Here is a 144,179-nt window from a genome sequence, read left to right as displayed (position 1 = left end):
AGGCACTAAATTCCTATGCTCTGGGCACAGAATCATCCAGTTTTCATAGTCCTTTCTGTCCTTGACTCATATCAGTTTGATATCCCAGGATCTCGTTCTCAGTGTGTGGTGCCTGTGTCAGTAGTATCAGCAGCATCCGGGAACACTTAGAAATCCAAATTCTTAGCCCTCCCCAAGCCTACTTGGGTTGAGGTCCAGCAATCTGTGTTTTAACAACCCTCCAGATGATTGTGATGCACAGGGCAGTTTGAGAGAAATTTCTCCAAGATACAGGAGGGTGGAAGATCCAAATGAAGTGAGAACATTCTCCATGGCTGGCAGTCTGCATCCCCCATTTTATTCTAATTTAACATTTCATTTTTTTTTCAAAGGGGAAAGCTCAAAAGAAATATGATGCCCCAGACTTCAGAGAAGAAAAACAGGTCCATTTAGCCAAGACCAAGCAGAGACATCATGAAAGGTCTGCACTTCCTAGAAGACTCACCAGCTGCATTTTCAAGAGGCCAGTTACAAGGATGACTTCCCACCCTGGCAATGAGGTCAGTTACCGTCAGCGAGAGGAGACCTTGCAGGAGCTCAAGTAAGTCTGTGCATACAGGAGACTGCAAGGTCTCCAGTCCTGCAGCAGTGAAGGAGAACTTTTAAGCACTTTTGATATCACAAATACCTTAAGTATAATTGCACCAGGTGGTCCAGGTGAATGCCTGGGCTGTGCTGGTGCTGGGTCTGTAGACCCCAGCCTCAAGCCCACTGCCACACAGTCTTCAGACTGGGCAGAGTTGATTCCAGGAGTGGGTCTCGGTCTCCCACAGCCACTCTAAACACAACTTGTAACTTATGGAGACATTCACAGACAGAGTCAGAGAGTGAAATAAGCAAGGGAGAGACTGGCTGAGGCCCTGAGGGCAGAGAGGTTTGCCAGGGAGGCCCAGAGAGCAAGGAGCCAAGACGGATGTTCTGAGACCTGATGGAAAATAGGAGAAGGTCATACTGAAGAAACCAAGAAGTGTTCCCCATGAACAGCCCCCAGTTTCACTCACCTCATTTAATGTCAACCCTGCTTCTTACTCTGGACTGTGATGCTTTGTCATTTTATAATTGTACTTTATTAAACTCTTTTGAGAGACATAAATGTGAAGAGTAGACAGTTGTGTGGGTGAGAGATCGGGTTTCATGTGACAGGAAAGAAGATCTTTACTTGTCCTGGTATACTGCAATTTCTGCTTATCATGATTCTTACTCACTTTTATATTAAAGGTAATTTGGCCTAAGGGATCGTTTAGTATTTTTAGTTATTTTTTTTAGAATACTTGTAATCAGGAAAAGATGATACCTATTGTAAAGAGCTTTAACGTTGTTTAACGTTAAATTAATTTGATTCTATAAATGTCTTACTTTACTAAGCTTGCTTTTATATCTCAATCTAACATAAGTTGTATCCTTTTTTTGCCAAATGTTAACTCAAATACAAGACATTTTCATATAATTTAATTAGCCCTTAGACTACCTGTTACAGCCTTATCTGTTACCTAAAATCACCTCGGTGATTTTTTAAAATAGAGTTCACCTTAGATGCTTAACAAGGAAAATATTGTTTGGGAGCATTTAGCACCGAGAGAATCTTGGCAGCAGGCTTGCTGCCTTCACCTTGGCACTAGGTCCTCAGTCAAGGAAACTTGTCCACCTGCTCACAGAATAGGGCGCACCATAATTATTCAATAAACATGTCATGAACAATATTTGGTGGAAAAAAGGGTCAAGTTACAGAAGTGAGATTGTAGGACTCTTTTACTGGGTCAGGAGGGAAAAGGACTGATGTGATTTTGGAAGGATCTGGAATTTTCTGGACTTTCTTGAAGACCTTTGATAGAGTAGTCTTAGCAGTCATGGGGAAGGAAGCCTATTTCAGAGGATAAATGAGTGATTGCAAAATAGAAGGGCAGAGAGTGAGTGGAGGTGGACAGCTGTGCCTTGTGCCTCCTGATAATGGCCTCTGGATTTAACACAGCGATGACTCCCTGCCAGAGTCCACAGCTGTGGTGTGAGGTTGACTCCTCCCTAGGACTAAGGTGTTCTGATTCCTCAGTGTGAGCTAATCTGCATATTCCAAACCCCCAAATGTCATAGGATTAGGGTGTCAAAAAACCCTCTCTGGTCCAACAGGATCCAGGCACAGGACCCTTTATGGAACAGGAGGTGGAGCTGTGTATACACGGGGTTCTTACCTGGCCGACCTGGAGTTCTGGGCTCAGTGAGGCCACAGTGTAGGAGCCACTGACAACGTCTGAGACCACATGGGAGGAGAGTACAATAGGTGTTGCCATGGGTGCAGTCAGGACAAGACCTCCCGCCTCATTTGTATGCTGCCTCTCTGCACTTGGTCACAATCTACTCCTCACTTCTCATTACCATGAGCTGATTTCTTCCCTCATTGGATCTTTTCTTCCTTCGTATATTCTGTTAAATTATTTCAAGTTAACTTTGGTTGGGTTTTCTCTCCCATACCTTTAAATTATTCTTGACGAATTCTTATATGTATACCATGATTTCAATGAGTTACATTGAAAAATGAAGGTGTTCACATGTGATAATTGCAGAACTGAGAAATTTAAATGATGGCATCGGGCGTGGTCCATGATCTTCAGGACACCCATATGATAAGCCACATGATAATCAGAATTTTTAAGACAAGGCACTATTTGGTTTTGAGGGTTTGAGTGAGAACAAAAGGGATCCCTACAATTGAATCACAGTTTATCAACAGCAGAGAATCCTCCCTCACTTCTTCCAGGTCCTGGTGGTTCCTGCTTCCCTGTCGTGTGGCAGCAGATCTCCAATCTCTGCCTACATCTTTCACATGATCTTCTTCCCTCCACGTCTCTGTGCCCTCTCCTCTTCTTATAAGGACACTAGTCATTGAATTGAGGGCCCACCCTAAATCCAGGATGAGTTCATCTGCAGATCTTTAATCACATCTGCAAAGACCCTGTTTCCAAATAAGGTCACATTCTGAGGTTCCGGGTGAGCTTGAATCTTTGGGAGACATTCTTCAACCGACTACATCCTCTACCCTCAAGTTGAGGTTGGGAGCTGGCTCAGGAAGATATGAATGGTAACAATATCAGAGGAGTTGTTTTCACCAACAATATTGGAGGAGTTGTTTGCCTCAAAAGTACTTGGTTCAATGTAATAAACTTAAAAATCATATATTTTTTTGAAATCGTGATGGTGATTCTTAAATTCATATGAAAGAGAAATTTTACAAAATAAAAGAATTTTTGAGAACCAACCATCAAACAAAATATACATGAAGGAGAAAAAAGACAAAGGTGACATATCAAAACATTTCCCTAGTTCTGTTAACAAAAACGGCAAACTAATGTAATCACAGAACCAGTCTCTCCACTGAAGCAACTGTTCAGTTGGAGAAAACTGACAGAATCGAGTGTTTCAGAACTCTGAAATATAATAAAAACCTTACAGCATCCAGAGGAGTGATTAATGAAGGAAAACGTGGCTGAATTTGTGTAAGAAAGCATTGTGGTGTTTTTGGTTAATGCCTACCGGCTGCCATTCTCTGGTACAACAGAGGATGTGAAGATGGGAGCCAAGATTCCTTGTATGGCTTCCTCATGCCAGGAGACAAATACTAACCTGCTTCTTACAATGGGGTGATTCTGTGACTGGGTGGTAGTGATCTGTCTTTTGGGTCCCTGAGGGAACAGCGCAGAAGTTGACATGTATTTATACCCCTAAGGCTAGATGGACTCCAAGTGGTGTCATTGTCTGATGAAAGATTTAACGGTCTATGCTACTGGTAGATGCCCGTGCAAGGGATGATGGCCGGGACAGGAGACAGACATAAAAATCTGGCAAGGAGGGATCTGAGGAGGAAGTTTTTTGGGGATGAAAGCTGAGAAGGGCCACTGCTTATACCAGGGAAGCGGGAGTGCAATGTGCACGCCCAGGACTGGACGTGTGCTCAGAAAAGACCTGAGAGGACCTGGGCCTGCACCTCTGGCAGATTTGTGGGCTCCATGCAGGTAGGGAGTAAAGTCTAAGGAAGAGGTGCAGGGGCCCCAGCTGCAAAGGCTGGAGAGATTTTAACTTTTTCTTTTTTTAAAATGTGTTCTTTTGGATCATTGCATTTAAAGAAATCTCTGTCAGATCACTTGCTGATTGTTAAGATAACTGAAAAGAGATTTAAGTGACCACACACATCAATGAACATAGTCTTTGAAAAAATATTTTGAAAAGTCACTAAACAAAAGGATGATTGCAGCTCATAAAAAGCCACAACAGCAAAACCTGGAGAGGGAGGAGAATCTGATTGTCACAACGACCACATTGTAATACGCAAAATGTCCAGTTACCACTACAAAATTACAAATGATATGAAACTACAGGAAAGTATAGCTGGTTCATATGAGATAAAATGGAAATTGAAAGAAATTTTTCCTGAGGAAGCCCAAGCATTGGACTTATGAGACAAGGACTTTAAAACAACTCTCTTATATATGCTCAAAGGGCTAATGGAAAGTAGGGACAAAGAACCAAGGAAAATAAAGAGAATGATGTCTCAATTCACAGAGAATATCAATAAAGAGATAGAAATTGTAAAAAGAACCAAGTAGAAATCATTGAGTATTACCCCTGCACTTCCTGATCCCACCTCCAACCTTAAACAACCACAAATTTACTTCCTGTCTGTACAGATTTGCCCATATTTGACATTTCATGTAAATGGAATCATATAATAAGTGGTCTTCTTTGGCTAGATTCTTTCAATTAGTAGAAGTTCCTCAAGGTGCATCCATGGTGTAGCACGTGTCCTTCATATCTTTATGGCTGAAGAACATACAATGTACAGAAATATGGATCACATTGTGTTTATACATTCATCAGATGATGGATATTTGGGTTGCTCTGGTGCATCTTTTGCCGGTCCCACTTTCACCTTCAGTGGCCCAACATCAATGTCTCCCGTCACCCTTCTTATTCACTGCCATCCAGTCAGCTCAGCTCTGCTTAGGCACCAGGTCTTCTCAATGTAAACACTGGTGGAGCCCTTACCAAGGGCGCTAAAAGGCAGAGGTTGGGATGGGTAGTGGCCACCTCACTGAAGACTGCCAAGCACAACACATGCTTTCCAGCTGCGGCAACTTGAACATAAACAATTAGAGAAGAAATTCCCAAGGCTGCTGACACATGTGGTCTCCGGTGGTTCCTCTCAAAAAACTTAAAGCACAAGGCCTCCTAGTAGACATCTGTCATCCTTCTTGGTTTCTCAGACACTGAACCCTTATCCTATGTTTGAGGGCTTCTCTCGCTTTATGATCCTGGGGGGAGATAACACCAGCTTCCCGATTTAAAAGCAGAAAATGCCAGATACGTCCATTTACAGCCTTCCCACTGCAGCCAGGGCAACTGTTCTGTGCATCTGACGCACGCACACAGACTCTGACCCAGGAGGTGGGACCTACGCTCTGATGACGATGGATTTGGACAACAGCTAATAGAAGCAGCCTCAGCGGGGCTCCAGCCTGTCCTTGTCCTCCCAGAGGCTCCGTGAGGGATCACTCTAACAATCCTCTGTTTCACACAATCAAGAGCCCTGAATGAGAGCCTGGCATTGGTGTTGGAAGTGGAGAGACGGTCAGGAAGGGCCCACAGGTCACATTGCAGCCTTGGTCTCGGATGGGGGCCACTTCCCAGACCCCAGGTAAGCCAGAGTGGTCACTGCCCCCAGCGGCCTTCCCTACGGGCTGAGTCTGCGGGCTTAGCAGGGGTCAGAGGCTGCACCTCAAGGGGTCAGTCCCCGCAGCAGACATCGGCGCCAGTCTCCATGCAGCCATCACTTCCGGAGCATGCAGACGTGGGGACACACGCGTCCTCGTCATGGGCGGAGGACACGCCGCTGTCCGGCCAGGGCGCCCTGCACCGTAGGCAGCGGTGGGGCCGGAGAAGCGGGGAGGAGGGCAGCGGGGACCGGGTCCACGACCCTCTGGGGGGGGTTGGGGCAGCTGGGGCGCGTGGAAGGCTCCGGTCTCCACCCTCCATGTCCACGGCCCCATCCAGCGCGGTCGCCTTCATTCTCCTCAGTCCTCGCCTCTGCTTCCTTCCACGGTGCCACCAGCCTGTCCTTGCTCCGCCGGCCACGACCTCTCAGCTCTTCCCAGTGGCCCTTGGTCTTGGCTCTCTCCGCCACCTCTCGCTGCTTTTCGGCTAGGCTCGGTTCCTCCAACCAGGCGTCGGACCCTTCCGCCTGGCCTCCGCCTTGTCTTCACATCTTCGGCTCTTTCCGTTTCTCTTCGGCTCTTTCCGCCCGCCTCGGCTCCCTCTGCCTCTCCCTGCCGCTCCTCAGCTCAGCAGTTCGGGTTCATCTCTCTCTGTCTGGTTTCGGCTTTCTCGGATTTCACTGTCACAGTTCAGCTCTTTCCCGCCAAGTCCCGGGCTTCGCTGGGATCTCTCTGTCTACCAAGGTCCTCATGTGCAGAGGCGGAGGTTGTTCAAATTCACCCGATCTTCACTGTGGTATGGGAGTGCCACTTTCTCTACATCCTAATACATCAATATATTAAACAAACAGTAAATGTTCCTAATCTGATAAATAAATCAAGAATCTTGGTGTTTTACTTTGTATTTTTCCATTGGTGGGGGAAGTTGAGATGCATCTCTTGTACTGAGAGAATTCTGTATTTTCTGTGAACTGTTCTTCGCCATTTGTCCATTTCTCCAATGGATTCTTAGTCTCTTTTTGGTTGGTAAGAGTTCCTTAATATTAATAAATTAGCTTTTTGTGATGAGTTGCCAACATTGTCCTCTTTTCCTTGTTTTGTCTTCGTATCTAGTCGTTGCTGCCATGCAGATTTTTTGAAAGGAAATCAAAAGTGTTAGTTTCGCAAATGGGACAAGAAACAAAGGAAATGCAAAGAACCAGAAAATAAGTGACAAAACAGCAACATTAAGCCCTCATATATCAATAATTACTCTAAATATAAATGGATTGAACTCTCCAATCAAAAGATACAGAGTGGCAGGATGGATTAAAAAGCAAGACCCAACCATATGCTGCCTTCAGTAAACACATCTTAGCACTAAAGACAAGCACAGGCTCAGAGTGAAAGGATAGAAGATAATAATCCAAGCTAATGGCAAACAAAAGAAAGCAGGTGTTGCCATACTCATATCAGACAAAGTAGACTTCAAGATCAAACAGGTTAAGAAAGACAAAGAAGGGAAATATATAATGATAAAAGGGACACTCCATCAAGAAGACATATCACTTATAAATATATATGCACCCAACATAGGAGCACCAATGTACATAAAGCAACTATTAACAAACCCAAAAGGAGACATCAACAACAACACAATAATAGTAGGGGATCTTAACACCCCACTTACAACAGTGGCTAGATCATCCAGACAAAAATTCAGTAAAGAAATAGTAGACTTAAATGAAAAACTGGACGAGATGGACATATACAGAGCACTCCATCCAAAAAGAGCTGACTACATATTCTTCTCAAGCGCGCATGGAACATTCTCTAGGATAGACCATATGTTGGGAAACAAAGCAAGCCTCAATAAATTTAAGAAGATTGAAATCATAACAAGCATCTTTTCAGATCATAAGGCTATGAAACTGGAAATGAATCATGAAAAAAAAACTGGGAAAGTGACAAAAATGTTTAGATTTTGTTCATGCTACTGAACAACCAATGGATCATTGATGAAATTAAAGAAGAAATCAAAAACTATCTGGAAACAAACAAAAATGATAATATACCATATCAAATCATATGGGATGCAGCAAAAGCGGTCCTGAGAGGGAAACTCATAGTGATACAAGCCCACCTTAACAAACAAGAAAAAGCCCAAATAGGCAACCTTAAATTACACCTAACAGAACTAGAAAAAGAAGAACAAACAAAGCCCAAAGCAAGCAGAAGGAGAGAAATAATAAAAATCAGAGCAGAAATAAATGAAATTGAGACCAAAAAAACAGTAGAAAGGATTAATGAAACAAAGAGTTTGTTCTTTGAGAAGATAAACAAAATCGACAAACCCTTAGCCAAGCTTACTAAGAAAAAAAGAGAAAAGGCTCAAGTAAATAAAATTAGAAATGAAAGAGGAGAAATTACAACAGATATTACGGAAGTACAGAGGATTATAAGAGAATACTATGAGAAATTATATGCCAACAAATTGGATAATCTAAAAGAAATGGATAAATTCTTAGACTTATACAACCTTCCAAAATAGAACCAAGAAGAAATGGAGAACATGAATAGACAAATAACAAGTAAAGAGATTGAAATAGTAATCAAAAACCTCCCAAAAAATAAAAGTCCAGCACCAGATAGCTTCTCCAGTGAATTTTATCAAACATTCAAAGAAGATTTAATACCCATCCTTCTCAAACTATTCCAAAAAATAGAGGAAGATGGAACACTTCCTAACTCATTCTATGAGGCAAACATCACCCTGATACCAAAACCAGACAAAGACAAACAAAGAAAGAAAATTACAGACTGATATCGCTGATGAACATTGATGCAAAAATCCTCAAGAAAATATTGGCAAACCGAATACAACAATACGTTAAAAAGATCATACACCACGATCATGTGGGATTTATATCAGGGACGCAGGGATGGTTCAACATCCGCAAATCAATCAACGTGATACATCACATCCACAAAACAAAGAATAAAAACCACATGATCATCTCAATAGACGCAGAGAAGGCATTTGACAAGACACAAAATCCATTTATGATAAAAACTCTCAATAAAATGGGAATAGAATGAAAGTACCTCAACATAATAAAGGCCATATATGACAAACCCACAGCCAACATCATACTCAACGAGGAAAGACTGAAAGCCATTCCTCTGAGAACAGGAATGAGGCAGGGCTGCCCACTCTCACCACTCCTGTTCAACATAGTACTAGAGGTTTTGGCCAGAGCAATTAGGCAAGAAAAAGGAATAAAAGGAATCTAAATAGGTAACGAAGAATTGAAACTCTCAGTATTTGCAGATGACATGATTGTATATATAGAAAACCCTAAAGAATCTGTTGGAAAACTATTAGAAACAACCAACAACTACAGCAAAGTTGCAGGGTACAAAATCAATCTACAAAAATCAGTTGCATTTCTGTATGCTAATAATGAACTAACAGAAATAGAGCTCAAAAAGATAATACCATTTACAATTGCATCAAAAAGAATAAAATACCTAGGAATAAATCTTACCAAGGAGGTGAAGGACCTATACAATGAGAACTACAAGACATTATTGAAAGAAATCCATGAGGACATAAAGAAATGGAAAGATATCCCATGCACGTGGACTGGAAGAATAAACATAAATAAAATGTCTATATTACCTAAAGCAATCTACAGATTGAATGCAATCCCAATCAGAATACCAATGACATTCTTCACAGAAATAGAAAAAGGAATACTAAAATTTACATGGGTCGGGCTGGCCCCGTGCCTTAGCGGTTAAGCACATGCGCTCTGCTCTTGGCAGCCCGAGTTCGGATCCCGGGCACGCACCGATGCACCGCTTCTCCGGCCATGCTGAGGCCACGTCCCACATACATCAACTAGAAGAATGTGCAGCTATGACATACAACTATCTACTGGGGCTTTGGGGGGAAATAAATAAATAAAAAAAAAGTTAAAAAAAATTTATATGGGGCAACAAAAGACCCCAAATAGCTAAAGAAATCCTAAAAGAAAAGAACAAAGCAGGAGGCATCACAATCCCTGACATCAAAACATACTACAAAGCAATAGTCATCAAAACAGCATGGTACTGGTACAAAAACAGACACACAGATCAATGGAACAGAATTGAAAGCCCAGGAAAAAAAAACACATATATACGGACAGCTAATTTTCAACAAAGTTGCTAAGAACATGCAATGGAGAAAGGAAAGTCTCTTCAATAAATGGTGTTGGGAAAACTGGACAGCCACATGCAAAAGAATGAAAGTGGACCATGTGCTATCGCCATTCACAAAAATTAACTCAAAATGGATCAAAGACCTGCAGGTGAGACCTGAAACTATAAAACTCATAGAAGAAAATATAGGCAACACACTATTTGACCTTGGTTTTAAAGGAATCTTTTCGGATGACATGCCTACCCAGACTAGGGAAACTAAAGAAAAAATAAACAAGTGGGACTTTATCAGATTAAAGAGCTTTTATAAGACAAATGAAACCAGAATCAAGATGAACAGACAACCAACCAGCTGGGAGAGAATATTTGCAAAACATACATCTGACAAGGGGTTAATCTCCATAATATATAAAGAACTCATGCAACTGAACAACACAAAAACAAACAACCCGATCAAAAAATGGGCAGAGGTAATGAAGAGACACTTCTCCAAGGAAGATATACAGATGGCCAATAGGCACATGAAAAGATGCTCAACATCACTAATCATCAGGGAAATGCAAATCAAAACAACACTAAGATACCACCTCACGCCCGTTAGAATGGCTATAATCACCAAGACAAAAAACAACAAATGTTGGAGAGGATGTGGAGCAACAAGAACCCTCATACACAGCTGGTGGGAATGAAAATTGGTGCAGTCTCTATGGAAAACAGTATGGAGATTCCTCAAAGAATTAAAAATAAAGATGCCCTATGATCCAGCCATCCCACTACTGGGAATCTATCCAACGAACCTGAAATCAACAATCCAAAGAGGCTTATGCACCCCTATGTTCATTGCAGCATTATTCACCATAGCCAAGAAGTGGAAGCAACCTAAGCGTCCCTCGACTGACGATTAGATTAAGAAAATGAGGTATATATATACAATGGAATACTACTCAGCCATAAAAAAGACAAAATCGTCCCATTTGCAACAACATGGATGGGGCAGGAGTGTATTATGTTAAGTGAAATAAGCCAGAAAGAGAAAGACAAACACTGTATGATCTCACTCATATGTGGAACATAAACCAACACATGGACAGAGAAAACTGGACTGCGTTTACCAGTGGCAGTGGGGGTGGGGGGTGGGCACAAGGGGTGAAGGGAGTCATATATATAGTGATGGACAAACAAAAATGTACAACCCAAAATTTCACAATGTTAGAAACCATTAAAACATCAATAAAAAAAAGAATATTAAAATACCTCTTTTCAGGAAAAGAAAAGTCACACACACAAAAATGTGTTAGTTTCATTTCTTGTTTTATGTTATACTTTTAAAAGACCATCTCTTCTCTGAGATTATATATAAAATACTTATCCTTTGGTTTTTTCTAGGACTTTCACAGCTTTAATATTTACATTTAAATCTATGATAGTCTATATTCCACAGAACAACTAGGGTTTCCAACATGATTTTTTGTTAACAGTTCGTTTTTTCTTTCCTGCCTTAGCACACCACCCGCACCCACGTTATTAGGAAAAATGTTCAGGCATGGAGATAATTTGAAAGAGTTGTACAGTGAACACTCATGTTATGGACAGAATTCTGTCCTCTCAACAGTCATGTGTTGAAGCCCAAATCGCTACTACCTCTTATTGTAACTTTATTTGGAGGTTGTGACATAAAAGAAAGTAACTGAGATAGAATAGGGCCATTAGGGTGGATCCTAATGCAATTTGATCAGTGTCCTTATAAAATGAGATTAGGACACACAGACCAAGAGACCCCAGGGGCAAGCATGCACAGAGGGATGACCACATGAAGAGGCAGCAAGAAGTTGGTCATGTGGAAGGCAGGGAGAGAGGACTCAGGAGAATCCAATCCTTCCGGCACCTTGATCTTGGACTTCCAGCCTCCAGAAATATCAGAAAGTAAATTTCTGCTGTTTAAGCCACCCCGTCTGTGGTACTTTACTAGGGCAGTCCTACTGAAGACAGTCCACCACCTAGATTCCATCAGTTACATTTTACTATGTTTACTTTGCCACTTCCATCCATTTATTACCCAAGAATCCATCTATGCTTAATGCATTTTAAAGTAGGTTGCAGACAGCAGCAGACTTCACTCCTAAACATGTTAGCATACATAGTCATTAAAGTTCAAAATTTGACTGAGGCTGGAAGATCTTCCCAGATGGCTCACTGAATGGTGAGCACTTGGTACTGACAACTTGTTTCCTCTCCACGTGGACTGCTCCACAGGACTACTTGAGCGTCCTCATGGTGTGGTGGATGGCTTCCCCTAGAGAGGGCGCAATCTAAGGGACCAAGGAGGAAGCCTCAGTGTGTTTTATGATGTAGCCTCAGATGTGAGACACTGTCATTTCTGCAGCACTGTATTGATCACTTGGGTTCATGACAATTCATGGCTAATCAAATGTGGGAGGAGACTGCACAGGGCATAAACACAGGTGGAAAGTACCATTGGTGGCTATCTTGGCTGCTAGCCCACACACTAGCCTTTCCTTCAGGCCACCTCTCCTCAGCAGCCCAGAATTCCTTTAATTCTGCTCCAGCTCACCCCTGAGAACCTGGTTTGATTGGAGCTGTTTGGGGCTTCTGGAATTCATAGCTGTGTTTGGGACAACATGGAAGGTCTCATCTTTCCCTTTACGCTTGCTCCTCTCCCCACTCTATCTTTCTCAGCCTCTCCCCCAGCTCCAACGTTCCTTGGCCCCTAGTAAGTCTTTTAGCGGTAGAGGATATTCTGAAGGTCAGCAGGATGTGCAACAGATAAGAGGGGTTTGCTGGAGCAGGAAATATTGGGCGAAAGTTTGCTTCCTGGGCTTCTGTCACCTTCTGTAGAAGGGGAACTTGGGGGTTTTTGGTGACTTGTCAGGACAACTGTTGTGTCCCTTATTCTGAGACTGGGTCCTCCACATTCCCCAGAGCAGGGGATATTAGGTTGAGTGGGGCTCTATCTATCCACTACAGTTGGGGACAGAGACATCTACACAGCAAGAGGAAGCTGAAGAGCTGGCAGCTGGGGTTCAGAATGTTCCTTGTGTTTGGGATTAGGGAGGAGTCACCACAGGGTCCGGCGTCTCCTGTTGGGAGGGACTTGCATTGTGCTCTCCTCTCATTTGTGTTGAGTACTGCTTGCTGATGCTTCTATAGATATTATTTTGTGATAATGGGAAGAGAGGGAGTTTTCTGAGGATCTGTTTGACACTTACATTGGAGAGCCTGGTGTGTTGCCTAGGGAGACTCTGGTCATTTCTTTTCTGGAGGGGGAGGCTGGGGTTACTCTTTGCTGGGGATATTCGTATCTAGTTTTATGAGTCAAGAGGCAAGCTGGGGTTTGTGTTGGTGAAAATGGTGTGGTGTTTGTTGCAGCTCCTTCTTCTTGGTGTGTAGGGGGATGTAAGTTGCTTTTTGGGGTTTCCAACATCTCTAATCTTGCAGGAATATGGGGGATCACTTGCTGAAGCTTCTATCATTTGATGGAGCCCTCATGATGGTGGGGATAACTGGGAGGTAGGAGGCTGAGGTTCCTGTTGTCTCTGGTGCTTGGAGACTGGAAGACTGCTGCTTGTACGGTGACCCCACTTTTCAAATGTTGGGGTGACAGGGACGGGTCACGGGATGGAGGGCCATTGTCTCTAATTCAGGGAGAGGATTGGGATAATTGTATGAGATTCCACTTATCTTTAGTCAGGGGACTCTCGAGGGGTCTTTATATACCTCCTTTTGTCTAGTGCTGAGGGAGATCAGAAGTCACACTTTCTGGGTCTGCCCTTGTCTGTATTGCTGGCATAGAATGGGTGGGTCACTGGGCTGAGCCTTCCCATTGTCTAGTGTTGAGGAGCAGCTAAGGGTATGACTTATGGGACTGCTGTCATTTCTAGAATTGGAAGTGACTAGGGGATGCTTGCTGGAGTCCCATAATTTCTAGTTATGGGGGGATGTAGGACTTGCTTTCTCAGACCCCAGCATTTGTGTTTGTGGATGACAGTTGTTATCTGAGGTCCAGTTGCCTCTAGTTTTGGAAGGAACTGGTGGTGTTTTGCTAGGGCTTCTGTCACATCTGCTGTTCGATGCAGATTGTGAGCACCGTTTGCTGGGGCTCCATAATCTCTAGTCTTGGGGGTGGAGTGGGGATTCCCATGGAAAGGTATCCATCATCTCTAGTTTTCGGGTATCAGTTTCATGGTTTTTTTAAAGCATTTTATTTTGAAACCGTTTAGACTTACATAAAAGTTGTAAAAGTATACAGGATTGTTTTATTCAGTCACTATTCATTATATTTACGTACATTGTGTCTCCTGCTGATGATCATGGTTAACATTATGTCTTTGGGTGTAATTCTTTTCCTTCAGTCTGAAAACTCTTTCGAGTTTCTTGAATTTCAGTTCTGCTGTTTTTTAATTGTTTTAGCTTGGTTTTTTTAAACCCTCTTTGGAAAATATCTTTTATTTGTCAGCATTTTTGAAGAATATTTTTCTTAAGTCAAATAATTTTAAATTGACAGGGTTTTTTTCACTCCCATTCAACCCTTTAGCTGTCAGATGTCATACATGTCTTCTTGCTTCCAAAGTTTCTTTTGAAAAGTTTCCAGACTTCTTATTGTTCTTTTGACTGAAACATGTCCTTTTTCTTTGGTGGCTTTAAAGATTTCTAGTTTGTTTTTCGTTTTCTACAATTGTCCAGGTTTCTTTCCATTTATTCATAGTTATTTTGAAGTTCTTGTCTGCTAACTCCGGTATCTGGATTGTCTCTGGGTATGCATCTACTGATTTATATGTTCATAATTAAGAGCATTTTCCTGCTGCTCTGCATGTCTAGTAATGTTTTATTGTGTGCTGGATCTTGTGAACAATACCTCGTAGAAGCTCTTAATCATATTACCTTCCTCTAAAGGTTAGGTTTCTAGTATGAATGGATCACCGTGAGCCTCTGAAGGCTAGGTTTTAGACCCTAAAATGAGATATTTATTTCAGTTTTTCACTGACTCCTAAAATGTAGTCCTTACTCTTTGTGTGTGACACGGACTGTCAGGCTGTGACATTTCTAGGCTCATAATTGAAAGCCAGAGCTTTTTTTTTAATCAAGGTCATTCCAATCCAGATGAGTCCAATAGCCAACCTCCCATTCCTGGCATGTGTGATCTCTGAAATTTCTGCACCATATTCAGTTTTCAGTGGCTTTTCTCTTCCAAGTCTCCTAGATTCGTCCCCTCCACATGCACAAGTGAGGTGTTATTCAAGTTCCTGTGGGGAGATTTTTAGGCAGCTTTGGGGGGCTTCTTTTTGTGAATCTTTATTTTCCACCAGAATATCCCTCAGAGATATTTCAGGATCAGGTTGTATTTCCTCTAGTGTAGCCCTGGAGTCCTCTATTCCTCCAGAGAGCCCTGGTTCCCTCCTTTTTCTTTAGAATAGTATCTTAGAAACCAATTTCTGGGTGGTTGATAGGTATTCTCATTATTACTGGATTGTCGTTCTTCTAGGCCTTCTGAGCTAACATCTTTCTTTGACTGTGATACACTGGGTCTCATCATCAACAATATATTTACTTAGTTGTTCATATCCAATATATGCATAAACTAGTTTCAAAATTGCTAACCCATGCCGTTCTTAGAAACATCTTTTATGAGCTAGAGTACAGGATTTCTGGTCAGTTCTTTTGATCCAGGCTTACAGGATGAGGTAAAACATAGTTTTCCAAAGTAAATTTAGTTTCCTTTTCATAGCCTTCATTGTGGCTATGTTATTCATTTGCAAAACATTTAGATTCATTTGTTATAGATCGTTTTCCATTTTATGTTCCCTTCACTACGTGGTGGATTAATGTTTTTAACCTACAGTAATATCCACTCTGGGTTGTACAGTTCTATGGGTCTTGGCAAATGCATAGAGTTGTGTATCCATCAACATAGTCGTGATCGAACATGATACACACACGAACAATCTTGATAGGACAATTCCATCACTCCAAAATTCCTTTGTGCTGCCAATTTGTAGTCATCCCCTCTCTTACTCTTTGCTCCTGGAAACCAGTGATTTGTTGTCCTTCCCTGCAGTTTTGCCTTTCCCCAAATGGTGTACAATGGAATCTATAATAAATGGCTTTTTGTCTCTGGCTTCTTTCACTTAGGAAAATGAATCTGTTTTAAATTGAGGCATATGTTACACGTAGCACAATGCATAGATCTTAGGTGTAGAACTCAATGCATCTTGACAGTTGCATACACCTATGTAACCTATGTAACACCTTTCAAGATATAGAACGTTCTCTTCACCCCATAAAGTTCCTCCATGTGAATTCTTGGTCAATCCTTGCTCCTTCCTCACCCCTTCTCCACAATCTGAGCTTAGATGCAACCACTGTTCTGATTATTTTTCCTATCACAGGTTATTTTTTGACTGATCTCGGAATTTGTACAAATAGAATCATACAATATTTACTTTTTTGTGTGTGTGGCTTATTTTGCTTAGTATACGCCTACTATGGATTTTAATTAATTCACAACAAAAGATGAAACATATAATGTTTCCTGTATACTGAGAGACTCATAAAGGCTTTACATTTATTAGCTGATTGATCCTTAATACAAGTCTGTGAAGTACTCAATCTCATTGTTCTCATTATACAGATGAAGAAACTTTGGCATAAAATGTTTGTTACTTGCTTTAGGTAAACCTCTCTGAAGGAGAGAACTGAGATTGGATATAAGAAGAGATTGAACTGTGATAAGTTATAAACGGAGAAAACAGTTAATCCTAAGGGGAGCTCTGGAGCAGTGGTGGGCCTGCAATGGTGTCTCAAATTGAGGCAAAGGAATTGGGCCTTTGTACTTCCCCCCCATGCCATGAACCAGTCATTAGAAGTGGGCTGCCATTGGGATTGGTCATAACCTTAGGTGTGGCCCTTTCCTTTTGCCCATGGAAATTCCCAGATAGGTTGGCAGGATGAGCCCTTAGAAGACTTTCTTCAGCTACAAGAGGAAGTGACTTAGTCATGAAAGAACAATCTAGAAAATATACCACTGTCTCCGTTATGGTCCACCACTTAAGCCACTCAGATGCACTTGCTTCTTAAAGACAGTGCATGAGGATTCTGGTTGGTCATGTTAACTGGGGAAACTTACAAGAGGAAGATCAGTGGGACAAGTTACAGACAGCTCTTGACTGCACCTTTTCTTGGTGCTGCAATTGATACTTACCATTCCACGTCTCCTAATGTCCCATTTAGATTCCCTTCACCCTTGAAATCACCTCTGCTGGTCTGGGTGGCTTACCGGGAGGAGGATCCAGTTCCTAATCCCTGACTCATCTGAACACCTGGTCACCACGCCCTTCACAGGATACAGCTGTTACATTTAATTATTAAAATAATTGGGGAAAGAATATCAAAAGACATCCCACCGGACTAGCTGAATGTCAAATGTCTTCTTTGCCTTCACTGTATAACAGAAGCCCCATATCCTCTGGATGAATTACTTGTGTCAGAGGCCATAGTGACTTCTTTCATTCTGTTGGCCTCATAAGCAGTAGTAAAGTTCAATGGGACTCTCACTTTGTCTCCTGGTAGAAGTGTTCACCTCTGGGAACCAGGACCTGTTGGTTAATTATTGTTTGCAATTCTTCCCAAGAACACGATAACCCACCTTACATGAAAAACACTTGCAATGGCAACTATTTTAGACTACACATGGGAGTATCAATGCTTGGATTGCACCTAGTACAGTACAGTAGATGTTGGGAGTCCTGGGCAGAGGTATGAACTTTCCACACAGGTGATTGAGAAGAGTAGATTCTCAGGCAAAAAAGTGCTGCCCAGTTCAGAATATCTTCCATTTGTCTCAATAGATCCACTTCTCTATCTTGCTGCACCCAGGAAAGTTAGTGAAGATGAACTATGTCAGCTGGTTTTCTTAGCTTATGGCTTTTGGCTGGGTTTTGTCAATGGGGAGCCTAGACATGAAATCAGAAGGATGAAAGAGAGTGACATCTGGTCCTGGCTATTTCTTGCAGGAGAACCTGGGTCTGGATGCTGCCCCTGACCTCCTCTCAGCTCCTGGAATGCAATTTCCTCCTCTCTTGTTTCTAGAATTCGATAATTTTTCATAGTCCTTACCCCTTCAGGCTTAGGGGTGTTAATAGAGCCCTGCACTTACCATCTTACTGGGTATCAACGAGCTTTTCTGGTTTTCTTACATCCTGTCCACAACTCCGAGAAGCCCCTTTATGAAAACTCTACATGAATCTTCCTAGTCTCAGTGTGTCCTCTGTTTCCTGCTGAGATTCTGACTGATGTGCCAACTCATTGATAGCAGAAGGAAAAGACCTAATAGTGAGCCATAAAACCCAACAAGATAAGGACTCACGAAGTCTCTGACTATATCATCTTCTACCACTCCCTCACTGTCCCCAACATGATCTACTCTAATCACACTGGCCTCCGTGTTGTGGAGCTTTGCATGACAAGACTGCTTTAGCCACACAAATTCCTATGACTCACAGTCCCAACTCGTTAAGGTCTCTGTTCAAGTGCCCCTTAACTAAGACTTTTTCCCTTCCTATTCTATGTAAAATAGCAAGAACACATTCTCTCTTAACTGTCTTAAAATGTTTTCATTTTCTGCATATCACTTATAGTAACATGTTTTCTTGATTTTTCTATAGTCTGTCTTTCCGCTATTAGAACTTAAGTGCTCCAATAACAAAAGTGGAGTTTCATTCATTGTTACAGACACCAGTGTCTCCAACAGTGCTTGGCATATAGAATGTGCTCAACAAATAGGCTGATGGTTAAGAGTGTCGACTGTCTGGGCTCAAATACGGGCTCTACAATTTTCTAGCCAGAGAGCTCAGGCAAGTGACATGCCAGTTTTCTCATATCTAAAGTGGGGATGAAACTAATACACACTTGTTAAGTTTATATTTAGTACTCCGTAAGTTAATATTCATAAGCCATTTAGAAGAGTGCCTGGTCTATCAGAAGAAATGTTTGATCATTTATTAGTGTATTGGAATACTTTGCTATGGAAAAATAAGGCCCCTTCATAGAAAGGAACAATTCACAAGAAAAGACCTAATCCTGTATCTACTTATTTACCTTACACCCAAATATATAAAGAAAAAATCACAGAATACTAAAAAAGAATTTGTTGATCTATAACTGTAGTATAAGACTTCAATACACCTCTATCCCTAAATAAGTTTCAGAAAATAAATCTGAATGTGATACTATATCCCGAAACAAAATGAGCTTGAGTTACTGAGAGTGTACTCTATAACCAACCATAAGAGAATACACATTGCTTTCAAAGAAACGTGAGGCATTTATAAAATGCTACTCTGGTTCCTAGCGCCTTGGAGGGGAGTGCTGAGCCAATATATATTGCAAATAGAAATTAAAGAATAAAGATCATTAGAGACATGTGTCATACAATGACAAGGGCTGGATCAACAACATTTACTACTGTGCAATAGAATTAAAAATAATGAGAGATGTGCAAGGCCTGTCCAAATCAAAGTACAAATTACTATTGATAAATTAAAGAAAATATAAATAAATGGAGAGAAATACCAACTTCATGCATCGGTAAGGATCACTTATTTAAAGACATCAATTCTCTCCCATTGATCTATAGATTCCAAATAATCTCAATCAAAATCTTGCCAGGATGATGGGTAGAAATTGATAATCTGATGATAAAATTTATAAAGAAATGAAGAGGATCAAGAATTTCCAAAGTGTTCTTAAGGAAGAAGGAATCTGGAGGGTATACTCTGCCACGTATCAAGACTTACCAAAGCTACAGTAATTAACACTGCATGGCATTGTGATACAAAAGATGGAACTGAACATAGAGTCTATAAATAGGCATGCTGACATATGGAACTCTGATTTATGTCAAAGACAGCACTGCAGAGAAGTAGACAGAGGACAGTCCTTTTATCAGTAGTGCTCAACTAATTGGATGTTTGTAACAAAAAATGAAGCAAACCATCAGAAACTAAGAAAGATGGATAAGGCAGAGTCACTCCCTCTCATGGCCCTCAAAAGGAGCAAACATTGTCAAAACCTTTATCTTGGACTTCTAGCCTCCATAACTGTGAGAAGATAAATTTCTGTTGTTTAAGCCAAAAAAAAAAAAAAAAAAGAAGCTGAACTCCTACTTCACAATGTACATAAAAGTCAATTCACAGTTGATTTTAGATCTAAAAGTAGAAGGTAAAACAACAAAACTTTTGAATATAGCAAATATATTCATTGTTTGAGGCAGAATTAAAAAACTCTTAAAGGGAGTAAACACAAGATCCATGAAGAAAAGTATCAAGCATTTAAAGGTGAATAAAACAAAGAGGCTACAGTACAGGAGATCAGGAGAGAGATACACATGAGGTAGGAAGAATATGGAGAACTTTGAAAAAAGAAAACACATAGAAAGTATTGTCCTAAGGATAGAGCAGTCAGCCGGGTCAAATGATGCTGTGTGGTGAAGTAAAATAAGGGTAAAAAATCACCACTGAATTGGGCATCATAGAAGCTGCTGATGTCCTTGAGAAGAGCAGATTGAGTGACATACTTAGACAGAACTGAGTGAAGTGATTTGAAAAGAATGGGAATTGAAAAAGAGGAATATTTGAATACTAACAACCCTTGAAAATGTTTGAATTGAAGATTAGCAGAGAAACGGCAAAAGAGCTATTGAGAGAAACTTTCTGTTTAGGAGAGATAGACTTTAAATGGAAGATACTGGAACATGTAGTAATTAAGTTCTGGAGTCCTGGCATAGGACGTAGGTCTAAGGAATAGGTTAAGTGTAAATATATGTGAATTTAGACTTTATCCCGTGCCAAACTGATATGAACTGGATAATGGACATCTATTTCCTGAACTGTGCATGAGACCAGTTCTTCAGACAACGGTCAAATAGACCTAAGGGTGAGGTTGGCGATATAGGCTGTAAGTACCCTTGAGGGTAACCCAAGGCATGGTCAAAGACCTCCTCCTTCGGTATCACAGGAATGATGCCGGGCTGATTTTGCTGATTGCAATACCAGCTCTGTCTGATGCTGTGTTTTGATGGATGCAACACCTCTCAGTCAATTGCAAGAAACAGAATGTTTGCCTGGGAAAGAAAAAATCCAATCTCAGGATGAGGTAGTTCCCAGAGCCCTGCTGACCCCCAGCCCTGATGAAATCTCTGGCACCTGCAGTGGAAGATGTTGCCCAAACAGATTTTTCACGTTTGTCTTTACCAGAGCACAGCATGTCAGGTGCAGACCCCAGGGCAGGGAGGACCCCGGAGCTCCTTACTGAGAGCAGTGACCAGTTATGCCTGGACTGGGGGAGTGACAGCAAGAGGAGACCAGAAGAAACTCTGATCCACAGTCACATTGGGGGAAGATCTGAGCCAATATATGTTGCTTCTGAAAATGCCCTAGTTCTGATCAATAACAATTCTTCTTTCCATGGTCTTGAATGGCAGAGCACTTTTAGACACGTGTACTCTGCACAGGAATAAAATTTCCCTGCAGAAGGCTACATTGCAGGTCTCCTTCCTGTTCTGCTCCCCCAGTAACCACTGACCTGAGCACTTGCCTCAAACTGGTGAGTCAGCTGGGATGTTGTTTCTGCTTCTTCTGCCCCTCCTTGTGAAATTTCCACATTCCATGTGTATGATGAGTTATTCTGACGGTTTTGATGACATAAGGCCCAGTGTCTACAAGGAAGGGGACTTGGTGGTCAGTGGATTTTCTCCCTTCTATACATTGACCCAGGATTCAGAAATGCAACAGAAATTTCTTTGTGATTCGTCCAAGCAAAGATGTTACATTTTACCTGTAAGTTCATGTGTGTGTGTGAATCACTCTGACATTTATGAAAGTTGAATATAAAAGCTGTGTTGAGATTCTCCAGTAAACAATGAATCATCAGCTTCTTTCTTTTCCTTTAATAATTATTTGTGGTTTCCTTTCTTTTTCCCTTCTGGAATATTTTCCCCCCAAACAGAAGACAGAAATAAGCATCTTTTATTTTCTCCTGCCTTGGAATAATCTCCATTAGTGATTATTTTCTGAAAGCCTAAAGGAGGCAAGTTGCAGGCAAAAAAACACCAAGATCCCACTGTGGTGATCCACATGCCATCCTGCTCCTGACTCATGATGTGGGAGGGAGAGAATCCTTGGGCACACCATACCTTGACTAGAAGTTAGTGCTAAGAGCAAATCTCATCAAAGTATATAGATTATTCAAAAATGAACTTTTTATTGAGATGACATTTATTTTTCTTCAAAATGCATTTACTAAGTATCCTTTATGGTCTAAAATAATTTGGAATATTCTCTGAAAAAGATGTGTTTTTTTCAAGTTTTATACGATGTAATTGACATTCATCACCGTATAAATTTAAGGTGTACAGCATGATGGTTTGACTTATATATTTGGTAAAATGATTACCACAATAAGTTTAGTTAGCCTCTATCATCTCATATCAATATAAGAAAGAGAAAAAGCAAAAAAAAAAAAGAAAGGAATATGTTTTTCCTTGTGATCAGAACTCAGGATTTACTCTAACAACTTTCATATGTATCATACAGCAGTGTTAACTATAGTCATGTACATTAGATCCCTAGTACTTATCAAAGATCAAGTGTTTAAAATATATATATATACATACATATATATATAATGAAATTTTCTAGATGTCTTTTTATTAATTGCTAGCCTAATGATACTGTGGTCAGAGAATGCACTGTGTATAATTTCAATGTTCAAAGGCTTACTTGATGGCTCACTGTATTTTCAAATGTATGTATATTCTTTGGTGTTCAAAATAGACCAGCATTATTTACTCTTTTATGTAACTATCTGTTAAGCTTGTTTTCCATAACTTTGCATAATGTTTTGTCTCTAATTTGACCATTTCTAAGAGGTTGTGCTAAACCTCCAAATCTGGTTGTTCATGTATGTACTTATGCACATGGGTCTATACATAGTAGCTTTTTTTCAGTTTGGGGGGGGATACATATATTCACTGTAAGTACTTGATCTTCTCTTCCTTTCACCACATATGGTCACCATCTTTGATATTTTACATTCTTTTTGATATGAAGTCTGATTTTATCAGATATTAACAAGGATACCCATGATTTCTTTTGGTTCATATTTAAATGGAATAACATTTCTATCTACTTTAGTCTTTTCTGTGTTTTGCTTCAAGTATTGGAAAGAATGTAGTTATGTCCTGTGGTAGGTGGTACGTCCCCTCAAAGGTGACAAAGTCCTAATCCTTCGAATCTGTGAATATGTTACCTCACATAGAAAGGAGACTTGGCAAATGTGAAGAATCAAGGATTTTGAGAAGAGGAGATAATCCTGGATTATCTGGATGGATGCAAAATAATCACAAGCGTCCTTACAAGTGAAAGGATAAGTCAAGAAAGTCAGAGTCAGAGAAGGAGTTATGACAACAAAAACAGGGATTGAAGTGATACGAGGCTATTACCTAGGAACGTGGGAAGCCTCTAGAAGCTAGAATGAGCAAGGAAATGGACACTTCCCTAGAGCCTCCAGAAGGAATGCAGTCCTGCTGACACCTTGATTTTAGCCAGTGAGACTCATTTTATATTTCTGACCTCCCAAAGTACAAGATAACAGATTTGTGTTGTTTTAAGCCTCTAAATCTGTGGTAGAGTCTCAGAGTAGCAATAGGAAATGAATACAAGTCCTCTTTTAATCCAATCAGAGTGTCTCTGGGTGACTCAGAATTACAGTATCCCAACATTTTGGTTTTTAAAGCTGTATTCACCAATAAAAATAATATTTTAATAGTAGAGCGACAAAAGCCTACGCTCTACTGTGCAATCTTCTGGAAATGCGTGTTGTACCTTATCAATTAAATTGTTTGAAAATTAAAGTTGGATTGAACTTAGATGTGCAAGAGAGGAATCAAACCAAAGGTAATCTGTAAACCTCACTGCCTATGATGGTTTTATAATCTGTAAATAAACATATGAAAAGCTGCAACTTTACCTTGCTCCTTGGACCCTGAATTGTTTTTACTCTTTTAGAAAACCATAGAGTCATAAATTGCCTTTCTCTTTATTTTCTCCCTAAGACTATCTCCTTATTTATTATGGTTCAATTTCCCTGCTTCTGGTGAGATGTGTTTCCTAGCTCTGTGAGGCAGGCAGTTTTATAAAGGTATATTGCAAAAGTTTTGATGACACCATTCTATATTCGACTTGTCCTTCCTCCAAGCTTTTCTTATGCACTTCCCTGTCTTACCTAGTTTCTTTATATGGAACATGATCTTTTGCTTCATCTCATTATACCGGCACTTGGCCATGACCAACCTCATGTTGCTGTCACTGCATAAAGTAGTGCTTGACTTGTAAACAAATATGTAAATTGGTCCTTTCCCCTTAAGCACCCTTCCAACTAACTCATTTTAGGACATTGGTCTATCTCTTTTGACTGCAGAGCAATAATGTTGGATCTTCCAAGGCGTTGGGAACACCATGTGCATGTGCTTTGGATTCCAAAGTCATGAAGAGACAATAATTGCTCTGGAATGAACAAGTTGCTTGAGTAAAAATGCCATGTTTTTCCTCCTTTTTTTCCCACGGGAGTTACTCCTGAAGTGCATGACTTTATCTTATTTCTAATACTATGGCTTTGGTACAGGTTGAACTACAAAAACTATCGTTATGTCCTGGTCTTTGTTTTTGCCTTCAAGGAGATCAACAGGAGCCCCCAGCTGCTCCCCAACGTGTCTCTGGGTTTCCATATCTACAAATCATTCCACAGTGATGTCAGCACCATGAGGTGGTCATTGGGTGGGGGCCAGAAGATCCCTAATGACCCCTGCCAGGCACAAATCAATATTGTGGCTGTCACTGCAGGAAACACACCAGCATTCTCTTCCCAGATTGGGGCACTGCTGGAGCTCTACAAATACCACAGGTATGAGCATGGTGGGGAGATGGATCTGGAGAGACTGAAGATTTCCTCCTTGGTGAAATTCTGTGGCCACTCAAGTGGAAAAGAAGAAAGTGGGTTTGCATAACTCCCTAATAGGAAAATACCTACCACAGATAGTTCTTGATACGGTGGATTCATTATTTGGTGTGTAAAGATGAGAAGAGATGAAGTAGCCAGAGGCTAGTATCATTGGCTAAAGCAGACCACCGTAGCTTCTGGAAATGTGATTGCCCAAATTCTCTGAAAGGAGTGGAAGCTGGATATTCTGAAATAACCACACCTTAGTTACTTATCTTCTAGTTAGTAAAATTTTATATGTAAGCATGTACTTAAAACTATTTTACTTGGTCAAAAGACCTGAACAGACATTTCTCCAAAGAAGATATACAGATGGCCAACAGACACATGAAAAGATGTTCAAAATCATTAACTATCAGGGAAATGTAAATCAAAACTACAATGAGATATCACCTCACGCCTGTCAGAATGGCTATAATTAACAAGACAGGAAACAACATGTGTTGGAGAGGCTGTGGAGAGAAGGGAACTCTCATACACTGCTGGTGGGAGTGCAAACTGGTGTAGCCACTATGGAAAACAGTATGGAGATTCCTCAAAAATTTAAGGCTAGAACTACCATATGATCCAGCTATTCCATTGCTGGATATTTATCCAAAGAACTTGAAAACACCAATACGTAAAGATACATGCACCCCTGTGTTCATTGCAGCTTTATTCACAATAGTCAAGACTTTGCAGCAACCTAAGGGCCCAACAAGGAATGAATGGATAAAGACGATATGGTATATATGCATAATGGAATACTACTCAGCCATAAGAAACAATGAAATCCAGGCATTTGTGACAACATGGATGAACATTGAGGGTATTAGGCAAAGTGAAATAAGTCAGAGGGAAAAGGTCAAATATCGTATGATTTCACTCATTAAGTAGTAGAAAATAACAACAACAAACAAATACATAGAGACAGAGGTTGGATTGGTGGTTACCAGAGGGGAAGGGGGAAGGGAGAATGGCGAAAGGGATAATTCGGCACAAGTGTGTGGTGAAGGGTTGTAATCAGTATTTGGGTGGCAAACGTGATGTAATCTATGCAGAAATAAAAGTATAATGATGTACACGAAAAATTTATGCCATGTTATAAACCAATGTTACTGCAATAAACAAAAAAAAATTTTTTTAATGAAAAAAAATTAAAAAAAAATTTTAAACTCTTCAAATGCTTTGCAAATAGTCACAAATTTAATCCTAATAAAAGGCAATGAAAAGGTACCATTATTATGGGAATTTTTAGAGATATAGAAACTAAGATGGATAAAGGTTATGTAACCTTCTCAAGATCGTTAAGCTAGTCATATTAGAGTCAGCATTTGAACCCAGGCAGCCTGACTTCAAAGCCAAGCTTCCCCTCAATCACTTCTACCATCATATAATATTGCTTCATATTCACAGAGTTATTGCCAAAATTTAAGTTTAGCTACCTGATCATATGAATTTTGCTGAAATTCGGTTTATTTTGCTTCCAGAGAACTCAATACAGAACATTTTTCTCTTTTGATTCAGATCACCTATGGAGATATTGATCCTGTACTGAAAGGTAAGGACTACTTTTCCTCTCTATCAGATGGCTTCCAAGGACATATCTTTAGTCTTCAGAAGGGTCTCGCTGTTGATACATTTCGGCTGGACCTGGGTGGGAAATTTAGTGTCAGTTGATATAAATAGTGAGCAGTTCCTCTGGGAACTTAGAAGAGAGGAGTCTATGAACGGTGTCTGCCTGTGACTAAGATACCTGTGACCAAGAGGACGTACACTTCAAAAGATTGGACCTTCATGGCCAGAATCATAGGCTCATCAGCCAATACGTTTACCATGTATGGTGACACAAGTATATTAATGTGTGAGCATTGCAGAAAAGTATTATTTAACCACTCAGAAGGTGTGGATCACTACACCACTGTGGGATGCTTCTTTTTTTCCACTTCACCCCTTTTTCATTCTTACCATGACAGTCTTTCCTTTGCACACCAGAACTTTGAGATATCTGGATTTAAACACTCTCTATGGACAGTTCGCCCCTCTAAATACCCAGAAGACTTTCTCTTTACCAAATTATGGCTTGAAATTTTTAACTGCTCTTTTGCAGGAACTAAATGTGGAAAATTTTGGAGTTTCCGCTCAATGCCTCCCTGGATTCTCTGCCAAAGGACAAATTAGACACGACCATGTCTGGATCCAGCTACTACATCTATCATGCTGTGGATGTGGTGGCCTGAGCCCTCCATGAAATGCTTTTGATAAAAGCAGAAGTGGTGTCCATAATGGAATGCAGGTTAGCTCATGTTTCTCACTTAGCAGGTAAAATTTCTCCCTTAAATATGATTCCCATTATTGTATTTTAGGATACGAGAATTATTTCATTTGTGTATAGAATTGTAATAGTGACATTGCGACAAATCAGCGGTGACTTGAACATAATGAATTGTTGTTGTTTCGTACAGGTTGCAAGTAAATTTACAATGATTGTAGGGGCTATTTAGCAACAGTGTCAACTCTTTTAACTAAAAATAATCAATTAAAAACTTTCACTGTGAGAGGTAAGTTTTTAAGATAAGACTTAATGACAATTCATCCAAGGGAATTTAAAAATTCAGGGATTTTCAAAATCTAGTTCTGGCCCTAGCCTGTGATAAATTAAATGCCACTGGGGAAAGGACAATTTATTTGAACATTCCTGCATTTTTCTAGAAAGGCTACTGATAGTTAAATAAATATTTCTTCATTGAAATTTAAAATGACTTTTGGAAGCAAGGAGATTGATCCCCTTTTTACAGATGAGAACCCCAATACTTTGAAATATATTTTAATTTCCCCAAGACCTTTTCAATTCTACTTAGATGAACCTAGACTTTTATAAATCCAAAACCTATGAATAATGTGTCTTGAAATTCTTGCTCTCAGGTACAAGGAAGTTAATGTGATGTCAGATCTAAATACACACATTTATTGTGAATATATATTTATTTATGTATATATATAACCTTATATATATTTATGTATTATATAAATATTAGTTATACATTTATATATAAATTATATCAATTATTGTATGAATATTGTTTACTAGGAGCTTTCATCTTTTCTCTTTCATTTAATAAAATATTTTGTTCAAAGTTAGTAAGAAGCAAGCTGTCTTTCTTTGTCTCTTCTTGAGTTCAAGGAAACTCCCTTGCACCCCTAAAGCAAACCTCATTGCTCAAGGTGCAGCTCAGGTGTGGCCCTACAGCGCTCCCTGGACATGGAATCTTCAAGAATGGTTTAAACAAATCACCATGTGCTCTCTAAGGGCAGACAGGAATGCCTTCTTACTTAAGTATGCAAAACAGTAAAGACTCCCCAAATTGAACTTAGTCAGAGGATTACTGATATAGAGGGGAAAAAATCTAATTGCTGGGCAACTCAGTAGCCCCACCCGTTCGTATATGAGTTTTCTGTCCTCAATTTCCATCCTTATTTCCTTTCCCAATTATGTCTCCCTTTCAGCTCCACCCATTCCTAAAAAACACCCAATTTAAAAACAGCACTGTAGCTCATGCGTCACTGGCTGAGAAAAGAAACTCTGTGTCACAGTATGAAATTCTGAACTATATCATTTCCCAAAGGTCTTGGACTTCAGGTGAAATTAAGGGAGTTTGTTCCCCAGGATCCACGTGGTCAAGGTTTCATCATACATGAGGAGCTGATAGACTGGGCCGTGGGATTCAAAAAGACTGCAGAAAACTCAATCTTCGATTAATTCTTCATCTACATCACAAGATAGAGACCGTGTATGAAAATAATGGTGAAATTGTTTAACTCATAACAAAATTCTCATTTATTGATATAATTTTTCTTCCTGTCCAAGAGATATTGAAGGTACACTTTTTTTTAAAAAATAATTTTATTTATTTATTTCCCCCCCAAAGCGCCAGTAGATAGTTGTATGTTATAGCTGCACATCCTTCTAGTTGCTGTACTTGGGACACGGCCTCCGCATAGGCAGAGAAGCAGTGCATTGGTGCTCGCCAGGGATCCAAACCTGGTCCGCCAGCAGCGGAGCATGCGCACTTAACCACTAAGCCACAGGGCCAGCTTGAAAGGACACTTTTAATTAAGGAGATATTCCCCAATTTTGAAATGCTTTATATGCTACAGCAGGACAGTGAGGCTACCAATTTAATATGATGAGCTGATAAAAAATTCATGATTTAATTTCCCATTTAAGCTGAAAAAGTGTCAATCTCATTTCTTGCAAATTTATTGCTCTGCATGCATTGTGCCTCGAAGACATAACAGGTGCTGACGACCAAGCCTTTTGATGACTTGTTGATACAATTAAAATTGTCTTTGTCCATTTGCTTTTATTCCAGAAAACAAATTTTATTCTCTTTAACTAGAATCAAAAGAATTGACATTGAGTGTTTTTTTTTAATATTTCAATATTTTATTAATATTCCTTATACTTCCATCTCTTCATCCCACCTTTATACATTCTTGGAGAAAAATACACCATCAGAAAAAAAGATTATTTTTGCTCTTCCAGGAACTACATTCTTCTTCACATCAGATTTCCCTTTGAAACTCAGTCTTGTAAGCCATCCCTCAAGATGCTATATTATATCATTCAAGCTTGACCCTGTTTCCTTTGTGTATAATCTACCTGACATTAAATATATTACTAAATAAATTAAATAATTACATATTGTACTAATCAAACAATTCTCATATAAATGTATTGTATGAATTAAAATATTATTTATTATTAAGGTAAAATCTGCTTATAGTTCAAAAAAGTGATCCAGGAATACCATATTCGGAATCACATTTGGCAATAACAAATATGATTCATGATCAGATGCCCCATTGTCCTTAAAACAAACAAGTGTCCTAGTCATTGAGATGGAAAATCTTTTAAACCAGTATGTATCTTCATGTTGGGAACTCTTTTCTGCAGATTAACCTTGATTTTATTTTGCTTTCCCTGGGTACATCAATCATGTCAAATCTTAGAGGTGATCTTTAAGATAATTTTTGAGATAATTTAACCAATATTATCAATTATTCAATATTATTAAATAATAAAATATTGTCCAATTATATAGTATTGTTCAGTATTATCAATAATTCTCTTCTTTCAAACTCCCCCCTATGGGTGTAGGATGTTCTGTCAGCCAGGATTCAAGAAAATCCCTCAGGAAGAGAGCTACCTGCTGCTTTGACTGTGTATTGTGGCCAGAGAGAGAAATATGTAATCAGACAGGTATGAACTGACAAAATTACATAATTACAATCACTTTCTTTCAGCCCTTCTTTGTCTCCAAATAAAGTGTAAAGGGTCTGGGATTAACCAATAGAATCTCATTTCTTCTTTATTTTCTATTATTTAATTCACTCATTCAATACATTCATTTAGGTAATCAATACATCATTTCCATGTTGGGAGTTACCTTGATGTGGCTTCTTTATACTCACATTGTTAGGTTTTGCTGAAGCAGCTCATCTCAAGGGAATACAGCTCTTAAACTACATGTTGTGTTAGGCAAACACTTAGAGATTCCGTAGCATCATATACTCATCTTGACCACAGAATAACACACATGGAATTATGATGGAAGTAAGTGTGGGTGTCTTTAGGACATGCCTCCTATTCATATCTTACACCCAAGGTGACGAGCACTATGCCTTAAACATAATAGGTGTGCAAAAACCGGAACTAAAGATTCAATAAATGAATGGATATATTATATTATTATTACTCTAGTAGAAGATATAAACCATGAAGTAAGCATGCAAACTTGATAAGATAAAGGCCCTTTTTTCCAAGAAATCATAGTGAGGTACGTGTGAAAAAAGAATAACATGGCAATTTAAAAAGTGCCAAATAAAGGTAGTTAGAAGTTAGCAGAGTCAACAAGAGTAGATAGTCTTACTTGGATGAATCAGATAATTCTTCATGGAAAGCTGATGTTTGAGTTGAGTTTTTAAAAACATGTGGGGATTTGTCAGTTCAAGATGAAGAGGGATTCTTGGCAATAGAAGTTTGGACATCAAGAGTTATGCAAGATGAATAAGTTCTGGCGACCTACCGTCCAACATGGGCCTATATTTAACAATATTGTATTGTAGACTTGAAAATTTACTAGGAGGGTAGATTTATGTTAAGTGTTCCTACCTCAAAAGAAAAAAAGTATTTTAAAAAAGGAAGTTAAATTAAAAAAATTACGAGGACAGGAGGAAGCATTTGGAGGTGATGAATAGGTTTAAGGACTTGATTGTAGTGATGGTTCCATGGGTGTATATTATCTGCAAACACATTAAGTTGTATACATTAAATATGTACAGCTTTTTGTATGTCAGTCATACCTCAATAAAGTGTTTTTAAAATGTTTTTATGTGGTATATTCAGACATATGGAATAAGACCAGTATGGCTGGAATGAGATGATAAAAGACTGATCATGGATGATGATGGAATAGGTAAATAATGAAAACAAAAATGCCCATCATATTTAAAGTACAATATTCCAGTCTTACCAAACAAAACAGCAAACAATTCATATGTACTAATTACCAAAGTTATCTCTTTACATTGCTAAATATTCTGTCCAGTAAAATAATGCATGAAATAACATATTACAGAAATAAATAATGGTCTGGTAGAGAGAGCATGTTTACAAATTATGTTTGTTGTTAGAATGCATCTGGATATAAATTTAAAAGAAAACAAACTAAATGTGTCTTTTAAAAAATATTTATTATATCCCATAAAAAAGACCAGAGTAATTTACTATGATGATTCTTTGTGCCAGAAAAAATAAAAGCACAGTGTTGCATTACAAAGATGGACAGGGAAATATGTGTCATTCTATTTGTTATTTACTTAATGAATGTTGTCATAAATATCACTTTTCAAAAAAAAAAGTGAAACAATTAAAAAAAAAGGCCATAAATAGAATGACTCCAGGATTAGAGAATTCAGCAGCTCAAACCTATAATCAAGCACAGATGATACTCTCATATTTTGTTCTATCATCTTTGGTTTTCAGCTTTGTCTACAGGCTGGGCTCCTTATGGTCTCAGAGGCTGAGCTGTTTAAAGTATTATATCATAGCAAGCGAACAGAAAGATGAAAAAGAATGGGCATCTAGTCTGCCTGAATTTGTAAGAGTCACTCAAAAACACATCCTCCAACTATAGTTGGGGCCAACTAGAATTGATTTAGACTTCTCAACCTCCCCTCAATCACACGGCCTCATGGAAGAAGTTGAATGTCAAAGCACAACTGAGCTGCTGGTAGGAAGGGGACAGATGGGTCATGAATAGGCAACCGGTGGAATCTGCTTCCATGTTTACTTACATAATGCAAAAAATACTTTAAATTAGAATGCAAAAATGTCTAATCAATTAGTGGGATCTAAAATAATGTAGCAGGCTGGCCCAGTGGTGTAGTGGTTAAAATTCAGCATGCTCCACTTTGGTGGCCCGGGTCAATGGGTTCAAATCCCAGGCATAGACCTACACCACATATCAACCACGCTGTGGTGGCCACTAGCATACAAAATGGGGAAGACTGGCACAGATGTTAGCTCAAGGCTAATCCTCCTCAATCAAAACATAAATAAATAAATGAATAAATAATTAACTAAATAAATAAAAGATGAATATAATGTATCAATAATAAGGATTTTCCTACATATCAATAGTAAAGTGTTTGATAATGCAGTATGAAAGTCTCATTTCTCACTCTCAAAAACAAAAAATTGTAATGCACAAAGTACAGTAGTTAGATGTGTTCAACTGAAAGTGATAGAGAAACTCATAGTGGCCTTAAATCATGACGTTTGTTATTTATGTTACAAGAATTTCAGAAATAGACAAATGCAAAGGTTTTTTTTTTTCTATCAACCTTTTAATAATAAAGACTCAGGCTCTATATAACTTTTGCTTCAATATGCTTAGTGTGTGGGATTTTATTTTTAAAATTGTCTGCCACTGCACAGCATCCACATGGGAAAGAAAGAGGAAGAGTCAGCTATAGCATCCTATTTGATGCACGTTTTATTTAGTGCAAGAAAGAGACTATACAATCAGATTGTCATTGATTTATGTCCATGGCTCATAACCCACAAGTGAGGTGGAGCACACTCTGACAAAAATTAGCTTAGATCTGTCACAATTGGCTTAGGTCACTCAAAATTGGGGTTCTAATAGCTAGGTACAATGGAGGAAGTGTACTGAGTAAGTAGTTACTGTATGTTATGCGAAGTATAGTTTTAATTTTGGCTAAAAATGTGTTTGAGAAATGCAAAAGAAAATGAATAAATTTAGCGCCATTAAATTTCCCAAATGGAATGTCTGAATATTACAAAGTCTGTATCCTTGTCTAAATAATTTCCAGCTTTAACGCAATTCAAACCACTTAACCGAAGGAATTTACTTTGAAGGTTAAGAATTTTACTACATTTTTTATGAAACAAAAATTGAGTTAGAAAAATCGAGAAACAAGATTTATATAGAAAGGTGATTTAAAAAGAAAAGCTGTAATTACAGTAATTTCATTGTTCTAATATTATTTGTAGAAATAGGAACGAGAAAAGAATGTCCACTTTCAACAATAAGAATGGCTGCTTCATGCTCCGAGGTCAGAGTTGAGTAGTTGTGGCAGAGACCCTACGGCCCACAATGCCTAAAATATTTGTTCTCTGTCACTTTACAGGAAAAGTTTGCCAAATACAAATTCATAGCCCTGGGCGCAGCCTTGAATGATGGCTGATGGGCATGCCTGCATATGTGTTGCAGCTGTCTCATTCTCAGCTGAGATGACTTGTTTCCATGTATTCTTCTTGCCTCACAGTGCTCCTCAGAGCGATTGAGATCTAGGTGAGCACAGTGATAAAGCACTTGATGTCCCTGATGCCCTGCCTTCCTTTCCCTGCCTCACTTTCCCAGTACCTCACTGGTGTGTTGCAAAGTCCCCACCACCTAAAATATTCGCCCTTAAACCCTCAAGTTTATGGACACATCCAACTAACACAGGACCCAAACTTGGAACTTTTGGAGGTGGATTATCACTTACTTGAAGCTAAAAGCATTCTGACATAGGACGGGACTGTTTAATGTGAATATTATTAACGTAAGTGTCTGCAACATTGTGTCTCACAACCAAATAAGGTGTGGGCTGTGGGCCCTATAATGCCAATGAGACTTTTGTTTTTTGTCTTCGGAATATGGAAGAGTGGCTGACTGAAACACCAAGACTTTCCTTTCCTTTTCAAATAGAGATCAATGTATAGGGCGTCCAGAAAGCCAGTATGCAAACAATGAGAGAAATCGCAGCCTGCTGAAACTTTAGACATTTCTGGAATTTGAAGATTCTTTAGGGACGACTCTGGCTTGCCCAGCTCCTTGCTTCTCTGTTGTCATAACAGTGGTCCCTGGGGTCTTTGTGAAGCACCGAGACACTCCTGTAAGCAAGAATTGGACTCTCAGCTACATCCTACTATTCTCCCTCACCCTCTGCTTCCTCTGCTCCTTACTCTTCATCGGCTGACCCAACACAGCCACCTATATTATTCAACAAATCACATTTAGAGTTGTTTTTACTGTGGCTGTTTCCACTGTCTTGGCCAAAACTATTACTGTGGTTGTGGCCTTAAAGGTCACTGCAAAAGGGAGAAGGATGTGACAGTGGTTGGTGTCAGGGGCACCTAACTTCATCATTCACATCTGCTCCTTTATCCAGCTGAGTCTCTGTGGGATCTGGCTGGAAACCTCTCCTCCCTTCATTGACACAGATGCACACTCTGAACACTGCCACATCATCATCATGTGCAACAAGGGCTCAGTCACTATCTTCTACTGTGTCCTGGGATACCTGGGTTCCTTGGCCCTGGGCAGCTTCACTGTGACTTTCCTGGCCCGGAACCTGCCTGACACCTTTAATGAAGCCAAGTTCCTGACGTTCAGCATGCTGGTGTTCTGCAGCGTCTGGGTCACCTTCCTGGCCATCTAACATAGCACCAAGGGCAATGTCATGGTGGCCGTGGAGGTCTTCTCCATCTTGGCCTCCATTGTGGGGCTATTAGGCTGCATCTTTGCTCCCAAGTGCTACGTTATTTTCCTAAAGCCAGAGAGAAACACATCAAAAGTGTTAAGGAATAAAACACACTCAGGGAGAAAATAATCGAAATGTAAGTTATTTTCATAGGTCACAAGAACTTGTATAAACTTGAAAAATAAACTACTATATTTTTCCAGACTCAATTTCAGTACCAACTAAACTTACCTTACATCTCCACTTAATTTTTTGCTTTATGTTTCTTTTTGCTTTGTACAATTTTCCTTGGGCATTCAAATGAACAAATACATAAACATTCATAGTAATTTTCCTCTAAAATTATGTGTGAGAGATTGCAAAAATGGCCACACATCAGTCCTTTCCCTCTGTCTGTTTGATTATAGCATCCCAAGTTGACTCTGGGTAGACTTGGCATTGTAACTTGCTTTGGCCAATGGGATATTATCAAATGACATGAGCAAAGGCTTGAAAAACACTTGTTAATTGTTGCTACTTGTCCTTCTCAGGCTGCCCTTGGGAAGCCTGAGGCCATCAATATGTGAATGAGTCTAGCCAGACTCCACATCTCCATCACTCTAGGTGGCTTCAAGTCAGCAATCAGATGTGTGAGTAAAACTGTCCTAGACCATCCAATCCCAGCTGAGCCACCAATAGGTCAAGATCAAAATAACTTCCCAGTTAACCCACAGATTCTTGAGAAAAAATAAACTATTCTTATTTGAAGTCACCAAAATTTAGTGTGATTTGCTACACAGCAGAAGCTAACTGATATATTATGCTACCATTTAAATATGTTCTCTCATTATTTGTATAATTATCACAGATTTCAATTTCTTTATCCAATATCATAGACTGGAATATTCTTCTCTAGATTAAGTCTCTGAAAGAAAATCAGAGAACATATCACGTTCCATTTTACTTTTTCTCGTTCCTATTTTCAACCAGACAACTTTAAGCATATATATTTAGAATATCTTCGCTAACTTTAAGATTATGGATATTCTTCTATATTGTCATCCACCACTGTTATACGTGAGGATTTTACTTTTAATTTTAGCCCTATAATCCATTTGGAATGATTTACTTGTGAATAATGTTAGTTGATGGTCCAGTGTTTTATTTTACAAATGGATATCTTTTAGTCTAAAAAACAAACACTGCATCATTTTAAAGGTTGATTTGAAGCATATGGAATCTGAACAATGTTTGGAAAACTATCTTTGAAACACTGTTTTCAGTCACAAGTATAGTATATCTCTCCATTTAATCTGAGCTTTTACATGCTTTGTATCTCTTTATAATCTTCTTCATATAACTAATGTGTAGTTCCAATTATTTTAACTACTCATCTTAAATAATTCATTGCTCTTAGGAATGGAATAATTACTTACATGTTTAAACAAATTCTTACTCATATAACAGTATTTTTGATGTTTCATATAAGAATCTAGCTTCATTTCACATTACTCCGCTTATTTACCAGTTCTAAACTTTATAAGTTTTGTCCCACTAAAATAATATATTTTCTCTTCTTCTCTAATATTATTTACCTCTTATTCTGTTGATTCTCGTTTTTTCATGACTAGGCTCTCCAATGCCACACTGAATCACAATAGTGTTTGCCAGGAGCATTTACCTCTTCTTAAGTGTAGCGTAAACATCAGATAAATTCCTTGTCAGGGCAGAGCAGTCATCTAAGAGAGAGAAAGTAAAAACCTGAAGGGGAATCATTTCTAGCTGGAAATCAACATACTTGCTTCTTTTGACTGTTTGGAGCTGGAGATGTTATACAATGTGGCCAGATGAAAATCAGAGGATCTCTCTCTAGTCCCAGGAATTAGTCTTGGTCAAATCTCTCAACCTCTTTAGACCTCATTTTCTTCACCTGTAGCATGAAGAGTTGGATGAGTCTTTTTTAGTTCCTAAATTCAGTGACTCCAAGATACCCTTCACCCAGATGCACTTGACAAAGACCAGAGAGAATTTTTAGTTGTCCTCTTCTGCATCAACATTATTATCCATATCACCACTTAAAGACATATCAAATGTCTAATTTTGCATGACACTGATAAAACAGGTTCCATACCAAATCGCTGTTTGTTGGGATAACAAATCTATAGTTAATTGCTTAGAGGTAAGCATAGAGATGGGCCTTGCTGGAACCAGCAATCAATGGGCCAAAAAGTCTTGCTTTATTTTACAGCGAGGCTGTGGAAACATTCCCTAATACACCAGAATTCTTCTGTACTTAGAAAGTATGAAATAAATGGGAGCCTTGAATCCTTGGTTACTAGCTAATAAGGATATGATTTTTAAAATATTGCTAATGATGACATTTGCCTGCTATGAGGCTGTTCTCTGGTGAGTAAAGAGCAGATGTATTCAAGGCCACTTTAATTTCTTTAATAAATATTTACTCAGCGCCTGCCACTTGCTGCAAGATAGCAGTGATCTACCCTAAGAGCATTTATTTTCTAGTAGGATGTCACAGACCATAAACAAAAAGATAATTTTGAGGTGATCAATAAAGTTACATATACGTCAGACTTTTTTTAATTCTGGACTATTATTCACCCTTTCCCTTCTTTAACTGTTTCCCAGAACTCTAAGCATGGACTTGAAAACCAGAAATCATGGGTCTCAAGTTTCTTCTCGCAACACCCCTGTTTCAAAGACATACTGTTGATCATCTGAGAGTATGTCTCTTTAAGACTAAGTTCCTAGGAATCAGCATTATTTCATCACTTTCTTGAGAGGACGGATGATATTATGAAGGGAAAACAAAATATCATATGGGATTTATACTCAAAATGATATTTCCACTCTAATTGTTTTATATAATGTGGTGTGATTTGGGGCAAGTCAGTTACTCCTTCAGAGACAGTGGTAATAATACCCAGAAAAGCATTCTATAGAGATTAAATGAAACAAAGTATGAGAAACTGCTTTGTAAATTGCAAAGCAATCTATTTCATCTTATTTATTGTAATAACATTTTCATTTATCCAATCCTTTTGACTCTACACAACCTGCCTAGACTGAGTTTTATTTTTAATTCAACAATAAAATGGGTCAAAATGGTTGAAAATTAGAAATTTCATATGGTTCAACTTAATTAATAGGCCATCACAATATTTAATTTGATTATAATTACAGTTAAATTTTTCATGATGCCTTATCATGTGCCAGGCACATTCTAGGCATCTGACATTTATTCACTCATTTAATCCTCACAACAATGCCATGGAGACAATACTATTAACCTCTATTGTATGGATGAGGAATATTAGAGGTTATATAATTGTCCAAGTTCACACAGCTGGTACCCAGGTAGTCTACCTCCAAAATCTCTTTTAGGGATCCACTAGCGGTCATGGAGCTTACATTGTAAAAGGATCACCCTGGTTCCTGGTTGGCTAATGGACCAGAGGGGACTAAGCAAGAAAGCACATGGCTACTGAAATGATCCAGGCAAGCAATTCTGAATACAGGATTTCCTTTCTTTTTAAGGCTGAATAATATTCCATTGTATAGATGCCCCAGATGTTCTTCATCCTTTCACCCACGGGTGCACAATTAGGTAGTTTCCATCTCTTGGCTATTGTGAATAATGTTGCAGTGCATTTTGTCAAACGTTTTCCTGGCACTTAGTGAGTTTGAAAAAATTCTTCTTATACACATTAGTTACTGTAATGAACTACATTTCTAAATGTCTAAAGTTTAAATATTTGTCATTCTACAGAAATACCTTGCCTAATCATGATTTGTGTTATCAGTTCATGAATGATCTTTTTGTACAAAAATTTGTTATAATGGCTTTTTTTTCATATATTCAGGAACCTGGCATAATATGGGTGTTCCCTGATTCTTGATTTTTAGTAGAGTTTTCTAGTAAGCCTTTAGGATAGGAAGTATCTTCCTAGCTGTGAGGCAGAGAGCAGAAAAGTAATAAAGTGATTGTTATATTTAATTATATCAAAAGGATATAAAACTGTCGCTTTGCTAAATTGTTTGTACACACCCTTTGCTTATTTGTAAGAATGGCACATATCGTTTTATTAATGAAAAGAGAACTCAATAAACAATTTTAACATAAAACAAGATCTATTGAGAACTTATATGAAAATTTTAGAAATATGCTGTCAACAATTTCCTCACCTGCAAAATGGAGATAAATAGTACCATCTTCCTTATGGGTTGCTGTGAAAATACTCAAGAGTAATGTATGTAAAATGCTTATCACCATGTCGGTGGGAAAGTGATGCCCCATTCATTTTTCCACCGGGATGATGACAGCTTTTTTTACGCTTGAAGTCTGTAGTTTTCAAAATATGTTCTACTGATGTAAAGTGAATCCTTTTTACAAATTCTTTGTAGAGTTAGATGATCCCTTTGGAATACAAATTCAGGTTCCCGTGTGTGTGTGTCTATACGCACATCTCTCAAATAATACTTCAAGCCTTATAATGAAAAGCTACCTTCCCCACTCTTGACTCTGGTTCCAAAAACAACTTCAATTTTCTGGTTGAAAATCTATCTTTCTAAATTAGCTACCCATACAGCATTTACATTTTTCAGCTTTTGACTATTTATACTTTCTTTCTTCTCTGAAACAATCAGCATGAAGCGTTCTTACATATGTTAAAAACATAATACCCCTTGCCCAATATAACTATTTAATGAATTAGGATAAATCAAAATTCAATGTCTACTGTTTTATGACATAAGTGTTTACCATTTTATAGCATATGAATCTTATCCAGAGATGTGCTACGTCAGATATTATGAATACATTTTCTGTCTCACTTTTTCCTTTGACCTTTTATATGGGAAAATTCTCTTGTTTCTTTGTTGTCTTCCTCTGGATTCATCACTGGTTCATCTCCTTCCACCGGAAATTTAAATCTCTTTCCAGTAACTTCTGACGCATGAGACAATTCATGGGCTTCAGGTTTTGCTTGGGGACATCCCTCTTGGGCTTGAACATATACACAGGCCCACATATGCACAGTATGTCTGGAACGATAGAGGAGAAAAGGATGTTTATCTCTGCGCAAAAGGACTGGGAGACAGTGGTAGAGTGAGAATATTTTACTGACTTTGCACCACTATTTGAAGTTTTCCTATATGTGTATCTACGACGTAGTGGCCTCTCTGCCCCCAGTTTTTAAAATTAAAATAGCGTTATATCTTGATCTACTGGCTTGGGACAGCAAGGTATAGAGAAATGTGAATATATGATCCAATATTTTAACGAAATTAAGTAAAGCAAACCCGCACAAAAAATTTATAATTTTAAATATGGGCACATCATTCTATGCGTCTGTGTAAAGGTGGGAAAAGGAATGAAGAAAAGCTATTCAACATCCAGCTACCTGTACAGTCTAGGGGTCCACGAAAAGCCCCGCCTCCAGCCCTGCCCCTGGAGCTCATTTCCTCCCCCTGTGAAGTCCACCTGCCTTATTCCAGCCCCACCCCCGTCTCTTCCCGCCCCTGGAACTGGTCCCCGCCCACACACTTGTCCTCACCCACAGCCTCGCCCCTAGACCTGGTCCTGTCCCTGTTGCTGCCCCAGCCCTCTGTCTGCCCTAGCACTCACTCTAGAAACTAGACACCTCCCCCAAGGCTTGGGTGCGCGGCCCTGCCCTGCTCCACACGCCGCCTCCACCAGAAGCCCCCAAACGTCCGTCCTCCCCGAACTTCCGTCCTCCCTGAACTTCCGTCATCCCCAAACGCCCGCCCGAGACCGGAAGCAGAAGCGCGGGTGGCGCCGTGGATGGAGCCTTGGGCTTTGCGGTGTGTTCCCTCTTCTAGGCGCAGATGGGATTCTGCTGGACGTTTGCCCTCAGGGGCGGGGCTCGGTGAGCGGCGGGCGGCCCCGGCTCGGGTAGGGGTCCAGGGAGGCGCCTGGGCCGCGGGCAGCCCCGTCAGGGCCCAGCATCTCTCCGTTCTCCCGCAGCTCCATTTCCCCCAGGCTGTTCTCTCAGGGCCCCCGAGGCTGCTGTTCCTCCTGGGTCCGGGCGCCGCCGTCCCCTACTCAGAGTCCCCGTCACCGTCCTACGTGTGATTTTGTCCCCAGGGGGCTTATCGACGTCTGCAGGCGTTGTTTGGGTTGTTACAAATGGGGGCGCTCCTGGCGTCTAGAGGGGGAGGCAGGAATGCTGCTCAGTGTCCTCCAGGGCCCAGGACAGCCCGACACAGAATTGCCCGGCCCCAGATGTCAGTGGTGCGGAGGTTGGGAAACCTGCTCCAGGGCCTGAAAATCCCCCAAGCCCTGAATGAAGTGTGGAAATTGTTGACAGGTCAGCGAGTCACTTACAGGGTCCCTAAATGACAAGCTTGTTTAAAGGGTCCAGAGTCACCAAAACGTCTCTGTCCAGCCAAGTGAGTTGAGTGACTCAAGTGCACACAGCACGAAGCTGTTTTCTCCCATCTCGGGGAGCAGGTGGCTGGATAGGAATCGGGAAAATCCAGTCGCAGCCAACAGTTACAGTTAAATCAGTAAATACAAAAAAAGAAGAGTGAATGGGGTGGCCTTTCCATCCAACACCCTATAAAAGGCCTCAAAAGCTTGTTTGCACTTTTTTATCCCCCCTCAGACACGAAAAGCGTCCGTGGAGCTCAAGTTTGAAGTGAAACCGGGCTCAAGGTCCACCTGTCCTCGCTGATCCATGAATTTCTGTGTGACCAGGTGAGTACCCTGTGGACCTGGTACCAACAGGTTCCGGCAGCCTCCGCTGTGCAGAAGACCTGCCAGTGGGGTTTCCTGGCCTCGGGTTGTCACCACATGGACTCACTGAAAGTGAGTGTATCTTGAGAAAAATTATTGATTTTTGATGGATTATATTCAAGGAAAAGATGGTAAACTGTGTGTGGTTCTGTGTGGTAAATATTTCAGTAAGTACAGTTATATGCAAATAAGAACATATGAAAGAAACGTAAATAACTGCAAATGTGTATTATAGTAGAAAATATAGATTTACTTGCATTGCATAATACTCAAAAGTCAGGATTTATATATATTATAAATACAAAAATGTTTTGCGTGTGTATGTAGTATTAGAAGATATCTCCTGAAATATTAGCAGGGATACTCAGCAACATTCCTTAGAACCATTCAATATGACTTCTAAAATCCTATAAATCCTCCACAAAAATTTGAAATAGAGGAGCATTCAGGGAAAAAGATGATTTGAACTTCTTTGTATTAATAACAAATTTAAAATTGAATTTGCCAGTAGCCAGATTCATTTTGAGCATTTTTTTCTTTATGACATTTCAAATCATTTGGAGGAATACTAAGCAACACTGTAGATTGAAGGGAAGGGCACTAGTCTCCAAAAAGACTGTCCTCACCACCTTGCCTTCTAAAGGGAATTAACTTTGTTTCTTGAAACTTTTCTAAAATAACGGTCTGGTGATTCACGTTGCAGAGAATCTTGTTAAGTACTTTTGTATTTAGTTGTTGGCTTCTACTAATTTTTTGTGTGTGTGCATTTTTCATTCTAGCTTTCTTGTGACGTTCTTGAGGGGAATGTGTGCTTGTCATGCAATAGATAGTCTTTGAGTGTATAATTTATGGTGACCAACCATCCTCGTTTTTTCAGGACAGAGGGTTTTTCCAGGACATTGCACGTTTAGTGTTCAAACCAGGGCAGTCCTAGACAAACTCGGATGGTTCCTCATCTCATGAGCCAGGCCCTGGGCCACATGCATGGGGATCTGGAGAACCAGGGAGACCTTGTCCCACATCCATGGAATTTATATTGTATTTGGGTATTTGGATTTTAGACAGTTAATGATGAGAGTGATGTGGGAGTTTGGCACAAGGGGACTCAACCTGATGGTGCAGGGAAGCCCTCTTGAGAATGACTGATATTTAGATTGAGAGCTAGAGTTGGGACTTGATTTAGCTAGTTGGAGAATTAGACTGGAGTGAGGGTGTGGGAGTGTGTTCAAGAAAGTGTTTCAGGCAGAGGGCCCCGCATGAGGACACCTCTGAAGCAGAGAGCCTGGTGTGTCCATGAACTAAGAAGAGGGATGGCTGAGCTGAGTCAACACATGGGGAGAGGTGTGAGCCAGACCAGAGAGGGTGACAGGCTGGACCAGGTCAGGAGTGACTTGGGACTCTGTTCTAAGACCAGTGGGAAGACTCTGGAGAGATGTGAGTAGAAGGATGATGTAATTAGTGTTTGGTAAGCACGGGGGTTAAAATGGAATTCATGGTTAAGAATGAAGACTTAAGAGGCAAGATGGGAGGTGCTGGGAATAAGATTAGGAATAAGATGATTGTTCCCTACGCCTGGCTGATGGCTCTGGAGCAAGAAATAAGTAGAAAGAAAAGACCTTGGAGTGTAGAACCGAGAGAATGTAAGGGTACTTTCTTGCCTGCATGTGTCAGATGGCACAGGGCACTGTCTGTGCTCCTCGCTGCTGTCCGTGCAGACCTGCAGGTGCCTCCTCGTACAGGTCTGTGTGTTCACCCCTCTTTTCCATTCACATGCCCCCCTCCGCATCCTAAAGGAAGTCAGGCCTTACTTGTGAGGGGGTTGTCTCACAAGGGAGAAACCTAGGATAGCCCCTGCAGGCATCAGAGCAGCCCCTTCAGCATCTCCCTCAGCCTCCTCCCTTCCACTCTCTCGCCTTCCACACCCAGAAGGACTCCTGCTCAGTATTCCACATCCCCATGTTCTTACTCCCCCAGGCTTGAGAAGAGTGGGGCAGCCACTGGGGTGGACATCATCTGCACCTTCCACTTTGACCCGCGCAGGTCAAGGGTTAGACAGAGATTGACTCGGCTGGGAGTTGAGCCATGAGACCCAGGGCGTCTCCCACCTGGGCTCCTTCACCCTGGACGGGGACAGCCTCTACTTCAGTGGTGAGGGGGTGTGCTACAGCGACGCTGTCTGTCCCAATCGGAGTCCTGTGTTGCCTCCGTTGCTCTAAAGTGAGCTATGATCCATCTCTCTATCTACCTGGTCTGGGTTCAGACTTCTCATCACTGTGTGATCACTGGGTCCAGCCACCTTCCATCTCGTTGCCTCCCCCCTGAACAACTCTCCCCGCTTCCCCTCTGCTTTCCCCTCTGCTTTTCCCACAAAGGTCCCTACATCCTCCTTCTCCTTAATCCTTTATGTTCACCCCAACTCTTGCTCAGCTCGTCTTGCCTTCTCTCCACAGGTTACACCTATGGAGCCATGGCCCCGACTACCACCAGTGATTATTCCTGGCCCTGATCTCCTGGGTCCCGTCCGTATTTGGGGATAAGGAGCACATATTCTCCTACACCTGCTGTCCTTGGTGAGGGAAGGACCTGGAAGGGCCCTAATTCATCCCTTCTCTCCCTCCCGGGTTCTGGTGGAGAGTCTCAGCCCAGGGTGAGAAAGCCTTAGACAGAGACAAGTTCTCCACCACATTCTGACCCCATGTGGTTTTCACTTTAATCTGCTAAAACACCGCCCTTGGTCCTCCTTTTCCAGGTATCCCATCCGTCTGTCCAGTTTTCTGCCCATCCATCTGTCTCTCCTCCGAGTTCAGTCTCTCTTGTTCAACTATCTCTCTCTCTTGGGCTCCTCTCATCCACAGGCTTGCTCATCCCTCTACTCACACAGTTGCCAGTCCCCTAACTCTCATTTATGCTTCATCTCTGAATGGTGGTCCTGGCACAGCCACTGCTGGAGCCCGGGTGAGCTTGGGGGCTCCTGCCACTCTATCCCTCCCTGAAGAGAGCCGTCGCCACAGCTCCCGAGCCAGCCACCACGTCCCTGCATACTTGATCATCACCTGTGCTACCAGAAGCCACCACAGGTATCGGGGGCCCCTTTTCCTTCCCAAGAGAAGTTCTCCAGCCCCACTCCTCCACCAGCCAGTTGTGATCCAGAAGCTGGGAAGCCAGGGTGTGAAATTCTGGTTTTACGGCAATCATGCTGATCACAAAGATTATACCAATGATTCAGTCTCAGGCCAGCCCTCAGAGAGCCCCTAGTCTTGTGAAATTAACACACCATTATAATACAATGTGGGATGTTTCGAGGAGAGGCACCTGGCATAATTTGAATGGGAAGAGCTTGCTAGAGAAAGTTTCACCAGAATGGAGTCCTTAAGAATGTGTAGGAGGGACCCTGGCAAATAGAGGATGAAGGGTTTTCCTGGCAGAGTGGATTCCATGAGCAAAGGCTCCAGCCAGAAACAACATGACATAAGGGGAGAATTGAAACGAATTTGGTTTGCGTGAGGCATGAAGTTTAAACCGCAGTAGATGGATAAAATAATACTGAAATGTCAGCAGGAGCTAGATTGAGTAGAGCCTTGAGTGCCAGGTAAAGAAGGTTGAACTAAACACTGAAGGCCATAGGGAGCCATGGGTGGTACTAGAGCAGTGGTGGCCCTAGTGAGGTATTCATTTCAGAAAGATTCTTCTAGTAGTCCATGTAGAACATCCTTTAGACAGATCATCCACTGAGCCTGCTGTGGTGTTGGTCCGGGTGAAGGATATTAAGAACTGAGCTGGGACAGGGATGGAGTGTATGTGAAGACCAGTGTGCAAGGTGAATGGGTGTTACTGGGAGGGAGGAGGATCTGAGCAGATATGCTGGTTCTGACTTGCGTGACCACACGGGTGGGTGGTGGTGCCACTGTGAGAGATGACGACAGACGATAATGAGTGCAGGATTCAGGTCTGGTCTCAGGCCAGGTCTCAGTGATGGCCATCGTTCTCCCTCTCGTCTTGCAGCTCTGGGGCACAGCCTGAAGACCCTCACAGTCACCTTCCCCATCTTCACCCTCTGATATTCATCAGACAGGAGCAATGGCTCAGACACCTTCAACTCCATTGAGAGAGTCCTGCAGAGCCTGGTGACACCCTGGTCCCAACAGCTCCTGGTGGGTTAAATCCCACCGAGCCCCTCCCCTAACCCCTGTCCCTCCTGCTCATCCTCCTCCTGCTTCCTCCCCAGCTGGATCCTTGTTTAAGAGGAGAAGCCTGGGCCCACTCTACTCGAGTTTCAGACTGGTCTCCCTCAGGTGAGACCTTCCCCTGAGCATTTGCCCCTAATGACCACTTTTGTGACCACCCCTCTTTGTCTCCCCACTGTCCTCCCATTTCCTCCTTCCAGTTCTGGCCCCCACCCCCAGAGGTTTCAGGACCTCTCTCTAGAGTCCTCACATCCCTCTCTCCCCAGGCCTGAGAAGGATGGGGCAGCCACCAGTGTGACGCCGTCTGTACCCACCACCCTGATCCCGTGGGCCACCATGCCGCTGTGCTGGGAGTGGACAGTCTCCACCTGTCTGCTCTTCCTCTCGATGGCTCCAGCCTCTGCAGCCCAGAGTTTATCCATCCAGAGAGAGCACCAGCTACATTTCCGCATCATCGTCGGGAACCTCAGCAACCTGGAGCCCACATCCTCGGAGTACACCGCCCTGCTGAGAGACACCCAGGACCATGTGGGGTCTCCCCTCTCCCGTCTCACCTTTTCCTGAGGGCGGCGTCATTCCTCTGCCTGACTTACATCTGTTACGTGATTGTTTCAACCCTTCACTTTTCCTGCGTGTCTGGGTTCTCTTAGTGTCCAGAGGTGATGTCCTAGCTGCCTTGCCCATTTCTCACATGGGTAAACTGAAGCTCAGAAAGAGGAGTATTGTGCCTAGGGTCACACAGTGAGTTAGAGGCAGAGGCAGGATTTGAAGTCAGGTCTCCCTTGCCCCAAGGTCTGTGATCTTTCACTGGCTCCAGTGGTGCCCTGCATCCCCAGGAGACCTCCATCTCACCCACTCTCCCTTGCGTTTGTTCTAGGTCACCAAGCTCTCCAAGGGCAGCCAGCTGTGAGACATATTCTACTCCTTCCTGGTCACCGAATTGATGTAGGTTGAGGAGATTGGAAGCATTGGCTGAGCTGGTGGCTGATGACTCTGAGCTCAAGTGACACATCCTTGATCTGAATGTCACTGACATGGTGCCCATTCTGCCCCACATCCCTGTCAGCTAACCCTACCATCTCTTTCCATAAGTTTTTGGGGAATTATAAAAGCATTAACATTTGGGGCCACCAACCTCCAGCATCCTCCTCCTCCTCCTCCTCTTCTGGAGACTTTCAACAAATATCAACAGTCTAACTGTGTTCACCAGTAGTGGAGCCACTAAGCACATGGGGCAATTAAAATTTTTTATACACCTATTGCGATACGGTTCACATATTGTGAGTAGGGAGGAGTGTATTTTTTAGGTTTTTCTATATACAATATCTTCTCATCTGCAAAACAAATAGTTTCACCTCTTCCCTTCCAATCTGGGTTTCTTTTATTTCTTTTTCTTGTCTAATTGCCCTCATTAGAAACTCTAGTACCTGTGATTAACATACGAGATAAGGGAAGACATCATTTTCTTGTGCCTGGCCTTAGGGGGAAATTTTCAGTCTTTCACCATTGAATATGGCGTTAGCCGTGGGTTTTTCATTGATGCTGTTTATAGGTTGAGAAAGTTTCCTTCTATTCCTAATTTGTTGAGTGTTTACTTTTTTTGACATGAAGGGTGTTGTATTTTGTCAAATTCTTTTCTGTATATGTGGTTGAGATTTCGTGGTATTGGCCCTTATTCTATTAATATGGTGTATTACATAGTCAAGTTTTCAGATATTAAGCCAACCCTTCAACTAGAGGTGAGAGATTAAGATGTTCTCAAGTCTTTCCCAGGCGTGCCACAGCCCTGAGCCCTTGTGTCCTTCTAGACGCCCGCAAATACACTGGAGCTTTTCAAAGGCCCCTGTGGACATCTCATTCTCCCAATTTTTATTCTAAGATTTGGCTCACCTCTTGCCTGCGTCAGCTGATATCACTCCCTCAGGCAAATACAATAGAAAACAATTAGCCCTGATTGTTTTTAGCAAGTGCCCTGGGGACAGACTATCCTCCCTGGGCAAGCTCTGAGTCAAGTAACTACAAGCCCTGAACATGGGGCTTTTTCAGGGAGCTGCCAGGCAGATCAGCTAGTGACAGATCGCTGGGGATGGGTCTTTTGAGAACTCCAAACCCATTATGGCTGCTGGGCTGCTGGTTGTCTCAGCCACTATAGTTCTGAGAATGACGGTTTTCAAAGTTATGGAGGATATTGTGAGAGCAGGATGGGATAGTGCAAGTTATAGTGGCACAAAGTTGGTTCCCTTTATCAAGATTCCACCATGTTTCTTCACTAAACCCTCCTCGTATTCTTACAAGCCGTTTATTAATTTCTAGACTTCTGAAAAGTTGATTTTGACCATTTTTACCAGTGTTCTCATTGTTTTTATGCATTTCCAGAAGTCTTTACTCCAAAGTTTCAAAAATGTTCTCCCTGTGGTTATTTATTTATAAATTAATTACTTTAAATGAAATTATGTGAGAAATTCAGTTCCTCACTCACACACACTAGCCAGATTTTAAGTGCTTGATAACAACATGGGGCTAATAATGAGTGTATATAGTAGTGCCGACAAATGTTTACATTATTGCAGAAAGTTCTCTTGGACAAGACCCTGAAGCAGGGAATCCAGAATCAGGGTAGAATTCCAGACACCCTTGTTCATCCCTTGTGCACTTCCAGGTCTGTCCCACACAGTAACCCCACTGGAGCAGACTCCCTGTGTACTTTGTCACCTTGGCACAGAGACTGGACAGAGTTGCCATCTATGAGGCATTCCTGCGGCTGACCCAGAATGGACCCAGCTGCAGAACTTGATACTGGACAGGAAGAGTGTCCTTGGGGTTGGTAAGGCTCCCTGGTCATTGAGAAAGAAAGTTAGGCCTTTCCGGGGACTCTGGATGCCTGAGGCTGAGAGAACATTGAACTTTCTCAGACTGGCAGGAGGTGGCGTAGTCCCCTAGTCTTGACCCACCATTGAGACAGAGAAAAGGAAACCAGTGTAATATAGGAGGCCCTCACCTTCCCCTAGACAGCTCTGTTACCTAAAGCTAGTCACCTCCCCTCTCAGAACTTTTGTTTCCTTATCTCTCCACTGACAGCAACTGGGCCAGATGGTCAGTGAGGCCCTCCAGCTGTGTGTGAAGCAGACTCAGGTTTGGGGGTGGATGTAGTTTCTGATCCACAGGCTATAGTTTGCCAAGTCCCGCTCTAGATGATCACCGATGCGCTAGAACTTTTTGCAGTGGTGGAATGTACTATATCTGTGCTCTCCAGTGCATAGCCACATGTGGCTGTTGAGTACTTGAAGGATGGTGTTGTGACTGGTCTTTATTCTTACTGATTTTTAATGTGACTGAGGTACTAGAATTTTTATTTTATTTAACTAAAATTAATTTTAATTCAAAAAAATACTTGTTGCTGCTCCATATCAGACAGCACACCTCTAAGAGCTTGTCTGGGTAGAAGTACAAGTAGGGGGACCTGCACCCTTCCCCCCATGCCCACTGGGTGCTGTGTGTCCTACCCTCCTGGAGTTTATCTTGTAGCGGGGAATAACAAGAATAGAGAATTGAAACTTATCAATTATTTGATGTGAACAAACTCATACTTGCAGGCGGAATTCAGGGAAGACTTCCTGCAGGGAATTACATTGTAGGTTAATCCTAGAAAATGAATATTAAGCAAATAGTTAAAGGAGAAGGGAATAATGTGTTTCTAGTCACGGAAGAACAATTTTGAGTTGGATTTTACAAATTTAGAGAGATCCCATAGGCTTTCCAACTGTGATGACCCATTCTGCCCCCAGCTGTCATAAGAAAGTCCAGCCCAAATTCAGTCCTCTGTGCCCAGAGGTATGAATTTGTTTTAATTTATTACTCTTTTGTTCTGTGATAATGGTCTTGTATTTTGTAGCAAAGTATGCTCACTTTTTAGAGATGGAAACTAAAATGGTGGGAAACATGATGATGTCTACTTGACTTTAATATTTCATTGAAAACATGGGATGAATCAAGGGTGGCAAGTGTTATTAATTTATACATTGATGCAATACTGTTTTAATTAGATGGAATATACATTGTTAAATCTAGATGATGGATGTTTATGAGACTGTTCCCTTTATTTTTCTGTGTCTAAAAAGTTTTATTAAAAAAAGTGAAACACACTCACATGCATTCTCCATTTCATTCACTTCCAGAATATTCTCCCAACAGAGATGATGCCTTGACTGAGAAGCCAGGTAAACCTGCAGGAAGCCTCAGCCCATGCTAAGGGGAGTGTATCTTGATGCTGTGCCTCATCGAAGAGAACCATGTGCACAGGGTCTTGGATGATGAGGAAAGTTGGCCAACCCTTGTCAAGGAGGGTTGAGGCACAGTGGGGTCACCAGGAGCCCTGGGGCGATGACAGGACGTGGCTCATCCCACCACATGTCTCCCCAGACCTCCCCTTCTGGGCCTTCATCCTCATCTGCTTGGCGGAACTCCTGCTGCTCATCACAAACCTGATTTGCTGTGTCCTGGTAAGCCATGACGTGTTGCTTGTCTTCTTACTATTGGGTTGTAAGAGCTCTTTATATATTATAAATACATGTCCTTTTCTATAGATATGTCTTGCAGATGTTTTCTCCCAATCTGTGTGTGGCTTGCCTTCTCCTTCACCACATGAGTCATTGGGGAAATGTAAAGGACAGTCATCATGAGATTCCACCACACTTGAGAATGGCTAAAATTAACAAGACTGACTATAACAAGTGTTGTTGAAGATGTCAAGTCACTGAAACTCTCATCGAGTGCTGGTGAAAAATAGCTTGGATCCGTCTTTAAAAATTACATATGTCTACCCAGCCATTCCTCTCCTAGGAATCCATCCAAGGGAAATAAACACATATGTCTATACACAGACTTGTACACACATGTTGATAACAACCTATTTGAAGTAGATAAAAATGGAAAACAACCCAAATGTCCATCTACTGGTGAACGGATACACAAAGTGTGGTTTATCCTCAAAGTGAGATACTATTCAAGCATAAAGAGGAATGAATTATTATTTTTCTTTTTTAATTATTCTATTGAAATTATAAAGGGTTTTAACATTGTGTAATTTCTGGTGTTCATTATTATTTGTAAATTTCTGTATAGACTGCATAGTGCTTACCAGCGGTAGTCTAACTTTTATCATCACCATGCATATGTGTCCCTTTAACTCTTTCACTCAACACCCAGCCCCCTTCCCCTCTGGTGACCACTAATCTGTTCTCTTTATCCCTGGATATGTTTATCTTCTACATATGAGTGAAATAATGCTATTTGGCTTTGTCTGGCTTATTTCGTTTATCATCATACCCTCAAGGTCCATCCAGGTTGTTGCAAACAGGACGATCTTGTCTTTTTTTTCTGGCTGAGTACTATTCCATTGTATATAATACATACCACATCTTCTTTATCTGTTCGTCTGTAGCGGGGTACTTGGATTGTTTCCATGTCTTGGCTATTGTGAATAATGCCGCAGCGAACACAAGGGTGCATAAACCTCTTTGAATTGTTGATTTCAGTTTCTTTGGATAAATACCCAGTAGTGGGGTAGCTGGAAGGTATGGTATTTCTATTTTTAATTTTTTGAGAAATCTCCATACTGTTTTCCCTGGTGGCTGCACCAGTTTGCATTCCCACCAGCAGTGTGAGGGTGACCTTTTCTCCTTATCCTCTCCAACATTTGTTATTTTTTGTCTTGGGAGTTATAGCCATTCTGACAGGTTTAAGGTGATCTCTCATTGTAGTTTTGATTTGAATATCCCTAATAGTTAGTGATGTTATACATCTTTTCATATGCCTGTTGGGCTTCTGTATATCTTCTTTGGAAAAATGTCTGTTCATATCCTCTGCCCATTTTTAGAGTGGATTATCTGTTTTTTTGTTGTTGGGTGTATGAGTTGTTTATATATTTTGGCAATTAACACCTTGTCAGATATATGATTTGCAAATATTTTCTTCCAGTTGGTGGGTTGTATTTTCGTTTTTTTTTTTTTTTTTGCGAGGAAGATCAGCCCTGAGCTAACATCTGTGCTAATCCTTCTCTTTTTTTCTGAGGAAGACGGGCTCTGAGCTAACATCTATTGCCAATCCTCCTCCTTTTTTTTTTTCCCCAAAGTCCCAGTTGATAGTTGTGTCATAGTTGCACATCCTTCTAGTTGCTGTATGGGGGTCACGGCCTCAGCATGGCCGGACAAGCGGTGCATCTGTGCGCATCCGGGATCCGAACCTGGGCCGACAGTAGAGGTTCGTGTGAACTTAACCGCTAAGCCACGGGGCCGGCCCTGTGTTTTCATTTTGTTCATCGTTTCCTTTGCCTTGCAGAAGCCTTTTAGTCTCATGTAGTCCCATTTGTATATTTTTTCTTTTCTTTCCCTTGCCTGAGTAGACATGGTATTAGAAAAGATGCTGCTAAGACCGATGTCAAAGACTGCACTGCGTATATTTTCTTCTAGGAGTTTTATGGTTTCAAGTGTTAGAGTCAAGTCTTTTATCCATTTCGAGTTAATTTTTGTGTATGGTGGAAGATAATGATCTTCTTTCATTCTTTTGCATGTAGCTGTCCAGTTTTCCCAACAGCAATTATTGAAGAGACATTCCTTTCTCCATTGTATGATCTTGGCTCCTTTGTCAGAGATTAACTGACCACAGATGTGTGGTTTTCTTTCTGGGCTTTCAGTTCTGTTCCACTGATCTATGAATCTGCTTTTGTGCCAGCACCATGCCATTTTGATTAGTATAGTGGTGTAATATATTTTCAAGTTAGGATTGTGGTGTCTCCTGCTTTGTTCTTCTCAGGATTGCTTTGCCTGTTCAAGGTCTTTTGTTATTCCATATACATTTTAGGATTCTGTGTTCTATTTCTATGAAGAATGTCATTGGGATTCTGATTGGGATTGCATTGAATCTGTAGATTACTTTAGGTAATATGGACATTTTAACAGTGTTCATTCTTCCAATCCATGTGCATGGAATATCTTCCCATTACTTCAGGTCATCACTGATTTCTTTCAATCATGTCTTATAGTTTTCATTGTATAGGTCTTTAACTCTTTGGTTAAATTTATCCCTAGACACTTTTTTCTTTTTGTGGCAATTGTAAATGGGATTGTATTCTTGAGTTCTCTTTCTGTTAGTTCATTATTAAAGTATAGAAATGCAACTGCTTTTTGTAAGTTGATTTTGTACACTGCAACTTTGCTGTAGTTGTTGATTATTTCTAATAGTTTTCTGATGGATTGTTTAGGGTTTTCTATATTTACAATCATGTCATCTGCAAACAGCAAGAGTTTCATTTCTTCCTTTCCAATTTGGATTCCTTTTATTTCTTTTTCCAGCCTAATTGCTCTTGCCAAAACCTCCACTACTATGTTGAATGAGAGTGGCGGGAGTGGGCACCTTTGTCTTCTTCCTGTTCTCAGAGAAATGGCTTTAAGTTTTTCACCATTAAGTATGATGTTGGCTGTGGCTTCGTGATATATGGCCTTTATTGTGTTGAGATACGTTCCTTCTATACCCATTTTATTGAGAGTTTTTATCATAAATGGATGTTGGATCTTGTCAAATCCTTTCTCTGCATCTGTGGAGAAGATCATGTGATTTTTATTCCTCATTTTGTTAATGTGGTGTATCACAGTGATTCATTTGCGGATCTTGAACCATCCCTGCATCCCTGGTATAAATTCCACTTGATCATGGTATATGATCTTTTTAATATATTGCTGTGTTCGATTTGCTGATATTAGTTGAGGATTTTTGCATCTGTGTTCATCAGCGATATTGGCCTGTAATATTCCTTCTTTGTTCTATTCTTGCCTGCTTTTGCTGTCATGGTGATGTTGGCCTCATAGAATGAATTAGGAAGTGTTCCATCTTCTTCAACTGTTTGGAATAGTTTGAGAAGCATAGGTATTAAATCTTGTTTGAATATTTGGTAGAATTCTCCAGAAAAGACATCTGGTCCTGGATTTTTGTTGTTTGGGAGGTTTTTTATAACCATTTCCTTATCTTTACATGTGATTGGTCTGTTCATTTTCTCTATTTCTTCTTGATTCAGTTTTGGGAGGTTGTGTGAATCTAAGAATTTATCTATTTCTTTTAGGTTATCCAATTTGGTGGCATATAAGTTGTTCAGTGTATTCTCTTATTGTCCTTTGGATTTCTGTGGTATCTGTTGTAATTTCTCCTCTTTCATTTCTAATTTTATGTCTTTGAGCCTTCTCTCTTTTTTTCTTAGTGAGTCTGGCTAAGGGTCTGTCAGTTTTGTTTCAGTCTTCTAAAAGAACCAGCTCTTTGTTTGATTGATCCTTTCTACTCATTTTTTAGTCTCTATTTCATTCATTTCTGCTCTAATTTTTATTATTTCCCTCATTCTGCTGACTATGGGCTTCATTTGTTCTTCATTTTCTGGTTCTATTAGGTGTAGTTTAAGGTTACTTATTTGGTATTTTTCTTGTTTGTTGAGGTGTGCTTGTATCGCTATGAATTTCCTTCTTACAACTGCTTTTCCTGCATCTCATAAGAGTTGTTTTGTTGTTTTTTTCGTTTGTCTTCAGGTATTTTTTTATTTCTTCTTTGATTTGTTCATTGAACTAGTGGTTCTTCAATCGTGTGTTCTTTAGTCTCCACATATCTGTGACTTCCCCATCTTTTCTCTTGTAGTTGATTTCAAGTGTCATAGCATTGTGGTCAGAAAAGAAGCTTGATATGATTTTAATCTTAAATTCATTCAGGCTTGCCTTGTTTCACAATATATGGTCTATCTTTGAGAATGTTCCATGTACACTTAAGAAAAATGTGTATTCTGCTGTTTTGGGAGGGTATGCTCTATGTATATCGATTAAGTTCATCTGATCATATGTTTCATTTAATTCCACTATTGACTTGTTGCCTTTCTCTGCATGATCTATCCATGGATGTAAGTGGGGTGTTCAGGTCCCCCGCTATTATTGTGTTGCTGTTAATTTTTCCCTTTGGGTCTATTAAGGGTTGCTTTATATTCTTTTGTGCTGCTGTGTTAGGTGTATATATTTTTATATGTGTTATGTCCTCTTGGTGGAAAGTCCCCTTTGTCATTATATACTGCCCCTCTTTGTCTCTCATAGTCTTTTTTATCTTGAAGTCTGCTTTGTCTGATATAACTATGGCAACACCTACTTTCTTTTATTTGCCATTTGATTGGAGTATTTTCTCCCATCTCTTCATTCTGAGCCTGTTTGTTTTTAGAGCTGAGTTGTGTTTCCTGGAGGCAGCATATTGTTGGGTCTTGTTTTCTAATCCACCCCACCACTCTGTGTCTGTTTATTGGAGAATTCAATCGATCTATATTTAGAGTGATTATTGATACTTGAGGGCTTAATCCCACCTAATCTATATTTTCATTGTTTCTCTTCCTTTGTGTTTCTGACTACCATTTTACTGTGGGGGTTTTCATGGAGGTTGTCTCTTTTTTTATGATCTATGTCTCTGTTCTGACTTTTTCTTTGCTGGTTACTGTGGGGTTTGTATGAAGAACTCATAGATGAGATAGGCCATCTTCTGATAGCCTCTTATCTCCGTTAGCCTAAGCAGGTTCCATTCCTTTCCTCTTCTCCTTCTCAGTTATTGTTGTCACAAGTTATTCATTTTTGTGTTGTGAGTTTGTGACTAAGTTGAAGTGTTTATAGTTACTTTTGATGCTTTCTTTCCCTTCTTCTTTTAAGTTATAATTAAGTATTTGCTACCCTGTTGTGAAACAGAGCTGTAGCTTTCTGATTTTGTCTGTCTATTTATCTCTTTGCTCAAGGCTTTGTAGACATTTGCCTTCTTTTTATTTCGGGTATGAGGGTGTTCTTGATCATTGCTTGTATGGGAAATCTAGTGGCGTGGAACTCCCTCAGTCTTTGTTTATCTGGGAAAACTTCTATTTCTCCATTGTATTGTCAGGGGAAGAGTGAGAATCTCCCTCTGCCCTTTCCCTTAAGGTTCTTCTGGCTGGCCAAATAATGAACAAGACAGGTTAGAAGGAGAAAATAATACCAAGTTTAATAACATGTATACATGGGAGAAACTCAGAAATGAGCAACTCGTCCCTCTGTCTAAGCTGCTTGCTTAAGTATTGCAGCTAAAGGCGAAGGACCGTGTTGGGGGTGGGGAGTGACCTGGGTAAAAAATGAGTACATAGTATATAATCCCATTTATAAAAATCCTTGGAAAATACAGGAAAATCTATAGGGACATATACCAGATCACTGGTTGCCTGGGAATGAGAATGTGTTTGCAAACGGCAGGGAAGGAGGAATTAAAATGAACATGAGGAAATTTGGGGAGATGGGCGTTCCTTTTCTTGATTGAGGTGATGGTTCAATAAGTTATAATCAAAATGTGTCAAATTGTTCACTTTAAATGTTTGCTGTTTTCCGTATGTCGTTAATACCTCAATTAAGCTAGAATATGTAAGGGAAAGAGAGGGAGAGAGAGCCGAACGAGGCAAAAGGGAAAGAAAAGAAGAACTGAGGGTGAAAATTAAGTGGAAAAAATGAAGAAGGAGACACAGGAGGCATCGGGTCTCTGTGGCTTTGGCATCTCCTTCCCCTGGAGTCTCCCATACTGGGCAGCTGACTGGACCATTCTGATATGCTCTCCTCACCTCACAAGTCACTGTCTGCCAGCGGAAGAAGGAGGGTGACTATGAGGTCCAGTGATGACGCCTGGGCTATTACCTGCCTCATGGCAACCTACGGAAGCTGTGATGACTAGATATGACTCGATCCGAGGTCCCTTTTTCCCAGCTGGGCTCCAGAGGAGCTTGACTAGAACAGAAAGAAACCACATTAGACGGACACAGGCTCCGAACCTTTCTAGACTTGGCCCCTGACTGGCTCACAGGGGACTAACCTGAAAGATTTCACCTTCCTTAAGTCCTGAAAGTGACTGCAACTTCTGTCCTGTGGTGTCACATCAGTTCATCCCTCAGGGACACCAGAATTGGTGAAACCAGCACAGACATTGCCATCATGTAAAATCGAATCCCCACTTCAGTGCAAGGTTTCCCTTCTTAGGAAAATTTGGAACAACCCTACCCTTCACTCTGTGTAGCCATCACACCCCTCTCGGTTCCTTCAGATTCCTCCCACACTGAAGGTCTGGCAGTCTCAGGTTCCCCTTTTCTGCTTCATTCTCTGAAGTTCAGAATCACCAGGAATTCCAGATCAATCTCCCTCGATGGCTCCTCTACCCACTCATTGGTGCTCCATGACGGGAAACAGGCCAAGATGGGAGGAGTGGGTAAGACATGACTCTGCAGTCACCTTGGGCCTTGGGAGCTGTAATGATTAGGTGACTGGGAAGCCTGAATCCCAGAGAAACACCAAGGCTCTGGGAAGAGAGTATCTGCTCTGGTTGTAAAAGTGAATAATACTCGGTGGGAGAAAACTGAGGGAAAAGAAAGTGTCTTTTTTCATCTTTCTCTGTACAGAGTCCAACTAGCTTCACAGCAGAGGCTCCCCAACATGCAGCCCAGAACATCCCAGGCATGAGGCAGACTGCGCTGTTCTGCAGTGGGTCTGTGCTAACATATTACATTATCTGTACACACTGTGCAGACGACCACAGCTGAAGATACCCAAGGGCTGAGAATTAAAGTCACAGTCATGGCACTCTCTCAGACTTTTTGTGTGTGAGCTTCACATTCTCAATCTGAAGCAGTGATTCTCCGAGAATGCACACTATGCAGATTCTAATGATGAATAATATTAATATATTATTATTATACATTGCATACATTATACCTTATATACTGTACATTATAATTATAAATTAATGTATAATTATTATTATACATTAATATATTATTAATATTGATTATTATAATATCATTATAATGATTCATAATAGTTATCATTATTGGCTAATTCTTCTAAGCAACATGACTGGAAAGCTCTGCATGTATTATCTCAGTTACAGTTACAATTTTAGGGATTTATTCCCATTTAAACCTAAAGATGTGGAGGCTCAGAAATATTAAATAACTTGACAAAGAAGGAAAAAAATTACTACAAACCTAAATTAGACACATATGCAAACTATGTGTCAAAGAAAGAAAGACGTTTTTTCACTTACAAACAGATTCAAGTTGACCTCCCACAGGCCTGCAGTGAAAGAATCGGTAAAGAATGTACATCAGGAAGAAGAACTGTGAACCCAGGAAAACATAACAGGAGTCACGAGGAAAGGAAAAAACAGTCTGTCTAATTTAATATTAGTTTTAAAACAAGACATTAAAAACACATTCGAACCAAAATTCCAGATGATTACCACATGGAAAAATAGAGGAGAGAAGATTTAGCTAAAAAATAACTCATTTTTTAGGGAAGATATAAATACTAAGATACTCTATTATTGTTTAACACATTGCTCTCAGAAACTGATAAATCTGTGGGACAAAACTAAGTAATGATAAAGAGGATTTGAAGAGTACAACATACTGGATCAGGCAAATAGACATATCCCAACACACTGGTTTATTGTGAGACTTGTGATGCTGAAAACTGTCCTTCCCCTGACAGCATGATACCACAATGGCATATCAATTTTCATGAATCAAATTTCCACCACATATAAATCTAAAAAAAGGGACAATCCAGTATTTCATTATATGCAACTGTGATTCAACATGCAACAAATACCAGAAAAATAGAGACCCAGAAGTAGGTGTCTTTTTTGAGAAGACAGATATAACAGCTCTTTCGTGAAATATTATGTTTTAATCTATTACAATATTACACAAAAAGGACAATCCATTTGGACTAAGTATGTTTTCTCTGTGACTGTGAGGGCAAAACTCTAAGGATTCCCTGATTGTGATAACACTTGGTCTTAAAATACAAATAGATAACACTCAGTAAAGGAAAATGAGAGAACAAAATGAGAAGGAAGGATCTCCTTTCTCTCCTCACCTGAAACCCAGTCTCTCACCTCCGAAGGATCACTGTCTGTATCTTCTCTGTCATGCAAAGGGATCAAAGAAAAGAAAATTATTGGTATATATTAAAGTTTCAAGAGCACAAAGCAAGAAGTCATCAGGACCCTTGCGGAGGCATTAATGTAGTGTGAGCGCCATGTCATCTGCGCCGTCGTCTGTTTTCTTCATCGTGTTTGTTGGGATGTCCTTCTTGGCCCCTCACTCACCCTGCCTCGCTAGTGAGTGTGTCTGCATCAGTGCTACCGCCAGTCTGTCTCTTGGCGTCTTCATTGTCCCTTCATGTTTCCTGATATCTTCCTCAGTCACCAGAAGACGTTTGCAAAGGAGGTGTGGGATGTACAAACCAGCTCCTGGGATCATCTCTGCCAAATCTGTAGACCAGGCAGGGGTGGGCGTGGGACTGGACTTCAGAACACCTGCGAGCTCACCTGGCAAGGATACACCTGTGTTACTTGGTGCCAGATTGGGCAGGGCTTTGGCAAGGTCCAAAGCACTTAACAGTTCTCCTGTACTCTGCAGACCTGGAGACCTTGCAGTCTCTTCTGCCAGCAGAGTTGTTGGGGCTGCTCCAAGGTTTCCTCCCTTTGCTGGCATCTGACCTCATTGCCAGGATAGGATGTGATTCTAGTAACTGGCCTCTTGAGTATGTAACTGTACATTCTCAAAGGGATGGAGATGCTCAAACCAGGCTTTGGTTTAGAATGCTTTCCACAATCATTTCACTTCCTCTGTGATGATTGGACCATCATACTTCTTTTCCTCTTACTTTATAAAAATAAATTGTGAAAGTGGATCAGAGTTGTAAATGAAGCCTGCCTTCCCAGGACAATTATGTCAGATGCCTTATACTTCTACTTTCCCTCTCTGTCTGTAGGGATTAATCTAACCTGTGTCCTGGGACATCATCAAAGAGATTTGGGTCAAGAAAAGAAATCACGAGGTCAGAACTCAGGACTATGGCAGGTCATTTCTTCCCCCCCATGTTGTTAGACACTTATGTGTATGACTTTATTTTCTTTTTGTCCTTGTCACTCTCAACAACAAAATCCTTAGAGCTCCCTGTCAGGACACATGGTCCCCAGTCTTTGTCTAAATCCCAAATCATACCATTCTTCTATACTATATAACTATTCATTTGATTAACCCATTGACCAGTTGGTGTTCATAGTTCCATTAGAGCTTAAATCAGTCGTGAAATTATCATCCACCCCACTCCTAGTGACTCCTATTTGACAACTGTGAACATTAAATCTCAGTGCAGAGAATGTATGTCTGAAAAAACTCAACTTACAAATGACGATTGCACTGTAAGTGGGAAGTACACACTGGATTTATGAAACTCAGGAAAAAAATGTAAACTCTTATTATTAAGCTTTGTATAGACTGCACCCACATTGATAATATCTTGGTTATAGTGGGTTAAAATATACTATTAAAATTATTTTCACCTGTTTGTTTTCATTTTTTTAAATGTGGCTACTAAAATATATTTAAATTCCATATTATAGAGTGCTTAATGTTACTATTGGACAGTGCTGGTGAAGCCATCAGTGAAAAGAAAGTCCAGAGAAAGTGATTAGGGAAATTTTTTCCCTTGAAATGGAGTCTACACTGGCCCATACTGCCAGATGCAGCAAAAAGTCTCATACACACACACGCACACACACACACTGTCAGAATGAAACAAACCTCTTCCTAGAGTCTCACCACTTCTCACATGGTATGAGGTTGCACACTTACATAGTCCTAAGTGGACTAATCTCAAGAAAGAAGACAAAAGTCTAGGTAAATTACCAGTTAGGAAGATCTAAAACCAGAGACTAAAGCTCAAGATAAGTGGTGAATTTCCTGTCGTGGCTTCTGTTATTAATTCAATATGATAGGGAGACTTTTCCAAGGAGGGTTGTTTTAAAACTCACTTTTTCTTTACTATGTAAAAATAGACAGGATATGTAAAGAATAATTACTCTAGCCAATCAATGAAAAGGAGATGATAGATCATGAATACCCTTATTATAAATCACTACTGGATTAGAGAGTCAGGGAACAGCTGACATTGTGTTAATTTGGCCGTAATTAGGCTGATTCTGATTTCATGACCGTCATATTGATTGTATTATGCTAGAAGCTATGAAACTTCCCAGCCCCCCTACTATTTAACCACCAAGGCCCACCAACCAGACTAGTCCTTGCTGACACATCTCCTGCCTCCATCCCTTCTGACAACACCTGAAGGATTTTCCCCATATCCCACTCTGTCCCTGAACTCTTCTATCTGCCCCAGGACCAGGGAATCATTTTCTCCAAGGCTCAGGCTCTGCGTGTGCCCAGCTCTGGGGATGGCACTTCTCCCTCTAGTGAAGACAAGGATCAGAGCGCAGACCCTGTGAGCTGCAGCAATTGGACAAAGGCTGGGGTTTGCTGACAGAAAAGAACCTTTAGTGGGCACGGTTACCAGGGTCCAAGAAACCACAGTCGTTCCTCCAGGGACTGTGATGCAGGACAGAGCAGGAATGTCTGTGTGTGGTTCGGCTTGGGAATGCCTGTAGGGTGATATAGGTGACATTGGTAATGCATTTGCCAATGTTGTCCACTCATTTATTCATCATATGTCATGGAGTGCTTTCTACATACATCCAGGCAACAGTCTCACCCTCTGGGGCTCACAGGCAGTGTCAGAAGAATTTCTAAATTTTATTTCTAATATATAGGTACAACACTGGTAATACACAAGGTGTACCAAGCATTTTTCAAACATTAACTCCTTTAATACTCTCCATAAACCTACAAAATATGTATGCTGATCATTATTGCCAACTGACAGATGAAGAAACTGAGGCACCAATCAGGTAAATAACTCAGTCAATACAAATATCTAATAAGGGATTGAGATGGAATTTGGACGTGAGGTGTTAGCTCCATAGTCTGTGCTCTTAACCATGACATTTACTCTCTAAAGACTTCACATCATGAAAAAATTTGATCAGTTATCCATTTTCTTGTTGCATTGAGTAGCCACACTATTTTATCTGTCTGAAAAATAGAATACATGCATAGAAACTACTACACATACACACTCAAATTACATCTATTTATGTCCCCAGTCCCTGAAAATTAATAAAGAGAACATTTCAGAATGTTTCTTGCCCAGGTTGGGAGGACTCTGAGGAAATCTCAGTGTTACTGTAAGAAGCTGAGGACAGGCTGGGAATGGGTTTCAGGGGAACGGTGTCCTCAGGAGTCATGATTGAATGAAAACATTGATGGGAGGGTCTCAGCAGTGACTGAATTCAGGATCTGGTGCTGTTTTTACCTGGTGCTTATCTTCTGGCTGTGGGTTTATGGTGATGCAGCACAGGGAGTGGGGATGGTTCACTGCGTTCTTGGGGAAAACAGACCCATGAAAGAGCGGGAATGATGATTTCCTTAAACAATGGACTCGTGGTGGGAAAAATTTGGCCTGGAAGAGACAGTCGTGTGCCTGCTATAACCAGAAGGAGTTGTCTCTGCTTCAGCGAAAGCAGAAAGCCCTTCCTCATGCGCTCATTTTATCTCAATGGGAGGAAGGAGGAGGAAATCATGTAATGCTCTTCTGGATGTGAGATCTGTGATGGTAGAGACTGTGCTAGGAGGTTCTGAAAGGCTGCCCTGAGGCATTTCAGACCTTTGCTGTGACCAGAATGACAAGTGTAAGCACTCCTGCGTATGTCTGGGAAGAGTGAGTGTGTCAAGGAGAAGGCTCCCTGGTGCAGAGACTCACAGGAAGAAGCGAGTTTGACCAGGGAAAGTCAGAAATTTGGCCAGTGTGGCTGGAGGGAGCCTCAGAAGAGAGAGGAGTGGAGAGAGAGGTGGGTGATCAGGCTGGATCCTGGGACATGGTAGACTGTTACTTTCTGTTCCTCTGTGACAACATTACTCCAAATCCTGCCACCTATAAAGTACAAATATTTAACATCTCACAATTTCCGTTAGCCAAGCATCAGACATGGCTTAGCTGGGTGCCTCTGCCTCAAAGTCTCTGTGAAGAAGGGGCTGTGGTCTCAACAGGGCTCCAATGGGGGTGGATTCCCACCCAAGATCACTCACATGGGTTTTGTCAGGATCCATTTGGACTGAGAGTCTGCGCTCCTGTCTGTCTGTTGGCTGGACACTCCCTCAGTTCTCTCCTATGGAACCCCTACATAGTGCAACTGAAAACATCAGCACTTGGTCTCCCAGTTCTGGTGATTTGCTTGAGAGTGAGTGCGAGAGTAAGAGCCAGTGAGTGAGAGAGAGAGAGAGAGAGATGGAAACAGAATGAGGGAGGTAAGTAGGGAACCCAAGTATGCCAGTAAGCAGGAAGTGACAGATGTTTTGTAATTAAAACTTGGAAGTGACATCCCATCACCTTGGCTGTGTTCTGTTGTTCAGAAGCCAGATATTGACCACTTAGTGGTGACACAAGGATGTGCACTCCAGGAGACAGTGAGCATTGGAAACATTGTGAAGGCTCCCACCACATAAGCCAACATGAGCCTCTTGGGACTGATTCTGAGTAAAACGGGGACCGTGGAAGGGTTTATGCCAGTGGATCACAATGTCTGAATTTCCTCTAATTTCAACCCCTTCAGGATGCAGACCTGAATATGAGGCTCAGAGCGGCAGTGACTCACCAAAGATCACACATCTGGGACTTAGAGAATTTCTGACTGATATTCTATATGATGTCCTACTCCTTGTACTTCCTCCATCTCTAAGTGTGTGCATTAGACACATGTGACACCAGCCCACAGGTGTTGTACGTATTATTACATATACACTTGATGAGGTCCCTAGGAAGCTGTTTTTAGCCCAATCCTCATTGTGCAGCTTGGGAGACTGGGGAGATCTTGAGAGGCACAGCAGCTTTTCCAGGACACAAAACTGGTAGGAAAAAGAGGTCTGACCTCAGCTCTGTCTCCTCAAAGCTGGGGACTGGATCCACTCCCATGGAGCTATGGGGAGGGTGGTGATGGATGTTGTGAACAGTGATGGAGATGACATGGGCAAGGAGGGAGAGCAGCCAACAGCCTAGCGGGGGCTTTGAGTGGGTCTGATTGAAGGATGAGGTCAAGTAATAGAACCTTGAAGAAGTGACCTCACTTCCTTGGTGACAGCACCCAACAGAACTTAGAACTCTGGTTACCAGTCACCCACAGTGTAATCACAGCCTCCTGTCCAGTTCATTTGAGTGGAGAGACTCGACACAGCAGGATGTTCTCCTGTTGTCCCATGACTTTCCGAGGCTCTGGCCCCCGGAAAGCCAAGGAAGAGAGCGTGTTAAGTCTCTTTAGACATTGGCTCAGCCCTCACTGTGAATGTGTGTGGCGTTTTGGCAAGAGGAACCATGAGGTAACAGTGTAGGCCAGGGCAGACCACTCTAGGTAAGGCCAGAACTGTGATCCCACAAGGATAGCCCCACACCCCTTGACCCTCATTGTGTGTGTGTGTCTGGGAGGTGAAGTGAGGGAATCTGGGGATGAGCAGAACCCAGCCTGGGCAGGAGCAGGAAGCTAGATGGTGGGAGTTGGGCAGTGTGTCATGTTCATACTCAAGATCTTGGCTGCAGGAGAGTAAGGTGAGCACTGTGGACCAAGCTCCTCTATCCGCATGTGAATGCTGGGCCCTCAAAGTGTCCTCGCATTCCTTCCCTGGTGGAGTCTATGCAGATTCCCCTCTGTGCCTGATGTGTGGTGGAGTTTCCCACTGTGGCAAAGTCCAGGCAAGCCTCTGATCACTCCTGGCCTGACTGCTGAGCACTGTCACTGAAGAACTGCACCCAGGAGATGGTCGAGGAGCTGGTGGATGGTTACCAGTTTGTCATCTCCCTGGAGTGGACACAGGTGCACCCCTGCATCAATGACCAGGGCTGGTCTGAGGTGAGTGTGGGTGCAGAGGTGTCATCATACCCAGGACCCTGAGATGATCAAGGCAGTAGTAGAATCCAAACTCAAATATGAGATTTACCTGGGACCCGCTGCCCCAGAATTTTCTCGCTACAGTGCCCCACAGTCCCATTCCCAAAGTAATCTGGACCTCCACTCCTCCCCAGAAGCTACACAGGAGGGTAGAGAGATACGTCATTCCTCCTGGAGGTTCACCATGATGTCACTGACTGTATGTTCCTCCTCCTCTCCCCCAGTGTGAGGATGAGTCCACTGTGAATTTAAATGAGGCCTGCAGGATGCGTGGCCTCCAAGCAGGCATGATGGAGAAGCTGACAGAGTCCATTGCATCAGCTTTCCTGAGTAGGAACATCTCCAGCTTCACCAACTTCATGGTCAACTACTCGGCCTCAGACACATCCCACCAGGTCCTGGACCAGCAGTTTACTAGGTGAGTAGCCTTTCACCCCTCAGCACAGTGGTGACTCTGCCCACTGCCAGCTGTGTACCTTGGGCAAATCCCCACATCTCTCTGAGACTCAGTTTGCTCTTCTGAAAAGTGGGGGGGAGAGGATAAATTTCATGGTGATCTTGTAGGGACTAATGGGATCAGTCATGGCAGGGGCTTGCCTGGTGCTTGGATCTGCAGAGAGGGCTTTGGACATGCTGTGGTTGGCCCCCAGCAGCCCCGAACTGGGTCGGTCCCTCAGACATGGCCAGGGGAAGCCCATCCCTCAGTGCCTCTCCCGGAGCATCCAAGGGCAGACTCGGCGCCAGCCCCTCACCACTCGCCACTGCCACGACCATCGTCCTCCCTTGGGAGGCCTGGGCCGGACAGGGACCCAGGTGTGGGAGGCCGCCAGATCTCAGGTCTGGCACACCGCTTGCCAGGCTGATTCTTCTCTGACGGGTGCCCAGCACACGCCCCAGGAGACTTGGCAGCCATCCCAAGGGCTATGTCCTCTGGAACTCGTTCCCTTGGAAGGGGCCTGGCCCAGGTGCCAGGTTCGGCTGGTTGGCCAGCCTCCTTGGGAAAAAGCAGGCAAGCTGAGCAAGGCTTGCAGGGCCCTGGGCGTGACACCTGCGACCTCAGGCAGAGGGCCTCCTGCGTGCCCTCCATGGCGTTTTTCTCCCCAGAGCCGTGGCCTGGGCACCAGGAAGGCCAGGCCTTCACGACTCCAGGGAGGAGGCTGGGACTTGTCGCCGGAAGGGCTTGCCCAGTTTGGCCCTGGCTCCCTATCCCTGTGGTGCCATCTGTCTGTCTTGGTCCTTCTGACTCCACAGAGCCTTTCCTACACCTGGCCTGGCTGCACTCGCAAAGTGCAGGCGTGGGGCGAGGCAATGGCTTTGTCTTTCCAGGAAGAAATGAGCCCCTGGATGAAGCAGCTGGCCCAGGCAGAGCCTTGAGCTTGAAGCCCAGTATGCCTGTGGCCATAAGGGCAAGAGCAATGCTTCCAAGGAAGGGAAGCGGCCTTCAACGGATTGGGAGTGGGGGAGGGGAAGGAGACAACAGCTGAAGCCACGTCCAGAAGGGCGGCGATGAAACAACTGCAGCAGTGTGGTGCCAGAGGTCCGCCCATGCTGGTCTGAGCCTGCAGGGAGGTCGGGGCCTTCATTGAGGACCCCTGTGGCCAGCCCTAGGCCCCGGCGTCCGTGCATGCATCCTTGACCTGTGCGGGGGTGTAGGGGGTTGAGCCCAAGCCCGCAGGGCTCCCGGAGTGGCCAGAGAAAGAAGGGCCCATGGGGGAGGTAGGTGAGGTGGGCAGGGTGCACCACCTTCCTCTCCTCAGGTCCCCAAGGTGGAGAGAGAGAGAGAGAGGGAGAGAGAGAGAGATCCATGACGTCTGAGTCGCTGCCTCCACCGCTGGCTGGTGCCAACTCACACGCCATCCCACTTGCACCCACCACCCCCAGGCATGCCCCGGGGCCAGCCCCACCACAGAGAGGCTGGTTCCTGGTCACCTCCCTGCCTTCCCTTCCAGACCTGACCCCATTGCAGGGGAAACTGTTCAGACAAGCCTTTACATGTCCCTCTGCATGACAATTGTCTCCCTCCCTTCTCCCATCCCACAGGCCCACCCACGACATCCACCTTTGTCATTAGCTCAGGAGAGGATGCAATATGAGAGTCTCTGCCACTGTGTGGAGAGACTCAGTTTCCCGGGTTTCTCCCATGGACACATGTTCTTCAGGTGGGTCTGATTTGCACCATTGAACGTGTCTTGTTAATGATTTGGCCAGCCATGAGAACCTGAAGGGCAATGGCAGAAGGGCATTCTCTCTCTGCCCCCAACAACCCTTATCTGGGTCGGTCCCTCAGACCTGGCCAGGGGCAGCCCATCCCCCGGCGCCCTCTCCTAGGGCATGCAAATGCAGGCTCAGTGCCCGCCCCACCCCTCTCGCCACTGCCAAGACCATCGTCCTCCCTTGGGATTCCTGGGGAGGACAGGGACTTGGGTGTGGCAGGCTGCCTGATCTCTGCTCTCTCACACCGCTTGTCGGGCTGCTTCCTCCTCTGACGGGGCCCAGCACACGACCCAGGAGACTTGGCAGACGTCCCCAGGGCTATGTCCTCCAAAACTTGTCCCCTCAGAAGGAGCCTGGCCCAGGTGCCAGGTTCAGCTTTTTGGCCGGACTTCTTTTGATAAAGCTGGCAAGCAGATCCAGGCTTGCAGTTGCCCTGGGCGTGACACCTGCGACCTCAGGCAGAGGGCCTCATGGGTGCCCTCTATCGCGGATTTCTCCCCAGAACCATGGTCTGGGCCCTAGGAAGGCCAGGCTTTCCCAACGCCAGAGAGGACGCTGGGAACTGACCCAGGAAGGGCTTGCCCAGTTTGGCATAGGCTCCCAAATGCCTACGGGCTGCTGACGCTGCACTTCTTGCTTTGCCATAAGCCTCTCTCGGCCCTTTTGTCTCCACAGAGCCTTTCCTCCACCTGGCTGCAGTCGCCAAGTCTTGGCGTGGGGTGAGGCCATGGCTTTGTCTTTCCAGAAAGAAATGAGCCCCAGGACAAAGCAACTGGCCTAGGAAGAAGCTTGAGCTCGAACCCCAGTCTGACTGTGGCCACCCTGGGCAGACCCACCCTTCCAAGGAAGTGATGCAGCCTGTGATCTGCGAGGTATTGTGGGAGGTGGGGGAGACAGCACCTGAAGCCAAGTCAAGAAGGGTGGGGTTCCTTCAGCTGCAGCTGAAGGTTGTCGCCCTCGGTAGTCGCCGAGGGATGCCCCAGCCAGTCAGATCCTGGTGGGAGGATGGGGTTTTCACTGAGGACCCCCGAGGCCAGCCCTAGTCCCGGGTGGCAGAGAATGCACCCTTGGCCTGAGGGGGTTGAACCCAAGCACACATGGTTCCGAGAGCTGCCAGTGAAAGAAGGGACCATGGGATATGTAGGTGAGGTGGGTAGGGTGCCCACCTTTCTCTCCTCAGGTCTCTGAGGGAGAGAAGAGAGAAAGAGACACAGAGAGAGTGAGAGAGAGAGAAAAAGAGATCCCTGACCTCTGAATCACTGCCTCCACTGCTGGTACCAACTCACATGCCATCTCGCTTCCACCTACCACCCCCACGCCCACCCCGGGGCCAGCGCCACCACAGAGAGGCGGGTTGCTGGTCAGAGTGTGATTCTCTCTCTGACCCCGACTGCCTCGAGCTGGGTCGGTCCCGCAGACCTCTCCAGTGGCAGCCCATCCCCAGGCGCCCTCTCCTGGGACATCCCGAGGCAGGCTAGCTGGCAGCCCCACCCCACTCGCCACTGCCACGACCATCGTCCTCCCTCGTGAGGCCTGGGCAGGACAGGGACCTGGGTGTGGGAGGCCTCCTGATCTCACGTCTGGCACACCCATTGCCAGGCTGCTTCCTCCTCTGACGGGGCCCAGCACACGCCCCAGGAGACTTGGCAGCCATCCCCAGGGCTATGTCCTCTTGAATTTGTCCCCTCTGTAAGTGGTCTGGCCCAGGTAGGATGTTTAGCTGGTTGTCCCGCCTCCTTTGGAGAAAGCAGGTGAGCCGATCCAGCCATCCTGTCACCCTCTGCCTGGCACCTCTGCACTCAAATAGAAGGCGTCACACGTGCCCTTCATCATGCTTTTCTCCCCTGAGACATTTCCTGGGGTACTCTTAGTGTTACGTTAGTGTTATGTTTGGTTTCTGGTTACTGTCAGTTTTAGGGTTTGGTTTAGTTTTCGGGTTTGTGTTAGGTTTATATTTAGGTATATGTTTCTGGTTAGGGTTAAGTTTATGGTTCTAGTTAGGGATAGGGTTATGATTCACGTTAATGGTATGTTTGAGTTTAGGTTAGTGTTAGGGTTAGGGTTGAGGTTAGTGTTATGGTTGATTGCCAGGTTTGGGTTAGATTTCACGTTAGGGTTAGGGTTCAGTTAGCATAGGGTTATCATCTGGTTAGTGTAAGTGTTAGGGTTTCTGTTACTATTGGGGTTACGGTTATGGTTAGCATTAGGGTTATGGTTCTGTTTAGTGTTAGGGTTTGGGTTTGGTACAGATTTGTTTTACGTGTAGGGTTAGTTTCAGAGTTTAGGGTTAAGGTTAGTGTCAGTGGTCAGATTCAGTTTAGCGTTGGGGTTCGTGTTAGGGTTTGAGTTAGATTTAGCGTTAGGGTTAGGTGTAGTGTTAGTGTTAGTTTTTGGGTTAATGTCAGGGTCAGGGCTTGGTTTTGATATCAGTTTAGGCTTAGGGTTCTGGTTGGGTTAGGCTTCGGCTTAGTGTTAGGGTTCAGGTTTGAGTTCAGGTTCTTTTTAGGGTTAGGATTCAGATTAATGTTCGGGTTAGTGTTAGGATTTGGGTAAGGCTGAGGTTAGGGTTAGTATTTGGATTAGGGTTATTATTAGGTTTTGGGTTTGAAAAATGTTGAGCTTTAGCTTTAGGTTTTTTGTTAGTGTTAGGGTTAGGGTTAGGGTTGGGTTTGAGTTATGGTTAGGTTAGGTTTACGTTTTGGTTTCCGATTAGGGTTATGGTTAGCATTAGGGTTCGATTTAGGTCTAGGATTAGGGTTAGGGTTAGCCTTGGGTTTGGATTATGGTTAGGGTTAGCATTAGGGTTAGAAATATGTTTAGAGTTCAGGTTATGGTTAGTCTTAGCAATAGGGTTCAGGTTAGGGTAATGTTTAGTTTTAGTGTTATGGCTAGTGTTCGAGTCAGAGTTAGGCTTAGGGTTCAGGTTCGTGTTCTGGTTAGGGTTAGGGTTAGAGTCGGGCTAAGATTAGGTTTAGGGTTAGGGTTACAGTTCAGGCTAGGATTGCTGATATGGTTAGGGTTAATTTTCATGTTAAGTTTAGGGTTAGCTTTAAGGTCAGGGTTGTTTTTGGGTTAGGGTTATGGCTAGGGTTCGAGTTCATTTTCTGGTTAGGGTTAGGGTTATGTTTTGCTTTGTTGGGACGGTTAGGATTAGGGTTACTGTTAGGGTTATGTTAAGGTTTAGGGTGAGGTTAGTGTTTGGATTAGGATTAGAGTTAAGGTTTGGGTTCTCGATGGTCTTAGTGTTAGGGTCGGATTAGGCTTTGTGTTTGTGATAGTTTTAGGGTTTGGGTTAAGGTTCGGGTTAGAGTCTGGGTTAAGTTTGGGGTTCAGGTTATTGTTAGAGTTCTGGTTAGCTTTAGGCTTAGGGTTAGGGCTGGGGTTTGGGTTAGTTTTGGATAAGGGATACGGCTGGGTTCAGGTTGGCTTTGGGTTCGAGTTAGGGTTAGGTTTAGGATTTAAATTTGGGTTACGGTTAGAGTTATTTTTCGTGTTAGACTTAACGTTATGGTTAGGGTTAGGATTTGGGTTAGGGTTATTGTTAGGGTTAGGGTTAGGTTTTGGCTTAGTGTTCAAGTTAGGGTTATGTTTTGGTTCGGGTTACGGTTAGCGTTAGTTTTAGTGTTAGGGTTAGTGTTTGGTATAGGGTTATGGTTGGTGTTTGGTGTCAGTATCATCCTAGGGTTCGGGTTAGCGTTTGAGTTAGGTTTAGGGTTTGGATTCGGGTTCGGGTTAGGGTTAGTGTTCACCTTAGGTTTAGGGTTAGTTTTAGGGGTTGGGTTGGGTTCTGGTTCGGTTTAGGTCTAGGGTTCTGTTTAGGGTTAGGGTTCTGATTCGTGTTCATGTTAGGGTTAGGATTAGGGTTATTATGAGGTTTAGGCTTAGTTTTATTTTGAGGTTTACCTTCAGATTAGGGTAAGGTTTAGATTTCGGGTCAAGATAAGATTAGGTTTATGTTTAGTGTCGGATTAGGTTTCGGGTTAGGGTTAAATTTGGTGCCCGGTTTAAGGTTCGGCTTATGCTTAGGGCTAGCTTTAAGGTTAGGGTTATGTTGGGTTAGGTTTACTGTTAGTGTTCATGTTAGGGTTAGGGTTATGTTTAGTCTTAGAGTTTGTGTTAAGATTAGGGTTAGGGTTAGGGTTAGGGTTGGGGTAGGGTTAGTGTTAGGCTTAGGGCTAGGGCTGGGTTATGTTTAGCACTAGGGCTAGGTGAGGTTGTTTGTGGTTCAGTTAAGGTTAGGTTTAGCAATAAGGATATGATTAGGAATAGGGCTAGTGTTTGTGTTAGGACTAGTTTAGGGCTACAGCAAGGGCTAGGGATAGGGTTAGGGTTGGATTACATGTAGGGTTATGGTGAGAGTTAGGAGTAGGTGTAGTGTTAGTGTTAGTGTCTTGGCAAGAGTTATCATTAGCGCTGGGCTTAGGGCTAAGTTTAGTTATTACATTTAGGGTTAGGATTCTCTTTAGGTTTATAACTAGATTCATTTTTATGGTTTGGGATGGGGTGGGTTTTGAGGTTAGGGCTAGGGGTATGATTAGGGTTAGGTCTGACGTTAGTGTCGTGTGTGCCTTAGGGTGGGGAAAATGGAAAGTGTAGGAACAGGCGTAGGGTTTGTGTTTGGGTTTGGGTTTGGGTTAAGACTATGATTAGAGTTAGGGTTATGCTAGGGTTAGGGTTATTGTTAGTGCCAGGGCTAGGACTAGGTTTTAAGTTAGGGTTAGAGTTGGCTTAGGGTTACAGTTACAGTGAGTGTGCATATGATTAGGGTTAGGGCTATGGGGAGTTTTAGGGCTTGGGTTAGAGCTAAAGTTGGGTTATGATTCATGATACAAACCCCCACCCTAGCCCTAAAACTAATGTTAACATTATCTGAACGTGAAGCCAAATTCTCACCATAGCCCTAACCCTAACCCTAACCATATCCCTAGACGTAACCTTGCCCCTAACCCTAACCCTAACCCTAAACCTACAAATACCCCTACACTAAACCTACGGTTACCACTAACCCTATACCTGACCCTTACCGCAACACAACTCCAACCCCAACACTAACATTAACAATACCAATAATTGAAGAATTAGCACTAAGCCTAAGCCTAGCCCTATCCCTAACACTAACCCTTGTCCTAGCCTTAACCCTAACCCTGACACTAGCCCTAGCCCTAAACCTAAACCTAACTGTAACCCTAACCCAAAACCTTACCCTAGATCTAGCCCTAACCCAACCTACAGATGAAACTAATACTAGCCCTAGCCCTGGCACTAAAACTCTGACCTTACACTAGCCATAACCCTAACTCTATGTCTAAACCTAGCCCTTGCCCAAACCTTAACCCTAACCCTAACACTATGCTAACTCTAGTACACTAACTCTAAACACTAAGGCTAACACTAAACTTAAATTTAATCCTAACAATAACCCTAACACTAATACAACCCTAGCCCTAACTCTAACCCAAACCTTATCCTTATCCCTAATCTTAAATTCAAGCCTAACGCAACCCTAACCCCAACCCTACCCCTCCTTCTCTCTATAAAACTAACTCTAACCGTAACCAAAACCTAACCTTAACCCTATCCTTAAACGTGGGAACAGGTTTGTATAGGACAGGAATCCAGAGTAGAGCTGAGCCAAATCATGTCTAGCACCCATTCCAGGAAATAAATCCATACCCCATCTCCCTTCCTTCCAGCTAGTAAGGATCACATAATACCTAAAAAATATTTGGCACAGATTGTTGTTTGGAATCCTAAAGCAAACCAGTACACAAAGCCTAATCTGAGCCCTAAGCCTAACCTTAACCTTAACCCTAACTGGAACCCGAACCCTAACCATAACCCTAAACCAAATGCAACCTTAACCCCAACCCTACCACTCCTTCTCTCCATAAACTAACTCTAACCCTACCCAAACCCTAACCCTACCCCTAATCCAATCCGACGCCTAAGCCTAACCCTACGGCTAACAGAAATAATATGCAGAACCCTAATGCTAGCACAAACACTAATATTAACCATAACACTAAGACTAGACATCACCCACCCCTAACATTACCCCAACTTTAACCCTAAACCTAACCCTAACTGTGACCTTATCCCTACCCATACTCTTAACCCAAACACTTAGCCTACCCCTACCCATAGCCTTAAGCCTAATCCTACTCTAATGTTACCAATAGCCTGAAAATAACGCTTAACCTAGACCTAATGCTAGCTCTAACCCTAAACCTGGCTCTAGCCCAAGCCCTATCCCTAACCTTAACCCTAAATCTAACACAAACCCTAGCCCTACCCTAGCCCAAACCCTAACCCTAGCCTTAAGCCAACACTTACCACTACCTCAGACCCTAGTCATAGCCCTAAACTTAACCCTAACACTAACACTTAGTCTAACCCAACTGTAACTCTAACCCTAATCCTGGACAGACTCCTAATACAAACTCTTGCCCTAACCCTAAGCCTATTCCTAACCCTAAGCCAAACCTAAACACTAAACATAATGGTAACCTGAACACTAAACCTACTCTTAAACCTAACCCTAACCCTAATATCAGCCCTAAGCCTAACCCAATTGCTAAGTCTAACACTAGACTTAACCAAAATGCTAGCACTACACATAAAACTAACCCTAAAGCTAGCACTAACCATAAACCTAACACTAGCGCTAGACTTAACCCTACACCTAACCATAACACTCCACACAAGCCCTAACCCTAACACAAATCCAAGCCCCAGACCTGACCCTAAACTTAACCCCAGACATGACCATATCCCTAACCCTAACCCTAACCCTAGCTCTAGGCCAAATTCTATACCTACCCATAACTATAGAACTAGGCTTAGCCCTAATGATAACCCTAGCCCTTTCCATAGCCCTGGCCCTAACGCTAACTCTAACACTAGCACTATCCCTAAACTTAGTACTAACACTAAGGCTAACATTAACCATAGCCCTAAACCCAACACTAGCCCTAGTCCTAACCATAACACTAAGCCTAGACATAAGACTAGCCTTAACCCTAACCCTAGCCCTAAACTAAACACTAAGCTTAACTGTAACTCTAACGCATCACTAACCTTAACCGTAGATCTAAAAGTACCCTAACACAAACCCTTATACTAACCCACCCTAACCCTAGTCCTAAACCTATCCATAAATCTAGGCCTATTATCAGCCCTAACCCTAACCTGAACTCTAGCTCTCATGCTAACTCTAACACTAAACTTACGCTTAACTCTCACCATAACCCTAACCCTAACCCTGACCCTAACCCTAAGCCAAACACTAACACAACACCTACCCCTACTACAGTTTAGAGTTGGCATTCAGGCTCTAGTTAAGGTTAGGGTTAGGTTTTCAGTACCATTTAGACTTAGCATTCAGGCACGGGTTAGCGTTACTGTCCTGCTTACGCTAAGGGTGAGGGTTCTGGTAAAGGTTAGGGTTATCATTAGAGGTCGGTTCAGTTTGGGGTTACAGGTAGGCCAGGTCAGTGTTAGCTTTAGGCTATGTTTTGGGTTCTTTTAGGGTTAGGGTTAGGTTTCATGTTGAGTTTAGATTTAGGGTTTTTTTTCAGTTAGTGTTGTATTTAGGGTTAGGGTTCAGTTTAGGCTTAGTATTAGCATAAGGGTTAGTATTAGTGTTATGTTTAGTGTTGGGTTAGGGTTTGAGTTATGGATAGGGTTTGGGTTCGGAGTTCGGTTATGGTTAAGGTTAGGGTTAACCCTAACCTTGGGCACTTAGATGGCCCGGGCTTCACTACTCCAGAGAAGAGGCTGGGACCTGTCACCTGAAGGGCACACAAAGGGTGGCCCCAGATCCTTAGGCCTCCGTCCTGCTGGGGCCAAACTCACTGCATTGTCATATGCCTGTCTCTGCACTTGTCACTCTACAGATGGTTTCCACTACCTGCCTGGAACTGAAAAGTGTGGGGGTGTGTTGATGTCATGGTTTGGTCATTCCAGGAAGAAATGAGGCCCGGGACGAAGAAGCTGGCTGAGGCAGAGCCTTGACCTCGCTCCCCAGTCCGTCTTGGCAGCCAGGGCCAGACTACCACTTCCAAAGAAGGGAAGTGGCTGGCGAGCTGAGTGGGTGTGGGGTGATAGGAGGGAGACAACAGCTGAAGCTAAGTCAAGAAGGGCAGCGTTCTTTCTTCACCTGCACATGGCAGGTGTGAGAGGGTGCCCCAGTTGGTCAGAGACCAGCAGGCTGGTGAAGCGTTCAATGAGGATCCCCGAGGCCTGGTGGCCGTGCCTGTGCCATTGACCTGATACATTGAACCCAATCCTGCAGGGGTCCCTGAGCGGCCAGAGAAAGATGGGCCCATGAGAGAGGTAGGCAAGGTGGGTAGGTTGAGTCCACATCTCTCCTCAGGTCCCTGAGGGAGAAAGAGAGAGACACAGAGAAACAGAGAGAGAGAGAGATCTGTGAACTATGAGTCACTGCCTCCACCACTGGTGCCAACTCACACACCATCCCACTTCCACCCACCACCCCCATGTCTGCCCCTGGGCCAGCCCCACCACAGAGAGGTTGGTTCCTTGTCATTTCCATGTTGTCCTTTTGGGATCTGATGCCAGAACAGGGGAAAACTTTCAAACAAAGGTTTCCATGTCCCTATCCATGAGAATGGTCTTCTTCCCCTCTCATATCTGAAAACCTCACCCCCAACATCCTCCTTTGTCTTGAACTGAAGATAGTATTGAAGAGGAGAACTCTGCCATTGTGTTGAGAGACTCAGTTTCCTTCTTTCTCCCATCTACCCATGTTATTAAGCTTGAGGTTATTTTCTTCAGCTAACCTGTCCTGTTAATGATTTGGCCAGCCAAAAGAAATTGAAGGGAAAGGGTGGAAGGGGGTTCTCTCTCTGCCACTGAGAGCCCTGAGCTGGGTTCCTCCCTCAGACCTGGCCAGGGACAGCCCATACCCAGAGGCCATCTCCCGGAGCATCCCAGGAAAAGCTCACTGCCAGCCCCCACCCTCTCACCACTGTCAAGTCCCTCGTCCTCCCTCGGGATGCCTGGGCAGTTCAGGGACCCGGGTGTGGGAGGCAGAGATAGATCCCAGGTCTGACACACTGGTTGCAAGGCAGCTTACACTTCTGACAATGCCCAGCACACACCCCAGAAAACTTGGCAGCAGGCTCCAGGGATCTTTCCTCCAGAACATGTCCCCTTGGAAGGGGCCTGGCCGAGAATTATGGGCCGGCCGGCCAGCAAGCTGACTTAAGACAAAGCAGGCAAGCCAAGCCATCCTTCCAGTTGCCCTGGGCTTGGCACTGGCCACCTCAGGAAGAGGGCCTCGCTGGTGCACTTCATCGTGGATTTCACCCCGGAGCCATGTCCTGGGCACTAGGAAGGCCAGGCCCTCCCGACTCCAGAGAAGAGGCTGCAACCTGTTGCCAGAAGGGCTTTCCCAGTGTGGCCCCGGCTCCCTGTGCCTGCGGCCTGCTGGGGCCACACTCACTGCTTTGCCATATGCCTGTTTCAGTTCTTCTGACTCCACAGAGGCTCTCCTCCACTTGGCTGGAGTCGACAAGTGAAGGCGTGGGGTGAGTCCATGGTTTTGTTTTTCTAGGAAGAAATGGGGCCCGGCATGAAGCATCTGGGCCAGGCAGAGCCTTGACCTCGCACCCCAGTCCGCCTTTCGCTAACAGGGCCAGACTGACACTTCTAAAGAAGGAAAGCATCCAGCGAGCTGAGTGAAAGTGGTTGGATGGGAGGAAGACAACAGCTGAAACCAAGTCAAGAATGACGGTGTTCCTTCTTCCCCTTCACCTGGCTGACGCAAAAGAGTGCCCCACCTGGTCTGAGCCTCACGGGTGGGCTCACTGTGGACCCCTAAGGCCCGACGGCTGTGCATGTGCCCTTGGCCTGAGTGGTTGAACTCAAGCCACAAGGCTCCCGGAGTGGCCAGACAAAGAATGGCTCACAGGAGTGGTAGGTGAGGTGGGCAGGGTGTGCCTCCCCCCTCTCCTCAGGTCCTCGACAAAGGGAGACACAGAGAGAGCCAGAGAGATGGAAAGAGAGTGAGATCCCTGACCTCTCTAGATTTCAGGTTAGAGTTAAGGTTCACTTTAGCTCCGGGGTGTGATCAGGTTATTGTTAGGGTTAGTGTTACCTTTGGAGTTGGGATTAGGGTTAGCGTTAGGATTAGGGTTCTGGGTAGGGTTAGGGTTTGGGCTTGGTACGGGTTTGTTTTACATGTAGGGTTAGGTTTAGAATTTAGGGTTAGGATTAGGGTCAGTGGTCAGGTTCTGTTTAGTATTAGAGTTATTATTAGGTTTCAAGTAGAGTTAGGGTTAGTGATAGGTTTAGTGTTAGTGTTAGTTTTCAGGTTAGCGTGAGGGTTAGTGTTTAGGTTCGATATCAGTTTAGGGTTATGGTCGGGTTAGGCTTCAGGTTAGGGTTCGGGTTAGGTTTATGTTTAGGGTTACTATTTAGATTAGGGTTGTGATTAGGTTTCGGGTTTGGGAAAGTCTTAGCCTAGCGTTAGGTTTCTTTTTAGGGTTAGGGTTAGAGTTAGGACTAGGTTTAGGTTTAGGGTTCAAGTTGGGTTCAGATTTTGGTTAGATTTAGGGTTAGGTTTTAGTTTCGGATTAGGGTTAGGGTTAACTTTAGGGTTCAATTCAGGGTTAGAGTTAGGGCTAGGGTTAGGGTTATAGTTGGGTTTGGATTAGGGTTCGGGTTAGTGTTAGTGTTACCATTAGGGTTAGAATTATGATTAGAGTTTTGGTTAGGGTTAGGGTTAGCAATAGGGTTCAGGTTAGGGTAAGCTTTAGTTTTAGTGTTAGGGCTAGTGTTCGAATTAGGTTTAGGGTTAGGATTCGGTTTCAGGATCTGGTTAGAGTTAGGGTTAGATTCGGGCTAGGATTAGGGTTATAGTTAGGATTACATTTCGGGTTAGGGCTGCTGGTAGAGTTAGGTTTAATGTTCGCGTTATGTTTAGGGTTAGGTAACGTCAGGGTTGTTTTCTTGTTAGTGTTAGGGCTGGGTTTCGGGTTCATGTTCCAGATAGTTTTAGGGTTATGTTTTGCTTTTGTGTCATGGTTAGGATTAGGGTTACTGTTAGGGTCATGTTAACGTTTAGGGTGAGGTTAGTGTTTGGCTTAGGGTTAGGGTCAGGGTTTGGTTTCTCAATGGGGTTAGCATTACTATTGGATTAGGCTTTGGGTTTGTGTTAGTTTTAGGGAAAGTGTTAAGGTTGGGTTTAGAGACAATGTTACGGTTGGGGTTCGGGTTCGGGTTAGGGTTATTGTTAGGGTTTGGGTTAGGTTTAAGCTTAGGTTTAGCGCTAGGTTTAGAGTTAGTTTTGGATTAGGGATAGCGCTGGGTTCAGGTTGGATTCGAGTTTGAGTTAGGGTTAGGTTTAGGATTCGGGTTCGGGTTAGGGTTAAGGTTAGTTTCCATGTTAGAGTTAGCATTATGGTTACAGTTAGGGTTCATTTTGGAGTTAACGTTAGGGTTAAGGTTAGGTTTAGTCTTAGGGTTCAGGTTAGGGTTATGGTTAGAGTTAATGTTCGGTTTAGGATCACAGTTAGATTGAGGGTAAGGGTTGGGTTCAGGTTAGAGTTAGGATTAGCATTATGTTTAGTGTTAGGGTTAGTGTTTGGTTTATGGTTATGGTTAGTGTTTCGTGTCAGTATTAGGTTAGGTTTACTGTTAGGGTTCAGGTTAGCATTTGAGTTAGGGTTAGGTTTAGGGTTTGGGTTAGGGTTAGGGTTAGTGTTCACCTTAGGGTTAGTTTTAGTTTTAGGGGTAGGGTTGGGTTCTGGTTTGGTTTAGGTGCAAGGTTCGGTTTAGGGTTACGGTTCCAGTTCATGTTCATCTAGGGTTAGGGTTAGGATTAGGGTTACTGTGAGGTTTAGGCTTAGGTTTACTGTGAGGTTTGTCTTCGGGTTAGGGTTAGGTTTAGGTTTTGGGTCAGGATAAGATTAGGTTTAAGGTTAGTGTCAAATTAGGCTTTGGGTTAGGATTACTTTTGGGGTCCGGGTTAGGGTTTGGGTTAGGGTTAGGCTTATGCTTAGGGCTAGGTTTAAGGTTAGGGATGGGTTGAGTTAGGTTTACTGTTAGGGTTCATGTTAGGGTTAGGGTTATGTTTAGTCTTAGAGTTAGTGTTCAGATTAGGGTTAGAGTTAGCTTTCAGGTTCACGTTAAGGTTAGGATTAGTAGTAGGGTTCTGGTTAGGGTTAGGACTAGGGTTCAGGTTAGAGTTGGTTTCAGGTTAGGGTTAGGGTTAGGGTTCGGGTGAAGATTAGGGTTAGTGTTAAGGTTAAGGTTGATTTTATGGTTAGGATTAGGGTCAGGGTATGGTTACAGATTCAAGATTGGATTAAAGTTAGGTTTAGGATCGGGTTAATTTTAAGATTAGGGTTTGGGTTATGGATTGGTTTAGGGGTAGTGTTAAGGTTAGTGTTATCATTGGGTTAGAGTTAGGATTAGTTGGCTTATGATTAGGGTTAGGCTTCATGTTAGCGTTAGTGTTAGGTTTAGGTTTAGGTTTAGAATTAGTGTTCAGATTAGGGTTAGGTTTAGGGTTAGGTTTCGGGTTCAGGTTAGGGTCGGATTAGCGGTAGGGTTCGTGTTAGGGTAATGGCTAGGTTTCATGTTAGGGTTGGGTTTGGGTTAGGCTTAGGGTTCGGTTGAGCGTTATGGTTAGTGTTAGGGTTAGGGTTAGGGTTGTGATTATGCTTATGATTAGGTTTAGTATTCGGGTTAGGGCTAGGGTTAAGGTTCAGCTTAGATTTAAGCTTAGAGTCTGGTTTGGTGTTACGGCTAGTGTTCTGGTTAGGTTTAGGTTTAGGATCATGGCGAGGGTTCAGGTACAGTTTGTGGTTAACCTTAGGTTTCATGTTAGTGTAAAGTTTAGGGTTAGAATTAGGGTTAGGGCTAAGGTTAGTGTTAGGTTTGGGTTCGCTTAGGGTTAGCATTAGGTTTAGGGTTAAGTTTTGGGTTCGAGTACGGGTTAGGCTGAGGGTTACTGCTAGGGTTTGAGTTATGGTTAGGCTTAGAGTTAAGTCTAGGTTTAGTTTTAGGGTTGGGTTAGGATAAGGGTTAAGGTTCTGGTTAGGTTTATGCTTAGTATTAGTGTTAGGTTTCAGGATAGTGTTAGGCTGAGGGTTACTGTTAGGGTTAGGGTTAGGCTTATGTTTGGATTCCAGTTAGGTCTAAGGTTTGTGTTCAGGTTAGGGTTTGTTTGAGGGTTAGTGTTAGTGTTAGGGTTAGATTTCAGGTTACAGTTAGGTTTAGGTTTCAGGTTAGCATTAGGGTTGGGGTTAGGGCTAGTGTTATGGATATGGTTAATGTTAGGGTTAGGGTACTGGCACCGGTTTTATTTAGGGTTAGTGTTAGTGTTAGTGTTTAGGGTTATGGTAGGATTAGGGTTAGTGTTAAGGTTATGATTACGGTTCGGGTTCAGGTTACATTTAGCGTTAGGGTGGGATTATGCTATTGGTTATGGTTACGATTTGGTTTGGGTTACGGTTAGGCTTAGGGATAGGGTTCATGTTAGGCTTAGGGCTAGTGGTCGGGTTAGGGGTTGGTTGGGTTAGGTCTAGGGTTTGGTTTAGGTTTAGGCTTAGTTCTAGGGTTAGAGTAAGTGCTCGGGTTAGGGTTAGATTAGGATTAGAGTTCTGGTTAGGGTTAGTATTTGGGTTTGGGTTCAGTTTATGGTTAGCATTCAGGTTAGTGTTCGGGTTAGGTTTAGGGTACGTGTTAGGCTTAGGGTTATAGTGTAGGTTAGTGTTGTGGGTCGTGTTAGTGTTAGGATTCATGTTCGAGTTTGAGTTATGGTTCGTGTTTGCATCAGGGATACAGTTCTGGTTAGGGTTTGGGTTAGGTTTAGTGTTTGGTTTTGAGTTGGGTTTAGGGTGCGGGTTACTGTTAGTTTTAGGGCTTGTGTTAGGGTTAGGGATAGATTTAGTGTTATGTTTAGGGTTAGGGCCATTGCTAATGTTAGTGCTAAGGCTAGGGTTAGTTCTAAAGCTTGGTGAATGTTTACGGTTCGCTCTAGAGCCAGGGTTAGGGTCAGGTCTAGGACTGGTTTAGGGTTAGGTCCAGATCAAGGAGCAGACTTGGTGTTACAATTAGGGTTAGGGTTATTGTTGGTTAGGGCTAAGTCTAGGGTTAGGGTAAATGTTAGGTTTATGGCCATTGCTAGTGTTAGTGCTAAGGTAAGGGTTAGATCTAAGGCTTGGTGAAGTTTCATGCTTCCTTCTAGAGCCAGGGTTAGGGTCAGGACTAGGACTGGTTTACGGTTAGGTCCAGGGCAAAGAGTAGGCTTGGTGTTACAATTAGGGTTAGGCTTATTGTTGATTACGGCTAAGGTTAGTGTTAGGGTTAGTGTAAGGGTTAGGGTCATTGCTAGGGTTAATGTTAAGGTTAAGGTTATGTCTAAGGCTTGCTCAAGCATTAAGGTGTGGGCTAGGGCTAGCGTTAGCGTCTGATCTAAGACAATATGAGGGTTAGGATCAGGGTTAATGTTATGTTTAGGGTGAGGTTTACCGTTTGGGTCAGGGTTAGTGTTGCTTAGGGCTGGGGTATGGTTACTCTTAGGGCTAGGGCTTGGTTATGATTAGCTAGGGATGGGTTATGATTACATAGGGCTAGGATTATTGTTATGGTTATTATTAGTGTTAGGGGAGGGTGTTTGAGTCAGGGATGTGGCTGGTTTTGAGGTTATGGCTAGGGGTAGGATTAGGATTAGGTCTGACGTTAGTGTTGGGTGTGCCTTAGAGTTGGGACAATGGAAAGTGTAGTAGTAGGCATAGGGCTTTGGTTTGGATTAGGAGGAGGGTTAGAGTTAGTATTATGCTAGTGTTAGGGTTACTGTTAGGGCTTGGGCTAGGACTAGGGTTAAAGTTAGGGTTAGAGTTGGCTTAGGGTTACAGTTACACTGAGTGTTAGCGGTAGGCATACGATTTGGGTTAGTGCTAGGGCTAGTGTTAGGGTTTGCGATAAGCTTAGGCTTAGAGCTAAAGTTGGGTTCATCCTACCTAAAATTGGGTTCATCCTAACCCTAAAAATAAATCTAGCCATAAACTTAAAGAGAAACCTAACCTCAAATATAATAATGAAGCCTAGCCTTAATCCCAGCCCTAACGATAACTCTTGCCATAACACTAACCCTAACACTACCCCCACACCTAACCTTCACCATAACCCAAGTGTAACCCTAACCCTAACCATTTCTGTAGCCCTAAACCAGTCCTAACTCAAAACCTAGCCCTATTTCTAATCCTATACCAACTGTTAAACCTAACCTTAACCAAAACTCAAACCACCTCCCCTATCACTAATAATAACCATAACACTAATCCTATTCCTATCTAATCATAACCCAGCATTAGCTAATCATAACCCAGCCCTAGCCTTAAGAGTAACCCTACCTTAGCCCTAAGCAACACTAACCCTGACCCAAACAGTAACCCTCACCCTAAACCTAACCTTAAGCCTAAACCTAACCCTCACATTGTCCTAGACCTGATGCGAATGCTAACCCTAGCCCACACCTTAATGCTTAACCAAACCTTAAACATAACCCTAAACTTAACATTAACCCTAGCAATGGCACTAACCCTTACACTAACCCTAACACTAACCTTAGCCGTAACCAACAATAAGCTTAACACTAATTGTAACACCAAGCCTACTCTTTGCCCTGGACCTAACCCTAAACCAGTCCTAGACCTGACCCTAACCCTGGATCTAGAAGGAAACGTAAACCTTCACCAAGCCCTAGATCTAACCCTTACCTTAGCATTAACACTAGCAATTGCCACAACTCTAACATTTACCCTAACCCTAACCTTAACCCTAAGCAACAATAACCCTAACCCTAATTGTAACACCAAGCCGACTGCTTGCCCTGGACATAACCCAAAATCAGTCCTAGACCTGACCCTAACCCTGGCTCTAGAACGAACCATCAAAATTCACCAAGCCCTAGAACTAATCTTAACCTTAGCACTAACACTAGCAATGGCCCTAACCCTAAACATCACACTAAATCTGTCCCTAACCCTAACACAAACCCTAAAACTAACATTAACATGCACCCTAAGTCTAACACAAAACCCAATTCTAAACCTAACCCAAACCCTAACCAGAAATGTATTCCTGACACGAACATGAAACTTAACTTTAACCCAAACATGAACCCTAACACTAACCCGAACCCCAACACTAACCCACACTATAACCCTAAGCCTAACATGTACCCTAACCCTAACCCGAACACTAACTTCAATGCTAACCCTAAACTGAACCCAAACCCAACACTAACACTAAGCCGAACTCTAATCCTAATCTAACCCGAACCCGAACACTTACTCTAACCCTAGAGCTAACCCTAAACCTAAACTAAACCCTAGCCCTAACCCAACCAACCCCTAACCCAAGCACTAGCCCTAACCCTAACAGTAACCTTCACTCTAACACTATCCTGAAACCTAACACTAATCCTAACCATAAGCCTAACCAGAACCCTAACCCTTACCCTAACCCAACCCACCCGTAACCCTAAACCTAGCCTTAACTCTAAGCCTAATCATAAACCAAACCCTAGCAGTAACCCTAACCCTAACCCGAACCCAAACCCTAACTAACTCTAAACCTAACTCGAACCCGAAACCTAACCCTAACCCTAATGCTAACACTAATCCAACCCAAACCTAATGCTAACCTTAGCCCTAACCCTAATTCTAACCCTAAACTGTACACTAACATGAAACCTATCGTTAACCGTAACCCGTAACCTGAACCCTAACAATGATACTAACATTAAACTAACTAGAACACTAGGCGTAACACTAAGCCGCACTCTAAACTTAACCCTGAGCTGAACCCTAAACCTAGCTCTAACCCTAAGCCTAAACCTAACCCGAATCCAGAATCTAATCCTAAGCATAATCCCAATCCTAACCCTAAACCTAACCATAAGCCTAACCAAAACCCTAACCCTTACCCTAACCCAACCGAATCGTAACCATAAACCTAACCTTAACTCTAAGCCTAACCATAACCCAAACCCTAACAGTAACACTAACCCGAACCCTAAATCTAAACCTAACCCGAACCCTAAACTTAACCCTAACCCTAATGCGAACACTAATCCAACCAAATCCTAACCCTAACCTTAGCCATAACCTTAATTCTAACCCTAAACTCTGCACTAACATGAAACCTAACGTTAACTGTAACCCGTACCTGAACCCTAACCATGATACTAAACCTAAACTTAACTAGAACACTAGCCTTAACACTAAGCTGCACTCTAAACTTAACCCTAAGCTGACCCTAATCCTAGCCCTAACCCTAAGCCTAACCCTAACCCGAATCCTAAACCTAATCCCAAACATAAACCCACCCCTAACTCTAACTCTAACCCTAACACTCAAACGAATCCTAACCCTAACCCAAACGCAACCCTAACTTGAAACTTAGCCATTACCTTAACACAAACCCTACCGCTAATCCTAACCCTAACCTGAACCCGAAAACTAATCCTGACCCTAATATGAACAATAATTCTAAACCTAAACCTAACCCTAACACTAACGTTAACATGAACCCTAACCCTAACCATAAGCCAACCTAATCCTAACCCTAACCCAAACCATAACGATAACCATAACCCTAACCCAAAACTGAACCCTAAACCTAACACTACCCTTAAACCTAAGCTTAACCCAAACCCTAACCCTAAAATTAACCCGACCCTAACCCTAACTTTAATTCATGTTTGAACCCGAAACCATACCCTAAACCTAATACTAACCATAAACTCAACCATAACCCTATCCCTAACACTAAACATAACCTAAAACCGACACTAACCCGAACCCAGGTCCTAACCCTAACCCAAACCCTACGGCTAATCCTAACCCTAACCCAAACCTGAAAGCTAACCCTAACCCTAATGTGAACACTAACTCTAAGACTAAACAAAACCCTAAGGCTAACATGAACCCTAACAGTAACCCTAACCCAACCCAACCCTAACCCTAAACCTAGCCCTAAGCATAAGCCTAACCCTAACCCAAACCCTAAACCGAACCACAAAAGTAACTCTAACCCGAAGCCTAATCCGACACTAAGCTTAAACCTAATCTTATCCCGACCCAAACCGAAACCTAAGCCTAATCCGAAGGCAAACCTCACAATAAACCTAAGCCTAAACCTCAGAGTAACCCTAATCCTAACCCTAATTCTAACATGAACATTAACCAGAAAGCTAACCCTAAACCGAACCCTAGCCCTAAACCGAACTAGAACCCAACCCTACCACTACAACTAACCGTAACCTTAAGGTGAACACTAACCCTAAACCTAAGCCTAACCATAACCCTAACCTAACCCTAACCTTGACTCTAACCCCACCCTTAACCCTTTCCCTAAAACTAACACAAACCCAAAGTCTAATGCGACCGTAACCCTAACTCCATCGAGAACCCAAACCCTAACCCTAACCCTAAATTAAACACTAATCTCACCCTAAACGTTAACATAACCCTAACAGTAACCCTAATCCTAACCATGACAAAAAAAACAAAATATAACCCTAACCCTATCTGGATCATGAACCCGAAACCTAGCCCTAACTCTAACCCAAAAACAACCCTAAGATTACCTAACTGTAAACATAACAGGAAATTTAACCCTAACCCTACCAGCAGCCCTAACCCTAACCGTAACCGTAAATATAACCCTAATCCTAGCCCGACTCTAACCTTAACTCTCACCTGATCCTGAAACCGTAACCCTAACCCTAACCCTAACTCGAACACTAGCCCTGACACTAAAAATAACATTAGCCTAACCTGAACCCTATTGCTAACCCTAACCCTAACCCTAACTCTAACCCTAAATTGAACCCTGATGTTAAACCTAACCCTAATCCGAAACTAAAACCTAACACTAACCCTAACCATAATCTGAACTCAACCTTAACACTAAACCTAACCTAGCCCTAACTCTAAACCTAACCCTAACAAGAAACCTAATGTTAAAGCTAAGACTTTCCCGAACCCGAAACCTAATCATAACCCTAATCCTAATACTAACCCTAAACTTAAACCTAACCCGCACCCTAACCTGAAGCCTAACCATAACAAGAACCCTAACACTAACCTGAAGCCTAACCCGACCATAACCCTGAGCCTCAACCAATACCGAAACCAAATAACCCTGACCCTAACCCGAAAACTAACACTAACACTAATCCTAACTCTAACTTGAAACCTAATACTAACTCTAACACTAAACTGAACCCGACCACTGACCCTAATCCTAACCCTAACAGTAACCCTAAATTCTAAACCAAACCCTACATGTAAAACAAAACCGTACCAAGCCCAAACCCTTACCCTACCCAGAACCCTAACGCTAACGGTAACCCTAACCCTAACCCCAAGGGTAATACTAACCCTAACAATAACCTGATCATACCCCAAAGCTAAACGGAACCATAACTCTAACCTGAAATCTAGAGAGGTCAGGGATCTCTCTCTCTCTGCATCTCTCTGGCTGTCACTGTGTCTCCCTCTCTCGGGGCCCTCAGGCGAGGAGGGGAGGCGCACCAAGCCCACCTCGCCTACCTCTCCCGTGGTCTATTCTTTGGACTCTCCCGGAGCACTGCAACTTGAGTGCAACCACTCAGGCCAAGCACGCATGCACAGCAGTTGGGCCTCAGGCGTCCACAGTGAAGGCCTTGTCCCCCAGTGAGGCTCAGACCAGGTGGGGCGCTCTCTTGTGCCGGCCAGTTGAAGGTGAAGAAGGAAAACCACCCTTCTTGACTTGATTTCAGCTGTTGTCTCCCTCCCATCCGACGACTTTCACTCAGCTCGCCGGATGCTTCACGTCTTTGGACGTGGTGGTCTGGCCCTGGTAGCCAAAGGCGGACTGGGGTGCGAGGTCAACGCTCTGCCTGGGCCAGCTGCTTCAAGCCAGGCCTTATTTCTTCTTGGAAAGACAAAACCGTGGCCTCACTCCACGCCTGCAGTTGTCGACTCCAGCCAGGTGGAGGAGAGGCTCTGTGGAGTCAGAAGGAGTGAAACAGGCATATGGCAAAGCAGTGAGTGTGGGCCCAGCAGGCTGCAGGGCCAGGGAGCCGGGGCCACACTGGGAAAGCCCTTCTGGCAACAGGTCGCAGGCTCTTCTCTGGAGTCAGGAGGGCCTGGCCTTCCTAGTGTCCAGGCCATGGCTCTGGGGAGAAATCCACCATGAAGGGCACCAGTGAGGCCCTCTCCTTGAGGTGGCCAGTGCCAAGCCCAGGGCAACTGGAAGGATGACTCGGCTCGCCTGCTTTGTCCCAAGTCGACTGGCTGGCTGGCCAGCCCATACTCCTCGGCCAGGCCCCTTCCAAGGCAACAAGTTCTGGAGGACAGAACCCTGGGGCCTGCTGCCAAGTTTTCTGGGGTGTGTGCTAGACACTGTCAGAGATGGAAGCGGCCTTGCTACTTGTGTGCCAGACCTGGGACATTGGCTGCCTCCGAGACCCGGGTCCCTGAACTGCCTGGGCCTCCCAAGGGAGGATGATGGACTTGGCAGTGGCGAGAGGGTGAGGGCTGGCAGTAAGCATTTCCTGGGATGCTCTGGGAGATGGCCTCTGTGTAAGGGCTGTCCCTGGCCAGGTCTGAGGGAGAGACCCAGCTCAGGGCTCTCTGTGGCAGAGAGAGAACTTCCTTCTGCCCTTTCCATTATATTTCTTATGGTTGGCCAAATCATTAACAGGACAGGTTAGCTGGAGAAAATAATCTCAAGCTTAATAACATGTGTAGATGGGAGAAACAAGGGAAACTGAGTCTCTCAACACAATGCAGAGGTTCTCCTCTTCAATACTATCTTCAGTTCAAGACAAAGGAGGATGATGGGGATGAGGTTTTCAGATTTGAGAGGGGAACAAGACCATTCTCATGGATAGGGACATGGAAACCTTTGAAAGTTTTCCCCTGCTCTGACATCAGGTCCCGAAGGTACAGCATGGAAGTGACAAGGAACCAACTTCTCTGTGGTGGGGCTTGCCCAGGGGCAGACATGGGGGTGGCGGGGGTAAGTGGGATGGTGTGTGAGTTGGCACCAGTGGTGGAGGCAGTGACTCATAGTTCAGAGATCTCTCTCTCTCTGTTTCTCTGTGTCTCTCTCGTTCTCCCTCAGGGACCTGAGGAGAGATGTGGACTCAACCTACCCACCTTGCCTACGTCTCTCATGGGCCCATCTTTCTCTGGCCGCTCAGGGACCCTGTGGGCTTGGGTTCAATGTGTCAGGCCAATGGCGCAGGCACGGCCACCGGGCCTCGGGGGTCCTCATTGAATGCTTCACCAGCCTGCTGGTCTCTGACCAACTGGGCCCCTCTCTCACACCTGCCACGTGCAGGTGAAGAAGGAACGCTGCATTTCTTGACTTGGCTTCAGCTGTTCTCTCCCTCCTATCACCCCACAGCCACTCAGGTCACCAGCCACTTCCCTTCTTTGGAAGTGGTAGTCTGGCCCTGGCTGCCAAGGCGGACTGGGGTGCGATGTCAAGGCTTTGCCTCAGCCAGCTTCTTCGTCCCGGGTCTCATTTCTTCCTGGAATGAACAAACTAATGGCCTCACCCCACGCATGTAATTTTCAACTCCAGTCAGGTAGAGGAAAGCCAATGTAGAGTCACAAGTGCGGAGACAGGCATATGGCAAGGCAGTGAGTTTGGCCCCAGCAGGACGGAGGCCTAAGGATCTGGCACCAACCTTGGAGTGCCCTTCAGGCGACAGATCCCAGCTTCTTCTCTGGAGTAGTGAAGCCCTGGTCCTCCAAGTGCCCAAGGTTGGGTTAACCCTAACCTTAACCTTAACCGAACCCCGAACCCAAATCCTATCCATAACTCAAACCTTAACCCTAACTCTAAACCTAACACTAACATTAACCCGCATGCTAATACTAAGCCTAAACTGAACCCTAACCCTAACTACAACCCTAACTGAAACAAAGCCCTAAATCTAAACTGAACCTGAAACCTAACCCTAACACTAAAGAAAGCCCAAACCATAGCCTAAACCTAACACTGACTCGAGCTACCCATAATTCCAAACTGAACTGAACTCTAACGATAACCCTAACCCTCACCAGAACCCCCACCATTAGCGTAAACAGAACAGTAACACTAACCCATGACTGCATGCTAATTCTAAATGGTACCGAAAACCTAACCCTAACCAAAACTAGAGCCTGAATGCTAACTCTAAACTGAAACAGAACCCTAACCCAAAACATAAAGCTAATCTGAACAATAAACGTGTCCCTAATACCTAACCCGAATGCAATCCTAACTGTAAACTGAAACTGAATCCTAACCCAAACACTAACACTAACACGAATACTATGCCTTGCCCTAAACAGAACCCTAATGCTAACTCTAACCCTAACACTAACACTAACCCTAACCCTAACCTGATCATATCACTAAACTTAAACTGAATCCGAACACTAACCTAAAATGTAGCTGAATCCCAACCCTAACCCTAATCAGAACCCTGACACCAACAATAAACCTAAACTTAATTCCAATCTTAACCCTAACCATAACATTAACGCGAATCATTAACCTATCCATAACCTGAGCTGTAAACCAAACCATAAGTCTAACCCTAAACCTGACCATAATGCTAAAGCTAACCTGAATCCTAGTGCTAACCCTAACAAGAAGCCTAACACTAACACTAAACCTAACCAGATCCCGAATCCGACCCCTAAGCCTAACCCTAACCCTAACCCTCATCTGAAAACTAACTATAACACTAACCCTATACCTAACCCAAACCATAAACTTAACCAGAACCCTAACGCAAACCCAACCCTAGCCCTAACCCTGAACCCAAACCCAGAATCTAACACTAAACGTAACCTGAGACCGAACCCTAACCTTAACCCTAACCCTATCCTTAAACCTAACCTAAACCACAACAGAAAAGCTAACCCTAACCCACCTGAACACTAATAATAAAGATAACCCTAACCCAAACCCTAAACGGAACCCTAACCCTAAAACTAACCTGCACCATAAAACTAACCATAACTGCTAACCTAAATTTAACCCATATCCTAACACAACCTAACCCTAAACTGCATTCGAGCACAATTACTAACCAGAACCCGAACCCTAACCCTAACATACCTCTAACCTGAACCCTGGCTTAACCCTAAACCTAACCATAAACATAAAGAAAACACTAGCTTATCCCAACTAAACTCTACCCGAACACTAACCCTAATCTAACCAGCACACTAACCCTAAGCATAATGCTAACCCAAACCCTAACCTGAACCAAATGATAACCTTAACCCAAAGCATGACCCCATCCTACTGTTAAATATAACCCAAACCCGAACCCGAACTATAACCCTAACACTAATCCTAATCCTAATGCGAACCCCAACCCTAACCCTAACCCGAAGCCTAATCCTACCCTAACTCTAACCCTAACCTGAATCACGACCCCGAACTGGAACCAGAACTGCAATCAGACCACTAACTCTAACACTACACCTAACCATAACCCTAAGCCAAAACCGATCCCTAACCCTTGCACTAACCCTAACCTTAAGAGCAACCATAAAACTAACCCTAACCCTAACCATAGCCTGAAAACTAACACTAACCCTAATCCAAACCCTAACCCTAACCCTAACCCTAATCTAACCCAACCCTAAACCTAGCCATATACCTTAGCCTAAACATAACCCAAACCATAGCAGTAACCCTATCACTAATTCCAAAACTAACCCTAACCCTAAAACTTCCTAGATCCCCAAAACGAGGCCTAACACCAACCCTAGCCCAAGCACTAAACCTAACACTAATCATAAACCTAACCCTAAACCCTAAGACTAACTTTAAGCCTAAAGAAAACTGGTGCTGGCCCTAACCCTAACACTGACCAGAGCCCTAACCCTAGCTTTAACCACAACCCCAACCCTAAACCCTAACCTGAACCCTAACCCAGACCCTAACCTGAACCCTAACACTAACACTAACCCGAACCCTAACCTTAAACCTAACTGTAACCCAAACAGAGCCTAAGTGTAACCCTAACAGTAACCCTAACCCTAACCCTGTCCTGAAACCTAACACTAATCCTAACCCTAAACCTAATCCTAACCCTAACCTGAACCCTAACCCTAAACCTAACCGGAACCCAACCATAACCATAAACCTAGCCCTAAGAGTAATCATATCCCTAACCCTAACCCGAACCTGCAGCCAACTCTAACACTAACTCTAGGCCTAACCATAACACTAACTCGTACCGGAACACTAACCCTAACCCTAAACTTAACCCGTACCCTAACCCTAATCCTAACATGAAGCCTAACCCGACCCTAACCCTAACAATAACCAATCCCTAACCTGAAATGGAACCCTCATGCTTATCCAAACACTAACCCTAAAACTAAACTTAACCTTATACCTAAACCTAACCCAAACTGTAACGCTTACCCTAACACAAAAACTAATCCAAAGCCTAACCTGAAGTTGAATCACAAAACTAACCCTAACTCTTACTCTAACGCTTACTCTAACTCTAAACCTAACCTGTACCCTAACCCTAACACAAACCCTAACTGTAACCTTAACCCTAACCTTAATCCTCACTTGAAACCTAAACTTAGAGGTAAACATAAACCTAATCCGAACTCTAACCCTAACCCAAAACCAAACTTAAACCGAACTCTAGCCCTAACACACACCTGAATACTATCGCTATCCCTAACCCTAACCAGAAACTGAAACCTAACCACGACACAAACACTAACCCAAACCCTAACCCTAACCCAACCAAACCCTAAGAGTAAACCTAGCCTTAACCCTAAACCTAACCCTAACTCGAACTCTAACAGCAACCCGAACACTAACCCAAACCATAACCCTAACACGAACCCTAACCCTAACCTAAACTTGAACCCAAATGCTATCCGTAACTCAACCTAACCCTAACCCTAACCCTAGCGCTAACCCCAAGCCTAACCCTAACCCAAACCCTAACGCTAACCCTAATCCTAACCCAAACCTGAACCCTAAGCCTAACCCAGTCCTACCCCTAACCTTAACAAACTCTAACCCTAACCCAAACCAACCATAACCCTAACCGTAACACTAAACGGAAGCCTAATCCTAACCCCAACCCTAATAGTATCCTGAAACCAAACTCTAACCCTAACCCTCACCATTAACTAAACCGAACCCAAAACCTAACCCTGACAAGAAGAAGAACCCGACAATAACTGAAACCCTAACACAATCCAGAACCCGAACCCTAACCCTAACCCTAATCTGAACACTAACCTCTCCCTAAATGTAACACTAGCAATAACTGTAACCCTAATCCTAACACTAAAAATAACCCGAAACGTAGCACTAACCCTAACCTGAACAAGAACTTGAACCCTAAACCTAACCTGAACCCCAAATGTAACCCTAACCAGAACCCAACCTTAACCCTAGAGCTAACCATTATCCTAACACAAATATTAACACTAACACTATCAGAAACCCTAACCTGAACCGTAGCCCTAACACTAACTCGACTCCTAGTCCGTCACTAACCCAACTCTAAGATGAACTTGAAGCTGAACCCTAACCCTAACACTAACCTGAACATTAACTCTAACACTAAACCCAATCCTAACCCTTAACCTAACCTTAAACCTAACACTATACCGAACCATAACCCTAAATCCAACCCTAACCCTAACCTAACCCGAACCCTAAAGCTAAGGCTAACCCTAAACTGAAAGTGAAACCTAATTGTAACATTAATCCAAACACTAAACATAACACTATACATAACCCAACTCCTAACCCTAAAGTGAAACGACCCGTAATCCTAACCCTAACATGAACCCTAAGGCTAAAGCTAATCCTAAACCAAACCTGAAACCTAACCATAACCCTAATCCAAACACTAACACTAAAACTAAACTTAATGCTAACCCAAACCGTAACCCTTACTGTAACATGAATCTAAACCCTAACTCTAACCCAAAATCAAACCATAATACTAACCTTAATCCTAAAATTAACATTAACTCTAACCCTAACCCCAATCCTAACCTGAAACCTAACCCTAATGCTAACACTAACCCGAACCCGAGCCCTAGCCCTAACGTGAACACTAATGCTAAATCTAATCCGAACAAGAACCAGACCTCGAACCATATCCCGAACCCTATCGCTAACCCAAACACGAACCCAACCATACCCCTAAACCTAACTCAAACCCTAACCCTAACTCGCAAAGTAAACCGATCCCTAAGCCTAACCCTAACCTGAAGACCGATCCAACCCTAACCCTAACACTAACACTAACTCTAACTCTAACACTAACTAGACCACTAAACCTAACCCTAAACTGAACCATAACACGAAGCTTAAACTAAAGCTAACCCGACCACTGACCTGAAGGCTAACTCTAACCCTAAACCTAAACGAAAACAGTACACGAACCCTAACTCCAACCTAACTAGATCCCTAACCCTAATCCTAACCCCAACCTTAACCCTAACACTAACCCTAAATTAAACCCTAACCTGAACCATAACACTAACCCTAACTTGAACCCTAACAATAACCCGAACGTTAACCCTAATGGGAAGGCAACGATAACCCTAATTCTTAGCAAGCAGTAACACTTACCCTAAGCCTAACCATAACTCAATCCTGAACCCTAACTCTAACCCTCACCCAAAGCCTAACCCGACCCGAACACTAACCAGAATCCCAAGCTTAACCTTAATGCCAATCCTAAATGTAACCCTAACCATGAACCAGCCTGAACTCTAACCCGCACCCTGACCCTAAGCGTAAGCAGAACCAAACCATAACCCTAACACTAACCTTAAGAGTAACCCTAACCCTAACCCGAACCCGAAAGCTAACCCTAAACCTAAGCCTGACCCTAACCCTAACCCTAACCCTAAACATAAATCTCTAAATCATGTGAGTGAGATTGTCTCTCAAGGCCCTTTATGGGCCTGTGTAAACTTGCTTTGACAAGGCGATCCTTATGCGCTGGAGGGAAGGGAGATCTGGCAAGATGTTTTTTCCAGGAATGGGTGTTATATATAGTTTAACTCAGCTTCAGTAGTGATTGCCACTCAGATAGAAAGATGTTTCTTTCCATCTACTTACAAGCCGAGATAAGAAAGTGCCTTCCCTAAGACATGTGTGTGAAATCCTCTCTCAAGGCCCTCCATGGCACTGTGCACAACCTGGTTTTGGATGGCGATCTTTAGAGGCTGGGAGAAAGGGAGATTGGGCACCAAGTTGTTTCCAGGAATGGGTGTTATACATAGTTTAACTCAGCTGTAGTAATGATTGCCACTCACAAACAAAGATGTCTCTAACCATCTACTTCCAACCCAGGATAAGAAATTCCGTTCTCTAAGGCATTTGAGAGTGATCCTGTGTCAAGGCCCTACACAGCCCTGTTTCCATACCTGCTTTGGGAAAGTGATCCTTTGGAGCTGGAAGGAGGGAGATTGGGCACATAGTAATTTCCAGGAATGGGAGTTATACTTAGTTTAGCTCAGCTGTAGTAATGCCTGCCACTCAGATACAAACATGCTTCTAGCCATCTACTTAGAATGTAGTATGAGAAAACACGCTCTCAATGGCTTATGAGTGAGATGCTGTCACAAGACAATACACAGTCCTGTTTCCAAACCTGCTTTGAGAAGGCGATCCTTAGCAGCTGGAAGGAAGGGAGATTGGGTACTATGTCATTTCCAGGAATGGGTGTTATACTTAGTTTAGCTCAGCTGTAGCAATTCTTGCCACTCAGATACAAACATGTTCCTAACCATCTACTTAGAATCCGCTATCATTAAGTGTGCTGTCTATGGCTTTTGAGTGAGATTGTCTCAAGGCACTACATGGTCCTCCTTCCATAACTTCCTTGGGAAGGCGATCCTCATGTACCGGAAGGAAGGGATATAGGGCCGGAACTTCGATCCAGGAACTGGCGTTATCCATAGTTTAACTCAGCTGTAGTAGTGATGCCACTCAGATAGAAAGATGTTTCTTACCATCTACTTACGAACCGGGATAAGAAAGTTCCTTCTCTAAGGCATGTGCGTGAGATTCTCTCTCAAGGCCCTACATGGCCCTGTGCAAAACCTGCTTTGGGAAGGCGATCCTTGGGAGCTGGAAGGATGACAGATTGGGCATGAAGTTACTATCAGGAATGGTTGTAATACATAGTTCAATTCAGCTGTAGTAATGAATGCCTCTCAGATACCAAGGTGTTTCATACCGTCTACATTCAAACCCGGAAAAGAAATTGTGTTCTCCAAGGCATTTGAGAGTGGTCCTGCCTCAAGTCCCTACATGGCCCTGTTTACAAGCCTGCTTTTGGAAGGAGATCTGTAGCAGCTGGAAGGAAGGGAGATTGGGCATGACGTCATGTCCATAAACAGGTGCTATACATAGGTTAGCTCAGTTGTACTAACGATTACCACTCATATAGCTACTTGTTCCTAGACTGTTACTTACAAGGGGGTTCAGAAAGTGCCTTATCAAAGGAGTATGAGATTCGTTCTCAGGGCACAAAATGGCATTATGCTCCAAACCGGGTTCAGGTTTTTCACCATTACAGGATGGAAAGAAGAGAGGTTAGGCACAAATATATTTCCAGGGATAGGCGTTACACATACTTTTGCTAAGCTATAGGAATGATTGCCACTCATATACAAACTTGTTCATGGACTTCTTCTTAGAGGCCTGCATCAGAAATTTCCTTCTCAAAGGAATGTGAGATTAATTCTCAGGTCCAGAAATGGCATTATTTTCCAAATTATGTTCCTGGGTGAGCAAAGTGATCCTTACAACATTGGAGGAAGAGAGATTATGCACAAAGTTGTTTCAGGGATTAGGTGTTATACACGTTTTAACTCCGCTTTAATAATGATTGTCACTCATTTACAAACTTGTTCCTGCATATCTACATATAGGCTGGGATTAGAAAGTGCCTTCTCATAGGAAAGTGAGATACCTTCTCAGGGTCCGAATGCCAATATGTTCCAAAACATTTAGGTTGGTGATGCTTACGAGCTGGAAGGAAGAGAGATTGGGCACCAAGTTATTTTCAAAAATAGGTGATATATATTTCATCTCTGCTGTAGTAATGATTGCCACTCACATTCAAACTTGCTCTTAGACATTTACTTACAAGCCAGGATCAGAAATTGCCTTCTCAAAGAAATGTGAGATTCGTTCTCAATGGCCGAATTGGCATTATTTACCAAACCACGTTTTGGGTTGTGATCCTTTTGTGATTGAAGGAAGCGAGATAAGGCACAAAGTTATTTCCAGGAATGGGTGTTATACAAAATAAAACTCACCTCTACTAATGATTGAAACTCATATAGCAACGTTTTCCTAGACATCTACTTAGAAGCCAGAATTAGAAAGAGCCTTCTCAAGGGAATGTGAGTTTTGTTGTCCAGGTGCGAAATGACAGTATCTTCGAAATCTGGTTTAGGTTTGTGATCTTTATGAGATGGAAGGAAGAGAGATTAGGCACAAAGTTACTTCCAGGAATGGGTGTTATGTGAAGTTCACCTCAACTGTAGTAATGATTGCCAATCATATACAAACTTGTTCCTAGACATCTACGTAAAAGCCAGGATCAGAACATTCCTTCTGAAAGCAATGTGAGACTCCTTCTTAAGGACTGAAATGGCATTATGGTCCAAATCTGGTTTAGGTTTGTGATCCTTACGAGATGGAAGGAAGAGAAATTAGGCACAAAGTGATTTCCAGGAATGGGTGTTATACCAAGTTTGTCAGGTGTAGTAATGACAGTCACGCCTATACAAACTTGTTCCTAGATGTCTACTTAGAAGCTGGTATCAGAAAGTGTGTTCTCAAAAGAATGTGAGATTCCTTCTAAAGGCCTGAGAGGGCACTATGTTCCAAACCTGGTTGACGAAGGTGGTCCTTACGAGCTGGAATGAAGAGAGTTTGGGAATGAAGTTATTTCCAGGAATGGCTGTTATACATACTTTAGCTCCTGTCATCATGATTGCCACTTATATGCACACTTGTTCATAGAAATCTACATACAGGTCGGGAACACAAAGGTCCTTCACAAAGGAACGTGACATTCCTTCTCAGGGCCCCAAACCGCAATATGTCCCCAACCTGGCTTAGGTTTGTGATCCTTACTGGATGGAAGGAAGAGAGATTGGGCACAATGACATTTCCATGAATGAGTTTTCTACATAGATTAACTCAGGTGTAGTAATGATTGCCACTCATATACAAACTTGTTCCTAGACATCTACATCACCCCAGGATCAGAAAGTGACTTCTCAAAGGAATGTGATATTCCTTCTGAAGGTCTGAAGCAATATGTTCCAAACTTGGCGAGGAAGGTGGTACTTACGAGCTGGAAGTAAGAGAGATTGAGCATGAAGTTTTTTTCCAGGAATTGACGTTATTCATAGAATAGCTCAGTTGTACTAACGATTGCCACTTATATAGAAGCTTGTTCCTGGACCTACACTTAGAAGCAGTGATCAGAAAGTGCCTTCTTAAAGGAATATGAGATTCCTTCTCAAGGCTGGAAATGGCAATATGTTCCAAACGTGGTTGAGGAAGGTGAGCCTTATGATCTGGAAGGAAGAGAGTCCGGCACGAAGTTATTTTCAGGAATAGGTGTTATTCATAGTTCAGCTCAGTTGTAGTAATGATTCCACTCATATACAAACTTGTTTCTAGGGATCTACTTAGAAGCTGGGGTCAGAAAGTTCCTTCTCAAGGTAACGTGAGAATCCTTCTCAAGGCCCGACATGGTATTACATTCAAAACCTTGCTTAGGAATGTAATCCTTTAGAGCTGGAAGGAAGAGAGATCGGGTAGGAAGTTATTTTGAGGAATGGTTCTTATATATAGTTTAGCTCAGCTGTAGTAATGATTGCCGCACATTTAGAAACTCGTTACTAGACTTTTACTTACAAGCCGGGATCAGAAAGTGCTTTCTCAAAGAAGTGTGAGATTTGTTCTCAAGGGCCTGAAATGGCATTATGATCCAACCCAGATTTAGGTTTGTGATCTTTACGAGATGGAAGGAAGAGAGAAGCACAGCTCTATTAGTGATTGCCACTCACATACAAACTTGATCCTAGACGTCTACATGCAGGCTGTGATCAGAAACTGCTGTCTCAAAGGAATGTGAGATTTCTTCTCAAGGTCTGAAATGGCAATATGTTCCCAACTTGCTTGAGGAAGGTCTTCTTTACGAGCTGGAAGGAAGATAGATTGGGCATGAAGTTATTTTCAGGATTGGGTGTTACTCAAAGAATAGTTCAGTTGTAGTAACGATTGCCACTTACATAGAATCTAGTCCTGGACATCTACTTAGAAGCAGGGATCAGAAAGTGCCTTCAAAATAGTGTGAGATTCATTCTCAAGGCCTGAAATGGCATGATGCATGAAACTTGGTTTATATTTGTGATCCTTATGAGATTGAAGGAGGAGAGATGAGGCAAAAAGTATTACCAGGAATGGTTGTTATAGACAGTTGAGCTCAGATCTAGTAATGATTAACACTCATATACATACTTATTCCTAGACATCAACATTCTGGACAGGATCAGAATGTGCCTTCTCAAAGAAATATGAGATTCCATCTCAAGGAGTGACATGGCAATATGTTTCAAACCTGGTTTAGGTTTGTGATCCTTATGAGTTGGAAGGAAGAGAGATGAGGCACAAAGTTATTTTCAGGAATGGGTATTATACACAGCTTAGTTCAGCTGTCATAACGCTTGCCACTCATATGCAAATTGTTCCTAGACCACTCTGGGATCAGAAGGTGCCTTCTCAAAGGAATGCGAGAATCCTTCTCAGGGCCCAACAAGGCAATATGGACCAAAATTAGTTTAGTTTAGTGATGCTTAGTGCTAGAAGGAAGAGAGTTTTTACATGAAGTTATTTTGAGGAATGTGTATTATAAATCATTTTATTCAGCTGTAGTACTGATTGATGCTCCAATATAAACTTGTTCCTAGACATCTACTTACAAGAAGTTATCAGTAAGTGTCTTCACAGAGCAATGTGAGATTTGCTCTCAACTACCAAAATAGCATTATGTTCTAAACCTGGTTTAGGAAGGTGATTCTCACGAGCTGAAAGGAAGAGTGAGTGAGCACAAAGATACTTCCAGGGATGGGTATTCTATACAGATGTGCTCAGCTGTAGTGATGATTGCCACTCAAATACTAACTTGTTCCTGGACATCTACTTACATGCTGGAACGAGACATTGCCTTCTCAAGGGAATGTGATATTCCCTCCTAAGGCTTGAAACAGCAATATATTCAAAACCTGTTTTAGGAATGTAAACCTTCAGAGCTGGAAGGAAGAGAGATTGGGCATAAAGATATTTCCAGAAATGGGTGTTAGCCGTAGATTAGCTCAGCTGTATTAATGATTGTCGCTCATATACAAAGTCGTTTCTAGACATTTGCATAGAAGCCTGGGTCAGAAAGTGCCCTCTCAAAGGAATATGAGATTCAATCTCAAGGCCTGAAACTGCATTCTGTTATATACCTATTTTAGGTTTCTGATCTTTACGAGATGGAAGGAAGAGATAGTGGGCATGAAGTTATTTCCAACAATGGGTCTTATACATAGTTCAGCTAAGTTCCAGTAATCATTAAAATTCAATTACTAACTTGTTCCTAGAGCTCTACTTAGAACCCGGGATCAGAAATTGCCTTCTCAAAGGAATGTGATATTCCTTCTCAAAGACTGAAATGACAATATGTCCCCAACCTGGTTAAGAAAGTTGGACCTCATTTGCTGGAAGGAAGAGAGACAGGGCACGAAGTTCTTTCCTTAGTTGTTACTGGCAAAAGTGCTTGAGCAGTGGTATTTTGTCTTTCCATTGAGAAGGCAACCTAAGTGCAGGCAACGAACCAAAAGGAAGAAAAGACACTTTCCATTGTGACCCTCAAAAACTAAATGGAAATGTTTTTCTCCACAGAGTATGTTCATTAGATGGATACTATAGATATTCTCTCCCAGCTGCAGTGGAAAGTTTAAAAGCTCTCAGGGGTAGATGCTCCTTAAACGTACTTGCAAGAAGAATTAAGCAAGAACTTGCTGGCATTACATGGGAGAGAATTCTTTTTTGTGTGTGAGGAAGATAAGCCCTGAGGTAACATCCGATGCTGATTCTCCTCTTTTTTGCTGAGGAAGTTTGGCCCTGAGATAACATCTGTGCCCATCTTCCTCTACTTTATATGGGACGTCACCACAACATGTCCTGTCAAGCAGTGGGTTGGTGCGTGCCCAGGGTTGGGAAACTGAAAACCCCAGGCCACCAAAGTGGATCGTGCACACGAAACTGTTTGCGCTACCGGGCAGGCCCCAGGGAGAAAATTCTTAAGTAAATGTCGTTAACAGCAATGTTGGGAGAGGCAATTTTCAGGATAGTCCTCTACAGATGCAAGCAAGAATTTTGCTCCACACTGGCCTTTCCTTTTACAGATGCTATAGATACAATCTCCCAGGTGTACTGAAATTTTAAAACCTCTCGTATGAAGATGTTATTTACACTTATTTGGTACTTGTGTTAAACAAAAGTGTTCGTCATGATACGCTAGTGAGACCCTGAATGTAGTTTGAAATGCAATGTATTCAAATTCTCAAGATGATCCTAAACAGCTACAAGGAGGAGTTTCTCTGAAGACTCAGCTGTCATTGAATGGATGGTAAGGATAATCTGCACCACCTGTAGTGATAGCTCTCCTAGTAAGATGATCCTGAAAACTACTGGTAAACTTGGTTGCTTAGTGGTGTTTTGTCATTCCATTGGGAAGACAGCCTCAATGCAGGCAATGAATGGCAAAGAGGATAAGATACTGAACCACATCGTCCAAAAATCTACATGGAAGAGTGTTTTTGCACAGCGTACCTTCATGTACTGGATGTTATGGATATTGTGTCCCAGCTGTGGTGGAAAGTTTAAAAGTTCTCAGAGGCAGATCCTGCGGAAAGCTACTTGCAATCTGAGTTCAGCAAGGTCTTTCTTTCATTAAATAGGGAGAGAATTACCAAGTGAATGTTTTTAACTGCAAGGATGTAAAGGAAATTTTCAGGATAGTCCTATACAGATATTAGCAAGAAATTTTCTCTACAATGAACTGTCATTTTATGGATGTTATAGATACTCCCATCTGTACTGAAACTTTAAAACCTCTCATATGAAGGTATATCTAACAAATATTTGCAACCTGTGTTAAACAATAGTGTTGATATGCTAGGGAGACCCTGAAGGTAGACAGAAGTACAATGTTTTGAATGTCACTCATGAATATGATTCTAAACAACGACAAGTAAAGATATTCTTCACACGGTACATTCGTTGAATGGATGTGATAGAGTTTCTTCCCCGGTTGTGGTGACAATTTTAACATCTCATAGGAATGTGCTCCTAGCATCAACTGGCAAAGTAGGTTTACAGTGGTGTTTTGTCTTTACGTTGGGGAGGAGGCCTGAGTGCAGGCAGTGAACTGCAGAGATGAAAAGGCTCTTTGCAAGATGATCTTAAAAAACTAAAATGATGTGTGTTCCTCCACAGAGTACTTACATGGAATGTATGGTATAGATATTCTGTCCCAGCTGCAGTGGAAAGTTTAAAAGTTCACAGAGGTGGATCTGCTGAAAGCCAATTGCCATCTGAGTTCAGCAAGATCTTTCTTGCCTTACCTGGGAGAGAATTCCTAAGTGCAGGTCGTTAACTGCAATGGTGGAAAAGGCAATTTTCAGGAAAATTCTATACAGATACAACCAAGAGCTTTTCTCCACACTGAACTCTCATTTTATGGATGTTATAGATACTCTCTCCAGCTGTAATGAAAATTTAAAACCTCTCATATGAAGATGTTACTAACAGATATTGGCAACCTGTGTTAAACAATATTGTTCATCATGATATGCTAAAGATACCCTAAATGCAGTCTGAACTGCAGTGCGTTTAAAGTCATTCATGAAGATAATCCTAAGCAGGTACAAGAAGAGGTCTTCTTCACGGTATACTTTCATTGAATGGATTTGGTAAAGCTTCTTTCCGAGGTGTGTTGATAAGTTGAAACTCTCATAAGAAGTTGTTCCTAACAGCTACTGGCAGAGTAGGTTTAGCAGCAGTGTTTTCTCTTTAAATCAGGGAGGAAACGTGAGTGCAGGCAATGAAATGCAAAGATGAAAATGCAATTGACAATATGATCTGATGAAGCTAAAAGCAAGTGTTTTCCTCCACATCGTACTTACATGGAATGGATATTATAGATAAGTTCTCCCAGCTGCAGTGGAAATTTTAAAAGCTCTCAGAGGAAGATCATTCTTAAGGGACCTTGCAAGCTGACTTCAACAAACGTTTTCTTGCTTTACTTTAGAAAGAGAGCTGAGTGAAGGCCATTAAACGCAATGAGGGAAAAGGCAATTTGCATGATAAACCTACACATACACGAATGAGATTTTTACCAAACTTGTCTTTCATATTATGGATGTTATAGATACTCTATCCCAGCAGTACTGAAGTTTTAAAACCTCGAAGATAAAGATGTTGCTTTCAGATATTGGCCACCTGTCTTAAACAATATAGTTCATCATGATATGCTAGTGGGACCCTGACAAGAGTTTGAACTGCAGTCTATTAAAAGTCTCTTCTGAAGATGACCCTTAACAGGCACAAGCTGGAGTTTCTCTGAAGCGTCAACTTTCTTTGAGTTGATCATAACAATAATCTGCACCACCTATAGTGATCGTTCAAACGTTCTCCTAAGAAAATGCTCTGATGGCTACTGGCAAAGGTCATTGAGCAGGAGTGTTTTGTATATCCATCGGGAAGGGAGGCTCAATGCAGGCAATGAACGACAAAGAGTAAAAGGCACTTTACCATATGATCCTAAAAAGCTAAAAGGAAGAATTTTTCTCCACAGGGTACATTCCTGAAATGGATGTTATTGATATTCGTTCCCCGCTGCAGTGAAAAGTTTAAAAGCTCTCAGAGGGAGAGCATCCTTAAAGATACTTCCAAGCTGAGTTCAGCAAACATTTTTTACCTGACTTGGGAGAAAGAGCACGGATGAAGGTTATTTACTGCAATGTTGGAAAAGGCAATTTTCAGAATAGACCTATACAGATACACGCAAAAGATTTCTCCACACCTGAATTTCAATTGATGGATGTTATAGATACCCTTTGCCAGCTGTACTGACATTTGAAAACCACTCATATGAAGATGTTACTTACAGATATTGGCCAACTGTGATAAGCAATAGTGTTCATCATGATACGTTACTGAGAACCTGAAGGCAGACTGAACTGCAGTGTAGTCCAAGTCTCTTCTCAAGATGATCCCAAACAGCTGTAAGCACAGTTTCTCTGAAGAGTCCGCTTTCATTGAAAGTAGGGTAATGATAATCTGCACCACATGTAGTGATAGTTTGAAAGCTCTCCTAGGAGTGTTTCAAAGAGTTAATGGTCAACATCGTTGGAGCAGTGGTATTCTGTCTTTCCTGTGGGAAGGAAGCCTCAGTGCAAGACATGAACTACAAAGAGGAAAAGACACTTTACTATGTGATCCAAAAAACTAAAAGGAAGACTTTTCCACCACAGAGTATGTTCATGGAATGGATGTTATAGATATTCTCTCCCAGCTACAATGGAAATTTTAAAAGCTCTCAGAGGAAGGTGCTCTTTAAAGATACTTGCAAGCAAGTTCAGCAAGGACTTTCTGGCATTACAAGGAGAGAATTCCTATGTGTAGGTCCTTAACAGCAATGATGTAAAAGGCAATTTTTAGGATAATCCTACACAGATATAAACAAGAGATTGTCTCCAAAGTGGAATTTAATTTTATGGATGTTACATATATTGTCTCCCAGCCGTACTGAAATTTTAAAACCTCTCCAATGAGGATGTTACTAACAGATATTCGTCACCTGTGTTGAGCAATAGTGTTCGTCATGACATACTAGTGAGACCCTGAACGCAGATTGAACTGCAGTGTATTTGAAGTCACTTATGAAGATGACCCTAAACAGTTATAAGCAGAAGTTATCTTCACGGTGTACTTTCATTAAATGGATGTGATAGAGCTTTTTCCTGAGCTGTGGTGAAAAATGTATACTCTCATGGGAGGGTGTTCCTAATCGCTACTGGCAGAATAGGTTTAGCAGTGGTGTTTTTTCTTTGCATCGGCGGGGAAGCCTGAGGGCAGGCAATGAAACTCAAAGATTAGAATGCAATTGACAATATGATCCAAAGAAGTTAAAAGCAAGTGTTTTCCTCCACAGAGTATTTACATGGAATGGATGTAATGAATAGGTTCTCCTAGCTGCAGTGAAAAGTTTACAAGCTCTCAGAGGAAGATCTTCCTTAAAGATTCCTGTAAGGCGAGTTAAGAAACACTTTCTTGCATTACATGGGATAGAGAGCCTGAGCGAAGGTCGTTAACTGCAGTGATCTAAAGGCAATATGCAGGCTGATCCCATAAAGAGACAAGCCACAGATTTTCTGCATATTCCACTTTCATTTTATGGATGTTATAGATACCCTCTCCCAGCTGTACCGAAATTTTAAAACATCTCAGATGAAGATGTTACTTACAGATATAGGCCACATGTGTTAAGCTATAATGTTTGTCATGATATGTTCATGAGAGCCTGAAAGTGGATTGAACTGTAGTGTATTAAATATCTCTTCTCAAGATGATCCTAAACAGCTACTATCAAGAGTTTCTCTGAAGATTCAACTTGAGTGGAATGGATGTTAAATATAATCAGCAAAACCTGTAGTAATACTTTGAAATCTCTCATACGAAGATGTTCCTTATAGCTACTGGCAAAATTGGTTGAGCAGTGGTGTTTTGTCTCTATATAGTGAGGGAAACATCATTGCTGTCAATGAACAGCAAAGAGGAAAAGGCAATTTAACATATGATCCTAATACCTAAAAGAAGGACTTTTTCTGCACAGAGTATGTTCACGGAATGGATGTTGGAGATAGTCTCTCCCAGATGCAGTGAAATGTTTAATAGATCTCAGAGGAAAATCCTCCTCAGAGATACTTGCATGCTGAGTTCAGCAAACATTTTCTTGCATGTCTTGGGAAAGAGAGCCTGAGTGAAGGTCGTTAACTGTAAAGAAGGAAATGGCCATTTGCAAGAAGATTCTATATAGATGCAAGGATGAGACTTTCTCCACACTTGACTTTCATTTTATGGTTGTTATAGATACTCTCCTCTAGCTGCAGTGAAACTGAAAAACCTCACATATGAAGATGTAACCTATGATATTGGCCACCTGTGTTAATCAATAGTGTTCATCATAATATGCTACTCAGACCCCGAATGCAGATTGAACTGCAGTAATTAAAAGACTCTTCTCAAGATGATCCTAAACACCTACAAGCAGGAGTTGCTCTGAACAGTCAACTTTTATTGAATGGATGGTAATGATCATCTGCACCACCTGTAGTGATAGTTGGAAAGCTGTCATAGGACGTTGTTCCTAACAGCTACTTTCAAACTTGTTTGAGCAGTGGTGATTGGTCTTTCAGTTGGAAAGGGAGCCTCAGTGCAGGCAATGAGCGACAAAGAGGAAAAGGCACTTTAACATATCCTAAAATGCTAACTATAAGAGTTGCTCACCACAGAGTAGGTTCATGGAATGGATGTTAGAGTAATACTCGCCCCACTGCAGTGGAAAGTTTAAAGGCTCTCAGAGGCAGATCCTCCTGTAAAGTACTTGGAAGAAGATGTCAGCAAGAACTTTCTTGCTTTACATGGGGAAGAATTCCTGATTGAAGGTGGTTAACTGCAATGTTGATAAAGGCAATTATCAGGATAGTCGTATACAGATAGAAGCAAGAAATTTTATAGATACTGGACTTTCGTTTTATGGATGTTATAGATACACTCTCCCAGTGGTAATGAAATTTTAAATCCTCTCATATGAAGATGTTACTATCAGATACTGGCAAGCTGTGATAAGCAATAATGGTCATCATGATATGCTAGTGAGACCCTGAATACAGATTGAACTGCAGTCTAGTTAAAGCCACTTAAGAACATGAGCATAAACACTTACAAGAGGAGGTTTTCTTCATGGCATACTTTCATTGAATGGATGTGATACAGCTTCTTTCCGAGCTGTGGTGAAAAGTGGAAACTCTCCTAGGAAGGTGTTCCCAACAGCCACTGGCAAAGTAGGTTTAGCAGGGGTGTTTTCTTTTATATCAGGAAGGAAGCCTGAGTGCATACAATCAACTGCAAAGATGAAAGGCACTTTACAATATGATCCTAAAAAGCTAAAAGGAAGTGTTTTCCTCCACAGAGATCTTACATGGAATGGATGTTACAGATATTCTCTTACAGCTGCAGTGCAAGTTTACAAGCTCTCAGAGGAGGACCCTGCTTAAAGCTCCTTGCCAGCTGAGTTCAGCAAGAATTTTCTTGCAGTACATAGGAGAGAGAGCCAGAGTGACGGTCGTTAACTACAATGATGGAAAAGGCAATTTGCAGGAGGATCCTATAGACATACTAGCCAGAGATTTTCTGCACACTTGACTTTCATTTTATGGATGTTACAGATACTTTCTCCCAGGTGTAGTGACAAGTTTAAAAGCCCTCAAGGAACAGCTGACTTACAGCTACAGGGCTGTTGGGTTCAGAACGGGTGTTCTTTCATTATATTTGAGGGAAAGACTGAGTGCAGGACATGAAGATCAATGATTGAAAAGTTCACTCATCAAGATGATCCTCAACAACTAAAATAAGTTTTTTTCCACCATGTATGTTATTTCAATGGATGTTATAGGTACTTTCTCCCAGCAGTAGTGAAATGGATCAAAGCTGTCATGGGAAGATCTTACTTACAGCTGATGGCAACCTTTGCTCAGTAACTACATGCTCTCCTATAATGTGAGAGAGAGCCTGAGTAAATGTCGTGAGCTGCAATGTTTGAAAAAATACTTTTCAGTGCAGATGCTAAAGAGGTACAAGCAAGAGTTTTTCTCCACACCATGCGTTTCATAAATAGATATTAGAGATATTCTCTTCCTTGTGTAGTGAAAAGTTTAAGCCCTCTCATAGGAAGATGCTCCCTAACAGCTACTGGCAAACCAAGCTCAACAAGCACATTCTTTCGTTCCATGTAAGAGAAAGCCGGAATGAAAGACGCAAACTGCAACCTTTGAAAAGGGACTTTTCAAGACGATCATAAAGAGATAAAAAAAGGAGTTTTTCTTCATACTGTACTTTCATTGAATGGATGTTACAGATAAGCTGTACCAGTTGTAGTGAAAAGTATAAAATATCTCATTAGAGTATTTTCCCTACAGCTATTGGCAAGCTGAGTTCAGCAGAAGTGCTCTTTCAATACATTGGATAGAAACCTGAGTGTAGACTATTAACAGCATATTTGTGATATCAGTCATGTGTCCTTAGTGAGATTACTCATATATTTATGTGTGACACCACTCCCACTGCTATCTGTGACATCAGTGACATGTAACCTGTAACATCACACCCATTGTGTTCATGTGATATCGCACCCGATGTTATGCGTCATGTGACACACTTGTTTATGGATGACATCATACCCCTTGTATGTGTGACAACATCCTCCTTGCGTGTCACATCTCATCAATGGTAAGTGACATCAATCTTGTCATATGATATCAAACCATTAGTATGTGTGGTGTCACTCCCAGTATTATGTATGACATCACACCAATTTAGTGTGGCGTCACTCTGATAGTGTTTGACATCACTCCAACGGTGTGTTTCATGGCTAACATTTTGTGTCTGACATCAATCCAATCGTTATGTGTGACATCACACCCATTTTGGGACATCACATACTTTGAGCAGGATAAAACTAGGTTAGCTTGTCACATCTCTCAAATTGTGTGATATCACTCCCTTTGTGTGAGGGCAATCATATTGTTAACTTTGATATGACATCCACAGTTTTGTATGAAATCACTCCCAGATTTCTGTGAAGTCTCGCACATTTTACTCTGACATATCTCTACTCTGTGTTTTATGTAACTCTCATTGTTTTGTATGAATTCACACTCATTTTCCTTAGAGATACCACTCCAAATGTCCATGACAGCACCAGGTTGGTGTGTGCTTTCACACACTTTGTGTGTCTGACCTCGCTCAATGTCTGTATGACATCACGCCAATGGTGTTTGTGTGATAGTGCTCACATTTGTGTGTGAAAATACACACATTGTTATGTCTGACACCATTCACATTTTTGTGACATAATTCACATTTTTATGTATGACATCACACCTATTGTGTGTATGACAACATTCACATGTCGACATCACACCGATTGTGTGTGATATCACTCGAATTTACCATAAGAAATGGCTATTGTTAAGTGTCATGTCACTCCCAATATTCTGTGTGATGTCACATTAATTCTCGAGGACATCACTCTACTAGTGTTGTGACATCACTCCCATGGTGTTTCTGTGACTTCACTCATATATTTTGGGTGACATCTTTCTGTTATGTGTGATATCACGCCTGTTGTGTTGTATGACATCAGATCAACAGTGTGACATCACTCCCACATATGTGTGACGTCAGTCACATGTCCTTTGTGATATTACTCACATGTTTATGTGTGACCTCAGTCTCATTATGTGTGACATCACATCAACAGTGTGATGTTACACACGCTATGTGTGACATCAGTGACATGTCCCTAGTGACATAATTCACATTTTAAAGTGTGACAGCACTCCCATTGTGTGCATGTGATATCACTCCCACTATTTTGCGTGGCGTGACCACATGCTTCTTGGTGACATCACATTAATTGTTTGAGTTTGACAACATCATCATTGTGTGTCACACCACAACATTTGTGTGTGACATTAACCTTAATTCCCGTATGATATATCAACCATTATTATGTGTGGTGTCACTCCCAGTATTATGAATGACATCATACCAATTGAGTGTGGCATCACTCTGATAGTGTTGAAAGCATTCAAATTGAGCGTGACGTGGTTCACATTTTGTGTCTGACATCATTCCAATCGTTATATGGGACATCACACCCATTTTGGGACATCGCACAACATGAGTGTGCTAACACTAGCATAGACGGTCACATCTCTCAAATTGTGTAATATTACTCCCATTGTGTGTGATGACAGTCATATTCTTAACTGTGATATGACACCCACTGTTATGTATGAGATCACTTCCAGGTTTCTGTGAAGTCTCTCAAATTTTACTCTGACATATCGTACTGGTGTGTTTTGTGTAACTCTCATTGCTATGTGTGAATATTCACTCATTTTCCTTAGAGACACCACTCCCGTTGTCTGTGACATCACCAGGTCGGTGTGAGCTTTCACACACATTGTGTGTCTGACATCACACCAATGGTGTACTTGTGACAGGGCTCACATTTGTGATTGAAAACATATCCAATGATATGTTTGACACCATTCACTTTTGTGTGACATAAGACAAGACACTTTTTATGTATGACATCACACCTATTATAAGCGTGACAACATTCTCAGATGTTGACATCACACAATTCATGTGACATGAATGCAATTTAGCATATGAAATCGCTATTGTTACGTGTGATGTTACTCCTAATATTCTGTGTGACGTCACACTAATTCTTGAGGACATCACTCTACTACTGTTGTGCCATCACACTCATGGTGTTTCTGTGACATCATTCATATATTTGAAGTGACATCTCTCTGTTATTTGAGACAACATTCCTGTTGTTTTTATGACATCACACCAATAGTGTGACATCATTGACACACATGTGTGACGTCAATCACGATTCCTCTGCTGTATTACTCACCTGTTTCTGTGTGACATCATATGAATTGTGTGACAACACTCTCACTGCTATGTGTGACATCATCGTGTCCATTTTGACACAACTCACCTTTTATAGTGTGACATCAATCCCACTGTGTGCATGGGATATCACTCCCATTGTTATGCGTGACATGACACACGGTTATGTGTGACACCACACCTCTTGTGTGTGTGACAACATTCTCATCCTGTGTCACATCACATCAATTGTGTGTGACACCAACCTTAATTAGGATATGATATCCCAACTGTTGTTATGTTGTTGTCACTCCCAGTATTATGTATGATATCACACCAATTGAGTGTGGCATCACTCTGATAGTGTGTTTGACATCACTCCAACGTTGTGCTTGCGACATCATTCACATTTTGTGTGCGACATCACTGAAATTGTTATGTGTGACATCACTCCCTTTTTTGGACATCACAAACCTTAATTGTGGTAACACTAGGATAGCCAGTCACATCTCACAAATTGTGTGATATCACTCCCATTACATGTGACGGCAGTCATATTGTTCAGTGTGATGTGACATCCACTCTTATGTACGAAATATCACCTAGGTGTCTGTGAAATCTCTCACATTTTACTCTGACTTAAATCCCACATGTGTGTATTGTGTAACTCTCATTATATGTGAATTCACACTCATTTTCCTGAGAGACACCACCCCCATTGTCTGTGACTTCACCAGGTTGGTGTGTGTCTTCACACACATTGTGTGTCTGACATCACTCACTGTGTGTGTGACATCACACTAATGGTGTATGTGTGACAAGACTCACATTTGTGTGTGGAAACACACCCATTGATATGTGTGACACCATTCACCTTTTTTGTGACATAATTCACATTTTTATGTATGACATCACACCTATTGTGTGTGACAACTTTCACATATGTTGAAATCAAACCAATTGTGTGTGGGTTAGGGTTAGTGTTAGCATTAGCTTTAGAGTTTTGGTTAGGGTTAAGGTTAGGGATAGGGCTAGGGTTAGAGTTAGGGCAAGGGCTGGGTCTAAGGCTAGGGTTAGGTTTAGCACTAGGTTTATTAACCCTAGGGATAGTGTTAGGGTTATGGCTAGGGTTAGGTTTGCAGGTAGGGTTAGGTCTAGGGCTATATTTAGGTTTAGGGCTAAGGCTAGGGTGAGGGCTAAGTTTAGGGTTATTGCCAAGGTTACAGATAGGTCTAGGGTCTGGGTTGGGGCTATTATTATGTTTAGGTTTAGTGTTAGGTTTAGGGCTAGGGTTAGTGTTAGGGTTAGGGCTAGGGTTAGGGTGAGGGTGAGGGTTAGAGTTAGGGTTATTGCTAGGGCTAGGCTTATGGCTATGTTTAGTGTTATGGTTAGGATTAGTGTTAGGGTTAGGGTAAGGGTTATGGCTGGGGTTATGTCCAGGGCTAAGATTAGGATTAGGTTTAGTGCTTGGTTTAGGGCTAGGGCTACTGTTAGCTCTAGACTTAGAGTTAGGGCTAGTCTAGGGCTAGTGTTAGGTCTAGAGCCAAGTCTATGCCTAGTGTTCTGGCTAGGGTTAGCCTTAAGTTTGCAGTTATGTTTAGGGCTTGGTCTAGGTCTAGGTCTAGGGCTAGCATTAGGGCTAGGGTTAGAGTTAGGTTGAGGGCTGTGGTTAAGTTTATGTTTAGGGTTAGTCCTAGTGTTGGGGTCAAGTTTAGGGTTCTTGTTAGTGTTCAGATTCAGGTTTGTGTTCGGGTAAGGGTTTGGGTTCGTGTTTGGGTTCTGGTTCGGTGAGGTTTAGGGTTAGGCTTATGGGTTAAGATCAGTTTTAGGGTTAGAGTGAGGGTTAAAATCAGGATTAGGATTAAGTCTGTGTTATGCTTAGGGTTAGGTTACAGATTAGGGTTAGGTTTAGTCTTAGCTTTAAGGTTATGTTAGTGATAGCGTTAGGTCTAGGGTTAGGGTTAGATTTATGGATAGGATATGGGTTAGCGTTAGGATTAATACTCTGTTTAGGGTTAAGGTTACACATAGTGGTAGGTGTTGGCTTTGGGCTACAGTTCGTTTTAGTGTTAATGTTAAGGCTAGGGCTAGATTGAGCATTAGGGTTAGTGCCATGGTTCAGGTTAGGGCTAGGGTTTGGGTTAGAGTTAGGTCTAGGTCTAGCGTTATGTTTAGGGCTATGGCTAGGATCATGGTTCAGTTTAGGGTCAGGGTTTGTGTTAGACTTAGTGGCAGGTATACTGTTAGGTTTAGGCTTAACGGTTGGGCTCTTGGCTGGGAATGGGAGAGATCGGTTTAGGGTCGTGGTTAGGGTTAGGATTAACATTAGTGTTGTGGCTACGGTTATGGATAAGGTTAGGGGTAGGTCCAGGGCTCGGGGTTAGGACTGGGGTTATACTTAGGGCTTGTGATAGTCTGTTTGTAGGGTAGGTCTTAGGGCTAGTGTAAGGGTCCGGTTTAGGGCTGGGTTAGAATTAGGTTTAGGACAAGTGTTAAGGTTAACGTTACACTTAAGGTTAGGATTTGGCATAGGCTTAAGTTTAGGCTTAGGGTTGTTTTAGGCTTAGGTTTGGGATATGGGTAGCAGTTTTGGTTGGGGTTGGGGATAGGGTTACTTTTAGGGCTTGGGGTTGGGTCAGGAACAGAGTTCTGGTTAGTCTTAGTGCTAGGCTTAAGGCTAGGGCTAGGGTTAGGGTTAGGGTTACGCTTGGGATAGGTTTAGTGTTTGGGTGAGGGTCAGGTGTATGGTTAGCATTAGGATTAGGTTTTGGGAAAGGCTTAGGTTTAGGTCAAGGGTTAGAGCTAAGCTTAGGTTTAGGGTTAGAGTTCAGTTAGGTTTATGGCTATGGTTAGCCTTAGGGCTAGGTTTAGTGCTAGGATGCTTGTTAGGCCTAGGGCTGGGGCAGGCTTTAGGCTTACGGCTATGGCTAGGATTAGGGTTAGTGTTAAGTTTAAAGTTGCGTGCATTAGAGTTTGGGTTATGGGTAGGCTCGGGGTTAACTTTAGGGTTATGTGTAAGGTTAGGTTTATATTTAGGGTAAGCGTGGGTCCGGCCCCATGGCTTAGCGGTTAAGTGCAAGGGATCCGCTGTTGGCGACCCAGCTTTGCATCCCAGGTGCACACCGACACACCGCATTTCCGGCCATGCTGAGGCTGCATCCCATATACAGCAACTAGAAGGATGTGCAGCTATAACATACAACTATCTACTGTGGCTTTGGGGGAAAAAATAAGGTAAGTGTTAAGGTGACGGGTAGGAATAGTGGTAGAGTTAGGGGTAAGGTTAGAGTTGGGTTAGAGTTAGGGTTTTGGTTGGGGTAGGGTTAGGGTTTGGGTTAGGGCTACTGTTAGTGTTAGCATTAAGGTTAAGGCTAGGGCTAGGGTTATGGCTAGATTTAGGCTTAGAGTTAGGGTTAACATTAGTGTTAAGGCTAGTGTTAGGCATAGGGTTAGGGATAGGGTTAAGGTTAGCACTAGGTCTAGGGATAAGGCTAGGATTAGTGTTAGTTCTAGGGCTAGGTCTAGGGTTACTGTTAGGGTTACAGTATGGGTTAGGGTTAGGCTTAGGGTTAGGGTGAGGGTTAGGGTTAAGACTATGTTTAGAGTTAGGCTTAGGTTTAGAGCTAGATTTATATCCGTGGTTAGGGTTAGAGTTAGGACTAAGGCTTGTGTTGGGGTTAGGGCTAGGGCTATGATTAGGTCATGGTTAGCATTAGGGTTAGGGCTACTGTTGGGTTAGAGTTAGGGTTAGGGTTGTGGTTAGGGTCAGGTCTACGGCTAGGGTAGAAGTTAAGCCTATGACTAAGGTTATGGTTAGTTTTATGGTTACAGTTACGGTTATGGTTAGAGGTACGTCTCGGGTTAGCCTCAGGTCTCTGTCTAGTTTTTGGGTTAGCCTTAGGTCTATGGCTAGGTTTATGGTCAGGTTTAGGTTTAGGGTTAGTACTAGAGCTACTTTTAGATTTATGTTTAGGGGAAGGGTTAGAGTTAGGGCTAGGGTTAGGGTTCGAGCTATGGTTATGGTTAAGGTGATGGTTGTGTTAGTTTTAGATTTAGTGCTAGATTTACGGGGAGGTCTAGTGTTAAGGTTACTGTTAGGACAAGGGTTAGGGTTAGGGCTGGGTTTAGGCCTTGTCTTAACCTTAGGTTTAAGCTTAGGGTTTGGGTTAGGTTTATAGCTACAGTTAGGGTTAGGTCTAGAGTTAGTGCTACAGTTAGGATTAGGGCTAGGGCTGGTCTTCCGTTTAGCGTTAGGGTTAGGGCTAGGGTTCGGGTTAGTTTTGGGCTAGGGTTAGGACTAGAGCTAGAGCTAGGGCTATCATTAGGGTTACAACTAAGTTAGGGATAGTGTTAGGGCTAGGGCTATGGTAAGGAAAAAGGCTAGGTTTAGGATTAATGTTATGTTTATGGTTAGGGATTGTTTCTGTTTTCAGTTAAAGGTAGGGGTAGGGGTAGGTTAAGGGTTAAGTTAGGATTAAGTCTAGTATAGTGGTAAGAGTTGGGTTAGGGTTAGAGTTAGAGGAGTGATAGGCTTAGGGGTAGGGTGAGGGTTGGGTTCGGGTTAACATTACGATGATTGTTAGGGCTGGTTGTAGCATGAGAGTTAGCGTTAGGACTAGAGTTAGGCTTAGGGCTAGGATTATGCTGAGGGCTAGGGTTGAGCCTAACATTAGGAGTAGGGTTAAGAGTAGGGCTAGGATTAGGGTTATGGTTAGCATTATGGGTAGGGGCAATTTTAGGGCTACAGCTAGGGTTAGTGGTAGGTTAGGGTTATATTTATGGTTAGAGTTTGGGTTACGTATAGACTTATGGTTAGTTTCAGGTTTAGGGCTAGTATCATGGTTAGGAGTAGTATTAGGACTAGGGTTAGGGTTTGGGATTGGACATGGGCTAGTGTTGGCATTAGGGTTAGGGCTAGGATTAGGACAGAGTTAACATTAGGGGTAGGGTTAGTGTTGGGTTATGATTAGTGTTGGGTGATGGTTAGTGTTAGCGTTAGGGTCACCTCTAGGCTAGAGTTGGGTTTAGGCCTAGAGCTAGAGTTAGAGTTAGGATAAGTTTTAGGTTTAGGGTTAGTCCTAGAGCTAGGGTTAGTTTTACTTTTAATGGTAGAATTATTGTTATAGGTAAGTTTAGTTTAGGGGCAGGGCTAGGGCAATTGCTGGGGCTCGGGTTTTGTTAGGGACAGAGTTACGGTTAGTGTTAGTCATCAAACTAAGGTTAGGCCTGTGGCTTAGACTAGGGTAAGTGTTAGGGTCAAGGTTAGCCTAGGGCTGAGTTAGAGTTAGGGTTAATGTTAGGCTTAGTGGTAGTTTTAGGGTTAGGGTTAGTGATAGGGCTAGTGTTAGGGTTATGGTTCGAGCCAGGGCTATGGACACGGTTAGGGTTAGTGTTAGTGCTAAGACTAGGCCTAGATATATGATTAGGGTTAGTGTTAGGGTTAGACCCAGGGTTAGTGTTAGGTTTCGAGTTATGGCTAGGGTTAGGGCTAAGTTTAAGGTCACATCTAGGGCTAGGATTTGTGTTGGGTTAGGGCTAGCGTTGAGGGTTAGTGTTAGAGATATGGTTAGGGTTAGAGTCAGGTGTAAGCGTAGAGTTTGGCATAGGGTAGTGTTAGGGTTTGTGTTAGGGTTAGGACTAGTGTTAGTCTTAAAGGTAGGGCTAGGGCTAAGGATAGAGTTAAGGTTAGTGTTAGGGTTAGTGTTAGGACTAGCACTAGCGTATGGGTAGGGCTAGGGCTAGAATTAAGGTAAGATTAGGAGTTATGGTAAGGTAAGGATTTGGTTTATGGTTGGGTGTAGTGCAACGTCACGATTAGGGCTAGTTTTAGGGTTAAGGGTAGGGTTAGTGTTAGGAGTATAGTGATGGGTTTATAGTGGGGAATGGAGATGGCTTTTTACTGTTTGGTTAGGTTCAGGGTTAGCATTAGTGTTTGTGCTAGGGTTATGGATAGTGTTAATATTAGGGTTAAGGTCAGGGCCATGGCTAGGGTTAAGGATAGGTCTAGATTTACGGCTAGGGCTAGGCCTTGGTTTAGGGTTAGGACTAGGACTATGGTTAATTTCATGTGTAGGGTTGGTTTAGTGTTAGGTCTAGGACAATGGTTAACGTTAACGTTACAGATGGGCTTAGTGTTTGGGTTAGGGTTACGGCTAGGGTTATGGTTACTGTGAGCGATAGTGCTAGGGTTAGGGTTAGGTTTAGGGTTGAGGTTGGGTTGGGGTTGGGTTAGGGTGAGAGTTAGGGCTCAGGGTGGCGATGGATTGTTAGTGCAATGGTTAGGGTAGGACTATGGTTAGTGCTAGGTTTAGTGTTAGGTTTAAGGCTAGGGTTAGTGCTAGGTCAGGTTTAGGGCTAGGGCTGTTGTTGGTTCTATGTTTAGGGCTATGGCTAGGATTAAGGAAGGGGTACGAATGGGTGAGGGTTAACGTTAGGGGTAGCGTTAGGGGTAGAGCTGGGTTAGAGTTCGCGTTAGATTTAGGGGTAAGGGTAGGGGTGGGGGGGTTAGGGGTCGGTTTGGATTAGGGTTAGGATTAGAGTTAATATTAGGTGTAGGTGAAGGACTTGGATTAGGGTTAGGGTAAGGTTTAGGGTTAAGGTTAGGTTTGGTACAGAGTTAATGTTAGTTTTATGGTTAACGTTAGGGTCATGTTTGGGGTTAAGCTTGCGTTAGCGTTAGGTTTAAGCTTAGGGTTGGGGTAGGGTTTGGATTAGGATTAGGGGAGGTGTAGGTGTATGGGTAGAGTTAGGCTTAGGGTTAGGGTTTGTGTTAGTGTTAGGACTGGGGTTAAGGTTAGTGTTAGTCTTGACTTAAGGTTAGGTTTAGCAGAGCATTATGTGTAGGGATAGTGGTAGGGTTAATGTTAGTGTTAGGGTTAGGGGTAAGTTTAGGGCTAGGGCTAGGTTTAGGGTTAGGGCTGGGCCAAGGATAGGATTATGACTAGTGTTAGGAATAGTGTTATTATTAAGGATGGAGTTGGGGTTAAGTTTGGTATAGTGTTAGGGTTAGTTTTAGAGTTAGTGGTAGGGTTGGGGTTAGGGTTGCATTCGAGTTTGGCCTATGGTTTTGGAGGGGTTAGGGTTTCGATTAGGGTTATGGTTAGGGGAGGAGTAGGTGTAGAGATAGGTTTAGGGTTAGTGTTCGGGTTAAGGTCAGTGGTAGTTTTAGGGATTGGGTTATGGTTAGTTTTAGGGTTAGGGTTACATTTAGTTTTACGGCTAGTGTTAGAGTTGGCATTAGGGTCTAGAGCCACTGTTAAGGTTAAGGGTAGGTTTATGGTTAGGGGTAGGTCTGGGGTACAATTAAGGTTAGGGTTTGGGTTTGCCTTAGGTTTAGGGTTAGGGTTAAGGCTGGGTCAATGGCTGGCTTTAGGGTTAGGGCTAGGGTTAGGGTTAGGGTTAGTGCTAGGTTTAGAGCAAGGGTTTGGGTTAGGGTTAATGCTAGGATTAGTGTTGGGGTTAGGTTTGTGGTTGGATTAAATAGTTAATGTTAAGGTTCAGGGTAGTATCAGGTGTAGGCATAGGGATAGTGTTAGGCTTAGCGGTAGAGTTAGGGAGAGAGTTAGACTTAGGAGTAGGAGTTAGCTAAGATTTGGCGTTATGGTTACAGTTAGGCATAGGTTTAGAGTTAGATGTAGGGGTAGGTTTAAGATTATGATTATGCTTAAGATTAGTGTTAGTCTTATCACTAGGGATTGGGTTATTGTTAGGCTTAAGGTAGGGTTAGGGTTACAGTTAGGTTGGGGTTTAGGGTTGGGGTAGTGTTAGGGTTCATGTTACCTTAAGTCTTAGGGTCTGGGTAAAGAGTGTTTTAGGGATAAGGTTAGGGTTACAGTTAAGGTTAGGGGTAGTGATACGGTTAGCTGTGGGAATTGCATTAAGATTAACATTAGGGCTAGGGCTAGAGTTAGGGCTGAGGTTAAGTTTATGGCTAAGACTTGGTCTAGGGCTTAGACTAGCGTTAGGTTTAGTGTTACTGTTAAGTTTAGTGTCAGATTTAGGACTAGGCATAGGGCTGCACTAGTGTTAGTGTTCGGGGTTGAGTTAAGTTTTAGGCCCAGTTTTAGGGTTAGGGTTACAGTTAAAGTTAGGTCTAGGGCTGGGGCTCGTTTTAGGATTATGGATAACATTAGGGTTAGTGTTAACGCTAGGGACAGTGTTAGGGGTCAGGTGAGGACAAGGATTAGGGTTAGGGTTGGTGCTGGATTTAAGACTAGGGTTAGTTCAAGACTTGGGTCAAGGTTAGAGTTAGCTTAATGGTTAGAAGTAGATTTAGGTTTAGGGTAAGTGTTATGGTTAGGGTTAGGGTTAGTGCTAGGGTTAGGTTTATGGCTATGGCGAGGGTTAGGACTAGATTTAGTGTTAGTTTTAGGTTTATGGCTATGGTTAGCTTTAGAGCTACGCATTTGTTTAGGGTTCGTCACAGTGGTAGGGTTAGGGTTAAGTTTAGGGTTACATAAATGGGTACAGTTACAGTTAGCATAAGTTTTAACATTAGAGGCAGGCATAAGGATAGGGGTGGGGTTGGATTAGGGTTACGGTTATGGTTAGGTTTGGGGTTAGGGTTAGGGTTCATGTAGTGGTGAAGGTTAGGGCTAGGGACAGGTTTAGGTTTAAAGTTATGACTAGTGTTATGTTTAGTGTTAGAACTAGGGCCCTGGTTAGGATTAGAACTTGGGCTAAGATTAGTGTTAGAGTTAGCACTAGGGTTGGGTTATGCTTGGTGTTACGGATATTGTTGGCATAGGGGTAGGTGTTTGGTTAGGTTTAGGTTTAGGGGAGGGTTGGGGGTAGGGGTAGGGTTAGGGTTAGGGTTGCATTAGGGGTAGGGTTAAAGATAAGGTTAAGCCTAGAGCTAGGGTGAGAATTAAGGTTCAGATTAGGGTTAGGGTTCAAGCTAGAGTTAGGTTTGGCTAGGGTTAGGGTTAGGGTTAGGGTTAGTGTTGGGTTAGGTTTAGGGGTGGGGTAGTAGTAGGTGTAGGTGTTGGATTAGTGTTTTGCTTAGGGTTAGGGTCAGGGTTAGGGTTAGGGTTATGGTCAGAGTTAGGGCTAGGTTTAGTGTTAGAGTTAGCATTAGGGCTAGAGTTCAGGTTAGGGCAAGGGTTAGGGTTAGGGTTGATAACAGGCCTAGATTTATGGATAGGTCTAGGACTAGGGTTAGAGTGGGTTAGTAGAAGGGTTTGGGTTAGGGTACTTTTAGATCTATGGTCAAGGTTAGTGCTGCGTTAGAGTTATAGTTAAGCTTATTGTTTGGTTTAGGGCTAGGGTTTGTGTTAAGGCTAGTCTTATGTCGAGGCTTAGTGTTAGGGTTAGGAGTAGGGCTAGTGTTGGGTTTAGGGCTATAGTTAAGGTTAGCCTTAGTGTTAGTACTAAGTTTAGGGATAGTGCTAGTGTTAGAGTTAGCGTTAGGGCCAGGGCTATGGAAAGGGCTAGGGTTATCATTAGGGCTAAGCCTAGGTCTATAGTTTTGGTTAGATTTAGAATTTGACCTAGGGCTAGGGTTAGGGTTAGGGATATGGTAATGTCTGGGGCTAAGTTTAGGGTCAGGTCTGGGGCTTGGATTTGTGTTAGGGTTAGGGATTGTGTGGAGTGCTACGGTTAGGTGTAGGGTTAAGTCTAGTGCTAGGGTTAGGTTTATGGTTAGTGCTAGCTTTAGGGTTAGTGTATGTGTAGTGCTAGCATTTTGGTTAAGCCTAGTGTTAGACTTAGCAATTGGGTTAGGCTTAGGGCTGATATTAGGGTTAGGTTTAAGAGTAGGTTTAGTGTTCAGGTTACCATTATGTTTAGTGTTTAGGTTTGGCTTAGGGTTAGGAATAAGCTTAGGGTTAGAAAAAGAGTTTGTGTTAGGAGTCTGTCCAGGATTACGGTTAGAGTTACTGTTGGGTTAGACTAAGTGTTAGTGTTAGGGTTAGGTTTAGGGCTATGACTAGGGTCTGGGGTAGTGGTAAGTGTTGGCTTAGGGATAGGGTTAGGGTTTGGGTTAGGGTAGGGCTAGGGTTTGTGTTAGGTTTAGGGTTAAGTTTAGGGATAGGGCTTGGGCTAGAGCCAGGTTTAGGGTTAGGGTTAGCATTAGGTCTAGGTTAAGCATTATTTTAAGGCTATGGGTAACATTAGAGTAAGATTAGGGGTAGGGCTATGGGTAAGGGTAGGCTAAGTGTTTGAGTTAAGAGTAGGGGTAAGGATAAGGTGACAGTTAGGGTTAGGTTTAGTGTTAAAGTTAGGGGTAATTTTAGGGGTGGGTGGTGTCTAGTCTTAGTGTTATGGTTAATATTAGTGTTTGTGTTAGCGTTAGGGTTCTGCATATGATTAGTGTTAGGGGTAGGGGTAGGCTTAGGCTTCGGATTGGATTAGGGTTAGGGTTAGGGTTTGGGTAGGGTTAGAGTTAGTTTATGGAGAGAAGGAGGGGTAGGGTTGGGGTTAAGGCTGCGTTCAGTTTAGGGTTAGGATTAGGGTTCAGGTTCTGGTGAGGGTTAGGGTTAAGGTTAGGCTTAGGGTTCAGATTAGGGTTTGTGTACTGTTTTGGTTTAAGATTCCAAACAGCAATCTATGCCAAAGGTTTTTTTAGGTATTATGTGATCCTTACTAGCTGGAAGGAAGGGAGATGGGGTATGAATTTATTTCCAGGAATGGGTGCTAGACATGATTTCGCTCAGCTCTCCTCTGGATTCCCTGTCCTATACAAACCTCTTCCCAGGTTTAATGATAGGGTTAGGGTTAGGTTTTGGTTACGGTTAGAGTTAGTTTTATAGAGAGAAGGAGGGGTAGGGTTGGAGTTAGGGTTGCGTTAGGCTTGTATTTAAGATTAGGGATAAGGATAAGGTTTCGGTTAGAGTTACGGTGAAGGTTAGGGTTAGGGTTAGGGTTAGGGTGGTATTAGTGTTTGGGTTATTGTTAGGATTAAATTTAAGTTTAGTATTAACCTTAATGTTTAGAGTTAGTGCACTAGAGTTAGCATAGTTTTAGGGTTAGGGTTAAGATTTGGGCAAGGGCTAGGTTTAGACATAGAGTTATGGTTATGGCTAGTGTAAGGTCTGGGTTTTAGGTCTAGGGCTAGGATTAGTTTCAGCTGTAAGTTGGGTTAGGTCTAGATCTAGGGCAAGTGTTAGGGTTAGGATTACAGTGAGCGTTAGTTTTAGGGCTAGGGCTAGTGCCAGGGCTAGGGTTAAGTTTAGGACTAGGGTTAGTGTTAGAGATAGGGCTAGGATTAGGCTTAGTGCTAATTCTTCAATTATTGTTATTGTTAATGTTAGTGTTTGGGTTGGAGTTGTGTTGGGGTAAGGGTCAGGTATAGGGTTAGTGGTAACCGTAGGTTTAGTGTAGGCGTAATTGTAGGTTTAGATTTAGGGTTAGGGTTAGGGATAAGGTTATGTCTAAGGCTATGGTTAGGGTTAGGTTTGGGCTATGATGAGAATTAGGCTTCACGTTCGGATTAATGTTAACATTAGTTTTAGGGCTAAGGTTGGGGTTTGTATCATGAACACTAACTAAACTTTAACTCTAACCCTAAACCTAATCCAAGCCCTAAAACTCCCCCTAGCCCTAACCTTATTCATATGCAAACCCACTGTAACTGTAACCCTAAGCCAACTCTAACCCTAACTTAAAACCTAGTCTTAGCCTTAGCCCTAACAGTAACCCTAACACTAGCATAACCCTAACTCTTACCCTAGTGTTAACCCAAACAAAAACCCTATGCCTATTCGTACACTTTCCGTTGTCCACACCCTAAGGCACACAAGACACTAACGTGAAAACTAACCCTGATCATACCCATAGCCCTAACATCAAAACCTGCCCCGTCCCAAACCATAAAAATGAACCTAGTTATAAACCTAAAGAGAATCCTAACTCTACATGTAATAACTAAATTTAGCCCTAAGCCCAGCCCTAACGATAACTATTGCCATAACACTAACACTATCACTACACCTACTCCTAACTCTCACCATAACCCTACATGTAATCCAACACTAACCCTATCCGTAGCCCTTCCTGTAGCCCTAAACCAGTCCTAACACAAAGACTAGCCCTATTCCTAATCATATCCCTACTGCTAAACCTAACCTTAACTGAAACACAAACCACTCCATCTAACTCTAAGAATAACCATAACATTAATCCCAGCCCTAGCCCTAAACATAACCCAGCACTAGCCTTAACCCTAACCCTACCCCTACCCCTACCCCTACCCCTAACCCTAATCTGAACACTAACTCTAAGACTAAACATAACCCTAACCCTAAGATGAACACTAACAGTAAACATAACCCAACCCAACCCTAACCATAAAGCTACCCTAAGAATAAGCCGAACCCTAACCAAAACCCTAAATCGGGCCCCAAATTTAACCCTAACCGGAAGCCTAATCCGACGCTAAACATAAACCTAATCTTATCCTGACCCGAAACCTAAACCTTACCCTAATCAGAAAACAAACCTCAAAATAAAGCTAAGCCTAAACTTCAAAATAACCCTAATCTTAATCCTAACATGAACACGAATCGGAACCCTAACCATAAATAGAACCCTAGACCTAAACCGAACAAGAACGCAACCCTATCCATAAAACTAACCCTAAACCTAAGGTGAACACTAACCCTAACCTGAACCCGAATCCAAACCCTAACACTAACGCAAACGCTAACACGAACGCTAACAATAAACCTAACGTGATACTGACACCAAACACTAACTATAACCCTAAACCAAACACTAACCCTAACAATAAAACTAACGCTAACCCTAACCCTAACCTGAGCCAAAACCTAACCCTAACTTGAACTCTAAGCCAAAACCTAACCCTAACCCTAACAATAACCCTAACCCAAACACTAACCATAACCATAACGCTAAGTCTAACACAAAAAATAACCCTAACCATATCCCGAATCTGAATCCTAAACCTAACCCTAACTCGAACCCAAACCCAACCTGAACCCAACTCTATCCCTTATCCAAAACTAACCCAAACCCCAGCCCTAACCCTAAGCCTAAAGCTAACCCGAACTCTAACAATAACCTGAACCCCAAACTTAGCCCAGACTCTAACCCGAACCATAAAACTAACACAAACACAAAGCCGAAGCCGACCCTGACACTAACACCATCAAGAACCAAAACATTAACTCTAATCCTAATCCAAACACTAACCTCACCCTAAACCTTAACATAACCTTAACAGTAACCCTAATCCTAACCGTCCCAACAAAGCAGAACATGACCCTAACCCTAACCAGAAAATGAACTCGAACCCTAGCCATAACCTTAACCCAAAAACAACCCTGACCTTAAACCTAACCCTAAACTTAGCATGAAAATTAACCGTGACCATATCAGAAATCTTAGCCTGAACTGTAACCCTAACACTAAACCTAATCTTAGCCCAACTCTAACCCTAACCCTAACCAGAACACGAACCTGAACCATAAGCCTAACCCTGACTCAAACACTAGCCCTAACACTAAAACTAAACATTACCCTAACCCGAACCCTATTGCTAAGCCTAACCATAACCTGAACTCTAAACATATTTCTAACCCTAATGCTAACCTTAACCCTAATCCAAACCCAACGCTAACCCAAATCTAACTCTAACCCTAGACCTATATCGAACCCTAATGCTAACCATAACCCTAATCGGAAATCAAAACGTAAACCTAACCCTAACCATAACCCAAACCCAACCCTAACCCTAGCCCTAACCCTAACTCTAACCCTAACAAGAAACTTAAAGCTAAAGCTCAGCATTTTTCGAACCTGAAACCTAATAATAACCCTAATCCGAATATTAACCCTAACCTCAGCCTAACCCAAATCCTAACACTAACCTGAACGCTAACCTGAATCCTAACCCTAACAAGAACCCGAACCCGAACCCGCACCCTAACCCAACCACAACCTTAAGCCTAAACTGATATCAAAACCAAGCCATGACCCTGACATTAACCCGAAAACTAACACTAACACTACACCTAACCCTAACCCTAAATCTAACTTGAACCCTAACACTAACCCCAACGCTAAACTGAACCTGACCACTGACCCTAACCCTAAGCTTAATCCTAAACTCTAAAACTAATCCTACACGTAAAACAAATCTGTACCAAACCCAAACCCTAACACTAAACAGAACCACAACCCTAATGCTAACCGTAACCCTAACCCCATTAGTAACAGAAACCCTAACACTTACACTAACCAGATGATAACCCTATGCTAACTGAACCCTAAACATAACCTGAAATCTAACCCAAACCTGGCAATCAACCATAACACTAACCTCAACCCTAACCTTAACACTAACCTAAACTCAAACATACCATTAACGCAAATCATGAACCTATCCCTAATCAGAACCATAAACCTAACCCTAACCAGAAACATATACCTAAATATAAACCTAACACTAACCCGAAAACTAAACCAAACCCTAAAACTGACAGTAACCGGAAACCAAACATAACACTAACGTAACACTAAGAGTACCCTAGGAAATGGCTTTGGGGAGAAAAGCATGACGAAGGACATGTGTGACGCCTTCTGTTTGAGTGCAGATGTGCCAGGCAGAGGGCGACAGGATGGCTGGATCGGCTCACCTGCTTTCTCCAAATGAGGCGGGACAACCAGCCAAACATCCTACCTGGGCCAGGCCACTTCCAGAGGGGACAAGGTCAAGAGGACATAGCCCTGGGGATGGCCGCCAAGTCTCCTGGGGCATGTGCTGGGCCCCGTCAGAGGAGAAATCAGCCTGGCAACGGGTGTGCCAGAGGTGAGATCAGGAGACCTCCCACACCCGGGTCCCTGTCCTGCCCAGGCCTCATGAGGGAGGACGAGGGTCGTGGCAGGGGCGAGTGGGGTGGGGTTGCCGGCTAGCCTGCCCCAGGATGTCCCGGGAGAGGGTGCCTGGGGATGGGCTGCCCCTGGAGAGGTCTGAGGGACCGACCCAGCTCGAGGCAGTTGGGGGCAGAGAGAGAATCCCACTCCGCCCTTTCCCTTAAGTTTCTTATGGCTTGCCAAACCGTTAACAAGACAGGTTCACAAGAGAAAATCATACCGAACTGAAGAATATGAGTGCATGGCAGAAACCCGGGAAAATGAGTCTTTCCACACAAAGGCAGAGATTCTCATCTTGCATCCTCTCCTGAACTTATGAGAAAGGAGGATGTTGGGGGTGGGCATGTGGAAGTCAAGACTGGAAGGAGACAATTGTCATGCAGAGGGACATGTAATGTCTTGTCGGAACCGTTTCCCCTGCACCGGCGTCAGCTCCAGAAGGGACAGCACGGAGGTGACCAGCAACCCGCCTCTCTGTGGTGGCGCTGGCCCTGGGGCGGCCGTGGGGGTGGTAGGTGAAAGTGAGATGGTGTGAGAGTTGGTACCAGTGGTGGAGGCAGCGATTCAGAGGTCAGGGATCTCTCTTTCTCTCTCTCTCAATATTTCTGTGTCTCTCTCTCTCTTCTCTCCCTCAGAGACCTGAGGAGAGAAAGGTGGGGCGCCCTACCCACCTCGCCTACATATCCCATGGTCCCTTCTTTCTCTGGCAGCTCTCGGAACCATGCAGGCTTGGATTCAAGACCCTCAGGCCAAGGGTGCATGCTTGGCCACCCGGGACTAGGGCTGGCCTCGGGGGTCCTCAGTGAAGGCCCCATCCTACCGCCAGGATCTGACTGGCTGGGGCATCCCTCGGTGACTACCAGCTGCAGCTGAAGGAACCCTGCCCTTCTTGACTTGGCTGCAGTTAATGTCTCCCTCACCTCTCCCAATTCCTCAGAGATCGCAGGCCACATGTCTTCCTTGGCAGGGTGGATCTGCCCATGGTGGCCACAGTCAGACTGGGGTACGAGCTCAAGGTTCTTCCTAGGCCAGTTGCTTTGTCCCGGGGCTCATTTCATTCTGGAAAGACAAAGCCGTGGCCTCACCCCACGCCTAGACTTGGCGACTGCAGCCAGGTGGAGGAAAGGCTCTGTGGAGACAAAAGGGCCGAGACAGGCATATGGCAAAGCAGGAAGTGCGGCACCAGCAGCCCATAGGCGTTTGGGAGCCTTTGCCACACTGGGCAAGCCCTTCCGGGGACAGTTCCCAGCCTCATCTCTGGCATCGGGAAGGCCTGGCCTTCCTAGTGCCCAGGCCATAGTTCTGGGGAGAAATCCGAGATGGAGGACACCCATGAGGTCCTCTGCCTGACGTCTCCAGTGTCATGCCCAGGGCCACTGCATGCCTGGCTCGGCTTGCCTGCTTTCTCCAAAGCAGTCTGGCCAAACAGCTGAACCTGGCACCTGGGCCAGGCCCCTTCCGAGGGGACAAGTTCTGGAGGTTATAGCCCTGGGGACGTCTGCCAAGTTTCCTGGGGCGTGTGCTGGGCCCCGTCAGAGGAGGAAGCAGCCCGGGAAGTGGTGTGCGAGACCAGCAATCAGGTGGCCTCCCACACCCAGGTCCCTGTCCTGCCCAGGAATCCAAAGGGAGGACGATGGTCTTGGCAGTGGCGAGAGGGGTGGGGCGCGTGCTGAGCCTGCACTTGGATGCCCCGGGAGAGGGCACCGGGGGATGGGCTGTCCCAGGCCAGGTCTGAGGGACCGACCCAGATAGGGGCTGTTGGGGGCAGAGAGAGAATCCCCCTCCGCCATTTCCCTTCAGGTTCTCATGGCTGGCCAAATCATTAACAAGACAGGTTCGCTGGCGAAAATCAGACCTAGCTGAAGAACATGTGTCCATGGGAGAAACGCAGGAAACTGAGTTTCTCCACACAATGGCAGAGATTCTCATCTTGCATCCTCTCCTGAGCTAATGACAAAAGTGGATGTCGTGGGTGGGCCAGTGGGATGGGAGAGGGGAGGGAGACGATTGTCATGGAGAGGGACATGTAAAGGCTTGTCTGAACAGTTTCCCCTGCACTGGGGTCAGGAACGGAAGGGAAGGCATGGAGGTGTCCAGCAACTGGCCTCTCTGTGGTGGGGATGACGCCTGGGCAGGCGTGGGGGTGGTGGGTGCAATGGGATGGCTTGTGAGTAGGCACCAGCCAGTGGTGGAGGCAGCGACTCAGAGGTCATGGATCTCTCACTCTCTCCCTCTCTCTCTCCCCCTTGGGGACCTGAGGAAAGGAAGGTCGTGCGCCCTGCCCTCCTCATCTATCTCCCCCATGGGCCCTTCTTTCTCTGGCAGCTCCGGGACCCCTGAGAGCTTGGGTTCAGGCCGCCACACCCCCGCACAGGCCAAGGGGGCATGCGCGACTGCTGGGGCCTAGGGCTTGCCGCGTGGGCCCTCAGTGAAGACACCGCCCAGCCGCCATGCTCTGACTGGTGGGGGCAGACCCCTGGTGCCACCCCGCTGCAGCTGTTCCATCGCTGCTCTTCTGTACTTGGCTCCAGCTGTTGTCTCCCTCCCCTCCCCGACTCCCACTCACCTGGAAGACCGCTTCCCTTCCTTGGAAGCATTGCTCTGTGCCTGATGGCCACAGGCATACTGTGCTTCAAGCTCAAGGCTCAGCCTGGGCCAGCTGCTTCGTCCAGGGGCTCATTTCTTCCTGGCAACACAAAGCCATGGCCTCATCCCACTCCTGCACTTTGCGACTGCAGCCAGGCCATGTGTAGGAAAGGTTCTGTGAAGTCAGAAGGGCTGAGACAGGCAGATGGCACCGCAGCTCTAGGGAGCCAGGGGCAAACTGGGTGAGCCTTTCCGGTGACAAGTCCCAGCCTCCTACCTGGAGTCGGGAAACCCTGGCCTTCCTGGTGTCCAGGCCACAGCTCCGGGGAGAAATCCACAATAGAGGGCACATGTGAGGTCCTCTGCCTGAGGTCGCAGGTGTCACGTCCAAGGCCACTCCAAGCCTGGCTCGGCTTGCCTGCTTTCTCCCAAGGAGGCTGGCCAACCAGCCGAACCTGGAACCTGGGCCAGGCCCCTTCCAAGGTGACGAGTTCTGGAGGACATAGCACTGGGGACGGCTGCCAAGTCTCCTGGGGCCTGTGCTGGGCCCCAGACAGAGGAAGAAGCAGCCTGGCAAACGGTGTGCCTGACCAGAGATCTGGCGGCCTCCCACACCTGGGACCCTGTCCTGTCCAGGCCTCCCGAGGGAGGACGATAGTCATGGCAGTGGCGACAGGGGTGGGGCTGGTGCCGAGCCTGCCCTTGGATGCTCCAGGAGAGGGCGCCGGGGGATGGGTTGCTGCTGGCCCAGTCTGAGGGACCGACCCAGCTCGGGGCTGCCAGGAGCAGAGCAAGAATTCCCCTCCGTCCTTTCCCTGCAGGTTCTTAGGGCTGGTCAAATCCTTAACAAGACAGGTTGGCTGGAGAAAATCAGACCCAGGTGAAGAACATGTGTCCATGGGAGAAAACCGGGAAACTGAGTCTCTTGCCACAATGGCAGAGATTCTCATCTTGCATCCTCTCCTGAGCTAATGACAAAGGTGGATGTCGTGGGTGGGCCTGTGGGATGGGAGAGGAGATCAAGATGATTGTCATGCAGAGAGACATGTAAAGGCTTGTCCGGCCCATTGCCCATGTACTGGGGTCAGGTCCAGAAGAAAAGGCATGGAGGTGACCAGGAACCGGCCTCTCTGTGGTGGGGCTGGACCTGGGGTGGGCGTGGGGGTGGTGGGTGCAAGTGGGATGGCATGTGAGTTGGCACCAGCTAGCGGTGGAAGCAGCGACTCAGACGTCATGGATCTCTCTCTCTCTCCCTCTCTCTCTCTTTCTTTCTGTCTCTTCCTCTCTCTCTCTCTCTCTCGCTCTCTCTCTCCCTCTGGGACCTGAGAGGAGGAAGGTGGCGTGCCATGACCACCTCGCCCTACCTCCCCCATAGAGCCTTCTTTCTCTGGACGCTTCGGTAGCCCTGTGGGCTTGGGTTCAACCCCCCAAACCCCCGCACAGGCCAAATGTGCATGCGCAACTCCGGGGCCTAGGGCTGGCCTCGGGGGACCTCAATGAAGACCCCGCCCTCCCGCCAAGTTCTGACTGGCTCCCTCCCCTCCCCCACTCCCACTCAGCTTGAAGGCCGCTTCCCTTCCTTGGAAGCATTGCTCTGGCCCTGATGGCCACAGGTGTACTGGGCTTCAACCTCAAGGATCTGCTTGGACCAGCTGCTTTGTCCAGGGGCTCATTTCTTCCTGGAAAGACAAAGCCATGACCTCACCCCATGCCTGCACTTTGCGACTGCAGCCAGACCAGGTGTAGGAAAGGCTCTGTGGATTCAGAAGGGCCAAGACAGGCAGATGGCAGCACAGGGCTATGTAGCCAGGGCCAAACTGGGCAAACCCTTCTGGCGACATGTCCCAGCACCCTCCCTGGAGTTGGGAAGGCCTGGCCTTCCTGGTGCCTAGACCACGGCTCCGGGGAGAAATCCACCATGGAGGGCACGGGTGAGGCCCTCAGCCTGAGGTCGCAGGTGTCACGTCCATGGCCATTGAAAGTGTGGCTCGGCTTGCCTGCTTTCTCCAAAGGAGGCTGACCAAACAGCCGAACCTGGCACCTGGACCAGGCCCCTTCCAAGGGGACGAACTCTGGAGGACATAGCCCTGGGTATGGCTGCCAAGTCTCCTGGGGTGTGTGCTGGGCCCCCGTCAAAGGAGGAAGCAGCCTGGCAAGCGGTGTGTCAGACCTGAGATCTGGCGGCCTCCCACACCCAGGTCCTTGTCCTTCCCAGGCCTCCCAAGAGAGGACAATGGTGGTGGCAGTGGATAGTGGGGTGGGGCTGGCGCAGAGTCTGCCTTTGGACGCTCCAGCAGAGGGCGCCAGGGGATGAGCTGCCCCTGGCCAGGTCTGAGGGACCAACCAAGCTCGGGGCTGCTGGGGACCAACCACAGCATGTCCACAGCACTCTCTGCAGATCCAGGCACCAGGTGAGCACCTGCCATGGCTGATCCCATGATTCCCTACAAGATCACCATGAAATTTATCACCCCCCACTTTTCAGAAGAGCAAACTGAGGCTCAGAGAGATGCGGGGATTTGCCCAAGGTACACAGCTGGCAGAGTACAGAGTCACCACTGTGCTGAGGAGGGAGTGGCTACTCACCTAGTAAACAGCTGGTCCAGGACCCGGTGGGATGTGTCTGAGGCTGAGTAGTTGATCATGAAGGTGGTGAAACTCTAGATGTCCCTACTCACGAAAGCTGGTGCAATGGACTAGGTCAGCCTCTCCATCATGCCTGCCTGGACGCCACGCATCCTGCAGTCTTCATTTAAATTCACAGTGGACTCATCCTGACACGGAGGGAGAGGAGGAGGAACATATAGTCAGTGACATCATGGTGAACCACCAGGAGGACTGAGGTGACTTTCTACCCTCCTGTGTAGCTTGTGGGGAGGAGTGGAGGCCCAGATTCCTTTGGGAGTGGGACTTCGGGGCACTGTAGTGAGAAAATTCTGGGGCAGCGGGTCCCAGGGGTATCTCATATTTGAGTCTGGGTTCTAGTACTGCCTTGATCATCTCAGGTTCCTGGGTGTGATGACCCCTCTGCACACACACTCACCTCAGACCAGCCCTGGTCATTGATGGACTGGTGCACCTGTGTCCACTCCAGGGAGATGGAAAACTGGAAAGCATCCACCAGCTCCTTGACCATCTCCTGGGTGCAGCTCTGCAGTGACAGTGCGCAGCAGTCAGGCCAGGAGGGATCAGGTGCCTGCCTGGACTTTGCTACAGTGGGAAAACCCACCACAGATCAGGCACAGAGGGCCATCTGCATACACTCCACCAGGGAAGGAATGTGAGGACACCTTTAGGACCCAGCATTCACATGCGGATAGAGGAGCTTGGTCCCGAGCATTCACCTTCCTCTCCTGCAGCCAAGATCTTGAGCATGAACATGACACACTGCCAAGTCCCACCATCAGGCTTCCTGTTCCTGCTCAGGCTGGATCCTCCTCATCCCCAGCTTCCCTCACTCCACCTTCCCCCCACACACACACAATGAGGGTCAAGGGGTGTGAGGCTGTCCTTTTGGGATCACAGTTCTGGCCTGACCTAGAGTGTCCTGCCCTGGCCTACACTGTTACCTGATGGTTCCTCCTGCCAAAAGGCCACACACATTCGAGGTGAGGGCTGAGACAATGTCTAAAGCGACTTAACATGCTCTCATTATGGGCTTTCTGGGGGCCAGAGCCTTGGAAAGTCACGGGACAACACGAGAACATCCTGCTATGTCTAGTGTCTCCACTCAAATGAACTGGACAAGAGGCTGTGATTACAATGTGGGTGCCTGGTAACCAGAGTTCTAAGTTCTGTTGGGCGCTGTCACCAAGAAAGTGAGGTCACATCTTCAAGCTTCTATTACTTAGCCCTTTCCTTCAATGAGAGCCACCCAACACCCCCCACTAGGCTGTTGGCTGCTCTCCCTCCTTGCCCGTGTCATCTCTATCACTGTAGACACATACCCATCACCACCCTCCTCACAGATCCTTGGGAGTGGATCCAGGCCCCAGCACTGAGGAGACACAGCTGAGGTCAGACCTCTTTTTTCCTACCAGTTCTGTGTCCTGGGAAAGCTGTTGTGCCTCTCAAGATCTCCCCAGTCTCCCAAGCTGCACAATGAGGGTTGGGTTAAAAGCAGCTCCCTAGAGACCTCTTCAGTTGTATATGTAATAATACATACAACGCCCGTGAGCTGGTGTCACATGTGTCTAATGAACACACTTAGAGATGGAGGAAGTACAAAGAGTAGGACATCACATAGAATACCAGTCAGAACTTCTCTAGGTCCCAGATTTGTGAACTTTGGTAAGTGACTGCTGCTCTGAGCCTCATTTTCAGGTCTGCATCCTGAAGGGGTTGAAATTAGAGGAAATTCAGACATTGTGATCCACTGTCATTAAGCCTTCCACGATCCCGTGTTTTACTCAGAATGAGTCCCAAGAGCCTCATGTTGGCCTATGTGGTGGGATCCTCCACAATGGTCCCATTGCTCCCTGCCTCCTTGAGTACACATAATTATGTCACCACTAAGTGGTCAGTATCTGGCTTCTGAACAACAGAACACAGCCAAGGTTACGGGATATCATTTCCAAGTTTTAATTTCAAAACGTCTGTCACTTCCCAATTACTGGTTTACTTATGTTCCCTACTTACCTCCCTCCTAGTGTTTCCATCTCTCTCTCTCTCTCTCTCACTTGCTCTTACTCTCCCTCTTGCTCTCACTCTCGCTCTTGCTCTCTATCAAATTACCAGAACTGCAAGAGCAAGTGCTGATGTTTTCAGTTGCACTATGTAGAGGCTCCATGGGAGAGAACTGAGGGAGTGTCCAGCCAACAGACAGACAGGAGCTCAGACTCTCAGTCCAAATGGATCCTGACAAAACCCATGTGAGTGATCTTGGGTGGGAATCCTCCCCCATTGGAACCCTGTTGAGACCACAGCCCCTTCTTCACAGAGACTTTGAGGCAGAGGCACCCAGCTAAGCCATGTCTGATGCTTGACTAAAAGAAATTGTGAGATGATAAATATTTGTACTTTATAGGTGGCAGGTTTTGGAGTAAAGTTGTCACAGAGGAATAGAAAGTAACAGTCTACCATGTCCCAGGATCCAGCCTGATCAGCCTCCTCCCTCCACTCCTCTCTCTTCTGAGGCTCCCTCCAGTCACACAGGCCACATTTCTGACCTTCTCTGGTCAAACTCGCTTTTTCCTGTGAGTCTCTGCACCAGGGAGCCTTCTCCTTGACACACTATCTCTTCCCAGACATACGCAGGGGTGCTTACACTTGTCATTCTGGTCACAGCAAAAGTCTGAAATGCCTCAGGGCAGCCTTTCAGAACCTCCTAGCACAGTCTCTACCATCACAGATCTCACATCCAGAAGAGCATTATATGATTTCCTCCTCCTTCCTCCCATTGAGATAAAATGAGTGCATGAGGAAGGGCTGTCTGCTTTGGCTGAAGCAGAGGCGACTCGTTCTGGTTATACCAAGGACACGATTGTCTCTTCCAGGCCAAATTTTTCCCACCACGAATCCATTGTTTAAGGAAACCGTCATTCCCTCTCTTTCGTGGGTCTGGTTTCCCCAAGAACACAGTGAACCATCCCCACTCCCTGTGCTGCATCACCATAAACCCACAGCCAGAAGATAAGCACCAGGTTAAAACACCACCAGATCCTGAATTCAGTCACTGCTGAGACCCTCCCATCAATGTTGTCATTCAGTGGTGACTCCTGAGGACACCTTTCCCCTGAGATCCACTCCCAGCCTGTCCTCAGCTCCTTATAGCAACACTGAGATTTCCTCAGAGTCCTCCCAACCTGGGCAAGAAACATTCTGAAATGTTCTCTGTATTAATTTTCAGGGACTGGAGACACAGGTAGATGTAATTTAAGCGTGTATGTGCAGTAGTTTCTACGCATGTACTCTATTTTTCAGACAGATAGAATAGTGTGGCTACTCAATGCAACAAGAAAATGGATAACAGATCAAATTTTTTCATGATGTGAAGTCTTTAGAGAGTAAATGTCATGGTTAAGAACACAGGTTATGGAGCTAACTCCTCATGTCCAAATTGCAGCTCAATCCCTTATTAGTTATTTGTATTTACTGAGTTATTTACCTGATTGGTGCCTCAGTTTCTTCATCTGACAGTTGGCAATAATGATCAGCATACCTACTTTGTAGGTTTATGGAGAGTATTAAAGGAGTTAATAATTGAAAAATTCTTGGAACACCTAGTGTATTACCAGTGGTGTACCTATATATTAGAAATATAATTTAGAAATTCTTCTGACACTGCCTGTGAGCCCCAGAGGGTGAGACTGTTGCCTGGACGTATGTAGAAAGCACTCCATGACATACGATGAATAAATGAGTGAACAACATTGGCAAAAGCATTACCAATGTCACTTATATCACCCTACAGGCATACCCAAGCCGAACCACACACAGACATTCCTGCTCTGTCCTGCATCATGTTCCCTGGAGGAATCACTGGGGCTTCTTGGACCCTGGTAACCGTGTCCACTAAAGGTTCTTTTCTGTCACCATCCCCAGTCTTTTTCCAAATGCTGAAGCTCACAGGGTCTGCGCTGTGATCTTTGTCTTCACTAGAGGGAGAAGTGCCAGCCACAGAGCTGGGCACACACAGAGCCTGAGCCTTGGAGAAAATGATTCCCTGGCCCTGGGGCAGGTAAAAGAGTGCAGGGACAGTGTGGGATTTGGGGAAAATACTCCAGGTGTTGTCAGAAGGGTTGGAGGCAGGGGATGTGTCAGCAAGGACTGGTCTGGTTGGTGGGCCTTGGTGGTTAAATAGTAGGGGGGCTGGGAAGTTTCATAAGTTCTAGCATAATACAATCAATATGACGATCATGAAATCAGAATCAGCCTAATTAAGGCCAAATTAACCCAATGTCAGCTGTTCCCTGACTCTCTAATCCAGTAGTGACTTATAATAAGGGTATTCGTGTTCTATCATCTCCTTTTCATTGATTGGCTAGAGTAATTATTCTTTACATAGCCTGTCTATTTTTACATAGTAAAGAAAAAGTGAGATTTAAAACAAGCCTCCTTGGAAAACTCTCCCTAACATATTGAATTAATAACAGAAGCCAGGACAGGAAATTCACCACATATCTGGAGCTTTAGTCTCTGGTTTTAGATTTTCCTAACTGGTAATTTACCTACACTTCTGCCTTCTTTCTTGAGATTAGTTCACTTAGGATTAAGTAAGAGTGCAACCTCATACCGTGTGAGAAGTGGTGGGAATCTAGGAAGAGGTTTGTTTCATTCTGTCAGTGTGTGTGTGTGCACGTGTGTGTGTGGGGGTGTATGAGACTTTTTGCTGCATCTGGCAGTGTGGGCCACTGTAGACTCCTTTTCTAGGGAAAAAATATCCCTAATCACTTTCTCTGGACTTTCTTTTCACTGATGGCTTCACCAGCACTGTACAATAGTAACATTAAGCACTCTATATTATCGAATTTAAATATATTTTAGTAGCCAGATTTTAAAAAATGAAAACAAACAGGAGACACTAACTTTAATAGTATATTTTAACCCACTATAGCCAAGATATTATCAATGTGGGTGCAGTCTATACAAAACTTAATAATGAGAGAGTTTACATTTTGTTTCTGTGTTTCATAAATCCAGTGTGTACTTCCCACTTACAGTACAATCTCCATTTGTAAGTCGAGTTTTATCAGACATACATTCTCTGCATTGAGATTTAATGTTCACAATTGTCAAATAGAAGTCACTAGGAGTGGGGTGGATGATAATTTCACTACTGATTTAATCTCTAAGGGAGCTATGAACACCAACTGGTCAATGGGTTAATCAAATGAATAGTCATATAGTATAGAAGTATGGTATGATTTGGGATTTAGAAAAAGACAGGGGACTGTGTGTCCTGACAGGGAGCACCAAGGAATTTGTTGTTGAGAGAGACAAGGACAAAAAGAGAATGAAGTCATACACATAAATGTCTACCAACATGGGGGAGAATAAATGACCTGCTGTAGTCCTGAATTTTGACCTCGTAGTTTCCTTTCTTGACCCAAATCTCTTTGATGATGTCCCAGGACAAAGGTCAGATTAACCCCCACAGGGAGAGAGGGAGGGTAGAAGTACAAGGCATCTGACATAATTGTCCTGGGAAGGTAGGCTTCATTTATAACTCTGTTCCACTTTCAAAATTTATTTTTATAGGGTAAGAGGAGAAGAAGTATGATGGTCAAATCATCACAGAGGAAGTGAAATGATTGTGGAAATCAATCTAAACCAAAGTCTGGTTTGAGCATATCCATCCCTTTGAGGATGTCCAGTTACATATTCAAGAGGACAGTTACTAGAATCACATCCTATCCTGGCAATGAGGTCAGATGCCAGCAAAGGGAGGAAACCTTGGAGCAGCCCCAACAACTATGCTGGCAGAAGAGACTGCAAGGTCTCCAGGCCTGCAGAGTGCAGGAGAACTGTTAAGTGCTTTGGAAATTGCCAAAGCCCTGCTGAATCTTGCACCTAGTTTCACAGGTGTATCCCTGCCAGGTGAGTTCGCAGGTGGTCTGAACTCCAGTCCCATGCCCACCCCTGCCTGGTCTTCAGATTCGGCAGAGATGATGCCAGGAGCTGGTCTGTACATCCAGCTCCTTTGCAAACGTCTTCTGGTGACTGAGGAAGATATCAGGAAACATGAAGGGAAAGTGCAGACGGCAAGTGACAGACTGGCGGTAGCACTGATGCAGACACACTCGCTAGCGAGGCAGGGAGAGTGAGGGGCCAAGGAGGACATCCCGACAAACACGATGAACAAAACAGACGATGGCGCAGATGACATGGAGCTCACACTACATTAATGCCTCTGCAGGGGTCCTGATGATTACTTTCTTTGAGCTCTTGAAACTTTAATATATACCAATAATTTCCTTTTCTTTGACAACTTTGCATGACAGAGAAGATACAGACAGTGATCCTTCTGAGGTGGGAGATTGGGTTTCAGGTGAGGAGAGAAAGGAGATCTTTCCTTCTCATTTTGTTCTCTCATTTTACCTACTGAGCGTTATCTATTTGTATTTTAAGACGAAGAGTTATCACAGTCAGGGGATTCTTTAGAGTTTTGCCCTCACAGTCACAGAGAAAACATACCTAGTCCAAATGGATTGTCCTTTTTGTGTAATATTCCAATAGATTCCAACATAATATTTCACGAAAGAGCTGTTATATCTGTCTTCTCAAAAAAGACACCTACTTCTGGGTCTCTATTTTTCTGGTATTTGTTGCATGTTGAATCACAGTTTCATATAATGAAATACTAGATTGTCCCTTTTTTTAGATTCATATGTGTTGGAAATTTGATTCATGAAAATTGATATGCCATTGTGGTATCCTCTTGTCAGGAGAAGGACTGTTTTCAGCATCACAAGTCTCTCAATAAGCCAGTGTGTTGGGATTTGTCTATTTGCCTGATCGAGTATGTTGCACTCTTCAAATCCTCTTTATCATTACTTACTTTTGTCCCACAGATTTATCAGTTTCTGAGAGCAATGTGTTAAACAATAATAGAGTATCTTAGTATTTATATCTTCCCTAAAAAATGAGTTATTTTTTAGCTAAATCTTCTCTCCTCTATTTTTCCATGTGGTAATCATCTGGAATTTTGGTTCAAATGTGTTTTTCATGTCTTGCTTTAAAACTAATACTAAATTAGACAGACGTTTTTTCCTTTCCTCATGACTCCTGTTATGTTTTCCTGGGTTCACATTTGTTCTTCCTGATGTACATTCTTTACAGCTTCTTTCACTGCGGGCCTGTGGGAGGTCAACTTGTAGTCTGTTTGGAGGTCAGATAAGTCTTTCTTTTTTTGACACATAGTTTGAATAGGTGTTTAATTTATCTTTGTAGTAATTTTTTTCCTTCTTTGTCAAGTTATATAATATTTCTGAGCCTCCACATCTTTAGGTTAAAATGGGAATAAATCCCTAAAATTGCGACTATAACTGAGATAATACATGCAGAGCTTTCCAGTCATGTTGCTTAGAAGAAATTATTCAATAATGATAACTATTATCAATCATTATAATGATATTATAATAATTAATATATAATAATATATTAATGTAGAATAATGATTATATATTAATTTATAATTATAATGTACACTATATAATGTATAATGTATGCAATGTATAATAATAATATATTAATATTATTAATCATTAGAATCTTCATAGTGTACATTCTCGGAGAATCACTGCTTCAGATTGAGAATGTGAAGCTCATACACAAAAAGTCTGAGAGAGTGCCATGACTGTGACTTTAATTCTCAGCCCTTGGGTATCTTCAGCTGTGGTCGTCTGCACAGTGTGTACAGATAATGTAATCTGTTCCAACAGACCCACTGCAGAAGAGTGCAGTCTGCTTCATGCCTGGGATGCTCTGGGCTGCTTGTTGGGGAGCCTCTGCTGTGAGGCTAGTTGGACTCTGTACAGAGAAAGATGAAAAAATACTCTTTCTTTTACCTCAGATTTCTCCCACCGAGTATTATTCACTTTTACATCCAGAGTAGACACTCTTTTCCCAGAGCCTTGGTGTTTCTCTGGGATTCAGGCTTCCCAGACACCTAGTCATTTCAGCTCCCAAGGTCCAAGGGTACTGCAGAATCATGTCTCACCCACTCCTCCCGTCTTGGCCTGTTTCCCGTTACAGAGGACCCATGAGTGGGGAGAGGAGCGATCAAGGGAGATTGATCTGGAAGTCCTGGTGAATCTGAGCTTCAGAGAATGAAGCAGAAAAGGGGAACCTGATACTGCCAGGCCTTCAGAGGGAGAGGAATCGAGAGGGGTGTGATGGCTGCACAGAGTGAAGGGAAGGGATGTTCCAAAGTTTCCTAAGAAGGGAAGACTTTCACTGAAGTGGGGATTAGATTTTACATGATGGCAACGTCTGTGCTGCTTTCACCAATTCTGGTGTCCCTGAGGGATGAACTGGTGTGACACCACAGGACAGAAGTTGCAATCACTTTCAGGACTTAAGGAAGGTGAAACCTTTCAGCTTAGTCCCCTGTGAGCCAGTCAGGGGCCAATTCTAGAAAGGCTCAGAACATGCATCCATCCAGTGTGGTTTCGTTTTGTTCCAGTCAAGCTCCTCTGGACCCCTGCTGGGCAAAAGAGACCTCAGATCTAGTCAGATCTAGTCATCACAGCTTCCGTAGGTCACCATGAGACAGGTAATAGCCCAGTCGTCGTCACTGGACCTCATAGTTGCTCTCCTTCTTCCGTCAGCAGACAGTGACTTGTGAGGTGAGGAGAGCACATCAGAATGGTCCAGTCAGCTGCCCAGTATGGGAGACTCCAGGGGAAGGAGATGCCAAAGCCACAGAAAACCAATGCCTCCTGTGTCTCCCTCTTCCTTTTGTCCACTTAATTTTCACCCTCAGTTCTTCTTTTCCTTCCCTTTTCCCTCGTTCGGCTCTCTCTCTCTCTCTCCCCTACATGTTCTAGCTTAATTGAGGTAGTCACGACATACAGAAAACTGCATATATTTAAAGTGAAAAATTTGATACATTTTGATTATAACTTATTGAACCATCACCACAAATAAAGAAAATGAACGCTATCTTCCCCAAATTTCCTCATGCTCATTTTAATTCCTCCTTCCCTGCCATTTGCAAACACATTCTCATTCCCAGGCAACGAGTGATCTGGTATATGTCCCTATAGATTTTCCTGTGTTTGACAAAAATGTTTATAAATGGGATCATATACTATGTACTCATTTTTTACTGGCTTATTTCACTCAGCATAATTATTTTGACATTTATGCTTGTCATTGCATGTACTATGAATTCATTCCTATCCCAACCCTTCCATGGCAGCACTGTGCACACGCCAGAGCACTTCCCATGTTGGTGTGAGAGCCAATAGTAATACTGCATCCCCAAAAGTAGGAATGCGCCTTGGTGCAAATCTGGGAGGGGTTGGCGGCAGCCCTGGACCTGCAAATGAATGCTTTCCTGGATGGTTGGAAAGCGCACCATGTCACTGTAGTTCCAATGATTGGCCAATGCTCAGAACCCATGAAGAAGCCCCACCCACCAAACACAGAGACTGGCATGAGCATAAGAAAAAGCAGCAGCAGATATATGAGCACATATCTGCTTTCACAGGTGGCACAAATACCCATAGTAGTTCTGAGGTCTCACAACTGTGCACGTGCCTCCATGTGGCGGCAGCTCTGATCCCAGTGGGAATGCTTTCCCAGCGAGTGGAACACCCACTCTACCCACGCAACTTCCAGCATATGGGGTGGGATCAGAAACACAGCTCATGTTTTCCCCACAGTGGTAGCAGGTGGAATCTGTGTCTTGATACTACCACAAGTACACAGGCAAAAGTTTAGTTCATCAAACAGCATAAGAAACTACAGTAACAATTCAGAGCAGAAGGAAATGACAAATCTCCAGAAACGAAACTTGTAGTCACAGAAATTTACAATATAAATGACAGAATTCAAAATAACTTTCATAAAGAAACTCACCAAATTACAAGAGTGTTCAAACAGTTCGATGAATTCAAGAGTAAAATTAATGAGGAAAAGGAACACTTCATCAAAGAGACTGAAACTATTTAAAAAAACAAGCAGAAATTCTGGATATGAATAACATAATTAAAAAGATAAAAAATAATCTAGAATCCTTAAAAAATAGAGCTGATATTTTGGATGCAAGAATTAGTGATTTAGAGGATCGAAAAATAGAAATACTTACAGTGGACCAGGAGAGAGAACTCTAATTTTTTAAAAAGGTAGGAATTCTTGTAGAAATATATGACTCAATTATAAAAGCAACATAAGAATTATACGTATTCCAGAGAGAGAAAAGAGAGAGAAAAGAGCAGAGAGCTTGTTCAAAGAAATAATAGCTGAGAACTTCCAAAACCTGGGAAGAACCGGACTTACAAGAACATGAAGCCAACAGAATGCCTAATAACATCAATGCTAAAAGACCTTCTCCAAGGCATATAATAGTAAAATTGGTAAAAGCCAATGACAAAGAAAAAATATTAAGGGAAGCAAGACAGAAGAAAATAACCTACAAAGGAACCCCTATCAGGCTTTCAGCATATTTCTTGGCAGAAACTTTACAGGCAAGGAAAGAATGGAATGATATATTACAAATACTGTATCAGCCAAGAATACGCTATCCAGTGAAATGATCCTTATGATACAATGAAGAAATAGAAGTTTTCCCAGATAAACAAAGTTTGAGGGAGTTCAACACCACTAGTTCTCCCATACAAGCAATGATCAAGAACGTCCTCATACTAGAAATAAACAGATGGCAAATGTATACAAAGCTTTGAGCAAAAAGATAAATAGACAGACAAAATCAGAAAGCTACAGCTTTGTTTCACAACAGGGTAGCAAATAATTAATTATAACTTAAAAGAAGAAGGGAAGGAAAGCATCAAAAGTAACTATAAACACTTCAACTTAGTCACAAACACACAACACAAAAATGAATAACTTGTGACAACAATAACTCAGAAGGAGAAGAGGAAAGGAATGGAACCTGCTTAAACCAATGGAGATAAGAGCCTATCAGAAGATGGACTATCTCATCTATGAGATCTTCATACAAACTTCACAGTAACTAGCAAAGAAAAAGTCAGAACACAGCCATAGATCATAAAAAAAGAGAAAACCTCCACAGAAAACCCAAAGTAAAATGGTAGTCAGAATCACAAAGGAAGAGAAACAATGGAAATATAGATTAGGTGGGATTAAGCCCTCATGTATCAATAATCACTCTAAATGTAAATCGATTGAATTCTCCAATCAACAGACACAGAGTGGTGGGGTGGATTAGAAAACAAGACCCAACAATATGCTGCCTCCAGGAAACACATCTCAGCTCTAAAAACAAACAGGCTCAGAATGAAGGGATGGGAGACAACACTCCAAGCAAATGGCACATAAAAGAAAGTAGGTGTAGCCATACTAATATCAGACAAAGCAGACTTCAAGATAAAAAAGACTATTAGAGACAAAGAAGGTCGGTATATAATGATAAAGGGGACTTTCCAGCAAGAGGACATAAAACTTATAAAGATGTATGCACCTAACACAGCAGGACAAAAAAATATAAAGCAACTATTAATAGACACACAGGGAGAAATTAACAGCAACACAATAATAGCAGAGTACCTGAACTCCCCACTTATATCCATGGATAGATCATGCAGAGAAAGGCAACAAGTCAATAGTGGAATTAAATGAAACATATGATCAGATGAACTTAATCGATATACATAGAGCATACCCTCCCAAAGCAGCAGAATACACATTCTTCTTAAGTGCACATGGGACCTTCTCAAAGATAGACCATATGTTGTGAAACAAGGCAAGCCTGAATAAATTTAAGATTGAAATCATAACAAGCTTCTTTTCTGACCACGATGTTATGACACTTGAAATCAACTACAAGAAAAAAGATAGGGAAGTCACAAATATGTGGAGACTAAAGAACACACGACTGAAGAACCATTGGATCAATGAACAAATCAAAGGAGAAAACAAAAAAATACCTGAAGACAAAGAAAAATGAAAAGACAACAAAACAACTCTTATGGGATGCAGCAAAAGCAGTTCTAAAAAGGAAATTCATAGCAATACAAGCACAGGTCAACAAACAAGAAAAATACCAAATAAGTAACTACATCTAATAGAACCAGAAAATGAAGAATAAATGAAGCCCAAAGTCAGCAGAATGAGGGAAATAATAAAAATTAGAGCAGAAATAAATGAAATAGAGACTAGTACAACAGTAGAAAGGATCAATGAAACAAAGAGCTGGTTCTTTGAGAAGACTGAAACAACATTGACAGACCCTTAACCAGACTCACTAAGAAAAAAAGAGAGAAGGCTCAAAGACATAAAATTAGAAATGAAAGAGGAGAAATTACAACAGATACCACAGAAAACCAAAGGACAATAAGAGAATACACTGAACAACTTACATACCACCAAAGTGGATAACCTAAAAGAAATAGATAAATTCTTAGATTCACACAACCTCCCAAAACTGAATCAAGAAGAAATATAGAAAATGAACAGACCAATCACAAGTAAAGAGAATGAAATGGTCATCAAAAACCTCCCAAATAACAAAAGTCCAGGACCAGATGTCTTCTCTGGAGAATTCTACCAAATATTCAAACAAGATTTAATACCTATGCTTCTCAAACTATTCCAAACAGTTGAAGAAGATGGAACACTTCCTAATTCATTCTATGAGGCCAACATCACCCTGACAGCAAAAGCAGGCAAGGATAGCACAAAGAAGGAATATTACAGGCCAATATCGCTGATGAACACAGATGCAAAAATCCTCAGCTAAATATCAACAAATCGAACACAGCAATATATTAAAAGGATCATATACCATGATCAAGTGGAATTTATACCAGGGATACAGGGATTGTTCAATATCTGCAAATCAATCAATGTGATACACCACATTAACAAAATGAGGAATAAAAATCATATGATCCTATCCACAGATGTAAAGAAAGGATTTGACAAGATCCAACATCCATTTATGATTAAACTCTCAACAAAATGGGTATAGAAGGAACGTACCTCAACAGAATAAAGGCCATATATCACAAACCCACAGCCAACATCATACTTAATGGTGAAAAACTTAAAGCCATTCCTCTGAGAACAGGAAGAAGACAAAGGTGCCCACTCTCGCCACTCGCATTCAACATAGTACTGGAGGTTTTGGACGGAGCAATTAGGCTGGAAAAATAAATAAAAGAAATCCAAATTGGAAAGGATGAAATGAAACTCTTGCTCTTTGCAGATGACATGATTGTAAATATAGAAAACCCTAAAGAATCCATCAGAAAACTATTAGAAATAATCAACAACTACAGCAAAGTTGCAGTGTACAAAATCAACTTACAAAAATCAGTTGCATTTCTATACTCTAATAATGAACTAACAGAAAGAGAACTCAAGAATACGATCCCATTTACAATTGCAACAAAAAGAAAAAAGTGTCTAGGGATAAATTTAACCGAAGAGGTTAAAGACCTATACAATGAAAACTATAAGACATGATTGAAAGAAATCAGTGATGACCTGAAGTAATGGGAAGATATTCCATGCACATGGATTGGAAGAATAAACACAGTTAACATGTCCATATTACCTAAAGTAATCTACAGATTCAATGCAATCTCAATCAGAATCCCAATGACATTCTTCATAGAAATAGAACACAGAATCCTAAAATGCATATGGAATAACAAAAGACCTTGAACAGACAAAGCAATCCTGAGAAGAAAGAACAAAGCAGAAGGCATCACAATCCTAACTTGAAAATATATTACATAGCTATAGTAATCAAAATGGCATGGTTTTGGCACAAAAGCAGACTCATAGGTCAATGAAACAGAACTGAAAGCCCAGAAAGAAAACCACACTTTTGTGGAGAGTTAATCTCTCACAAAGGAGCCAAGATCATACAATAGAGAAAGGAATGTCTCTTCAATAAATGCTGTTGGGAAAACTGGACAGCCACATGCAAAAGAGTGAAAGTAGATCATTATCTTCCACCATACACAAAAATTAACTTGAAATGGATAAAAGACTTGACTCTAACACTTGAAACCATAAAACTCCTAGAAGAAAATATACACAGTACAGTTTTTGACATCAGTCTTAGTAGCATCTTTTACAATACCATGTCTACTCAGGCAAGGGAAAGAAAAGAAAAAATATACAAATGGGACTACA

This window comes from Diceros bicornis (assembly GCF_020826845.1).
Source record: "Diceros bicornis minor isolate mBicDic1 chromosome 30 unlocalized genomic scaffold, mDicBic1.mat.cur SUPER_30_unloc_2, whole genome shotgun sequence".
NCBI lineage: Eukaryota > Metazoa > Chordata > Mammalia > Perissodactyla > Rhinocerotidae > Diceros > Diceros bicornis.
This window is presented reverse-complemented; position numbering follows the sequence as displayed.